The 144,179-nt window shown below is 40.6% G+C and overlaps 5 protein-coding genes and 2 long non-coding RNA genes across 9 annotated transcripts; 5 read left to right on the top strand and 2 right to left on the bottom strand.

The window, feature by feature from the left end:
* The first annotated feature begins 1,261 nt into the window (after positions 1–1,261).
* On the top strand, positions 1,262–4,035 carry LOC145443165 (kelch repeat and BTB domain-containing protein 12-like). The gene has a single exon (XM_080321157.1). The coding sequence runs from the start codon at positions 1,718–1,720 to the stop codon at positions 3,377–3,379; it is 1,662 nt and encodes a 553-aa protein (XP_080177283.1). The 5' UTR covers positions 1,262–1,717; the 3' UTR covers positions 3,380–4,035.
* Positions 4,036–13,018: 8,983 nt separating this feature from the next.
* LOC145443148 (uncharacterized) lies at positions 13,019–18,084 on the top strand. Of its 2 annotated transcripts, XM_080321144.1 has the most exons (7): positions 13,019–13,930; positions 13,989–14,085; positions 15,812–15,895; positions 16,131–16,283; positions 16,394–16,695; positions 16,755–16,917; positions 16,980–18,084. In XM_080321144.1, exons 2-7 carry the CDS (start codon positions 14,064–14,066, stop codon positions 17,219–17,221), a joined length of 966 nt encoding a protein of 321 aa, XP_080177270.1. In that variant the 5' UTR covers positions 13,019–13,930; positions 13,989–14,063; the 3' UTR covers positions 17,222–18,084. The 2 variants fall into 2 exon arrangements, with proteins under 2 accessions (XP_080177270.1, XP_080177276.1); XM_080321150.1 differs by lacking the exon at positions 15,812–15,895.
* A 25,099-nt stretch (positions 18,085–43,183) lies between these two features.
* Positions 43,184–54,592, top strand: LOC145433723 (uncharacterized). The gene is made up of 15 exons (XM_080310921.1): positions 43,184–43,829; positions 44,880–44,911; positions 44,985–45,090; positions 45,789–45,872; positions 46,725–46,834; positions 47,747–47,890; positions 48,745–49,135; positions 50,153–50,184; positions 50,257–50,365; positions 51,050–51,133; positions 51,543–51,655; positions 51,925–52,068; positions 53,072–53,204; positions 54,323–54,354; positions 54,427–54,592. The coding sequence occupies exons 1-15, from the start codon at positions 43,816–43,818 to the stop codon at positions 54,534–54,536; spliced, it is 1,638 nt and encodes a 545-aa protein (XP_080167047.1). The 5' UTR covers positions 43,184–43,815; the 3' UTR covers positions 54,537–54,592.
* A 2,617-nt stretch (positions 54,593–57,209) lies between these two features.
* On the top strand, positions 57,210–65,629 carry LOC145443139 (uncharacterized). The gene is made up of 8 exons (XM_080321135.1): positions 57,210–57,333; positions 58,631–58,774; positions 59,153–59,270; positions 61,108–61,238; positions 63,384–63,527; positions 63,991–64,108; positions 64,786–64,895; positions 65,338–65,629. Exons 2-8 carry the CDS (start codon positions 58,741–58,743, stop codon positions 65,559–65,561), a joined length of 879 nt encoding a protein of 292 aa, XP_080177261.1. The 5' UTR covers positions 57,210–57,333; positions 58,631–58,740; the 3' UTR covers positions 65,562–65,629.
* A 1,552-nt stretch (positions 65,630–67,181) lies between these two features.
* On the top strand, positions 67,182–92,655 carry LOC145439021 (uncharacterized). The gene is made up of 29 exons (XM_080316446.1): positions 67,182–67,216; positions 68,206–68,237; positions 68,310–68,418; positions 69,897–70,009; positions 70,420–70,596; positions 72,346–72,424; positions 75,534–75,565; positions 75,637–75,745; positions 76,814–76,923; positions 77,046–77,189; positions 78,061–78,223; positions 79,542–79,573; positions 79,647–79,755; positions 80,455–80,547; positions 81,081–81,199; positions 81,487–81,630; positions 83,093–83,327; positions 83,999–84,048; positions 84,874–84,970; positions 85,493–85,554; positions 85,610–85,687; positions 85,749–85,826; positions 86,499–86,642; positions 88,307–88,415; positions 89,070–89,119; positions 89,943–90,039; positions 90,680–90,741; positions 90,797–90,871; positions 92,235–92,655. The coding sequence occupies exons 1-28, from the start codon at positions 67,182–67,184 to the stop codon at positions 90,826–90,828; spliced, it is 2,694 nt and encodes an 897-aa protein (XP_080172572.1). The 3' UTR covers positions 90,829–90,871; positions 92,235–92,655.
* Positions 92,656–93,531: 876 nt separating this feature from the next.
* Positions 93,532–95,145, bottom strand: LOC145433836 (uncharacterized). 2 transcript variants are annotated; one of them, XR_013913209.1, is made up of 3 exons: positions 95,040–95,145; positions 94,732–94,822; positions 93,532–93,671 (listed from the first exon to the last, which is right to left on the bottom strand). It is a non-coding gene; the product is annotated as an uncharacterized LOC145433836 (long non-coding RNA). The 2 variants fall into 2 exon arrangements; XR_013913207.1 differs by lacking the exon at positions 95,040–95,145 and having other exon boundaries at positions 94,732–94,843.
* Positions 95,146–95,149: 4 nt separating this feature from the next.
* On the bottom strand, positions 95,150–108,000 carry LOC145433917 (uncharacterized). Its single transcript, XR_013913228.1, has 3 exons — positions 102,524–108,000; positions 98,519–98,632; positions 95,150–97,961 (listed from the first exon to the last, which is right to left on the bottom strand). It is a non-coding gene; the product is annotated as an uncharacterized LOC145433917 (long non-coding RNA).
* Positions 108,001–144,179: the final 36,179 nt, after the last annotated feature.

Here is a 144,179-nt window from a genome sequence, read left to right as displayed (position 1 = left end):
GTTCGCAGGCCGTATGTTGCCCGCCGCTGCACTGAAGTATCAGCAATTAGTATGATTTAGTTTGTCTTTTTTTCCGGACTCTAAATTTCAAACACTTCTTCCATATATTTTTCGGTTACCGAATTTCAAATGGCCACCCGGAGCCGGATGGATTCTGCTCTCCGGTAGCTGGACCGTTATTTACTGCTGTATCAGCTAAGCCTCTTTACCATATTTGCTATAATATTTTATTCCTCTGTATTGCTGTAATCATAGGTATGCTAGAATCATTGATTTGCTCACTGGATGACTAATAAATTCTCTCTCTCTCTTTCTCTCTCTCTCTCGCTCAAAAATAAACAATAATATTGAGTAGGAGAACACGCTGAGCTGACTGCTGATGGTATCCAGTTGCTCAAATGTTTATATTGTTGACGGCCAATCGTTGTTTATGGTGGCGTGTAGTAGTTTGTTCTTGAACATCTAATGGCCTTGCAGTACATGGAGCGATAAGCGTACGGGTCGCATATCACAGGTATAATCGAATCGTAGCGTGAGACCCTGAGACGGCGACGGGTCCGACAATTAACTCGCGTGACGACGTGGGTGTGAAACAGTAACAAGCGAAAAATTGTGCTGGAACAGACCAGGAAGCGCATAAACACCTTCCCAGGTTCTAGGCAGTATTAGCGAGCTGGGAACAGGAACATCTGCATACGAGAATGAAGCATGTATAAATTCAACCTGTTAAGGTTGGACTCTGTGAATTTAGAACCTTCTCTAATGTGATATAGAGCTCACGTTCTACTTTTGATTTATCCTATTTCAGAATGTTTTATGTGTTCTATACTAAACTGTTTGGAAGTTAGCCTGCAACTCATTTAGGACCAGTACTATATGAGAAAGCTACGGTACACAACTATTTAAACAAACTTTGAAAAAATTTATCGCTGTCCGCAATATTTGGAAGTATAGTAGATTCTAGCAAAGTCAAATTTATTTCAAAACAAATCCAATTGTCCAAATCAGTCGTAATTGCATTCTTGGTCTACTTTGTTGAACCACTGGTATATATTGTTCGAAATTAGACTACTGTTATTTTTACTTAGCATTACATTGAAACAGTGCTAAACCACTTGATTTTATTTAAATGCTGTTGAATCAATCCGATTTGGTGTAGGCTGACATGTGAAAATTATTATTCATGTTCATTGTTATATCATTTAGCCATCTACTCTATTAATCAGGGTTGTAATGACTGGAATCATGACTTGAGACTCGGTCGGCCAATAATCACATTTCCGCATCATTGCTATTTCGTCTATTAGTACGGGTGATAGAAACTGCGACCAGAAACTGTTAAAAATGTTGAAAATTGGTATATTCTCAATGAGAAGCATTTGATAGCACCAAGCAGAGTTTAACAAGACTTTAATTCGAAACTGAACAGTGAACATAATGACTTGGACCCGGACTCGATGGTGAATTGAAAATGACTCGACTTGAATCTAATCAAAACTATAAAAGTGAATTGGTTACAACCCTGCCATTAATATAGTAATACCATCGTTGATGAGCACCCCCTGCAGTTTTCCAATGCAGGTTAATCTATCAATGTTATTCATTTTGACAATCAACACTCCCTAATTCTATACCTGTTTATATATAATCATGTGGCCTATACTTTCAAAACAGGACTAGTCTCTATTATTGTATCCTTGACGGGTGATTAGTTATCATGGTGCGAGTTGTACGTCCTGATGTGGAAAAGCACGCAGTTTGTATGATGGCTGAATTGCACCGAATGAAGCAAGATAGCGACCATTGTGATTTCATAATTCAAGCTGGAGATGATGTCTATTGTACACACAAAAATGTATTGTCGGCTGGCTCCGCTTATTTTAGAGCTATGCTGAGGCATGACACAAAAGAGAGTCGTGAAGGAAGGGTTGTTTTCAAAGACGTTGATTCAGAGTGCGTAAAAAATTGCATCGACTTCATATATTCTGGTGAATTTGAGATTCCTGATGGAAGTATCGTTGATCTTCTTCACGTCGCAATTATGATGCAGTTGGAAGATGTAAAGCAAGCTGTGTCCAATATTTTGGCAGATTCACTTACTATTGAAAATTATTTTTCTACCAGAAATGTGGGTGATATTTATGGACTGGTTGATGTTTCTTCGAGATGTAGAATATTTTTACTGGAAAATATCTTGGAAATCTCAAACCAACCTGGGTTTGAAAGCATTGAAAAAGATGATCTTCTCACTCTTTTGAAATTGAGAGAATCCAAATTATGCGAAGAAGAAAAACTTGCGGTATCGCTCAAGTGGATCGACAAATTTCAAAGTAAAAGCGAATATTTGCACGAATTTCTTGAAGTAATCAAGATTCATCAAATCTCCTCGGTGTATTTGCAACATATTTTAGAAACTCATCCCCGTATAAGCAACGACTTGGAGTTGTACAAGTTATTCACTGGACATATTCTGAAAGCTTCAGTCAATGTCAAAGAGGGTAATGACGCTGATAACTTGTTAATTCTTTTCGACTATCGTGCTCATTGCCTCCGATCCTTTAATACGAGAACACAGGAAATGAAAAAATTTCATAATGCGAAGTGTGATTTCGATGAATCTTTCACAGCGATTCTCCATGACTCATATATATATGTACTTTGTGAAGCTAAATCAGTTCATCGGCTCAATTTTGTTGACAAAAATTCAAGATGGGAAAATATGGACGATATGATTTGTGACCATGGTTGGTATCCGCGCACAGTTTGTTCAACTGGATCAATATTCGTTATTGGAGGAAGCCCATTCACAGCAACAGCTGATGTGGAAAAATTTGACTCGTCTGAAAATAGATGGTTTCAGCTGGAAAGCAAACCATCAGCAATTGCGCATGCAAGTCTTGTATCATTGGATGGTTCTATTTATTGTATCGGGGGCTTGCGAGATGGTGTCGTTGTTTCTTCGTTCTGCAGATTCTCTCCATCCTCATCAGAGTGGGTTGACCTCGATCCAGTGCGATATCCTGTGTCTGGTAGTGGAGCTGTTGCAGTTTATCAGAGGATATTTGTGATCGGTGGGTGGAGTGGAGAAGATGACATCGATAACGTAGAATGTTACAATGTTACTTCAGCTCAATGGACTTCATCGCCATCTATGAATTCCTGTCGTGGTGACAATGCTGCTTATTGCATCGGCAGTTGGATTTTTGTAGTGAATGAGTTTGGCGACACTGATGCCATTGAGAAGTACGATCACTTGAACAAAAAATGGTGCAAGACGAAGGTAACATATAAATTTCTCGGAGTTTTTGGATCTGTAATGGTGAAGGAAATGGATGATAGAGGACATGAGATGTCACAATGTGCGCTAAAAACCCTGTGAATAATGTTTGAACGTGCGTCTATGACCTTGGAATGAGTTTCAGTTGTGCTGATGCTTCAGAGGGATTAAGATACAATTCGAAATGCCATTGTGGTTCATTCGATCAGGATTCTATCTATTTAGTGACACCTCATTTGAGTAATAAATTGTGATTTCTTGATTGGACATTGCGGCAGATGTGCCAGGCGCATCTGATGATTTATCGAATAAAATAGTCCAAAAATGTCATGGAATGATGCCCGTGCCCGTATTATAAGGACAGTAGTTTAGACCAGTGGTTCTCAACCGCCGGTGCCGGTCCGCGACGACTTTTCTGCCGGTCCGCGAGGAAGAGTAAGATTTGATACCTTAATTTCGAAATGCAAGATGTTGAAGGCTTGTCCATCGGTATAATAAATAAAACATCAAATTTTAAACTGAAGCAGAACTTCGTGAGGTAAGATTAGGCCTGGAAACATGGTCAATTTCACTGAAAGTTCAAGTTGTTTCTGGTGACGACATGCGAGCGACTCGGTAAGTATACGAGCTGACTCGCTAAACCGCGCAATTCGCACGATCATTCGTTCTCGATTCATTAACTTTGTGGATGGCCAGGCATCGTTCTTGCCAGGTTTTTCGTGCGGAGCGTTGTACTCGTAGGCTACGCCTTGTAGTAGTGGGAAATGAGCGAGATAGCTCGACAAGGTGCTTGGTCCTACTTCAAAACGCTTCGTCTCTGGATATTGTCCAAAGATATCTATCTAGTTCTAAACATGCCTGATATTGTCAAATAGATGAATATTATTCCAGTTTGCGCGGTCGGTTTATCCACAGTCTTCGTGGCCACTTTGGCTGATAAAGAATAAATATTTGGTAGTAATATGTAAAATTAAGAGTATTATTGACGAAATTGATTCCTGAATTTAAATTTTTTTCGCGATTTGCGCGACCATAAACGGTCCCAGTCATTATTCATAACATGACCACTATATGTAGCGATTTCGATACGTGTAGTAAGACGATATGAAAAGGTAGATTAGTCCGGGCTTCACCAGAAATGGACAGTTTAACACGGGTATTTGGTGTCCAGTTAGTTCATTGCGACTATGTCCTGGAATGCGGCCGTAGACCATATAAGTCAAGAGTGGCCAACCTGCAGCCGAAGGAAATTTGTGCAGCCGTTGACACGTAATTCAATTAGTATGTGTTAGCATTGCAGCCGTCGATATGCAATTTGAATTTACGAATTGACTCCCGATTTCTTGATAGATTTCAATAGGTGACTTCATTTTCCGATTTTATTGTAGTAGGGCCCTTTGCAATTAGAGCCTCACTTTACAGATTCGAACTGCAGAGGAATATGATGCGCCCCATATAGAAATATCAACTCGTCGGAATCGTGTACACCTCACTATACCGATAATCCTGATGGGAGGTCAAAAATAACAGCATGCAACAAAGTTAAATAACCATTGGCCCACCCGAAGATGCATCATCATTTATAACTTGCCCTAAATTTTCGAAAACACCTCCTCCATCCACTGGCGTAGCAGCGTGTGCTGCCGCCCCTGGCTCTCGCTCGAAATGCCGCCCCCCCCCCCCTCTAAGTAGACCGCAGCAAATTTTGACATATATCGATGTTCAAGCAGTCTTGTCAATAAAAAGAATTAAAAATAATATGCTACGTCTCAGCCTCACCGTCTCGACTTTAATAAGGCCAGAAATAATAAAGACAAGAAATATAGCGAACGAATGTATTGTGCAAATAGAAAATCGCAATCGCCGCCTCAAGACTTAACTTTTCGGGCTTTCGCAGAAGCAAAATCAGCGATAATATCCTCAAATTCAAGTTTTTGAACGTAGTCTCTTTCAATAGACAGAAAGGATAGAGCTGATAGCCGATTCATGGTAGAACGTAAATAAGACTTTAATGAGTTTTGAGCTTTGAGATATGGTGTCGAGTAGGGATGGTGTGAACCTCTAAAAGGTTCTGGTTCGTGTGAACGCGAACCTTTTTGGAAGGTTCTGTGTGAACACGAACGTGAACCTCATGACGTCACGGGACGTCATATTGCTAATTCCAACCTATCCTTCAATGAAATGATAGCCTATATTAATGTACACCAGTGGTTCTTAACCTTGCCCCCAGCGCCCCCCAGGGGGCGCTGGCGATTTTGAAGGGGGCGGAAACGCTCAGGGGGAGATATGGGGGGCGCTGGGCTCAGGGGGGCGGTATGGGGGGCGCTGGAGAAAAATGGCGCTGCAGTAGATGATGTGGTGATAGGACATATCCTTAATGAGTATTCAGAGCAAATTAACACCGAAAACTTCGTTACATATAGCCTTCAAAATACATTTAGGTTTAATTTTCCATGGGCGCCCAAATGACTGACACCGAATGTTCCTGTCACTGTCACTGAAAGTTCAAGTTGTTTCTGGTGACGACATGCGAGCGACTCGGTAAGTATACGAGCTGACTCGCTAAACCGCGCAATTCGCACGATCATTCGTTCTCGATTCATTAACTTTGTGGATGGCCAGGTATCGTTCTTGCCAGGTTTTTCGTGCGGAGCGTTGTACTCGTAGGCTACGCCTTGTAGTAGTGGGAAATGAGCGAGATAGCTCGACAAGGTGCTTGGTCCTACTTCAAAACGCTTCATCTCTGGATATTGTCCAAAGATATCTATCTAGTTCTAAACATGCCTGATATTGTCAAATAGATGAATATTATTCCAGTTTGCGCGGTCGGTTTATCCACAGTCTTCGTGGCCACTTTGGCTGATAAAGAATAAATATTTGGTAGTAATATGTAAAATTAAGAGTATTATTGACGAAATTGATTCCTGAATTTAAATTTTTTTCGCGATTTGCGCGACCATAAACGGTCCCAGTCATTATTCATAACATGACCACTATATGTAGCGATTTCGATACGTGTAGTAAAGACGATATGAAAAGGTAGATTAGTCCGGGCTTCACCAGAAATGGACAGTTTAACACGGGTATTTGGTGTCCAGTTAGTTCATTGCGACTATGTCCTGGAATGCGGCCGTAGACCATATAAGTCAAGAGTGGCCAACCTGCAGCCGAAGGAAATTTGTGCAGCCGTTGACACGTAATTCAATTAGTATGTGTTGGCATTGCAGCCGTCGATATGCAATTTGAATTTACGAATTGACTCCCGATTTCTTGATAGATTTCAATAGGTGACTTCATTTTCCGATTTTATTGTAGTAGGGCCCTTTGCAATTAGAGCCTCACTTTACAGATTCGAACTGCAGAGGAATATGATGCGCCCCATATAGAAATATCAACTCGTCGGAATCGTGTACACCTCACTATACCGATAATCCTGATGGGAGGTCAAAAATAACAGCATGCAACAAAGTTAAATAACCATTGGCCCACCCGAAGATGCATCATCATTTATAACTTGCCCTACATTTTCGAAAACACCTCCTCCATCCACTGGCGTAGCAGCGTGTGCTGCCGCCCCTGGCTCTCGCTCGAAATGCCGCCCCCCCCCCCCCCCCTCTAAGTAGACCGCAGCAAATTTTGACATATATCGATGTTCAAGCAGTCTTGTCAATAAAAAGAATTAAAAATAATATGCCACGTCTCAGCCTCACCGTCTCGACTTTAATAAGGCCAGAAATAATAAAGACAAGAAATATAGCGAACGAATGTATTGTGCAAATAGAAAATCGCAATCGCCGCCTCAAGACTTAACTTTTCGGGCTTTCGCAGAAGCAAAATCAGCGATAATATCCTCAAATTCAAGTTTTTGAACGTAGTTTCTTTCAATAGACAGAAAGGATAGAGCTGATAGCCGATTCATGGTAGAACGTAAATAAGACTTTAATGAGTTTTGAGCTTTGAGATATGGTGTCGAGTAGGGATGGTGTGAACCTCTAAAAGGTTCTGGTTCGTGTGAACGCGAACCTTTTTGGAAGGTTCTGTGTGAACACGAACGTGAACCTCATGACGTCACGGGACGTCATATTGCTAATTCCAACCTATCCTTCAATGAAATGATAGCCTATATTAATGTACACCAGTGGTTCTTAACCTTGCCCCCAGGGGGCGCTGGCGATTTTGAAGGGGGCGGAAACGCTCAGGGGGAGATATGGAGGGCGCTGGGCTCAGGGGGGCGGTATGGGGGGCGCTGGAGAAAAATGGCGCTGCAGTAGATGATGTGGTGATAGGACATATCCTTAATGAGTATTCAGAGCAAATTAACACCGAAAACTTCGTTACATATAGCCTTCAAAATACATTTAGGTTTAATTTTCCATGGGCGCCCAAATGACTGACACCGAATGTTCCTGTCTTGGCAATCTGAACCCCAGAAGACGAATTCCATCTGGCAGGAAAAGTTATATGTCAGTGAAGAAATACCAATCTGAAATCGTGTGCGTCTTTCAGTTTAGTACGACTGGGCGACAGGGATATTCCTGTTGGGCGATATCCCCGCTGAGCGATTCTATATTTTTTGATATTGCAGACAGGGGTTCACGAAATAACATCATGCAACGAAGTCATACCAACGGGATCGCCCGCCCGAATATATTTAATTATTAGTAACGGGCCCTACAGTTTCCAAGAAACCTCACAATGTTCGCTTTAAGTTTTGATGAGTCTGCGCACACTCAACAACTCACTGCGCTGACCCTTGGACAACAGTGCGTAACGACTAAAAAAAGGTAATAACTCCGGATTTGTTGTGCGCAACGTAGATTTTCTGTGCGCAGAGACCGTGTCAGCACTGCGCACGTGCGCAGCTTAGAGGGAACATTGCACCTCACTCAGCTCTACCGGTAAATGTGTTTACGTGAGCAGAGAAAGGATAACAATTGATCTCAATTTACATGCAATTCCCGATGATATTGACCATTTCAATCATTAATTAGTGAAATTTTTTGCACTTCGCGCGACTAGGCGAGAATAGCTGCCTCAGGTAATGGACACCCAATGTAGATACCTAATAGGCTATCAGCAAATAGCGGAGTGAAGTCCCCCGGTAGTTTGGTTTATCACCCGATGGGGGCCCAGGACCAACGTTTTTTGTTTGGGGGGAGGGCTGCCGAAGTTCTGTTACGGCCCTGGTAACGAATAATTGTACCTGCGGGCACGCCCAAATATGTTTAATTATTAATTACGTGCCCTTTATTTTCCTATACAACAGCTCACTCAGTGCTACTGGTAAATCTGATTACGTGGGCTGAGAGGATAAAAAGTTTATAGCGACTTATATATGTAATTACCACCTATTCATTTATGTATTATAGAAAATTTTGGTACCTAGGGCGACCAGGCCACACAAACTTTGCCGACCATCAAAATCACGATATGGGGTTCGTGGGGGCGAAGCCCTCAGAAGTTCGGTTTATCACGCTATGGGTGTGCAAGGCAATCGTTTTTAGGGGGGTTGACGAAGGGCTGTTACGGCCCTCCCTCTTACTCATTGTCTTTATTACATTCCTTAAAATATGAAGTTGGGGGGGGGCGCTGGGGCATAATAATTTTTGAAAGGGGACGCTGGACGAAAAAAGGTTAAGAACCACTGATGTACACGATACCTAGCGACGATTCGGGCAGCATTACGTCACAAAGCTGAAATACATATTGACGTTTTAAACGCCGCCAAATGTATCAACTGGGGCAATCAAATGATATAATAATCTCATAAAATCAATATCTTCCGTCGCTTTGCCAACAATTTTGACGAGGACTTATATACCAGGGAATATAAGGGAAGGAAGGGACGTAGTTCATTTTTGTCTTTGATGTTCTTGCGGCATATACATCGACTCATGATATACATACACACGATCTGCGTATATGCATACCATACCATGAGTATATAGGCTACATGATGTGCATATGCCGTCAGGCAAGGAAGATGCAGATTATAGCCTTGTAGCAGGGTTGGGATGAGTCGAGTCATGACTTAACTCAAGTCAGACTCGAGTCACCTTTTTCGTATGACAGTTCGGAAAATATATTCGGCGTCTGAGTATTGCTACATTGATATTGAGCAGAGTGTGAAACGGGTTTCTATACTTGCTCTCGATATTACCCCGTTAACAAGTTATACAGCCGTAGCCAACGCCTCAATCGCACCGATTTGGTTTTAATGATCCAGTAAACATATGAAGTAAAGATTGACCCCATACGCCTGCTAGACTGATTAGTGGAATAAGCATCATTCGCTGACTAGGCCTACGTATAGCTTATGCCGATCGTGATGTTTTGTGATTGTGGGTCAAGCTCGCAGCAGAGAGTCAATAAATATTTACAAACGGAAAGTTGGATATTTCGAGCAAACTTGTGCAACAAAGCAAGTAAAACTTTTGAGATTGTCAAGGTACATTCTCGTTTAGTGATGATTTTTTTATGCCTATAGCGCCATGCATATAGAGTGGCCTGCAGTTGAAATGCAATAAATTTGAACCAACGATGTTGTAATGAAGTGAAAATTGTAGTATATGAAAAAGGTTCACAGTGCAGAACCTACCAAGGTTCTGTTGTGAACGCGAACCTCTGAATTTCCGAGGTTCACACACAGAACGCGAACGTGAACCTCACGTTCACACCATCCCTAGTGTCGAGTCAAGTAGCTTTGCATTAACTGGGCCCGGCCACTGTGAAACATCAAACGCTGTTGCACTACGATCAAACTTGATTTCACTGCTCCGCACCACGCAGCCTCCTAAATCTGTCAATTTCCGCAGCTAACTTCAAAAAGTCCACCTCGTCGTGATAAGTGCTTTTAAAAGCGCTGGTGGAAAAATTGCGACTTTCGCTTCGCAGCAGCGCGTGGGTATTCAAAAATCCAAACATATCATTTAAGTGGTGTATGCCGGTAAACCTAGTTTCAGCTTCAGGTTTAAATCTGTCCAAAGCTTGAAACATGCATCGTGCGTTCTGAATCGCTTCCAGAATAGTGTTAGAGTCACCTCGTGTAGTAAGATTTTCGTTGGGATTACCTAGTTCCTCAAGAGCATCCAAAGCTTCATCAAAACTTGCACGAAGGGCCTTTACAGCGGCGTGATGTGCGCTCCATCGCGTATCTATCACTCGCTTCAGCATTTGACGTTATCATGATCAATTGGTCATTGCATTGCAGCGCTCCGATTGTTAGGAACAATCGGCCTTGACGGCTTTCCCGGAGTGGTTCCATTGCCATGTTAACATATTAATTCGTGTTTTCGGATTCAGCGCGACACTAGATTTCGATTGAGATCAGTTTGATTAAATTTTAGGTCATGGAACGCCAGCTACATGACTACCAATTACGCTGCTTTTAGCCGGCTGTGTGCACTGTGCAGACTCATTTTGCCGCCCCCTTGGAGCCTGCCGCCCCTGGCGCAGAGCCAGAACCGCCAAGTGGCTGCTACGCCAGTGCCTCCATCAACTATACCGGTGAATCTAATCACATAAATGGGCTGAGAAAGGATAAATGTTTGATAGTAATATGGAAAACTACTAATATATTAATCACAAATTCATTAGTAAATCCGTAAAAATTTTCGCGCGACATTGTCCAGACCCAGAACGTGACCAGTGACCACTCGCGATTTCGGTGCGTATAGCAAACCTACATGACTAGATATATTAGTCCGGAGTTCACCAGAAATGAACATAGACCCTATAATATGGGCATTTGGCGTCCAGTTAGAATGCGGCCGTATAGGCTATACATGAGTAGCCGAAGTGCGGCCGCGTGAATGGAAAAAAGGTTGGCCACACCTGATATATTACCGGTCCGCGAGGAGAAAATAGATTGAGAACAGCACCGTAACTACCGCACCCCAAGCACTAAACAAACTCCCAACGCATATCATAAACAGTGGTAAACAGGGTATCACCGGAGGGGGGTCTGGGGGCCAAGCCCCCCAGAAGTTCGGTCTATAACCCTATGGGGGGGCCCACGACCAAAGTTTCGGGGGGGCTGACGAAGTGCTGTTACGGCCCTGGTTGAGAACCACTGGTCTAGACGAAGAGCAATCAGGAGAGCTTTTGTCAGATACGGTGTAAATACTTTGCTCGATTAGTATACGCTAATAACAAATATGTTTACTGTAATGAAGCATGCCATATCATTGGCGACAATGTGGTGTGAAAACTGTGAACGGAACCAGGCATAACCCGCTACCTAAAATATATTCACATATACTTTTGTAAAAAGATATTAGCCACACCATGCAGTGTGCCGTACTGAATTTTTGTGAAATTCTTCAGTCTCTCTCTCTAGTCTCTAATATAATACTTCTACTTGACAAATTGAAAATCAGGGCTGTAATCACTCGACTCGAGTCACGATTTTCTGATGACTCGACTCATTATCTCATAATTCGGAAATGCGCATGACTCAAGACTCAGACAGCAAGACCGACATTTCATTGTAAATTCGACGCACTCTTGTGATTTGGTCTATTGGTACTGTTACTTGAAAATGCGACCAGAAACATCTAAACGTAAGGATAATTAGTATATTATAAATGGTATACATTCGATACCACCATTGAACAGAGAGCTTAGCACAGGGTTCCACCCAGGTAACACGCACACTTGGTGCCCACGTGGTATTTAGGTGGTTTGATGGGGTGATAAAATTAAATGGTTTCATAACATGGTACCCACATCGAGCCCAAGAGGAATTTAGAGTCAATGATAGGCCCGGAAATACCACACTAAGCCCACATAGATCCCGTCACTAAATGAACTCGTTTATATCTACTAATTTTAACTCATGAAGTCTTTTACGCAATAAATATATGTGAATAAATAATTTATGCCTGTGATTTTCGTCAATGAAGATGTGTCGATATCTCACACCGTTCCCACATTGGACCCACAAGTTTTCCGTCGATAGCTATATTTTTCCCACAGCAGGATTTTTTCGTCCGTTGTAAGGCACACTTGGATTTATTATTTCGCAATGATAGTCGGTGGAACATTGCGACTTGGACTCCGTCACAAAGACACCTTCCTATCTTTTCACTGTATCGCAGTTTTGTGGTGATTTGAAATGATGAGATTTTTTAATAATAAACTCCAGGAGACCATTATCCTTTCTCTATATGAATTGAATAGTAGATAAATTTACCGTATGCGACACATAAGTGAACTAAAACGCACGCCGGGAGCGACTCGAATTGTTCACACAATTGCGATGTTTTACAGTTGCGAGTATGTTTGTGAATAAGTCCCAGACTCCCAATGAAAGAAAACTTCTTCTAGTCGCTCCAGGGATCACTCAGTCGTGACAAGTAAGCCAATCATATGCAAGCTCGCGAGTTCTCATGTGAGAGACACCGCCGCGATTCTTGGCGAGTCGAGTGGCGTGTGTTGAAATCAATAATGGCGGCTTCACGAGTGTGGACTGTCTGCGTAAGACAACTATTGCAGTGCGGCGAGATATGTCAGCTCAGATGATGCGTATGGATAATTATATCAATCGTTCGTTTGGATGATGAAGATTGAGTTTGTCAAAGGGATATTAAGTGGCAATTAGTGTAGTCATCAGGAACGTACGGATATTAGGCACCCCTCGTCTCTGGCCTCAAAAACAGATTTGTGTGTAGATTTATCTGTAGTAGGTAATACTGTAGCGCGCCATTGCGGCTGTTGAACAGCCCTACCCGCAATAGAAGCGGGTTGCTCTACACGTAATATTACAATTTGCAAAGTAGGCCTAGTCCGATCACCGATCGGATCTTTGCGTCACGCCCAACTAGATAATTTCGGATTCACGATGCACAATTAGGGTGTATTATCTATTTTTTAAATGTCATAGTTGAATTAATACGCTAGGCGCGTCCATCTAAAATGCGCAAGCGCCACAGTTTTGTTTTGCTTTTCAGCAGCAATGCGTTTTGCCGCTTATTTTTTGTACATTGCACAGCATTCGTTGTATGCCACCGATGGCGGTGGGCGAATTGTCTCGCTGTTATCATTGTAACTTCCACGAGCTCGTGAGTAATGAAATAAGTAGAGATCGGCTGATCAATTATTTGGATTATTGCATAGCAATGTAAGCACTCAAATACCACAATGACACCAGTGTGAAACCGCGCAGACATTTACATCTGATCACGCCAATTATTAAAATATGATTTGTTTTGAAAGCTTTGAACTTGATGACTTTATCATCTTATAACTTGCATGTGCAAAAAAATGCGCAACCCACATCCACAGTGACAGTGTGAGGTGCAGATTTTAAAAACGATTATTTTGATATCATGTTTTTGCAAGCTTGGTGTCAAGATTCTCCTCCGTTTTGTGTGGGACAATATGTAGGCCGATATTGTATTGATCCTGACTTCATACTTCGTGTTATCATTAACAGGTCCATAATCATAATGACACAACGACTATATTTTGTTGTTGAATTTATTAATTACGATAACTCAGCAGCTTTCGTACCAGAGACATGGGTTGTGGGAAAAAAGAGGTGCTTCTGGCCGCCCGCAAAATTGTCAAGCAGAGTTAACAACCTGCTGAAAAATTTTACGGATCCTAAAGAGACCTGGCCATCATACGCGATCAAAATTATAGCCGAAGCTAGTATGTTGTTTTCAAGTTTCGAGTAGGCTAATCTTTACGTTTTTTGTATATTTTCTAGCTTCGTTTGAAGAAGCGGAAAAGAAAAGGGATCGGTCGCTGCACCAGACAGATCCAGAGATTTCAGAATCGTGTGATGGACTGCCTGCTGAACGGATGTAAGTAAATCTTTTGTTAATTGAATCGGAAGGCAATGCTTGCAACCATCGGCGCCGACTTACGAGGTGGCGCAGCCACCTCGTGACCATATTTACGAGGTGGCGGCCACCTCGTACAAAATGCTCAAACGCCCAAGTGATTTGTGACCAGTAATTAGTAATAAGGCGAATCGATGCGTCCTCGTTAGAGACGTCTTCGATTTCGATACGCGCGTGTGCCAGGCACGGGGGTTTCGGGGGTCGTACTTTCCTATTTGAAAAGCGAAACCACGTCATGTTGAAATGATCTTTCTAACTCTATAATTCAGTTGCAATTCAATAAAAGTGTGATCAGTGTTCCGCGCGCCGGATTTGCGAGAAACGTGTTGTCAATTAGCGAGAAGAATCTGTGATGATCTTCCGCTGAGATGGTCGCGAAATGGGGTCATTCATTCTCGTGCGCGTGGCAATCGTCGCTAGCCTGATTTATCGCGTCTCGATCAAGCCTGGTTCAGCAGGCTTCAACAATCGCATCTGCCATAGGCCCAGTTTACGCTATATTATCGCTTAACTGCGCAATCGTATCTGAATAGTGCATTAGCGGCTTCGGCCTGGTGTGCACGATATCATCGCTGGCCTAGACAATAGCATCTGCAATAGACCTGGAGTGAAAGATATCATTGCTGGCCTATGGCCTAACTATCGGGCCTAGCATGATTTGGCCCCTATCTCTCGCTGGTTTCGATAAATCGTCCCCTATAAAGTTGGGCAATTAGTACATTCTGACGTAACAAGCAAATGACGCATCATTAGTAAAGAAAGTTGTTATCTCATTAGGCCTCTTCATCGCAATGCTTATATTATGTTCCAATATATCATCCAAGGTTCGTTCTAAGAAGCAAAATAAAAAGCAAAATAAATGTAATCGTGAGTAATCGTGATTACTTTTCCAATGTAATCGTGATCGACTACTTCCTGATTTTGCTGGTATCGTAATCGTAATCGCGACATTCAGAAGTAATCGTAATCGCAATCAATTACATTCATGAAGTAATCACCCCATGTCTGGTGCTGAGAAGCACCATCCTAGATCTCCTCTGCCGACCAGGCGCCCAAATATACGTTCTGCTTTTCTGAAATCTAAATTATATGCACCCATATTCGTTTTAAAAAAACCATTCATGAGCTAGCTAGCTTCATGATAGGTAATCGGAGCGCGAAATTGGAGGGTGTGTTGGTGTACGCCTGTAAATTGGAATTCATTTCTGCGCTGATTCGTTTCTCTAACAAGGCTTTGCCAGTGACATTAATCCGAAAATGCAGCAATACAGCTTAAACACCGACATAATGAGAAAACAATTGTCGCGACGAAAGCTACTCAATATGGTGTCACACTCAAAACCGATTCGTGGTGATACTGATTAATTAGATTACATGCTTTCTCATTTGCCATCATCCATATTTCTTGTTATCTACTTGATACATTCGTACTACAAAATTGTCGCACAAAGTCATTTTTCGCTCATCTATTTTGTGAATGTCGCCGGTGCCGACAACTATTTTACTTGAAGGATATTATAGTTATTGCTAGACAGTATTTTCAAAATTTGATTCGTAAATTAGTATGAAGTAAAGTATTTTAGGACAGATATATTGGCACCATGGGAAAAATATGAATTTGGAATCGGTCGAAATTGGTGACGATCTAATTATAGTTCATTTTTTCTACAGTCTTGCTGTATTTTAGGTTTCTCAGTCAAAAAGCCTACCAGCATAGACGGACAAAGCAATCAATCGCTCCACTCTCTCGACGACGATGAAATAGAAGCTGGTGAGGGCGGTCATCTATTTTGTGAATGTCGCCGGTGCCGACAACTATTTTACTTGAAGGATATTATAGTTATTGCTAGACAGTATTTTCAAAATTAGATTCGTAAATTAGTATGAAGTTAAGTATTTTAGGACAGATATATTGGCACCATGGGAAAAATATGAATTTGGAATCGGTCGAAATTGGTGACGATCTAATTATAGTTCATTTTTTCTACAGTCTTGCTGTATTTTAGGTTTCTCAGTCAAAAAGCCTACCAGCATAGACGGACAAAGCAATCGATCGCTCCACTCTCTCGACGACGATGAAATAGACGCTGGGGAGGACGTGCCCGACTGCTTGGATGGCGAACCAGATAAATCTCTCGATGACAGTGAAATTGACATTGGTGAGGATATAGCAACCTCCGTCTAATCCACTCCAAATCACAGTCGCGGTGTGTATGATTTTTATTTCCGCAGTATATAAAAAATAAAAATTATCATTTTTATCTTACAGGCATATCAGCTCAATTGCAAGCCAGCATGGATGTTGCATTGCGAGCCATGGATGCTAGATTGCAAGCTACATTGAAAGCTACATTGAAAACCATGGGCCATAAAGTCCTTAACGTTCAACAAGACATCAAGCAAATGTCAAAGAGTGTTTACAAAACAGAAAGAAACATGGACTTGATTCTGCCACACTTCAAAGTGTCTCTGCCTACAGAACTCCCTGCTGCGTTTCCAATTAAAGATGGCGAGGAACTCAAACAGATGGATCAGCTTGTAAAAAGTGATTCTGGAGTATTTGAACAAATTGTAAAAAATACCCCTGCCAATTAAGGTGCAGGCGCGTACTAATCTGCACTTTCTTATAGGTGAAGGCTCTTATCGGTGTTGGTGGAAATACTACTGACGAATTCATAAGGCGGACAATGCCAAGACTAATGAAAAATGAATTTGCAAATTGCTGCAGTGTCTTCGGAAGAAAGGATGACAAAATCTGTCTGAAAGATACAGTAATTTTTAATAGTGTTTTTGGTATGTTGCTCGATAGAATTTGAAGTATTTTATTCAGTTATGGACTGATTTATCTTGAACAGCTGCAGTCAAGATGAACTTGGCCACAAAAGAATGCACCGAAAAGGACGTTGAAAGCTCCATTCGAAAATGGCTTCAGAACTCCAGAGATCGTGCCGGCGGTTCAAGGTACGGACAAAAGAGGAGTCAAGAGTGCCACAATCTGAAGCATTGGGGTTACCTTCAACCAGAAAAGCGCGGCGTATTCATAATATCAATCGTTTCATTTAACTGTGAGCACGCAAATAGTGTTCCGATTGTATGATAATCCAAGCTACCTCGGCTGTGTGGCTATTGCACTCTGGACGTTTCTGTGCCAGGATATACCAAGACATTGAAATATTGCCGGAGGTGCTCAAGTGGGAGTTATGCATTACCAAATTTGAAGTGGAAGGAGCAATTTCCAAGACATGTAAAAACTATTTCAGGTGGAAGTACAAAATGAATTGAGTAGTATCAGAGAGTAGACTTTTTTCAATGGATTCCATAATCTAGCAGTTAATCGGGGAGGCTAATTTCGAAATATGTATCTCTGTAGGCTAATTCAAAATGACTAATTTATGCGTCCACTATAGATAAAGAGGCTTTTTCGTGCTGTTGTTTAAACAAACTTATCCTGAAACTACTAGCCACCTTTCAAAATCCTAATTGTAAAGAATAAGTTGTCAGTTTTTCGTAAACTGTTCACAGTGTTCAAGTAGAAGTTGGGAGTAGTCTACACATAGTTGCTTGAGTAAGTGGTGCAAGTAGGCAAAACCTATTGAAGAATTCTGAAAGAGTAGGTGAGTGCAGTCGTGTAATTTCCTTGCCGAGTCATATCTTGATGGAAACCTCCCAAATGTACGATGTACGAATGTTACATTGAATATATTGGATGGTTTTCTGTAGCCGATGTTGATGCTTATTTATTTGCACAGAGAAATTCTGCGTATCTGTTGTGAAACTAATAACATACGTCTATCGTTATGTTGAATCGGGGAATTTGAAGTTGGCTCGTCTTGTTAGTTTTAATATCTGCCTTGCATAGAACGACATTATCCTTCCATTAGAATGGTCCACGTGTTAAGTTGAAAAATTTGGGAATGTGTGTGTTGCATTCAAAATTATTCGCACCCAGAAATTCCCTAGGCCTAGAACACAAATTGATAATGAACATCTTTGCACTGTTGAGGGTAAAGAGGAATTGCCCAATACCCATTGCAAACTCTTCACATTCCAAAACTGATCTCGTACCTGCTGCCTCTTCCGATTTTAATTAATGTCATGATTTGACGAATCAAGTTTGACCTGCATATTGAGTGACTACGGTAACCGATTTCAATTGATCACTGCTTCATATAATAATGATTTCTGTTCATATCCTTGCCATGTTTTTTATTATTCTATTCCTTGCTGTATGTGATGCCTTTTGCACATGGTTTTCCAATTTCTTTATCATGCATTACCTTGCTTCATGTGACACTGCCTTTGTACATATTCTTGCCATGTCTTTTAGTATTCTTTTGCTAGATTGCGGTAATTGCTTCTTTTTCAAGTCTTGCCAATTTTGATAATTTTTTCATCGCTGCCTCAAATTACTACCTCGAATTACTTGTGTGGATCACTCAAATTTTTCAACCAAACGTGCAACACCACAAAGACAAGGGTTTAATGTTCTGCCGTGACACAATCATCTTTGTGTATGTGTATTTGTTACTACTCACTATCGCCAACTGTACAGTTTCTCTGCATGTATAAATTTTGCAATATACTGATTTGCCCGATGACTGTGTGAATAGATGTTGTTGTATTAGGTTTCGGGGTATGATATTGGTGGATGAGATAGTACAGAAGTGGGAGACAGGGCTAGTGGTGGATTGCGGCGGCGGGCTGTGGCACCTATCCGGCGTCGTGGGGCACCCACGTGGTACCCCACCTAATACCGACTGATATAGCCGCCACAATTTTGTGGTTACCAGGTGGTTTCCCTCGCGGTCACCTGCTATCGACCCACGTTGGTCCCTTGTTGTGCCCAAGTGGCCGTGTTACCTGGGCAATGACTCGAGTCACGATTTTCTGATGACTCGACTTGACTCAAGTCATTTCCTCAACTCGACTCATTGACCAGGACTCGAACCAAGTCAAATGACACTAGACTCAGAAGGCCAATACCAACATCTCATTGGAATTTCGGAGAATAGTAAAGTAACCACACTGTTGGGATTACGTCTATTGGTACTCTGTTACTTGAAAATGCGACCAGGAACTGCTAAAGGTGAGAAAAATTAGTATATTATAAAGGCGAACCATTCGATATCACCAAACAGTTATAAAAAGTCGGTTTGACAAGACTTTATAACCGGAAACTGAGCAGTCAACACAATGACTTGGACTCGGACTTGCTTCGGTGGTGAATTGAAAACGACTCGACTTAACTCGAGTCAAAACTATTAAAATTGATTGACTTGGACTCGGAACCTTGTGACTCCTAACAACCCCGGGAATTCGGCATTTCGTCCGCAGCGACGGCAAGGGTCACCAACATTTTATTAAAATTTTTATCGAATTAATACACCACAAGATTGTCGTATAATGAAAAGATAGAATGGTGCCTAAACGGGTTGGAGTAGGCTACTATTTTAATCAGATACCACCTCGGCCTACAGCATGTAAAAGTAAATAAGAGGCATGCACACTGGATAAAAGGAAGGATAACATAGAAGCGACAAAATGAGTGATGAATGTTTCTGTAAACGAGATCGCTATGTCAGGTAGTGGTCCGGTAATCTTGAGGGGTGACTATTCAGTAAAATTTGCTTCTATGAAATATGAATGCGGGTAGGCTCGACGATTGTCGGATAACCGGCGAGATGCTGTTCCTCACTGCAGGTCCGGCATAGTTTATAGAATATTGTGTTTTCCTGATCATATGGTTGTTGTCAGTGATGTGAGGTCAGGGAGGCTTTTGATTACGAGGTGAAGTAGTCGTCTAAATTTATGGGAGCGTTGCCACAATGGAAATAAGGTTGACTGAAAAAACGAAAAATACATGTGATCCAAGGCAAGAATGTCATTGCATATTTTCGGGCCATAATATTTTAAGATTTAAAGCAGTGGTTCTCAGCCTTTTTCGCCTCGCGGACTGGTAAAATTTCAAAAAATGTCTGGCGGACCAGTGAATTTTCAAAATTGAAATGAGGCCAAAATGTAAAGTATACAACCGTTTTTTGCAATTATATGGTGCTAGAGAGTGACATTTAGAGGGTTTTAATCGTTGGTAATTATATTCATGATGGCATCCATGTGATTTTATGGTAATGAGCAATGTTCCCTCTAAGCTGCGCAAGTGCGCAAATGCGCAGTGCTGGCACGGTCTCTGCGCACATAAAATGTAAGTTGCGCACAAAAAATCCGATATGATGACCTTTTTTTAGTCGTTACGCACTGTTGTCCAAGGGTCTGCGCAGTGAGTTGGTGAGTATGCGCGCAGACCCGTCAAAAATTAGAGGGAACATTGGTAATGAGTCTGCCGAGTCGAGGTTAAATTGCCTTGCCAGATAAACGTGCTACCGCCGAGAGTCGTTTACAGTCTCTCGCGCCGAAGGCCGTGGGATTAAGTGACCACGCCAACTCCAATAATATTTTTCTCTTTGATAATATCGAGAGTAGAAGCATTTCGGAGTCGAACCAAGCATCTTGTCGTGCTACCTTGCTCATGCCCACTGCCACCAGACGAAGGCTACTCTGCCAACTACGAATAAAATGCGTGCCGCAAGAAAACACATTACAGCAGCTATACCGGCCATCCAAAAATCCGGAACGAAAAAGCACTTCTTCAGCCCACCCACAAAAACGTTGGTCTTGGGACCCCCACAGGGCGATAAGCCAAACTTCCGGGGGATTCGTCCCCAGACCCTACAGTTGGGTGGATATTTCACCTGTACTTGTGATCACAACTATTCTACTCAGCGTAAGCAGAGAGTTTACGAAAATGATCGCGCCAATGGCGCAAATTTTCGATCATTCACAACCGAAGCGGTTTTCTCGCGGCCGAATTTGTGTTCCACCTTTCGGAGTCCCATGTTAACCAAAACTTCATTATGTGTTGGTGCGTCGTGGACTCGTGGCGCGCGGTATTGGCTGACGCCGAAATCCCTATAAATCATGCGTATTTATCGGAGAAGGGCACCTAATAAGCAAGACATTTAGCCACACTAATTCGTGCAAAGCGCGAAAAGAAATTGAAAAATGCTGGAAAAAAAGTTTTAAATAAATAGGCTGATTTGTGTTCATTGGCGAAATGATTTTGGGCCCCTTTCAAGCTCGGCCCCTCTCCAATTAAGCGGTTTGGGGTGTCCCAGTTACGGTCCTGCACAAAATGAATGAATCGAAAACCAATGATCAAATTGCGCTATTTGGCGATGAGGGAGCTCGTATCTGTTCTGTATTTGTCGCTTGCATGTCGTAAAATGAAACGTCTTTAACTTTAAGTCAAATCGAACATGTTTCAAGCCCTAATGTTACCTCACAAAGTTATGAATCAGTTTAGAATTTGATGTTTTATTTATTTCATCAATGGACCAGCCTTCAACATTGCATCTTGAAATCAAAGTATAAAATTGTAATTTACCTGGCGGACCGGCATTGGTCCGCGGACCGGCGGTTGAGAACCACTGATTTAAAGCCATCCGCTAACCTTGAAATCACCAAGTTTTCTGAATTAGTCGCTAGTTGGCGGGAGAAATTTACTGAACAAACTTGGGAGTTCCCCTCGATCATGCTTGTTCTTGTATAGATATTTAGATAACTAAGGTACTGTTGTTATTGTTGTTTGCTTATATTAGATTGGTTGCCAGTAAACTCGCCCCAAAGTAAATTCGGCCCAGGCAAATTCGGCCATTACATCAGTAAATTCGGCCCACCGAGAATATTGTATTAAAATGTATTACCAACCGTTAACATGAATTAATTACATAATTATACTATTATCAAGTGATTTGGATGTCAGGGTATGCGTAGATCGCGTAATCACGGGAGATAGCGCGGATATTCACGGGGACCGAATTTACCGACGGCCGAATTCACCGGTCAATTCACTAGTTACTCGGTCAATTCTGCCCCCGGAGAATTTTTTATAAAAATGTATTACCAACTATTAATGTGAATTAATTTCATAATTATATTATTATCAAGTGATTTGGAGAACAGGGTATGCGTATAAATATATATATGTATATATATATGCCGATGTTTACGGGGCCGAATTTACCGACAGCCGAATTCAATCGGTATATTCGGCCCTCGGAGAACATTGTGTGAAATTGTATTACGAACTAATAATGTGTATTATATTACATAATTATAATATTATCTAACCTGAACCGTAACACTAATCCTAACCCTAATTCTAACCTAACCCTAATCCTAACCTAACCTAACCCTAACCCTAATTCTAACCTAACCCTAACCTAACCCTAATCCTGACCCCAACGCTATTCCTAACCCTAAACCTACTAATAACTAATAACTAATAATGTGTATTTTATTACATAATTATAATATTATGAAGTGATTTGGAGGTTAGGGGTTAGGTTTAGGGTTAGGATCAGCGTTAGGTTAGGATTAGGGTTAGGGTTAGGTTAGGTTAGGATTAGGGTTAGGGTTCAGGTTAGATAATGGTATTGCAACTGTTGTTGTTACTCTGGCCCTGGCCGAATTTACCGAGGGCCGAATTTACCGACGGCCGAATTCACCGACGGCCGAAGTGACCGAGGGCCGAATTCGACGGGCCGAATTTACTTTGGGGCGAGTTTACTGGCAACCATTAGATTAGGATCCTTCTGCCAGACCAGGGTAACGTTTAAGGTTCGCGCGGTGAGCAGTGGTGCCACTCCTAGTGTTTTAACACTAGATCTAGTGTTTTTTCGGTCATCCTAGTGTTCTAGTGTTTTTTTCCGCAAAATATTGCTAATCTAGTGTTTTTCTGCAATTGTGCGAACAATGAATATTCTAACGTTAGACTACTAAATTATACGCTAAATTTATTGCTGATAAGGCGATTTAGTGTCTCTGACTGTGTTTGTTTTCGATAATTCCATGTAGTGGTGTAGTAACAATAGAATAGGCTTACCATACGTCCTCTTTTAAGAGGATTTGTCCTCTTTTTTGACTTTTTTGAAAGTGTCCTCGGAGGACGCCCTTTTGTCCTCTTTTTTGAGATTTTGTCCTCTTTTTTGAAAATTTAGGTCTGATATGCCGCAAATTAGCACAGAAGTGACGGTCCGTTGGATATTTCGGAGTGAAAAACGGTGAATTTAGCTCTGAGCGAAAAGATGACCTTTTTTTTTTTTTTAGTCATCCATCTGGCAATGTAGAGTAAAAAACGGTATTTTGAGATCTGACCTTTTTTTTTTTAGTCAACCGTCCGCAAAGTGGGAAAAATTCACCGGTTTTTGAGAATTCCACTCCGGTTTTGTATCTTGCAAATTTCTGAAAAAGTGTCCTCTTTTTGCATTTTCAAAATATGGTAAGCCTAAGTAACAAGCAATTGCTTAACAGGGCACGCTGTGAATCCATACTTATGAGCGAGAGTCTCTGATAAAATGAAGATCGATTTCGCTCTGACACTCGCGGTTTCTTGTTGAACTCAGTCTGCAGATTCGGGCATGATTTTCATTTGCCGTGGACAGCATACTTAAGTGTCTTGAATCCGTTAACAGCCTTATCAATACAAAGAATAGTAAAATCAATCATTCCTCTAGCTGTGCAATTTCCCTCTGTGATATTATTTGATGAAGTTTATGATTCGTCGGAAGAATGGGCTGCTTTGGCAAGATCGCAAAATAAGCTGCGGGTTATCAGTCAATGCCCTCCAACAGAATTTTTGCAAAAATTGAAATCTGTGCACAATGGATTCGGTGAATCAAAATTTCCTTTACTGGGGAAGCTCATGACGAATCTCTTGGCATTGCCACATTCCACTGCATTGGTGGAAATGAAGTATACTGTACCCGGTTGTTCAAAAATCACTTTTTTCCTGAATCTTGCTGGCTACGTCATTTAATCGTTAGGTTGCCTTAAAAAAACGACGCATACCAAATTCGGATTCTTTTCAACAGATGATCGCTGATTTCGTTTAGTTTGAAAATTTTGAATTTGCTCAAAAATACCAAAAAAATTTTATTTAAAATTTTTCTGCCAGTCCCATGAAATTGTCACACTTTCACAAAAACGATACAAAACAAATTTGACTTAATTCCAAGCCGTAGAAGCGGAGTTATTTGAGTTTTTTGATGATAATTCTTAATCCCATATTCATCAAAGAAAAACTCAAATAACTTGGTTTCTACTAGTTGAAATTGACTCAAATTTGTTTTGCATCGTCATTGAAGACAGCTCATCAATTTCATGGGGTTGACAAAAAAATTGAATTTTTTTTTCAGTTTCTCCTAATAAATTAAAATTCTTAATTAGATCTTCGGAGTCTTATACTTGTTGGAATTGAACTAAATTTGGTGTGCAGCGTTTCTTAGGGTAACCTGACAATTTAATCAGTGAATGGCTGGAATCCGGGAAAAAAAGTTATTTTTGAACACCCCTAATGTACAGTAGTGATCAAGATGCCACAGAAAGGATACTAATGTTTAATGGATGGTGTAAAATCGAAAGAGAATTTTTGTGATGCCGTACAATTCGAAAGCGACAATATTTGATTTTTTTGTGCTTTTGAATTCTGTCATTAATTTTCGTTGAATAATCATGCAGTATATCATGCATATGTATCAAATTCATGTGTGGAACACCTCTTATCTATCGATTTGTACCTTGGTCATAATGATTACTTGGCAACGGAACATTTTTCCAGCAATTTACGAATCTAGTGTTTTTTTCGCCAATCTAGTGTTTTTTCACGACATAATCTTGTGTTTTTCCGGGAACCTAGAGTGGCAACACTGGCGGTGAGGGATGCCTGTTGAAACAATGTGTCACCTGTCATCAAGATATGTAGAGTTAAATTCTAGAAACGTTCAATGAATATTGCTATTTTGTTATAGACCTTATAGTGATACTCATTTCAAACATCCTCACACTGCACTGACTCGAAATATTCTGCAATTTGCAAGTTTATACTTAAATGATAACGCGCGAAAGGACAGCTGAGGCACAGACGAGACAAGCTTCACCTGTTAAAGCGCAATACATCATGAGCAGGTCAGAACGTTGGTAGCCTAATAATCATATGATGTTTTCGTGCACTGATTCCAAATACCAAAATAATTGCTAATAATGTCAGGGCACCCTATATGGAATCTCTGTCCATTTTTTGAAATAAATCCTGCGTGATGAGAGCTTTTCTATATAGAATAATTAAGGAATTGAACAGAAAATCCTGCGTGACGTTGCCACCAATTCCACTCCGGCAGGGCACCAGAACCCACTCCCCTCCCTCAGAAATGCCAGATTCTTCTTCTATACAATCTCTGTGAGGAAACTATATGTATTTTGGCGCTCGGAATATCAATCTCAGATTAGTGCAGATGAGAAAGGTGCAGATTTCAAAATTTTATTTGCTTCAAAAATGTGGTCTACTGCTCGTCAAGGTCCTGCATCATGCAGAATTAGGTATTCTTCATACTGAAGTACACTATGCCAAACTGAGGTCATGCAAGGGGCCTATTTTGGGTACTGGAATTTGGATAATTATAAATTTTAACTCTCTTCTAATAAAGCATGTTTAGCTAATGCATTAGTCGAGATTCTATCTGTAATTGCTACCATTATTCCATGCGGTCATGTGAAAGACTACAAGTATCTTCTTTTAGATGACCGCGTTATCAAGCTGGGGCCGTTTATTAATTTTGGGTACTGAAATTTCTTGAAGCATCATTAGATGCGGGAAGATGAGTACGAAACCTATAATTTTTTTTGAAAGGTGTTTGGCTAATATGTGAGCATACTTTGATACCAGCTGACTCTAAATGGTGGAATTTGTAATACTGCACGTCGGACCAAGACATATGACTCATATCTAAACGCCGGAACGAGTAGACTGTGGAACAGGTGAAACTCGCAGTAATAAATTGAATGCTATCTTGGTCCCCCTGGCCCGCAGTTCCACTCGGTTCACCATATTGTATTACAAGCTCCATGGACCTTGTTCCTCCGTTTAGTTTTGAGTCATTTTGTCTTGGTCTGCTGTTTCGCTCCGTCCGCTGTTCAGTATGGCAGGTTTTGCGGTTTAAAGCTGGCGCGATACCTGCGCTGTAGCTGATTGCATAGCTTCCATTTCCATTTGTGATTATTACTGCTCCACTTACCCCACTTTGCGCTCCTCAGGTGTTCCTAAGTGGTTCAGTCTTTATTAAGGGATATATCGACCTTGGAAGTGTCTGTTCTCTATATATACAGGCTAATTCCATTATAACTTAACAGGGGCTGTAATGCATACCCTCAGAATTGTCCAATATTTACAAATGTTGTTCTTTTTTGAATTCTGGGTACATTAAAAAAAATTAGATTGAAAAATTTCCATCTGTTCAAAAGATACTGAGATTCAAAATTCTCATGTCACTAGGTGGCGCTGCATGCAAAAATCCTTAAAATCCATATTTTTTGCTGTAATGATGGTGGAGAATCAATTAAAATGTCTAATTATACAATTTTGAGGCCAAGGAATTGAAAAAAATCAACATTTTCGATCTAAACTCGAAGAAAAAGAAGTTACGGACGAAAAAAAATTGGGGGGGGGGCGGACTTGAAAATCCATGTAGGATTCCGCAGATGGCAGTTCTTGGTGCACTCTAATGAAAAACCTAAAATCTACAAATACTGTATTAATGGCATGCATTGAAAAGGTTTAGAACTACTGATGTGCTTTGCTCAAACTGAACACTGTTATTATTACTTGGTGTTACATTGTAGTAGTTGTATTTTATTGCGGTTGAATCAGTCGAATATTGCACTTGAACAATGTTCCCTCTAAGCTGCGCACGTGCGCAAATGCGCACTGCTGAAACGGTCTCTGCGCACAGAAAATCTAAGCTGCGCACAAAAATCTGAAGTGATGATTTTTTTTTACTCGAAGCGCACTGTTCTACAAAGGACCGGGCAAGCGCACAGACTCGTGAAAAATTAGAGGGAACATTGCCAGGAACAAATAGTGTTATCGCTGAAGTCTGAAACCGAAGTACAAGTGCGGCCCGTGAAGGTAAATATTGCGCTCTGCGAAGAAATGATAATTCGCAATGACGGGCGCCTCAAGAAAGAGATTTTTCTTTTAGTATATGGTCGTGAGCGATATTGATATCATTTCAATAGCGCAATCTTTTCCGAGAATGGCGAAATAACATGGTTTGTCAAAGTTATAAATAGCAATGGGTTAGCTCGAAGTTAGTCTGCGAGAAACTTACGAATAATATTCTCCTCGTGGCATGAACATTGCATAAGATTTACTGTACAATTAAATGCCGTGAATTTTCAAAGTCATCACTTACATCATGCAAATCTGATCAAGTATGGCGAGACAGGATAATATGCAGAATATGCCAGTACAAGCACCAATATTGTTGAAAAAATCCATCCCCTTGCGAACGTTGATCGGGAAATGCTGCAACTGCGCACTGTAGGGCGTTGAATTACACCAGCTTCTCAGCAGCACAACTTTTGATTTTATTCGATTCGTTTGAACGGGAATCTTCTGTCGATAAGGTCATACGATAATATTGTTCTTGCTTCAGTCAGACTTGAATATTCGTATCATTTTGTCCTGATAGTAATGAGTGCATTGCCGGTATTAAGACGTCACATCAGTGTTTTAACGCGGTAGGCCTACATCGATCGCATGTATTCATTTGAAGGGCCCTAACCCGCTTCCAACCCTTATATCTCTAACCTGCAATCATATAATCTCCCCACCTGTAACCCTTTGTGTATTCATTTGAATACATTTAATTTCCTGTCTTGTAGTCTATTCGTTATTAGTCGTTGCCAGTCCCTCAAACTTTTGGTCGCTTGAAAAATTTTCTGTGTTAGTGTTTTTCAGTAGCTACTCATGATTAGGAATAGTTCGAAAACGTTCGAGTTTTTCTGTTAATTAAAGGTTATTCTACGTATCATGAATGAAATATGAATAGCCTGTGATTGTTGCTAATTACGTTGCTACGGTTGTCGAAGAGCGCCTCTCTGCTGAAGTTGAATTTGTGATTAATCAATTTCATGTATAACAGTAGCCTAATTGTTATTGTTATTTGATATTATTAGCATGCAGAGACAGTAGGGGTCTTCAAAAATGATTTTTTTTTCACAAATCGTACTGGCTACTTGATAAAATTGTTAGGTTGCCTAGTCTAAGCCTACGCACCAAATTGGGTTCAATTCCAACCAGTAGACGCATTGCTACAGGAGACGAAAGTTTCTATTTATTGTATAAAAATAAATAACAAAAAATTTGAAAATTTTCTGTTCACCCCATGAAAGTGTTTGGTTGTCTATAGAAACGATGTTCACCATGTTGGGAAGAATCAAGTCACTTTTTCAGAGGACTTGACTCGAGTCACTTAGCAAAAATGACTTGAATGGAGTTGACTCGGCGTTTTAAACATATGGATTGACTTTTGACTGAATGCAAATTTTTTATTCAATTTCAAGTCAAGTAATCGGTGTCGATTGAGTCGCTCTACATGCAAGAGTGTTCAGTGCTCACCTTAAAGAATCTCTTGTGTGATTTAAATTTGACTTGTATAGTTGATACACTTATATTACTCAACGATAATTGGGCGTATGGGTGGAATGTGTATACTGTATAGCATCATATAAATTTGTGTCAATTTTTATGAGGTTTCATATTCCATCTATATGGCTGACAGTTATCGACGTAGTTTATCAGTTTTAAGTACCTATATGTGAGCCATACAAGTTCCCGTTAAAGGTCTAATTAACTCCATATTTCGTTTCTCTATTCGGAATTAATGGTGGCTCAATTTGTACATGCAAAATGTAACGACATGAATAATGCCTAGTACTCCGGAAATTAGTCAAGACTTTGTGGCTTGTATCGAATCACATCCAAAAATCGAGTGATTGACTCAAGTCACATTTAAAAATCGTGTGACTTGACTCGAGTCAAAATGTGCAATGACTTGTGACTCAGATGTAGTGGCTTGATCCCAGCACTGAGCGCAAAGGTTTTTGTGTGTATTGCCTTCTTTTGATCTGACACCGGAAGTTTTTTTTGTGTATGTATGTGGCTGTGTATTCTTTCTCGATGCAACTGGCTTGAATTATGTGTACGGCCTGATTAGCACGTTATACCACTGCGACCTATCTTTAGGCATAGGCACAATTGCACACTGATCGTTGTTGTTTACTTTCCACACAATTAAATAGTATATTCATATTGAAATGAACCCGAATATTTTCGGCTGACACTCGTCAGGGGTAATCGTCAGCAACTAGTAGAGAATTGGAAAGAACATTGTATATCAACAATCGTATCACAAAATATGACGTCACCAGCATGAAATTTCGAATGAGAGAGCGTTCAATGTACTATTTTTAGGTGATACACGAACTCCTTTTGTTGACAGAGTTTTGGTTGGTGTATTTTGATAAAAGTTGATTCCAAGGCACACAAATGGAATTGTGAACGGCCTCGGCCTACGATTCGGAATCGGTCGTCTCGATAATTATTCGCACAAATCGGATTATCCAACAGATGTTTGCCGATGGCAGAATTAATGGCTTAATGGCTTCCACACAATGTATAGTATTTAGTGAACCAATTGCAAATTCAAAAGTCTTTCAACAGGGCATTGTTATTTTTATTGACTGGAAAAACATTTCACATATGCTTCTTGTCCTTCTCATTATTACGTCACAATACGCCATTTGGTTTTGAATCCAACTCTGTTCTATATCCTTTCTTGTGCCAGTTGTTATTGATAAGAGGCACGTGAAAAGTTCTTTAATTCACTAAAATATGAATGTAGGCCTACTGTTTAAATGCCGTGTCCAAGTTCTGTACCATTAATCAGTTGCAGGTATTCAAATTAAAATGTGTTCATGTTCACCACTTAAAGAACGCATATATATTCCACTCAAATTGAGTACATTGCACATGCACATATTTGTCATAGCGTAAGTTTTGTAACGGGTATTCATTGTGAATATGAAATTTTAAAACCGTTTTATTGTTTACGAATTATTATTTCTATTTAACTTCACAATCGTATGCTTCACTGTGTAAAACGTTCCGATTATATTGCGATGGATTTATTAGTGAATTTCGTTGATTGATTCGGTATTTCCAACGAAGCCTGCCGTTCCGATTCAGAATTGTCTCCTAATTGTGAAGTGCCAGTATCTGAGTTGTTGTAGTTTTGTCTGTCTGAAATAGTAGACTCAAATTATGCTATTTTTCAGCTTTTTCATTTTTAATTTCTTTTGGTTGTTTTGGATCAGACTCTCAATTTTGATTTCGAATTACTAATGTTCATTCATGAATTCCTCATGACAACTAGAGTTGTTCAAAGTACATGCTGTAGGCCAAGGTGTGCCTGATTAAAAGACTACCCCAAGTCGTTTCGGCACCCTCCTATCTTTTCATCATATCGCAATCTTGTGGTGTATTGTTTCGGATTAAAAATTTAATAAAATGATTATGATAAAGTAGTCAATGATGGTAGTAACTACGGTAGTAGAAGCAACTATGTAAATATCTATCAATTAAAAGTAGAAAATGAAGATCTGTACCGCAGCGAGCAGTTCAAAAATTAGAATTGGTTATAGCAGCTTGCACCAGGGGTGACTAGGCTACTTTGAAAAATTGCAGGATCCATCTTCGCGACTAACGTAACATGACTAATGGCAATATAAATAAGAAATATGTTCAATTTTGGAATATATATGCAGCTACCGTGTCACAGTGGCTATTTCTTCCTGGTGTTATGACAATTTCACATATAAATTTGATGCAAACATTTCCCTACTCTTTGCAAAATCCAAAGTGTATGTAGGCCTATATAGTAAGTTTGTTTGTGGCATTCATGGTGTTTGTCGACTACTATGGTCTTTTAATCTACACTAATTTGCATTTTATTCCGTAACTGACTACTTGTAGCACGGTCCACTGCTAGGCTTTTTTATAAGACACCGCTTACACTGATGAGGTGTCGAGGAGCCTAGATAAACCTCCGACGCTTAGGCAGGAATTCTGGAGTAAGTAGTTTTGTTCATAATTCAAATCAGTTAATTGCTAAAAATTTCATCATTTCAATACATCACAAGACTGCAATACTATGAAAGATAGGAAGGGCTGACTAGTATTGATCAAGTAAAAAGTTGAACTCATCTAAAGATAACCATTGTGAGTAGATAGCTTAGGTGCGCAAAACCTACCTTAGTATGCTGAAAATTTAGAAGTACTTCGTTACTAACCACATATTGTAACTGGGTTTGATGGACACCGTATCATAGTATTGTAAGTTAGTTTCGGATTTCCATAGGTTTGTTACAATAATAGATATTGTGTATTGGATGCAAATTTCAATTTCGACTGTCACATAAAAGTCCCTGACAACTCTTTCCAATCTACTTCTCAAAATCAACCCTTTCTGTCACTACTTTGTAAATTATATTGCAGTTATTTTGACACCTCTTTAATTTTTGACCAGTGACCGCCTATGATCGAAAGTCTTTTTTGTTTACAGTTTAAAATGGTATCGATAGAATTCTAATTGTTGCTTGATTACATAATAGTGACACTGAACTTTGTTTCATCACAATTTTTCAGCATATGTAACATAACTAATTTTGTAAAACGTATTCCATCTGAGAAATGCCCATGAAGGAATGTTCCTTGCGTGCACGATTCCATGAAGGCATCGGAAGACGAAGAGCAGTTCTGTGTCATCACAGTCCTGGCTTATTGAGATGAAATCGAATAGCATATTCATATTAAAATGAACCCGAATATTTTCGGCTGACACTCGTCAGGGGTAATCGTCAGCAACTAGTAGAGAATTCGAAAGAACAGCGTATATCAACAATCGTAACACAAAATATGACGTCACCAGCACGAAATGTCGAATACGAGAGCGTTCAATGTACTATTTTTAGATGATACACGAACTCTTTTTGTTGACACAGCCTTGGCTGGTGTATTTTGATAAAAGTCGACTCCAAGGCGCACAAATGATGAAAGATGAAATCAAGTATCATAATTTTGTACTCATAGCCGCATCTGCCTATATCCGAGCCATGTCTTCGGGTGATGCAAAGGAGTCGAAGACTGGGATTGTCTCATTTCCAGACACTCATAGGAAAGATAAAGTAGTGGTGAGCGTCGACGCCATCTGCACAAGCGGCCCGGGTTCAAGTCCAGTCGTCGGAGGTTATTCTGGGCTTCTTGTCCCTCGAGTTCCAGTTCTTGACAGCGACAAAAAAGCCCAGTGAAAAGGATGGAGAAAGAAAGAAATAGCGACAAAGAAAGATTAACATCGAAGAATATTGTGACATCGGGCTCTAGGCTTAGGTGGTTACCAGATTAGGAGATCGCAACTGGTCGTTTCGGCATCCTATCCAGGACCGAAACAGCACTTGATAAGCCCCCCCTCTCTCCATACGGTGATGAACCGAACGCCAGACACCCTGTTTCTGCCATATTCGTTCTAATGTTAAGTTCGGGTCAGCTTATTTCACCTCATCGCAACTCGTGATTGAATCGGTGAATATGATCGGGAATGCATACATGGCCTATAACTTTATATGTCTTACTACATCCGTGGTGCGGTGATGGCCGATGCCGAAGTGCCCATGTGCCCATTTCTCTAATTATGCGTATTTTTTCTTGGGGGAAGGGTACCAAATAATGAAGACAATCATGCCCAGCGCGAACAAATTTGGAAAAATTGCATAAATTTTCAAAAAACACCCCCCCCCCCAATTGGGGGTTTGGTGTGCGGCAGTTACGGTCCTGCTTCTATTTGTTCATTACATCGCATTGTGTGTATTGTATATCGCATTGTTCATGGTGTGTGTGTGTCTTGGGCAGATGAAAATATAATTATTGTTATTATTGTGAAGCAACTCGAATCATGAACTATATCTAATCTGGGATAGTCGATTTTTCTTTGGGCTGCATCACTGATTTTATGATAGTTCTATGCTTTTCAACGTGCAAATCGCTTTGAATTTCCTATCGATCGACTATGTTCTCTTCCACATTTTGAACAATAAAATAATATTGAAAAGTAGTGACTCGATTTGAGACAATTTGTGTATTGACTCTACTTGTACTCGAGTCATTGCGCACTCGAAAAATTTGGATTTGAATAAAAAAGTATTTTTGGTGAGCACAACTATAATAAATAAACAAAGAATCGGTCACCGTAAATACTATATTATTCAAATCCAAATTTTTCGGCGGCAATAACTCCGCTTCCACTGGTTGGAATTGAACCAAATTTGGTGAGAATCGTTTATATAGACATCCCAACACTTTCATTGGGTGAACAGAATATTTTCTAATATTTCATCATTTATTTTTATATAATACATTGAAACTTTCTTCTCCTGTAGCAAAGCGGTTACTGGCTGGAATTGAACCACATTTTGTGTATAGGCTTAAATTAGGTAACCTAACAATTTTATCAAGCAGCTAGTACGATTTGAGAAAAAAGTAATTTTTGAAAAGCTCTTTGCTCAGTAACGAAGTACTTCCAATTTTTCGAAGTACTCGAGTAATTTTTCTCTACTTCCTGTACTGCCACGGGTAGGAACAATTTTTCGCTTCTGGTACTCCGAGCGAGATAGTGCGATGGTTATGCGTCCGGCTTCTCGATTGGAAGGTCGTGGGTTCGATCCCCGGCCGGGTCATACCAAAGACTCGAAAATTGGTATACGCAGCAATCACGCATAGTATGGAGGAGAATAAAACGGGGGCGCAGACTAGATGACCTCACGGCCATATCGCAACTCCGTCGTCAAAGCATCTCGATGGTGCAGGCGAAAAAGAATATCATATCTCTCTCCCACTACATCGAGTCAAGTAGAAGTAATACTTCCAATGAGAAAGAGACAGTTTTATTTAGTAAAAGTCCATTCAAAAATAAAATACGAGCTGCAGCGTTACGGTCCTTGGAGACTCCCGCGGATCATCCCGCCAGCTGCATTGATGTAATACAAAAGTCTTTCTAGTCGTGTCTCGGGTCACAAATAAATTGAAAACAGGTCGAGCAATAGTAGGTTGGGAGATCGGGAAATTCAGGGTCTGTTTTCGAGGAGAGCCTCTCTTTTACCAAGGTGCTGTTGTTCAACGTGCATAATGGGCTGGGCATTCGCGAAGGTGTGAAACCGCGAGCTGGCTAAAATATATTGGTTAAATGGGCCGGTGATAGTGTAGCAAGACGAGGACACAACATTGTATGGCGTCAAAGCTAATGGCATTCTTCTGTTCTGTACCAGATTAAAATGAATTGTTCACACCCAACGACAAAATGTAAGGGACCGTGCTGATTGCTCAAAGTCAGGGGCAATGTTCCCTCTAAGCTGCGCAGGTGAGCAAATGCGCAGTGCTGACACTATAGAATGTAAACGTTTACATTCTATACTGACACGGTCTCGGCGCACAACATCGAAGTTGCGCACAAATAATCCGAAATGATGACTCTTTTTTAGTCGTTACGCACTTTTGTCCAAGGGTCTGCGCAGTGAGTTGGTGAGTGTGCGCCCTGCGCGAGCTCGTCAAAAATTAGAAGGGAAAATTGATCATGGGATGAGGATCCAGTCATGGGCGAGTTCTTAAAGTTACCATTGAAGGTCGACACACAAAAAGTCGATCAATATTGGGTGGTAGAATCACGGAAATGACCGAACCCTGAGATTCACATTTCCACTTCTGTATGACTGTTCCTACAGATTATCATAGTAGAATTGGTGTGGCAAGGTAGTATCTGATGTTCTGGTATCGAGCTTCTGGCTGTTGCAAGATTCATCTGCAGTACACCAATGGTTATAGGTAGGGCTGGGCACAATGATTCGAGTACTCGAATCTGAATCGAGTACTAATTTTGATGATTCGAGTCGAGTAATAAAAGACAATTTTTTCGAGTACTGAAATTATACGTATCTTGTCACTGACAGTTAATTTATCAACGAGGATTATAGTTTTCATAATATTTTCCACTGTAGAAGCCTTGAAACCTTGATTAGTCGTGTCCCAACATGCGAAACATATAGTACAAAGCTAGGAATGTTGTTGGAAATAACACATTTCCGAAGTACTGATCATCCCACAACATTTGTCACAAAGTTCAATGAAAACGGTATGGTCGAAAAATTACCAAAGTATCTTTAAAGTGATGGATAACAGACATTATATTCTTGTTGTGTCATAAAAGGTACATATAATTTAAACGTCGACATAGTATATTATGTTATGACGTCATACTGAGTGATACTCGAATACTCGACTCGACTCGAAGCAAAATACGTGATTCAGAATCGAATCACTTGGGTACTCGATTTTGCCCAGCCCTAGTTAAAGGCCTATTAGGGTTACCCTTTGGAAATCTGAAAAGAGCAAACTTTTTCAAAATATTCAGTCCTATGATACTGGAGTAAAATCCGGAAAAACTGATAAATAGCCTACCCGACTCCAAAAATGTTGGCCTACATTTTGTGTTACTTTACTTTTTTTTAAAAAGGGCAATTTTCCGGCCCACCTTACACAGTATACACAGCTGACTTACGTTGTTTAGCAATTCTATGAATGCGTGAGCTATACAACGCATTCTTGCATGTCCATTTAATTCTATATTCTATCCTGTATGGCGAATGCAATGACTTAATCATACCTCGTATTTCGAAAAGACAATTTGAATTGAATTGTAACTTGACTTGACTTGACTCGACTTAACTCGAGTCATTTCCAAAAATCGAGTGACTCAACTTGACTCGAGTCAAAATGTGCAATAATTCGAGATGACTTAATTGTGACCTGAAGGTAGTGATCGACTTTATCCCAACACTGAATCGATTACTTCGCGATACGGATGGTCTCATCTGTACCTTTAGGTACCAATTTATCGCCTTACTGTTACTACCGTGAGCATCGAATTCTGCGAGTTGATGATATATCGCTTCGAAGTATCAAAAGTTGTTCACAAATATTTTTCCAATGGTCTGCCTCCTGTGTTTGATGACTTTTTCATACCTGCTAAAAATGTCCATTCCCATTACACGAGATCCTCGTCAAAGGGAAATATCTACTTACCCCCACCCAATAGCAACCTAAATAAGAGATCTATCGACTACTCGGGACCTATCATCTAGAATGCATCACCACCACATATCCGTGAATTGCCATATAATAGATTCAAAAAAGACCTACTTGATCACCGCCTGTCGTTATACTACTAACATTGTTGCCCTACCTCGCCCAGACATTGCTTCATTGATCATTTGCTACCATCGTTTAATTTTTCTTCTATTTTCCTTTTTAACTAAACATTTTTTACAGCCAGACTGTTCAGAGTCAAGGTGCGCCTGTTTGATGCTGGTGTGATCAGACTGTAGATGACCTTCACGGTCTTATCGATCATTCCTATCTACCGAATACTGTGTATGCATATTTTCTGTACCACCATCACTGCCGTTTGTTATGTATTTTGGTTGGATGAAAATAAAGACTCTCTCTCTCTCTCTCTCTCTCCAAAAGAAAGATGACTTTTTCTCTTTTGTGGAATGACATAAACTGAACATTCGTGAACAAAGAAATAGTGCGATATCATATCGGGTTATTGATAGCAGAATCGTCGAAATTTCAAATTCCACTACTTATTATCACGCAGTGGATAGTAGCGGCGTGTGTTGTAGCCTAGTATAGCTAACTAACCTACGTAGGTAAGTTAACTATAGTTGTATAGTATGATTGAAGGACCATCGCCAAGCCATATGTCAGGTTATCACGAGTCAGCTCCCCGCCGGTGGATGATAATAATCAACTCATTGCCTACTTTCAAATAAGCGTAATTATTGATATCTTTTTATGTTTATAGTTAAATGGGGTTTGAACTTTACTGCTAGGCGAGATGTATGTACAATGTAGAGGAGATGTGGTACCGATGGATCAAAAATTGCAAAATGATTTCGGGCCCTCAAATCTTCAGCCGAGAATAGCGGATCTTTTGGTGTCTCAACACTTCGATACAAGCTTTGATCGCGGACATTTATATGAATATCCGCCTTTTCAAAAAATATTTATAAACGTTTAAAAATTGTTGCTCGAACGTGTCATCGGTCCCCACCCGGTGGGTCCAAAGGCCCGTGACCATGGGACCTATGAGAAATACGCTCAAAAACTCAATTTTGTTAACCTGTTTTGTTATGTACTATAAGCTAAGCTACAGAAAGCCAATGAAGAATGTTTCGTCGCGACCTTCAAGAATAAAATAAATTATATCAACTCAAATGTTGGCATAAAACCATGTTTTGATATACACCTAAACTTACAAAATTATTGCCACATACATATTACCCGCAAATCGACATTTTGACTGTCAAATACCTCGTAATAGCGATAACACACCACAGGAAACTATGATTTACAGCCTATTAGGGATGGTGTGAACCTCTGAAATGCTCAGGTTCGTGTGAACGCGAGCCTTTTTGAAAGGTTCTGGTTGAACGTGAACGTGAACCTCATGACGTCTGGTGACGTAATATTGCTAATTCCAGCCCTATCTTTTAATGAAGTGATAGCCTATATTAATCTACACGATACCTAGCGATGACTCGGGCCAGCCTATATATATGTAGGCGAGTTTCTGTTGTTAAGTGATTAGTTGGTCCATCTATTTTGCTTGATTTGGCTATGGTACCATGCATAGGTCCCCCACCCCATAAATATTGTAATTGACTTGAAAATAGTCCACTTGAGGATGGTATTGATTCAAAAAATATGTGCCATTATATACCCTGATACAAGCCCTATACTTCACATCAAAAATTATGGCGGATTTGTTAGTCTGAAAGGTGATATAGAAAAATGCAAATGTCGATCCAAATTTACTTTAGGCTACACCCACTAAAACGTAAATCATTCATCACAGACCCCATAACTCACGCAGGTCGATTTTCTTTTTGCATGTGACGAAAGATTCTGTCAGCATGTAATTGTAGACAAATTCAGGGAGTGTAATCATGGAATTTCATGGATAATTTTTCAAGTATTTTCGGTCCCAGAGATCTATCGGCACCACATCTCCCCTACATCTGATAAAGATTTGAAATTTTGTACACGTCAAATTAAAAATGACGATTTCCATATCGATGCTTCAAGCATCAACCAATGCTAGCTGATATGAATCAGAACTGAGCTGTCCTTTGCCTTTACTCGTAACGGCAGCTCCCAATATCTGGGTTAGTGGATTGTATGCAATAGGCAGAGATGGGCACAGTCCGGTTCAGGAGCCGGAGCCGGAGCAGGATTTCATTGATTTTTACCTGGCCGGACACGATCCGGATTTTGAAATGCGGTGACTGTCGGATTTTAACCGGATTTTTTGCTGCATTACGGTTAATTAGCATTGTTCTGGCAGGATTTTTTCAGATTCCGAACTGGACCTTCACCAGCCGGACTCCGAATCTCACATTGCCAGCCAGATCCGGATAGATTCGGATCCCAAAATTTGGGAATCCGCTCATGTCTTCAACCCAAAACTCGAGGCCCATTAGCGGATCTTTATTTCGCAAGTCTCTATTCGACATTTGAACGTGCCGCCATAGATAGTGGCTATTATAGCGACCCGCTTATACACCGTGTATTAGCCCGGAGCATGGACCGGAACCAGATTGGATATCTGGTCGGATTTTTTCAATTTTGGCCGGACCGGAACGGAGCCGGATTGCAACTTTTTCTGATACGGCCGGAGCTGTGTCGAAGCCGGATCAGTAATGTAAAACCCGGGGCGCGAAGATTTTACGTCAATATGGTATAGGCTACATCTCCTGCGTAGTAAGAGTGGAAATGAAAGCACAAGAACTGAGGCCTACGACACCTTACGTTATACCTAAGTTATCGAAGGCCCCAAGAGAAACAAATAACTTTATGAATGAAAGTAGAAAGGTCTGCTAGACGATATAACTTCAGCGCACGTGATACGAACCCCATGCGAAACAGTTTCCAACGTTTTTATAATTAAAATACAATCGTAACCAACTAAAACCAACAACTGGATGCTGTATTATCTATTGGATTGCGAGAATAAATAGCGAGAAGCAATTCGCGTGACACCAGAGCCCATCCTTGATTGTGAATGAGTGCGATGTTTCCAGTAATCCATCGAATATGACACCAGAGCAAGTCACTCTCACGGCGCCTTGATTAACAAAGTCAGTAGCAGTCACATTCCTAACATCCTAGACTCTAGCAATTACCTAAACATCGATTTTATAGCTAACATAGCTGTGCCAAAATGAGTTTAATACTATTGCAACATATAAAAACTCGAGGCGCGAGGCTATTATCTCCATTTGATATGAGTCCAGTGCGTAGTAAGGGGGAAAGTGTAAAGTATGAAGTTATCCTACGAATTCGGTACGATCGCAATTATGGGACAAAGTATCCGGTATTTTTTTTTCGAATATTCGTAACCCGAAAACTATAACTATGTAATTGTGTTATTTAATTGTTTGAGTGTAGAATTAATAATTATTTTCCCGGTTCCGTCCATAATGACAGATGAACAAAAATGTATTTATATGTCAAATTAAAGATAGTTCGAAATTTCATGCTGGTGACGTCATACTTTGTGATACGATTGTTGATATACAATGTTCTTTCCAATTCTCTACTAGTTGCTGACGATTACCCCTGACGAGTGTCAGCCGAAAATATTCGGGTTCATTTCAATATGAATATACTATTTAAAGATAGTTACGAAGATCACTTTCAAAAGCAAGTCCCGTGTTGACTGAGCACGGCCTAACCTGCGTAATCGTCGAGGTATTGAAGTAAGGGCGCATGATCTCACGATCTGATTTAAAAACGTGTCTGTGTTACGACCTTTCCCATGTTGATCTCCATATGGGTATAGTTTTTAAAACGCAGTCTTAATTCGTTCGCATGGACTGTCAAAAGATGCGAATTGAGCTACGCTGCAGGTTCAGAGAGCTTGATTCGTATTGATGCATACCTGGAGGTATCAATTTTCGAAAGAATAAGCGTTGTTTTGCATCATTGGATGCAAATTATAGTATTGATATGAAAATGCGATACTAACCCTTTGTTTACTAGAAGATCCCGTTTTTAGAGAATATCATGACATGTAACCCTACCCCATATTATAAGGCCTCAAGTTTAGGCCAAGAACAATTCGTAGAAGTTGTATTGGATATGGTGTCATCACTTTGCGCGATTAGTAAACGTTAATAACAAATATTGTGGATCGTAAAAGTTATATTTAGTGGAGCTTTATTTTGGGAAAATAGAGGCTTTAGTCCACTTGCTTTTATGCTTCAACATGTATGTTCTGCAGACAAAAGAATTGAAAGTAATTAGAACTCAAGGTATAATGCTCGCAATTGAAACTGAAATACAAATACCACTTCTAAAGAGCGAAAAATATATTTCATGTCTTTTGTCCATAAAGCTTTAAAGGTGATTTAGTAAAACAGGTGTAACGTTCAAAAAAGCTGGATTTTCCAGATTAGCAAGACACGCATAGATTACGATATGACCGGTAACTGTAGGCTTACCATATTTCGGAAATGAAAAAAGAGGACACTTTTTCAGAAATTTGAGACAAGCAAAACTGGAGAAGAATTCTCAAAAACAGGTAAATTTCACCCGCTTCATGATCGGTTGAATAAAAAAAAAAAAAAAAAGGTCTTCTTTTCGCTCAGAGCTCAAAAACACGTTTTTCACTCCACATTGCTAGGTGGATGACTAAAAAAAAAAAGGTCTTCTTTTCGCTCAGAGTTGAAATCACCACTTTTCCCTCCAAAATACCCGCCGGAGCTTCACTTATGCGCTAAATGCGCTAATTTGCGGCATATCACTCGCAATTTCCTCTAAATCTGACCTAAATTTGCAAAAAAGAGGATAAAATCTCAAAAAAGAGGACAAAAGGGCGTCCTCCGAGGACACTTTCAAAAAAGTCAAAAAAGAGGACAAATCCTCTTAAAAGAGGACGTATGGTAAGCCTAGGTAACTGCTAGATTGCGAATCGGTAGTTTCAAACGTTATGGTGGGCCATGTTTATTGTGACGAAATATTTGATATGGGCGACAATGCGTTGTGAGAGGAACCAAGAAATCCGGTGCCCAAATTATATTCACTGATATTTTCATGAAAACCTACTTGTCACTCCATTACTAGGCCGAAGCGCAACAAAGTGTCTGGGCTTTACTTGACCTATGAATATTAAATGTTGGTATTCCGTGAAAACAACCCCTAAATTCCCCAGGCTATCTTTCGTATTGGGGGATTAAACTACTTCTACTTGACAAACTGAAAATAGCGAAAAGTAAGTAAGTAGATCACAAAATATCACGAAGTAGAAGTAGAAGTAGAAAAATCAGATCTACTTGAGTAAGTGTCAGAAGTAGAGGAAAACTACTTGAGTACTTCGAAAAAGTAGAAGTATTTCGTTACTGACCACCTCTGTATATGGGTTTAATTTTAGCAAGTCGTGAATAATGGAATTGGCAAAAATACGATGGTTTCCGATTGAATACGGCAAAGAGCCGATCAAACGTTGGCGCTAACGACGATAAAACTTGACACTTGCTTTAGTCGTAATCTGGCGTTATCCCTGTGTATGCGCTGTGAGTGATCTAATGAGATGTTCAATTGTAAACCTGGACGTTGGAATTTAGTTTATTATCAATAAATTACGAGTAGAGTTTCTTTCAAGTCCGGGGACCTGTTGGGTCAGAAGTGACACAGCAGTGCGACCATAGATATTTCAATGATTTATTTGCGTAACCGGGGCCTACGATACGAAACGATACCGAATATCGTAGGCCCCGGTGTAACTAAGATATTTTCTAGGGATGGTATGAACGTAATTTCGGACCTCCATTCAAGCCCCCTCCCCCTATTGGGGGTTTTGAGTGCGACTCTGTTGGTCCTGCATATATACCTTATCAATATAAGATTTACTGGTGGAGCTGATAAAGGCGGTGTCTTCAAACATTTAGAAGGCACGCAATGATTCCTATTGAGCTATATGTTCATACCACACGATAAGACTATTCACGAGTGTCGGGAACGTGAGCGTATCGGCGGGCCACTTGTACTTATTTGGTTGAAGCATGCCGTTATTTAGTGACCTCCGGTCGGCTCCGGAGAAAGTTGTCGCCACTTAAAGGATCGCTCACACGTACCGCAACCTAGTAAAAGAGAAATGTCCATGGTGGGATTCGCACGATTCTAAATTTGCATTTATTCACGGGCGCAATATTTATTGCCTCAGCTCGTCGCATTGGTACGCTTGGGACTCAGGTTGCAAAGACTGGGCCGTATGCGCGATCTTCGACCAATAAGGTTCTATCGCCGGCGATCTTTCTGGGATCGCACTTCGTGTTAGCTAAACCTATCTGCATTAGGTGTCTTTTTGGCGCCGAAAATCTGGTGCCTAATAGTTCCGCAAACGCAGGCAGCACACAGTCACATTCAATTCTGTACATCAGGCGTATGTTTATTTAGGCCTATTATTTATTTTGATTTATCGAGAGACGAGTAGTAAACAATCAAATAACTATACAAATTATATATCGCGCAAAGCGCGTGGAAAAATTTCAAGTTGAATACATCTGCTAAAACATCTTTCGCGTTATATTAATTTACGAAAAAGTCCGAAAAATTGTGGAGAGCCCATGGCCCTTTTGGCCCCTCCTGGCTTCGGCAATGCCACCTATACAAGGAATAAATCGTAAATGAATTTATTAACGTTATGTAGCCTATACTTTGATAGTTGTTGAAGTCGATGAGACATCTGTGGTCGATCAAAGTTTTCAACTATAGTTCTTTGAGCTTTGCCTGCGTGTAGGACGTGGTAAATCCTGCACGTGAACATAAATTAGATTGTACCGCAGATTTATCTTGTTAATGTTCATGGCCGGAAATGTATGCTCGCAAATGTATGTAGAGTAGTAGACCCGCGTGCCACAGTATCATGTAAAACCGGAAATCGTCTGCGAGCCGCTCAAAATCCCGTTGCGGACCGATATCTGGCTGATTGAGCGATTCCGGGGACATGAGCGGAATATAATTTACACTTACGTAATCAGTACAGCACAATGCGTTTGAACTGCAGCCCTAGCTTTAAAGATTATCGAATCCACCATTATTAAACTGCAACACGGTAATATTTTATTCGTGTTGTGTGCTTATTCGGCTATTTCGTAGTCAAGTGTGTCTAACTCAACGTTATACCACATCCACAGGTAGAGCGGATGTAAGACATCCTGCATACCGGAAGTGTGAATTGTTATTGCCGCTCGAGAAACTGTGTCGGTCTTTGTTACGTCACAAGCGCAACACAATTCGGATATTTCGAAGTTGAATAGTTGATTACTAACGTTTGGTCCTGATGAAAGTCATTCGAAATGCATTGAGTGGAATAAAATAGGGTGTATGAATATGTTGTTTGCTGTGATATGAAAATTATGCACATTTTAAAGTGAATTTAAATCACAAAAATGCACCAAACTTCAACAAATTCCAGTAGGTGTCGCTCTAGGAGCCTTCGTATATAAATAGGCTTGAAAAAGCGCGGCGTCGCAGAAATTTTAACTCACGAACGCGAGTCACGTCTGCTTCTCGAATTCAGCGATTATAGCTCGAACTTCAGATTTCAAAAAGTGAATACTTTGGATATGGATTTTCAAAAGTGAGTAGCTCTATTTCTAGTTGCACATTTGAAAAAGAATTTGGGTTTTCGACCAACTAGAAAGCACTTGTCATTTGATATTTGCTGTGATGTTCTTGATAGCATCATGGCGGAGCGTCCGGCTTCTTGATCGCAGGTCGGCGGGCTCCATCCCCGCCCGGGTTAGACTAAAGGCTTGATTATTAACAGTTGTATCGATGACTGCCCCGCTTGTCGCTCAGCATTACCGGCATAGCTTGGAAGGGCGATGCGAGATTTAGAAAGCCTAATACAAAGCTAAATATCCATCTTCCTTGTCCAGCGGCACATGCACATCATGCACTGCTCCTGGAAGGAATATGAGTATAGGGAAATGTCACAAATTAGATTTGAAGTAGATAACCAGCATTATGTTCTACTTCATGTGATAGAATTATAAGCGGAAGTCTGTTTTCAGATCCAGCGAGTATAGCATCTAGAATTGGCACTTGTTCGCACAGCGATTTGTGATGCGTGACTTTTGTTTCAGTCTCTTTAATTGACTTTATGGTTGTATAAATAAAATAAAAATACATTAAAGATTACCGTACTTTGTGTCTTTTTTTCGTTAAACTTGTGAAAATTCGTTGGATCGATAACAACAGATATCTCATTTCTACCAAGTTTTGTATTTTTGTAATACAAGGCATCTACGGCAAAAATAGTATTGAAACTGTGATTCTCTTGAACATGCCTCTTCAATTGCACTTGATGAAAATACTGAGTCAGTCGAGACTTCAAAGATATCTCTGTTGTTAGTGAGTTTCATATGCTTCATTACGACCAATCTAGCTTGACAATGCTTGTGTACAAATAACTCATTCTGGCAATGAGCATATAGTTTGAGTACCGTACTTGAAATAATCATATCGTAATACTTGACTCGAATAATTAGAGTCATTACTCGATTCAGGTTGGATTGCTTGTATCATTGTAACCATCATCCAGCACTGTCCATTAGTAATTTTGAGTACCAGTGAGGCGTCTTTACATTTTCATTAGTTCGATTTTAACCGGCCTATTTACAAACAGGGTCCAGGAACCCAAGGAAAGCGAGGGGGAAGGTATGTATGACTTGACGTTGCTCTATCTTCTCTGATCTTGGGCGGATGGATAGAACATGCGCGTCTTTTTCAGGTGACGAGATTTCATCCACCTGCAGTGGGGTGTCAAGTGACCACTCGTATTCTATGGGTAACCGACTACCAGGAAGTGTGGTCCAACCAAAAAAGAAATTTCCCAGGTGAAAGAGTTTTTGAAAAATTTTTGCTTGAGTTCGTATTGGTTATATTTGACGCCTAAATAAAATCTACCCCAACAATGGCATATTCTACTTGTGCAAAGTTTGGAACAAACCGGGATGGAATTCTTGATCCTTGCATATTCACATTTCACACACATAGTTTGAATGTGATTTCCTATAGTAGCAATTCATGCCTGGCACGAGAAAAATCTCATTGAGGAGTATTAGAATACATGTGTTGTACATGGTAAAGAGTAAACATAATTTGTCTACATGATAAGATATAGACGCAAAGCAGAGAGACAAATGTATCATGTCATCATGAAACCTGTAGCTATCGTATACCAAGCCTCATATAAACATTTCTAGTCAGCATCATATGTTAACAATGTAATCCATAGCTTTCAATTTAGGAATAAAACTGCCATTTTGTAAAATATATTCAAACCCAGTGGTTACCAACCTTTTTTAACTCGTACACCCATTGACCGAGATTGGAGCCTAAATTTCCCCTCGTTGAAATCATCTCTCTCTACTCGGCTTCAATCTTTAGCATTATTTCTCGATTCTGATTCGATTACTCGAATGATTGTATTCATCATCCAGCGCCATCCAACGTTGCGTTTGAGTACTAGTGAGGAGTTTATTTTCCTTAACGTTTCTGGTTGGTTTGATTTTAATCTGTAATCAACAAACAGCAAAAAGAGAACACGCAGTCCCTTTGCCGTGGCGGTAAGAAAACAACAGGATTTGGCAGGACCGAGTACCAGAAGATCAGCAAGGTGGGCAGTTGTTATTCCAACAACCGAGCTAATTCGTGAATTTTATAAATACATAACTGATTGCACATAGAACATTTTAATTTGTGAAATCTGATATGATAATGACTCGAGATCATGTTCTTCTTTGAACGTAAAATGGCAAGATCTTTGTGTTGTAAATTGATCGCGCTGCTATGCTTTTGGTAATCAAGAACAAATTATACCTTGGTTTCTCTTTCTGCTGTTATCTTTGCTTATCAAAGTGGTGCTAGGCCTATATCATGGCTTTCAATACAACATCCATCATAAAAGAATATTCATTGAACTCGTAGAATTTTCGGGTGCCTCTTTTCAAGAGTTAGCTGCACACTTCTTACAATGGATGTTGTATTGATAGCTATATTCAAGTTCTGTACCACGAACCAGCTAATTAGGAATTGCCTATATCTTAACAATACAACTGGTTTCTTAGGGTGTGCTATGGCTATGGGCTGAAATATAAAAAGATTGAAACGTCGGGTATAACATATTCTGACGGGATGCATTACCATGTGTGAAACTGGTCCTGTTGTATGGTATCAAGTTGAGGTTGCTACTTATTTGAATGCGAAATCATAAGGTCTCCTGCTACGACATTGGCGGGGTTATGTATGGTGTTGTTATTATGTGCGAGATTGTGTGATTCTTGCAGTAGAGGCATTTGTACATATATTTAGCCTTACAAATCTGATATAATTTATAACATCCTGTTCGCGAAACGCCCCCTTTTATTTCTCTGTATGAAACATGCTTGCGAAATATGATTTGATATATATGTGTTACAGTAACTGAATTCATTTTCGAATATCGCTACAAGTCATTTTTTGTTAGTAGCAGGTGTGAGGAGACCGTGCGGTCTAAGGAAGAGAAAACGAAGTGTCTGCAGACCTTATTGGACTCTCATTCGTCGGCAGCAAAACCCACTGCTCAGCAGCTTTCAAAAAGTAAGTCCAACTGTAGGAGTATTAATTACCAACCTAAGGATAGATATGCAGCTCCTGTCGTCAAGCTAACATACACAATGAGGTCGACTGCTGGGCCGGGCAAAATTGGTGTTATTGGCAGTCCTATAGCGGGCAACCCGAGCGCTAAAATTCAATCAAACTTGACTTCATCGCAAGCTAGTGTCGTACTTTAAAAATATATAATAAAATCAGGCCAGTTTATTGGAACCAACCTCAAAATAGCCCTCAAAATCTGAACATCAGGATCGTTGCAAAGACTGGTGCCGGTAGTTTGTTCAAGTTTGGTGATAATGCTGTGGGTTAATCATGACTTCAGAGAGGTGTCGTTTCCGCTACTTGCATGGAGTTGTACGACGTTTATCGTAAGCTGTGTTATGACCGATCGAGGTTTCAAGGATATCACTCGATTAGGATAACTATAATTCTCGTTGATAAATTCACTCTTAAGCATCAGTCACGTACGTAAAATCGTATGGCGTATAGGGCGCGTAAAGCATTTCTTTAGTTTCTCTCCTTTCTCTTCTCTTCTCTCATTTGCTCGGCGTAAAGAGCCTCCTCTCTCTCGTTTTTTACGCGGACCTTACACAGACCTTACATGGAGAGAGCGATTCGTACGAGCGTATTGTGGACTTGCCGAGCTAAATTGTGAGAATTGATAGCTGCAATAAGGGGTCGCAAGAGGCTCGGCTGACGCTTGGCAGCGACAACATGCGTTACCTTTATTCTCACTTTTCGTTCAGCGATGACGTAATCTCTCGTTTTGGCCAATTTAGTGAGAGAGTGAGAATCGTACGAGGTACGATTTTACGAGAATGTGACCCAGTCTTTAGTGACAAGGATCATATAATTTCAGTACTCGACTCGAATCATCAGAACTAATACTCTATTCAGATTCCAGCAATCGCATTCCAGGATTGCCACCAAGGGGCTCTTCCAGGCAAGGTACTAGACACGGGAAAAGGCCCGTCTCGCCATCACCTGGTAGAAGTGGGCCTGCGCCAAAGCGTCCCTCGGCACCTGAATATGGATATGAAGGTCAGTATGAGATTACGCTGGTCTGCAGCCAAATTGCTTCTGAGATCAGAATTGGAAAACTAGAAAATCTTCAACTTAACGAAATGGATTAGAATTACAATTAGAATTAGAGATATGCGGTTTTGCCAAATTTCATTTAGAATTAAAAATACACATTTTTTCCAAATTAGATTAGTATTAGAATAAGAGCTACACAGTTTTACCAAATCAGATTAGAATTAGAATTGCACAATTTTTTACGAAGTAGATAAGAATTAGTTTATTCGCATATTTTGATTGAAATTCCGAATGAGAAAGACTTAGCAGCAAAATTCAAGTTCAGCCCATAGCAAATCAAGCATGAGAACGATCAACTTCTGTACACCAAGCTTGGCTGATTTAATGAAACTCTCTCTCTTTTTCCCACCATACAGTTCTCTCGCATCCTTGTCTGAAAACTCTTTCCGATGGAGGTGATGTTGCACGCGCACTTGCGAGTTCTTGAGCTGAGTTCCAGTAACTCAAAACATCACATTTTGTGTTCTCAAGCTCTGCTGAGAAATATCTTTCCACTTCATTCCCTAATATATTTTCTTTAGATAGATCTGAAGCAATCTTCCTCTTTTTTCTTGATGTAGTTGAGAGCATGTGTGAAAAGACCTGTGTTAACTAAGGCTTTTTCTTCAGTAGTGCCGTTCTGTTGGTGATTATAACTAGAAATTGTTCACAGGCTACAAGCTCCTATGCCTGCATGGGTATTTTATTCGTCTCAATAACTACTATGACTGTATGATGTATGACGTCCTGCAAAATGTCCCAGACATATAGCATTGGAAATATTTGACACCAAAATTCAGTTGCGAATTCAACAGCAGATCACAGATCACGGGAGCCAACTACAAGACCTGCTGGGAAGGCCAGGTCAAAGTCGACGCCCAAGGCCAAGTTGACGTCAAAGTCGACGTCCAAGGCCAAGTTGACGTCAAAGTCGACGTCCAAGGCCAAGTTGACGTCCAAGTCGACGTCCAAGGCCAAGTTGACGTCCAAGTCGATGCCGAAGACCAAGTTAACGTCAAAGTCGACACTAAAGACCAAGCTGACGTCGAAGTCGACACCCAAGGCCAGGTTGACGTCAAAGTCGATGCCGAAGACCAAGTTGACGTCACAGTCGACGCCAAAGTCGACACCAAAGACCAAGTTGACGTCAAAGTCGACGCCAAAGGCCATGTCGACGCCAAAGTCGACGCCAAAGACCAAGTCGTCCAGGTGAGCTTGTGCTCTGTAAATAAGTTTCGCCCTGGGTTCTAATGACTCTAGTTGCAATTTTTCTTTGACTTGACTTGAGTCAATTTGTGTATTAACCCGACCAAGTCATATGACATTCAATATGGCAGGAGTGGGCGATTATTATCCCCGCGGGCCAAATGATCGCAGAAAATACGTTGGTGGGCCTATATCCTGTTTCATTTGTATTTCTAAATGGAAAGCAGTGAGTTACATACATGGTGGCCTGTGGATCTGTTGGTATTTGACAACGAGGAAGTGTTGATTAATTATCGCAGTCATAATTCAAAACAATGGTCCACACCACATGATACATTTTGAACGCTTTTTCAACCCGCTGATACGATTTTTTATTAGGATAATGAAAAATGTATTGAAGATACTACAAAGCTTGTCTTGGTTGCTGCCTCTGGAGCAGTCTACAGCCTGGTGAAATAGACTTTATTGTTGATGGAAAGTAGCAGTGCTTCCGAAACGCGCCCTCCCTTAGCCGAGTGTCTGTCTTTGTCTTTTTGCCATAATACCGACTTAAATTATACTCCACGGCGACCTGCTCGCGACAAACTGATAAGACGGGTTCTCCTTCGACTCCAATAAACGAAGAATTAGTGCGCCTAATATTCTTGGAATTTCAGCCACCCGTCCGCTCATCGTTTCATCACCTGTTCAATTACACTTGGTGAAAATGCTGAGTCATTTACGACTTCCCAGATATCTCTGTTCCACCAACGTTAGTTTTGTATGCTTCAATACGACCAATCTAACTTGAGAAGGCCCGAGTCGAACTAACTCTTGCTGGGAATGAGCATATAGTTTAAGTACTTGCAATATTCATCAAGTCGTACTTGACTCGAATCATTAACATAATTTTTCGATTCAGACTCGAGTGTTCGTATCATTGGCATCATCATCCAACACTGTCCATTGGTAGTTTCGAGTACCAGTGAGGCGTCTTTACATTTTTATTAGTTCGATTTTAACCTGCCTATTTACAAACAGGGTCCAGGAACCCAAGGAAAACGAGAGGGAAGGTGCGTATGACTTGACGTTGCTCTCTCTTCTCTGATCTTGGGCCGATGGTTAGCACATGTTTTTTTTTTCAGGTGACGAGATTTCCTCCACCTGCAGTGATGTGTCGAGTCACGACTCGTATTCTATGGGTAAGCTACTACCAGGAGGCGCGCGTCAACTAAAAAAGAAATTTCCTCCCAGGTGAAAGAGTTTTTGAAAAATTTCTGCTTGAGTTCGTTCGTATCGGCAATATTCAACGCCTAAATAAAATCTACCCCAAGAAGGGCATATTCTACTTGTGCAAAGTTCGAAACAGAGCGGGATGATATTGTACGACCTTGCTTATTCACATTGCACACACATTGTGTAAATGTGATTTCGTATTGTAGCAATTCATGCCTGGCACCAGAAAAATCTCATTAAGAAATATTAGAATAAAATTGGTGTACTTGGTAAAGAGTAAGCATAATGTCTAAGTTATAAGATATAGACACAATGCAGAGAGACTAATATATCATGTCATCATGAAACCTGTAGCTATCGTACCAAGCCCCATATAAACATTTCCAGTTAGGAGCATGTGTTAACAATGTAATTCACTGCTTTCAATTTAGAAATAAAACTCCCATTTCGTAAAATATACTCTTACCCAGTGGTTACCAGCCTTTTTTTTATCTTGTGAACCCATTGGCCGAGAATGGAGCCTAAATTTCCCCTCTCTACTCGGCTTCAATCTTTAGAATTATTACTCGATTCTGATTCGAGTACCCGAATGATTGTATTCATTATCCAGCGTCATCCAATGGTGGTTTTGAGTACTAGTTAGGAGTATATTTTCCCTAACGTTTCTGGTTGGTTCGATTTTAACCTGCAATCAACAAACAGCAAAAAGAAAGCATGCAGTCCCTTTGCCGCGGCAGGAAGAGAACAGCAGGATTTGGCAGGACCGAGTACCAGAACACCCGCAAGGTGGGCAGTCGTTATTCCAACAACCAATCTAATTCGTCGTCAATTTTATAAATGCATAACAGAACATAGAACATTTTAATTTGCGAAATCTGATTTGATAATGACCCAAGATCAAGTTCTTATTTTAACGTAAAATTGTATAGGCGTATAGTGTTGTTATTATGTCGAGATTATCTGATTCTTCCAGTGGGGGCATTTGTACATATATTTTGCCCAATAAATCCAATATAATTTATAACATGTTTTCGTAACGGCCCTTTTTTTTCTCCGTTGGCTACGCGCGTTGTTGTGGTGTGTTTGCTTGCCTCACCTCAAAATATGAAACATGCTGGCGAAATATGCTGTGTTATATATGTGTTACAGTAACTGAATTTATTATTGAAGATCGCCACTAGTCATTTTTTGTTAGTAGCAGGTGTGAGGAGACCGTACGACCTGAGGGTGAGAAAACGAAACGTCTGCACCCCTTATTGGACTCTCTTCCCTCGGCAGCAGAACCCACGGCTCAACAGCTTTCAAAAAGTGAGTCCAACTATGGGACCATAGGTTACAAACCCGAGGATAGATATGCAGCTCCTGTCCTCATGCTCACGTGCTCAGGGATCAGTTTTCGGGCCCCTGCTGTTCATAACCCAAATCTTGCCTGTGCATTGAAACCAACCGCAAATTAGGTTTCAAGGATTTCACTGTACTATGAAAACTATGACCTCGTTGATAAATTCACTCTTAGTGACAAGTAGCGTATGATTTCAGTACTTGACTTGAATCATCATAATTAATGCCCTATTCAGATTCCAGCAGCCGCATTCCAGGATCGCCACCAAGGGGCTCTTCCAGTCAAGATATTGAAAGCGGGAAAAGGCCCGTCTCGCCATCATCTGGTGGGAGCGGGGCTGCGCCAAAGCCACCCTCGGCACCTGAAAATGGATATGAAGGTCAGTATTAGATTACGCCAGTCAACAGCCAAATTGCTTCTAAGACCAGACTTGCAAGCTATAAAATCTTTTGTTATACGGGATGGATTACGATTAATATTAGAATTAGAGATATACAGTTTTTTTTCGAATTAGAATTAGCGCTACACAGTATTTCCGAATTAGATTATACTTAAAAATACACAATTTCTTTTCAAATTAGATTAGTATTAGAAGAATAGCTACACAGGTTTACCAAATTACATTAGATTTAGAATGGCACAATTATTTCCAAATTAGATTTGTACTAGAATTAGAGCTACATATTTTTTTCCAAATTACTTCAGAATTAGAATTACAGCTACACAATTTTTCAAATTAGATTAGTATTAGAATTTGCAGAGCTACATGTTTTTTTTTCAAATCAGATTAGAATTAGTTAATGCGCAAATCTTAAATGAAATTCCGAATGAGAAAAAATTAACAGCAAAATTCAAGTTCAGCTCAACAAATCAAGCATTAGAATGATTAATGTCTGTACACCAAACTTGGCTCGTTTAATGAAACTCTCTCTCTCTCTCTCTTTCGCGCTATACAGTTCTCGTGCATCCTTTGCTGAAATCTCTTTTTGATGGAGACGGAGAGCAGTAGCGAAATTCCATGATCTCAAGCTCTGTTGTGAAATATCTTTTCACTTCATTCCCTACTATATTTTCTTTGGACATATTTGAAGCAATCTTCCTCTTTTTTCTTGATGTGGTGGAGAACATGTGTTAACTATGTCTTTTTCTATGGTGCTGTTCTGACTACAGGTTGTTCGCAGGCTACAAGGCACTATGCCAGCATGGCTATTTTATTCGTCACAATAACTACTATGACTGTACGGTATAAGTAACGCGATGGCGGTTTGGAATTGAATTTCTCAGAGCGAGAGGAATATTCTTGTTGACGCTCTTCAAAATTTCGCGGACATATAGTATTGGAAATATTTGACACTAAACTTCAGTTGCAAAATCAATGACAGATCACAGATCACAGGAGCCAACTACAAGACCTGCTGGGAAGGCCAAGTCCGAGTCGACTCCCAAGTCAAAGTTGATGCCTAAGTTGAAGTCGACGCTCAAGTCAAAGTCGACTCCCAAGATTATGTCGTCCAGGTAAGGTTGTGCCCGGTAAATAAGTTTGGCCCTGTGTTATAATGACTCGTGTTGCAATTTTTTTTACTCGACTCGAGTCATTTTGTTATACATGAAAAATCACGTAACTCGACTTGATTCACTTTGTGTATTTACCCGACCAAGTCATATGAGCCGAGACATTCAATATGTCAGGGGTGGGTAATTATTTTCCCCGCGGGCCAAATGAAAGCAGAAAATACGTTGGTGGAGCGAATCAAAATTTTTTAACTATATCCTACGTTGTTTTAATTGTATTTCTAAATTGGAAGGAGTGAATTACATTGTTAATACATGGTACTCAGTGGATGTATTGGTATTTGACGATGAGAAAGTGTCGGTTAATTATCAAAAATAATATTTATTGGCCGTCATAATTCAAAACAATGGCGAACATGATACATTTTAAAATCTTTGTTAACCCGCTGAGACTATTTTTTATTAGGATAGTAAAAATATGGTTAGGATACTACAAAGCCTGTCTTGGTCGCTGCCTCTCGAGCAGTGTACAGCCTGGTTAAATAGACTTTATCGTTGATGGAAACTAGCAGTGCCTCCGAAACGCACTCTTCCTCCGAAACGCGCCCTCCCTTAGCCGAGCGTCTGTCTTTGTGTTTTTGCCATAATACCGACTTAAGTTATACTTCACGGCGGCCTGCTTGCGACAAACTATTAGGACGGGTTCTCCCCCGACTCCAGTAAACGAAGATTTAGTGCTCCGAATATTCTTGGATTTTTGGTCGCCCGCTCATCGTTTCACCTGCTATTCAATTGCACTTGGTGAAAATGCTGAGTCATTCACGACTTCACAGATACCTCTGTTCCACCAACGTTAGTTTCGTATGCTTCAATACGACCAATCTAGCTTGAGAAGGCTCGTGACAAAATAACTCTTGCTGGGAATGAGCATATAGTTTAAGTACTTGAAATAAGCATCAAGTCATACTTGACTCGAATCGTTAGAATAATTTCTCGATTCATGTTCGATGACTCATATTGTTGGCATCATCATCCAGCACTGTCTATTGGTAGTATCCAGCACCCATGAGGTGTCATTACATTCTCATTAGTTTGTTTTCAACCTGCCTATTCACAAACAGGGTCCAGGAACTCAAGGAATGCGAGGGGGAAGGTGTGTATGACTTGACGTTGGTCTCCCTTTTCTAATCTTGGGCGGATGGATAGCACATGAGTGTTTTTTCAGGTGACTGGATTTCCTCAAGCGAGAGTGAGGTGTCGAACAACGACTCGTATTCTATGGCTAACCTACTACCAGGTTTTGTTGAACCAAGAGAGACATTTCTTCCCAGGTGAAGGAGTTTTGGAAAAATTTCTGCTTGAGTTCGTTCGTATCGGCAATATTCAACGCCTAAATAAGATCTACCCCAACTATGGCATGTATCTACTTGCGCAACGTTTGAAACAGAAATTGTCCATCCTTGCATATTCACATTGCACACAAATATTTCAAATGTGATTTCCTATTGTAGCAATGCATGCCCGGCACGAGAAAACTCTCATTAAGAAATATGGAATCAAATTGTTGTACTTGATAAAGGGTTGTAAAGACTCAAGTCATGTCATGACATGAGTCCCGTTTAAGTCACGATTTCTGATGACTCGACTTGACTCGAGTCATTTTCTCAAAATACGGAAATGATTCACCTCGAGTCAATTTGTGTATTGACTCAACTTGGACTCGAGTCATTGCGCATGACTCGTACAAAGTCATATGACTCGAGACTCTAACGGCCAAGACCGACGTTTCATTATAATTTCGAAGAAAAGTAAAGTAATCACTGGGGCGGTTTTTTTTTGACATGTCAAAATTTGTCAAAATTTTGTCAAAATTGTAGCGTTAGGTCAAAATTTGTCAAAATTGTTCATAAAGTCAAAATTTTTTTGACGTCTTTATTTCGTTTGTATCATAGATTTTGCAGTGTCTGTGAACGTATCATTTGATATTTTACAGCTTGTAGTCTACTTTATAGGCCTACTGTTGTACACGGCGCATTGTCTGCTCATACTGAATCATCAACGGTCAATGGTCAACGTACCGCAATATCCTAACTGGGGCATCATTCTTATATTGAGAAGCACATGATGAAAAATTGTAATAGACAACATTGTCAGAATGAAGCAACATATTGCGTCACCAGTAGTGTATGCACATTGCACAACTTGAGTGTTGTCAGCCAACTGCTGCTGTTGAACGTCCTTGGCAAGTAAGGACATGCACTTTTTACACAAGAATATAGGAAAGTATCTCTCGTTGTACTACAATTTTTCTAAATTATTTCCGCCATAATACGTATTGCAACCACTGGAATTCTTCATAGAGCCAGATTTCGGTAAAATATTGTTTTTTATATGTACAAAGTCGCCTGTTTCTAAGCCAAAAACGTTTTTTCAGGCCAAACTACTTCGTTGGGACAGCCAGTTACAACCGGAAATGTAGATAACTGGTACAATTTTGACATTATTTGGGAAAACACCTAATTTGCATACGTTAGGTCAAAATTTGGTCAAAATTCATTTTTTTTAGGTCAAAAAAAGTCCAAATTTTGATTTTTTAGGTCAAAATTTTCTTTTTTTTAGGTAAAAAAAAACCGCCCTAGTAATCACGCTAATTGGATTTCGGCTATTGGTACTTGTACTTGTAAATGCGACCAAAAACTGCTAAAAGTGAGGAAATTTAGTATATTATGAATGCAAACTATTCGATATCACCAAACAGAGTTATTAACAGTGTCTGTGGCAAGACTAACAGGAAACTGAGCAGTCAACACAATGTCTTGGACTCGGACTCACTTGGACTCGAATTCACTCGGTGGTGAATTGAAAATGACTCGACTTGACTCAAGTCAAAACTATAAAAGTGAGGTTTACTTGTGACTCAGAATCTTGTGACTTGGTAACAACCCTGGTAAAGAGTAAGCATAATTCATTAAATTTATAAGATATAGAAACCATGCAGAGAGTCAAATGTACCAAGCTCCATATAAACATTGCCAATCAGGAGCATATGCTGACAATGTAATCCACTGCTTTTAATTCAGAAATAAAACTCCTAATCGGCAGAATATACTCTAGCCCAGTGGTTCCCGACCTTTTTCATCTCGTGGTCGCCATTGACCTAAGTTTGAGCCCAAATTCCCCCTCATAGAAATAATCTCTCCCTACTCGACTTGAATCCTTAGAATTGATTGTCTTCATCATCCAACATTGTCCATCGGTATTTTCGAGTACTAGTGAGAAATTGATATTCCTTTACGCAGTCCCTTTGCCGCGGCGGTAAGAGAACAGGATTTGGCAGGCCCGAGTGCCAGAAGATCAGCAAGGTGGGCAGTCGTTATTACAACAACCAAGCTAATTCGTCGTAGATTTTATCCATACATAACAGATTCCGCATTGATCATTTTAACTTGTGAAATCTGATATGATACGGACTCGAGATCATGTTCTTGTTTGAATGTAAAATGGCAACATCTTTGTTTTGTAATTTGATCGCGCTGCTTCTCTTTTGGTAATCGAGGACAAATGATGTCTTTGTTTCTCTTTCTGCTTTTATTTTCGCTTACCATAATTGTGCTATATCTTAATGATACAACTGGGTTCCGTGGGTGTGCTACGGGCCGAAATAAAAAAGAATAAAACATCGGGTTCTGTTGTATGATATCAAGTTAAGGTCACTACTTATTTGAATGCGAAATCATAACGTCTCCTGCTACGACATTTGCGGAGTTGATATGTGCGAGATTATCTGATTCCTGCAGTAGAGGCGTTTGTGCATATATTTAGCCCGATAAATCCGATATAATGTAGAACATCCTGTTATCGAAACACCTCCTATTTTGTCCGTTTGCCACGCGCCTGGTGGTGGTATGTTGTTTGTATAACCTCAAAGTACGAAACATGCTTGTGAAATATGCTACGAAATATATGTGTTCAGTAACTAAATTTGTTTTGGAAAATTTCTAATAGTCATTTTCTGTTGGTAGCAGGTGTGAGGAGACCGTACCATCTGAGGAAGAGACAGCGAAATTCACGAAGAAGTTATTGGACTATCTTCTCCCAACAGCAAAACCCACGGCCCAACAGGTTTCGAAAAGTGAGTCTAACTGTAGGAGTATAGATTACCAACCTAACGATAGATAAGCGGCTCCTGTCGTCACGCTCACATGCACAATGCAGGTAACTGCTGAGCTAGGCAAAATCAGCATTATTAGTACAGAAATTTTCCATGTATTATGCACAAAATTTTACTGATCTTTTGTCCTAAAATCGGGGGTGCACGGGTGCACCGAGCATTAAAAAAACTTCCCTCGAAATAACACTCGAAATCACGCCTTTCCTCATGTTTGTTTTAATCGCGCATCACATTAAGCCATCTTGCCCAGTAATTTGTATTATCAGTGTTGCGCTCTGCCAATTAGTGAGAAGCGTCTGCACTGCGCAACAGCATGCGATCTCCTGTTAAGTTGGTTTGCCGTTTGTACGAGAGCGAAATTTGGTTATTGATTACTGCATACCTGCTCGACAATCCTTGCTACTTTATCGCATCACCGACAGGCCTGAACATTCGCATATACAGCATGCCAAGTGCGCAAGATGTCGTCGCTGGCCTGAACACTACAGACGCGTCTTCAACATTCCTTGTGCGCACGACATAACCTGTGGCCTGAGCAATCGCATCTGTAATAGACCTCTTGCGCAAGATGTCTTGTTGCTGGCCTGAACTATCGCAGGCCTCCCATGCTTTATCTGCTATCTACTATCGTTTAGAGACAATGCCGTGAATTGTATAATGATCAGAGATCGTTACGCCATGATTGTTCCACAGTGACACCAAACAGAATGATTTCGAATACCAAACACAACTATTCATGTACTGCGAAAGCAGTGTATGTACTATACATGGGTGCAGGCTTTTTTCCAGAATGTGCTTGTCATTTTAAGTATGCGTATTATACATGGTGGTGTACTATACTTGAAAAGTTACGGTAGTCCTATAGCTGGCAACGCGAGCACTAAAATTCAATCTAACTTAACTTAATCGAAAGCTAGTGTTGTGCTTATTTCAAAAATACATATTAAAAACTGGCCAATGCATTGAAACCAACCTTAAAATAGCCCTCAAAGTCTGAACATGAGGATCGTTCCAAAGAATTGTAGCGATAGTTTGTTCAAGTTTGGTGATAATTCAGTGGGTTGATCATGACTTCAGAGAGGTGTCGTTTCCACTACTTGCATGGAATTGTACGTCGTTTATCGTAGCTGTGTTACGAACTACCGGGGTTTCAAGGATTCCACTTTATTATGAAAACTATAATTCACGTTGATAAATTCACCCTTAGTGACATGGATCGTATAATTTCATTACTCGACTCGAATCATACTCCATTCAGATTCCAGTGACCGCATTCCAGGATTGCCGCAAAGTGGTTGTTCAAGGCCAGGTACTACATGCGGGAAAAGGCCCGTCTCTCCATCATTTGGTGGGAGCGGGGATGAGCCAATGCCTCCCTGGGTACTTGAATATGGATGTGACGGTCAGTATATGATTACGCTGGTCAGCAGCCAAATTGCTTCTGAGACCAGACTTGGAAAACTAGAAAATCCTCAGTTTCACTAAATGGATTTGAATTACAATTAGAAATAAAGATACACACTTTTTTGATCGAATCGGAATGGAATTAGAGCTACACATTTCTTCCAAATCAGATTAGGATTAGAATTACTGCTACACAATTTTTCCAAATTAGATTAGAATTAGTTAATTCGCAAATATGAATGAAATTGCGAATGAGAAAGAATTAGCAGCAAAAATCAAGTTCAGCCCATCGCAAATCAAACATGAAATTGATTAACGTCGTGACACCAAGCTTGGCTGGTTTAATGAAACTCTCTCTCTATTTCCCACTATACAGTTGTCTTGCTACCTTGGCTGAAAACTCTTTTCTATGGAGATGAGGAAAGCAGTCTCTTTGCCGCGGCGATGAGAGAACAGGAGGATTTGGCAGGTCCGAGTGCCAGAACATCAGCAAGGTAGGCAGTTGGTATTCCAACAAACGAACTAATTCATCTTAGATTTTATCAGTACATAACAGATTCCTCATTGAACATTTTATTTGTGAAATCTGATTTGATGCGGAATTGGAATCATGTTCTTGTTTGACCGAAAAATGGCAAGATCTTTGTGTTGTAACTTGATCGGGCTGCTTCTCTTTTGGTAATCAAGGACAAATTATGTCTTCGTTTCTGTTTTTGCTGTTATCTTCGCTTACCTAAGTTGTGCTTTATCTTAATGATACAACTGGGTTCCGTGGGTGTGCTACGGGCCGGAATAAAAAAGATTGAAAAATCGGGTTCTGTTGTATGAAATCAAGTCAAGGCCCCTTCTTATTTGAATGCGAAATCATAACGTCTCCGGCTACAACATTGGCGGAGTTGATATGTGCGAGATTATCTGGTTCCTGCAGTAGAGGCGTTTGTGCATATATTTAGCCCGATAAATCCGATATAATTTAAAAAATCCTGTATCAAAACACCCCCTATTTTTCTCCCTTTACTACGCGCCTGGTGGTGGTATGTTGTTCTGTATAACCTCAAAGTACAAAACATGCTTGTGAAATATGCTGCGAAATATGTGTTACAGCAGGGGTGGGTAAACTACGGCCCGCGGGCCGCATGCGGCCCTCCACACCGTTCTGTGCGGCCCGCGAGAGTCTAAAGAAACTTATTAAAAATATTGATCAAATGCGTATTAAAAATCGCATCATTGCAGGGACTTGATTTAACTTTTGCTTGGTATATTTCACCATGATAATTCTAAGGCAGTGGATCTCAAACTGGCGGCGGCGCACCTCCTTGGGGGCGTGAAAGCATCTGAAGGGAGGCGCATAGCTGAGATCAACTAAAAAATAAACATCTCATTCAGATTTATTGCTCTGTATTTAGTCTAAATTTCATATTCACAAATTTCTCATCCACAGTCGTAACCTTCCATGCCATCAAACTACCAGTTAGGAATTAGGATTGCTAGCATCCTGGTTTCATTTTGTGATATGACGCTATTAGGGGAGCGCGGAATCTTTTACCATCATAAGAGGAGGTCTTGAAAAGTTTGAGAACCACATGTTCCATTGTAAATGCTTCCTATATTATTTTTTATGTTTAATTTCTGGCGTTACAGCCCGATCTCAAGTCCCACGCAGTTTAAAAGGTTGCAGCTTCTACTCATCACAGAAGTCCTAATCGAGATTGACATAATTCGGATTCCGAGTGTGATTTCAGATTGACCACTCCAGTTTTAAATATTTCAGTGATGTGCTTATAAAAAAACGATTCGCGCATGTCTTTGGTAGATTCGTTCTCTGTATGCGTAAAATTATGGTATTCATGTTTTATCCACACATATGGTAGAAGCGTGTTTGAAGCTAACATGGTTACGAATGCTGTCAGCATTGTATTTCCTCGAACTGAACCAAAAGTGGAATTAGTCAATCTATGAACAGATCTCTCTTCACAGATATAAAATTCAATCCTGATCTAAGAATCAGGACAACCGTCTTCCATCTCTATAGTTTTAACAAATTGGTTATTGAGGTCGACCAGCCTATGAAATCTCGTCACTGTTTCTGACGCGTGTACGATATCATCAAAGCAATGTTTGGATTGTTTTAAATAAGTATACATGTCCTCACTATATAATCAAATACCAATACTGCGTTTTAGTTTATAATCCTAATTTTATATAGTGCGGCCCGCGAATGGATTCAAATGTTGAATGCGGCCCGCGAGCTCGAAAGTTTGCCCACCCCTGTGTTACAGTAACGAAATTTATTTTGGAAAATTGCTACAAGTCACTTTTTGTAAATGGCAGGTGTGAGGAAACTGTACCATCTATGGGAGGGATAACGAAACCTTTGCAGGCCTTATTGGACTCTCTTCTCTCTGCAGCACAAGAGCGGCACCAAAACAGTTTTCTCCCGCCAGCAGAACAGGTTTCGAGAAGTGAGTCTAACTGTAGGAGTATAGATTATCAACATAAAGATGGATAAGTGGCTCCTGTCGTCACGCTCACATGTACAATGCGGTTGACTGCTGAGCTGGGCAAAATCAGCATTATTAGTACCGAAATTTTCTCTGTATAATGCACAAAATTTTACAGATTTTTAGTCCTAAAATCGAGGGTGCACGGGTGCAACAAGCATTAAAAAAATCTCCCTCGAAATAACACTTGAAATCACGCCTTTCCTCATGTTCGTATTAATCGCGCATCACATTCAGCAATCGTGCCCAGTAATTCGTATTATCAGTGTTACGCGCTGCCAATTACTGAGAAGCGTCTGCACTGCACAACAGCGTGTGATCTCCTGTTAAGTTGGTTAGCCGTTTGTACGCGAGTGAAATTAGGTCATTGATTGCTCCTTACCTGCTCAGCAATCCTCGCTAATTTATCGCATCTCCAACATTCCTGGTGCGCACGAGATAAACGTAGGACTGAGCAATCGCATCTGTAATAGGCCTCGTGCGCAAGATGTCTTGTCGCTGGTCTGAACTATCGCAGGCTTTATCTGCTATCTACTATCATTTAGAGACCATGCCGCTAACTGTTGAATGATCAGCGATCGTTACGTCATGATTGTTGAACAGTGACACCACCAACACAATAACATCGTATACCAAAACACAACTATTCATGTACTGTGAATGCAGTGTGTGTACTATACATGGGTGCAGGCTTTTTTCCAGAATTTGCATGTCATTTTAAGTATGCGCATTATCCATGGGGGCGTACTATACTTGGAAAGTTACGGTAGTCCTATTGCTGGCAACGCGAGCGCTACAATTTAATCAAGGTTGACTTAATCGAAAGCTAGTATTGTATTTATTTCAAAAATACATATTAAAATCTGGCCAATGACAGTGTTGGGATGACTCGAGTCAGACTCGAGTCACCTTTTTTGTATGACTTGACTTGACTCGAGTCACTTTGCTAAAATGACTTGACTTGACTTGACTCGGCGTATCAGAAATGTGGATTGACTCGAGACTCGGAGCAAAATTCACGAGTCAATTTCGAGTCATCAAGCAATCGATGTTGATAATAATCATTGTATCTTGCATACGTTCGGATTATACGCGAAAAGATGGTGTAACCCATGAGAGCGACCAATCATTCAATGATCGTGCGTTTTACTGAGCCTCCATTGTTCCCTCACAAATAAATTGATCACAAACGAAGTGATCAAAGCTTACAGCTAACGTTGCCGTAAACTAGTATAGTAAAGTAATTAAATAGCAAATGTGTACTTCTGTTCTCTGTTCCTAACTTAACCAAGCCTCCTGTTTTATTGAAATTGAATTCCAATATAATTTACACATCCAGCAACCATCGACGCAGACTGGAATTGTATCATATCAATTTGTAAATGGGCAATGTATTGCATCTTATCAACTCGTCTCTCTATTCTCTATTTTGGCTGGTAACTATAATAATCAGAGGGTATGCAATTATACTTACGTAGTTAAGCATTTCTACGTATATGTGAGTAATAAAGCGCCTTCTTGCGTTTCTATTTCACTCTATATTTGTTCATAGATCCAGCATCAATAACCACTCAATCTGTATTTCAGACAGCTAGCAAAATGCATTGACGTAAGCATGCCTCATACTTCGAAAAGGCAACTTGACTTGAATTGTGACTTGACTCGTGGCTTGACTTGACTCGACTCGACTTGACTCGAGTCACCTCCAAAATTCAAGTGACTTGGCTCGAGTCAAAATGTGCAATGACTCGAAATGACTCGTGACTCGAAGGTAGTGACTTGATCCCAACACTGGCCAATGATTGAAACCAACCTTAAAAAGCTCTCAAAGTCTGAACATGAGGATCATTCCAAAGATTGGTACCGATAGTTTGTTCAAGTTTGGTGATAATTCTGCGGGTTGATCATGACTTCAGAGAAATGTCGTTTTCTCTACTTGCATGGATTTGTACGACGTGTATCATACGCTGTGTTACGAACTACCGAGGTTTCAAGGATTCCACTTTATTATGAAAACTATTATTCTCGTTGATAAATTCACTCTTAGTGAAGGATCGTATATTTTCATTACTCGGCTCGAATCATCAGAATAAACACTCCATTCAGATTCCAGTAACCGCATTCCACGATCGCCGCGAAGGGGTTGTTCCAGGCAAGGTATTAGACGCGGGAAAAGGCCCGTCTCGCCATCATCTGGAGGGAGCGAGGCTGCGCCAGAGCCTCATTCGACACTTGAACATGGACATGAAGGTCAGTATAAGATTACGCTGGTCAACAGCCAAATTGCTTTTGAGACCAGACTTGGAAAACTAGAAAATCTTCAGTTTCACGAAATGGATTTGAATTACAATTAGAATTAAAGATACACACTTTTTTGTTCGAATTGGAATAGAATTAGAGCCACACAGCTCTTCCAAATGAGATTAGAATTAGAATCACACAATTTTTTTCCAAATTAGATAAGTATTAGAAATTGGAGTTACACTGTTTTTCTAAATTAAATTAGAATTAGAGACATACATTTTTCTTCAAATTAGATTAGTATTAGAATTACAGCTACACAATTTTTCCAAATTACATTAGAATTAGTTAATACGTAAATATGAATGAAATACCGCAGCAACCATAGCAAATCAACATGAAATTGATTAACATCTTGCACACCAAGCTTGACTGGTTTAATGAAACTCTCTCTCTTTTTTCCACTATACAGCTCTCTTGCATCCTTTGCTGAAAACTCTTTCCGATGGAGATGATGGACGCAGCCCCTTTGCCGGGGCGGTGAGAGAACAGCAGGATTTGGCAGGCCCCAGTACCAGAACATCAGCAAGGTGGGCAGTTGTTATTCCAACAGCCGAGCTAATTCATGGTCAATTTTATAAATACATAACAGATTCCGCATTGAACATTTTAATTTGTGAAATCTGATTTGATACGGAAACGAAAATCATTTTCTTAATTGAACGTAAAATGGCAAGATCTTTGTGTTATAACTTTATCGCGCTGCTTCGCATTTGGTAATTAGGGTCAAATTATCTCTGTGTTTCTCTTTCTGCTGTTATCTACGATAACCACAGTGGTGCTATATCATGATAATTCAACTGGGTTCGGTGGGTGTGCTACGGGATACATTACCATTTGTGAAACTGCTTCTGTTGTATGGTATCAAGTTAAGGTTGCTACTTATTTGAATGCGAAATTATAAGGTCTCCCGCTACAACATTGACTGGGTTATGTATATGCCTGTAGTGTATTTATTGTGTGCGAGATTATCTGATTCCGCAGTAGAGGCGTTTGTGCTTATATTTAGCCCGATAAATCCGATATAATTTATAACATCCTGTTCTCGAAAGGCCCCTTTTTTCTCTGTTGGATACACGCCTGGTTGTGATATGTTTGTTTGCATCACCTCAAATTATGAAACATGCTTGCGAAATATGCTGTGATATATATGTGTTACGGTAACTGAATTTATCTCGAAAATCGCCACAAGTCATTCTGTTAGTAGCAGGTGTGAGGAGACCGAACGGCCCCAGGAAGAGAAAACGAAACGTGTGCACACCTTATTGGACTCTCTTACCTCGGCGGCAGAACCCACGGTTCAACAGCTTTCAAAAGGTAAGTCTAACTGTAGGAGTATAGATAACCAACCTAACGATAGATATGCAGCTCCTGTCATCATGCTCACATGCACAGTGTAGTTGACCGATGAGCATGGCAAATTCAGCGTTATTGGTAGTCCTATAGCTGGGAACATGAGCGATAAAATTCAATCAGACTTGACTCAATCAATAGCTAGTGTTGCACCTATTTCGAAAATACATATTAAAATCTCAAGAGCTTCATGGAGGTACAGAACTTCGAAATACAATCGAATGGTGTATTCATATTGAAATGAACCCGAATCTGGTCAGAGCATTGAAACCAACCTGAAAATAGGTATCAAGGATTTCACTATATTATGAAAAGTATGATTTTTGTTGCTAAATTCTGTCTCAGTGACAAGGATCGTATAATTCCAGTACTCGACTCGAATCATCAGAAGTAATGCCCTATTCAGATTCCAGCAACCGCATTCCAGGATCCCCACCAAGGGGCTCTTCCAGTCGAGATATTGAAAGCGGGAAAAGGCCCGTCTCGCCATCATCTGGTGGGAACGGGGCTGCGCCAAAGCCACCCTCGGCACCTGAATATGGATATGAAGGTCAGTATGAGATTTTGCTGGTCAACAGCCAAATTGCTTCTGAGACCAGACTTGGAAAACTAGAAAATCTTCCGTTTTAAATGATATATTAGGATTCGAATTAGGGATATACGGTTTTTCGAATGAGATTTGAATTAGAATTAGAGCTACACAGTTTTACCGAATTAGATTAGATTTATTATTGCACGATTTTTTCCAAATTAGATTGAATAGTATATTCATATTGAAATGAACCCGAATATTTTCAGCTGACACTCGTCAGGGGTAATCGTCAGCAACTAGTAGAGAATTGGAAAGAACGTTGTATATCAACAATCGTATCACAAAATATGACGTCACCAGCATGAAATTTCGAATGGGACAGCGTTCAATGTACTGTTTTTTGAGTGGTACACGAACCCCTTTTGTTGACAGAGTTTTGGTTGGTGTATTTTGATAAAAGTCGACTCCAAGGCACACAAATAAAAGTGTGAACATCCCCTTCCAACGATGCGAAATCTGTCGTCTCGATAATTATTCGCACAAATTGGATTATCCAGCAGATGTTTGCTGATGGCAGAATTAATGGCCTTCGATAGGTCAGCATAAAGTTTAGGCGGATGAGTTAAGGGTGAGCTTCTAACCTAGCGTGTTACATGTGATCTGATAAATCTGGGGACACGCTTGTTTATGCGTTCCTGCGGACGCTGTCACGATCCCGATGATCTGATTCTGCGATCAGCAAACATTTGTTGAATAATCCGATTTGTGCGAGTAATTATCGAGACGACAGATTTCACGTCGTTGGAAGGGGATGTTCACATTTCCATTTGTGTGCCTTGGAGTCGACTTTTATCAAAATGCACCAACCAAAACTCTGTCAACAAAAGGGGTTCATGTACCACCTAAAAATAGTACATTGAACGCTCTCTCATTCGAAATTTCATGCAGGTGACGTCATATTTTGTGATACGATTGTTGATATACAACGCTCTTTCCGATACTCAACTAGTTGCTGACGATTACCCCTGACGAGTGTCAGCCGAAAATATTCGGGTTCATTTCAACATGGATAGACTGTTCAAATGTATATTGAAGTTCTGTACCTCCAAGAAGCTCTACAAGTTAGATTAGAATTAGTTAATTCGCAAATATTGACTGAAATTCCGAATGAGAAAAAATTTAACGTCCGTACACCAAACTTGGCTTGTTTATTGAAACTATCTCTCTCTCTTTCGCGCTATACAGTTCTCTCTTTGATAGAGATAATGTTGCAGGTACACCTACGAGTTCTCAAGCATCAGCCTTGGGATGAGCAAAATTATTTCTCTTTTCCAGTAACTCAAAACATCAAATTCCACGCTCTCAAGGTCTGCTGCGAAATATCTTTCCACTTCATTCCCAAATATATTTTCTTTGGACAGATTTGAAACAATATTCCTCTTTTTTCTTGATGTAGCTGAGAGCCTGTGTTAACTATGATATTTTCTTCGGTGCTGTTCTGTTTGTGATCAAAACTAGAAGTTGTTTGCAGGCTACAAGCTACTATGCCAGCGTGGGTATTTTATTTGTCAATAACTATTATGACTGTACGGTTTATTGCGTCCTTCAAAATGTCGCGGACATATAGTATTGGAAATATTTGATACCAAAATTCAGTTGCAGAATCAACGACAGATCACAGTTCACGGGAGCCAACTGCAAAACCTGCTGGGAAGGCCATGTCCAAGTCGACACCCAAGGCCAAGTCAACAAGGTGAGGTTGTACTCAGTAAAAAAGTTTTGCCCTTGGTTGTAGTGACTCGAGTTGCAATTTTTCTCTGACTTGACTCGAGTCATTTTGTTATTCATGGATAATGACGTAACTCTTTGTGTATTAACCTGACCAAGTCATATGACCGGAGACATTCAATATGGCTGGGTTATGCAATTGTTTTCCCCTCGTGTCAAATGAAAGCAGAAAATTGCTTGGCGGGCCGAGTCATAAATTTAAGAGTATATCCCGCGGTTCATTAATTGTATTTCTGAATTGAAAGCAGTGAATTACATTGTTAATACATGGAGCTCAGTGGATGTATTGGTATTTGACGATGAGAAAGTGTCGGTTAATTATCAATAATAATAATAATTCGCCGTCATCATTCCAAACAATGGTGAATATGATACATTTTAAAATCTCTTTTTTACTCACGGACACAATTTTTATTAGGATCATAAAAATGTATTCAGGATACTGCAGAGCTTGTCTTGGTCGCTGCCTCCCGAGCTGTGTACAGCCTGGTGAAATAGACTTTATTGTTGATGGACGGCGACCTCCCCACGACGAACTAATAGGACTCCAATAAATGAAGATTTAGTGCTTCAAATATTCTTGGATTTCAGCCGCCCTCCCGCTCATTGTTTCAACGCCTATTCAATTGCCCTTGGTGAAAATGCCGAGTCATTTGGACTTCACAGATGTCTTTGTTCCGCCAACGTTAGTTTTGTATGCTTCAATACGACCAATCTTGCTTGAGAAGGCTCGAGACAAATTAACTCTTGCTGGCAATGAGCATATAGTTTCGGTCCTTGAAATATTCATCAAGTCATATTTGGCTTGAAACGTTGGAATCATTTCTCGATTCATGTTCGATGACTCATGTCATTGTCATTATTATCCAATGCTGTCTATTGGCAGTTTCGAGTACCAGTGAAGCGTCTTTACAGTTTTATTAGTTCGATTTTAACCTCCCTATTTACAAACAGGGTCCAGGAATCCAAGGAATGCGAGGGCGAAGGTGCGTATGACTTGACGTTGGTCTCCCTTCTATGATCTTGGGCGGATGGATAGAACATGCGTATTTTTTCAGGTGATGAGATTTCCTACACCGAAAGTGAGGTCTCGAACGACGACTCGTATTCTATGGGTAACCTACTACCAGGAGGCGTGCGTCAACTAAAAAAGAAATTTCTTCCCAGGTGAAAGAGTTTTTAAAAATTTTCTGCTGGAGTTTTTATCGGCGATATTTGACGCCCAACTAAAATCTATCCCAACAATGGCATATTCTACTTGCGGAAAGTTTGACACAGACCGGGATGAAATTGTCCTATGTCGCATTCCGTATTCACATTGCACACACATTGTATAAATGTGATTTCCTATCGTAGCAATTCCTGCCTGGCACGAGAAAAATCTCAGTAAGAAATATTAGAATAAAATTGTTGTACTTCGTAGAGAATGGGGATGGTGTGAACCTTTGAAAGGTTCAGATTCGTGTCGTGAACCTTTTTAAAAGGTTCTGTGTGAACGCGAACGTGAACCTCATGACGTCATATTGCTAGTTCCAACCCAACATTTCAGTGAAGTGATAGCGTATACAAATGTATAAGTTGTACACGATGCCTAGAGACGAGTCGGGCCACAAAATGCTACAATGCTGAAATACATATTGACGTTTTAAATATCGCCAAATGTATCAACTGGGGCAATCAAATAATATAATGATCCCATGAAATCAATATCTGTCGTCGCTTTGCCAACAAATTCGACGACGACTTGCAAGGAATATTAGCTTACACCGTAACGGTCTAGGTCAGTCCAGACAATGTATTCGGCGTGTGACATTCATTGATCAGAGTGCAAAGCGGGTTTCTATACTTGATGCTAATATTACCCCATTCACAAGTTACACAGTAGTAGCCAACACCCCAATTACACGGATTTGGTTTTTATAGTACAATATATATATGAAGTCAAGATTGACCATGTACGCCTGCTAGATTTTGTACATCAAACAACGATATCAATTTCGTTAATTGGTTGGATGAACATCATTGGCCGACTACCTATATGTAGTGTATTTTGCTTTTGACGTTGTGTGATGGCGGGTCAATCTCACAGCAGAAAATTTTGAGATTGTCAAGGTGCATGCTCGTTTGATGGTGATTTTTTTTACGCTGCCAGCGCCATGCATAGAGTGGACCGCAATTGAAATGCAATCAATTTCAACCAAAGATCTTATAATGAAGCTTAAATTGTAATATATGAAAAAGGTTCACAGTGCAGAACCTACCAATGTTGGGTATAACATATTCTGACGGGATACATTACCATTTGTCAAAAGGGTTCAGTTGTATGGTATCAAGTTGAGGTCGCTACTAATTTAAATGCGAAATGATGCGAAATCCCGCTTCGACATTGGCGGGGCTTTGTACATGAGTGTAGAGTTGTTGATATGTGCGAGATTATCTGATTCCTGCAGGAGAGGCATTTGTGAATAGATTTAGCCCGATAAATCCGATATAATTTAAAACATCCTGTTTTTGAAACACCCTATTTTTCCCCTTCGTTCCCATCACCTCAAAGTATGAAAATGCTTGCGAAATATGCTGTAAATTATATGTGTTTGTGAATTTTGATTCATTTTCGAAAATTGCTATATGTCAATTTTTGTTAGTAGCAGGTGTGAGGAGACCGAACGGTCCCAGGAAGAGAAAGCGAAACATGTGCAAACCTTATTGGACTCTCTTACCTCGGCAGCAGAACCCACGGTTCAACAGATTTCAAAAGGTAAGTCCAACCGTAGGAGTATAGATAACCAACCTAACGATAGATATGCAGCTCCTGTCATCATGCTCACATGCACATGCGCAGTGTAGTTGACCGATGAGCATGGCAAATTTAGCGTTGTGGGAAGTCCTATAGCCGGGAACACGAGCGATAAAATTCAATCAAACTTGACTCAATCAATAGCTAGTGTTGCACCTATTTCGAAAATACATATTAAAATCTCAAGAGCTTCATGGAGGTACAGAACTTCGAAATACAATCGAATGGTGTATTCATATTGAAATGAACCCGAATCTGGTCAGAGCATTGAAACCAACCTCAAAATAGGTATCAAGGATTTCACTATATTATGAAAAGTATGATTTTTGTTGCTAAATTCTGTCTCAGTGACAAGGATCGTATAATTCCAGTACTCGAATCATCAGAAGTAATGCCCTATTCAGATTCCAGCAACCGCATTCCAGGATCCCCACCAAGGGGCTCTTCCAGTCGAGATATTGAAAGCGGGAAAAGGCCCGTCTCGCCATCATCTGGTGGGAACGGGGCTGCGCCAAAGCCACCCTCGGCACCTGAATATGGATATGAAGGTCAGTATGAGATTTTGCTGGTCAACAGCCAAATTGCTTCTGAGACCAGACTTGGAAAACTAGAAAATCTTCCGTTTTAAATGATATATTAGGATTCGAATTAGGGATATACGGTTTTTCGAATGAGATTTGGATTAGAATTAGAGCTACACAGTTTTACCAAATTAGATTAGATTTATTATTGCACGATTTTTTCCAAATTAGATTGAATAGTATATTCATATTGAAATGAACCCGAATATTTTCAGCTGACACTCGTCAGGGGTAATCGTCAGCAACTAGTAGAGAATTGGAAAGAACGTTGTATATCAACAATCGTATCACAAAATATGACGTCACCAGCATGAAATTTCGAATGGGACAGCGTTCAATGTACTGTTTTTTGAGTGGTACACGAACCCCTTTTGTTGACAGAGTTTTGGTTGGTGTATTTTGATAAAAGTCGACTCCAAGGCACACAAATAAAAGTGTGAACATCCCCTTCCAACGATGCGAAATCTGTCGTCTCGATAATTATTCGCACAAATTGGATTATCCAGCAGATGTTTGCTGATGGCAGAATTAATGGCCTTCGATAGGTCAGCATAAAGTTTAGGCGGATGAGTTAAGGGTGAGCTTCTAACCTAGCGTGTTACATGTGATCTGATAAATCTGGGGACACGCTTGTTTATGCGTTCCTGCGGACGCTGTCACGATCCCGATGATCTGATTCTGCGATCAGCAAACATTTGTTGAATAATCCGATTTGTGCGAGTAATTATCGAGACGACAGATTTCACGTCGTTGGAAGGGGATGTTCACATCTCCATTTGCGTGCCTTGGAGTCGACTTTTATCAAAATACACCAACCAAAACTCTGTCAACAAAAGGGGTTCATGTACCACCTAAAAATAGTACATTGAACGCTCTCTCATTCGAAATTTCATGCAGGTGACGTCATATTTTGTGATACGATTGTTGATATACAACGCTCTTTCCGATACTCAACTAGTTGCTGACGATTACCCCTGACGAGCGTCAGCCGAAAATATTCGGGTTCATTTCAACATGGATAGACTGTTCAAATGTATATTGAAGTTCTGTACCTCCAAGAAGCTCTACAAGTTAGATTAGAATTAGTTAATTCGCAAATATTGAATGAAAATTCGGAATGAGAAAAAATTTAACGTCTGTAGACCAAACTTGGCTCGCTTATTGAAACTATCTCTCTCTCTTTCGCGCTAAACAGCTCTTGTGCATCCTTGGCTGAAAACTCATTTTGATCGAGAGGATGTTGCAGGCACACCTGCGAGTTGTCGAGCAGCAGCCTCGGGATAACCAAAACGCTTCATCTTTTCCAGTAACTTCCTGTCTGTTCATTGTATCGCATTTTTTGTGGTGTATTGAACTAATAAAATTGCTAATAAACCAATGACGATGATGATGAACATCACATTCCATGCTCTCAAGCTCTGCTGCGAAATATCTTTCCACTTCATTACCTAATATATTTTCTTTGAACAGATCTTAAACAATCTTCCTCTTTTATCTTGATGTAGTTGAGAGCCTGTGTTAACTATGTCTTTTTCTATGGTGCTGTTCTGTTTGTGATCAAAACTAGAAGTTGTTTGCAGGCTACAAGCTACTATGCCAACGTGGGTATTTTATTTGTCAATAACTATTATGACTGTACGGCGTCCTGCAAAATATCGCGGTCATGTAGTATTGGAAATATTTGACACCAAAATTCAGTTGCAAAATCAACGACAGATCACAGTTCCCGGGAGCCAACTGCAGAGCCTGCTGGGAAGGCCAAGTCCAAGCCGACACCCAAGGCCAAGTCAACAAGGTGAGGCTGTGCTCAGTAAAACAGTTTTTCCCTTGGTTGTAATGACTCGAGTTGCAATTTTTCTTTGACTTGAGACGAGTCATTTGTTATGCATGGAAAATGACCTAACTCTTTTTGTATTAACACGACCAAGTTACATGACCTGAGACATTCAATATGGCAAGGGTATGCAATCATTTTCCCCGCGTGTCAAATGAAAGCAGAAAATAGCTTGGCGGGCCGAGTTGAAAATCCAAAGTATATCCCGTGATTTATTCATTGTATTTCTGAATTGAAAGCAGTGAATTACATTGTTAATACATGGTGATAAGTCGATGTATAGGTATTTGATAATAAGAAAGTGTCGGTTGATTATCAAAAATAATAATTATTCGCCGTCATCATTTATTAGGATCATAAATATGTATTTAGGATACTGCGAAGCTTGTCTTGGTCGCTGCCTCCCGAGCAGTGTACAGTCTGGTGAAATAAACTTTATTGTTGATGGACGGCGACGGCGACCTCCCCACGACAAACTAGTAGGACTCTACTAAACGAAGACTTATTGCTTCAAATATTCTTGGAATTTCAGCTGCCCTCCCGCTCATTGTTTCACCGCCTATTTAATTGCACTTGGTGAAAATGCTGAGTCATTTGGACTTCACAGATATCTCTGTTCCGCCAACGTTAGTTTTGTATGTTTCAGTACAACCAATCTAGCTTGAGAAGGCTCATGACTAGGGTTGGATTATCCGGATAACGGTTAACCGGTTAACCGGTTAACCGCAGGTATTTTCACTATCTGATATCCGGATATTTTTCTGCCGGTTAACCGGATAAAAAAGAATCGTTGCTAATGCATTTTACACGTTTTAGTAAGCTTCAATAAGTTGTATTCAGTGTTGGTGCGGCCGATTAACGAGAAGCGTGTTGCCAATTAGCGAGATGCGTCTGTACTAGCGTTGGGACCCCGGGAAATCCCGATCCCGGGATCCCGGGATTTGAAGCAATCCCGATCCCGGGATTTCTCACGATGAAATCCCGGGATTTGTGAACAGCATCTACCAAGGATTATGTAGCGCCATATCTCTTATTTTGGTAATAAAGCAGTGTCACAAGCTCGGCTGATTGTCTAGAACAGTGGCCTCAAACACGCGGCCCGCCAGAACTGTTTTTGCGGCCCACGTCGGCGTTTTGACTTTTCAAGCATTCGACAATATTAAACTCGAAAATTTCAGATTTCGGATTTGAGATCTTGAAATTTCATTCTGAAACCACTCCAAAAACCTGAATCGCTATCACACATCAAACATCCAATAGCTGCTAAATTATAATGCGACAGCTTTTACGATGACACGATGCATTTGTCGTCTCGCATGGTTTCTAACTGTCTATATAACTCCTTATGTCGCCAAATTATGCCAAGCACAACAATATTTTTAAAAAATATTGAAAAATATGACTTTTCGTGGCAACCGTGAATATTACAATAGTGTATTACATTTTCACAATGTGTATGAAATGCCAATCTGCAAGGTCCGACAAAAAAGGCGTACTTGGAAATACATATTATACCCCTATTTGATGCTGCTGCCCGCCGCGTCATCAAAAACTACGAAATTGGCCCGCGAGCAAATTGGAGTTTGGGACCCCTGATCTAAACGAAGTTACTCTTGATGCTCATATGTTTTGCGTCAATTCAATATCAAAAGGACTAAATGTTATTTGTGTAATTTGTATGTGTATTTTACTACTTTTCTAATCCCGGGATTGAGGAGCGAAAATCCCGGGAAATCCCGATCCCGGGATTTCAAATTTGATCCCGAAGTCCCAACCCTAGTCTGTACACATTGCACAATGTAATGTGACGCGATCTCCTGCTGAGAAGATCGTTAAATTAGGTCATTGATTGCCGCGCGCTCGGCTATCGTCTCTGGCCTGATTTATCGCGTCTTCAACAAGCCGATAGTTCCACTGGATTGAAGAATCGCATCTGCAATAGGCCATGTGCAGTGTACACACTATTCCATCGCTGGCCTGCACAATCGCATCTTCATTGGCTTGGTGCTCACGATATTATCGTTGACCTACACAATCGCATCTGCAATAGGCCTACGAACGATATAATCGCTGGCCTAACCATCTCGGACCCAGCATGCATTGGCTCCTATCTCTCCATGGCTTGTTGACGATATGCCGTTAAGTGTATTCTAATTAGTGATTCTGAGAGTGACACCGCGAAACTGAATGACATCGAATGTTCGCAAAAATGTGCGTGCGTGCAAGCGTAGTTGATTTCCACTGATGATTAATTCGAAAAAAAAGATCGAAACCCCCTGATTTTATTTCAATCCCCCTACATTTTCGGCTGGCTGCGTGACTGATCACGTGAATTAGAGCGAGGTATCATGTCGGCATCAATTCCAGTATCAGCTAGTCGTCTTTCTAGTACTCCAAACCTAAACATAAGGATGGTCAAAAGGATGTAAAGCCGTTGAAGTTTCCGGCGTACGACCTGCCAACCTTTTGACTCTCTATGAAGCGCTGCTTTCTATTCAGCCCACTTCTGTGGAAGCTGAAAAAGCATTCAATGAACGTGGACTCTTTGTTACAAAATTCCGGTCCCGGCTACAGGATCCCACAATTGATGCATCTGTGCTTTATAGAGCGGGCATTGCAGAAGCAGTGAACATGAAATTTGCGTGGTTTTTCTCGTATTCGCTCATACTGCAATACTACAATAACACTGTGTAATGATTTTGCGATCCGTTTTACATGCAGACCTAATGAAATCGATTGTCTCACTTAGCAGTTATTATCCGGTTAACCGGTTAGATAAATTCCAAAATATCCGGATATATCCGTTATCCGGATAGTGAAAATTATTGATATCCGAACTAACCCTACTCATGACAAAATAACTCTTGCTGGGAATGAGCGTATAGTTTAAGTACTTGAAATAATCATCAAGTCATACTTGACTCGAATCGTTAGAATAATTTCTCGATTCACATTTGATGACTCATATCATTGTCATCATCATCCAGCACTGTCTATTGGCAGTTTCGAGTGCCAGTGAGCCGTCTTTACATGTTATTAGTTCGATTTTAACCTCCCTATTTACAAACAGGGTCCAGGAAACCAAGGAAAGCGAGGGGGAAGGTGTGTATGACTTGACGTTGGTCTCCCTTCTTGATATTAGGCCGATGGATAAAACATGCGTATTTTTTCAGGTGACGAGATTTCCTCCAGCGAATGTGAGGTGGCTTCCGACGACTCGTATTCTATGGGTAACAAACTACCAGGAAATGTGATCCAACTAAAAAAGCAATTTCTTCCCAGGTGAAAAAGTTTTTAAAAAAGTTTCCGCTGGAGTTTGTATTGGCGATATTTGACGCCCCAACTAAAATCTATCCTAACAATGTCATAATCTACTCGTGCAAAGTTTGAAACAGACCGGGGTGAAATTGTCCGATCTTGCATACCGCATTTACATTGCACACACATCGTGTGAGTGTGATTTCCTATCGTAGCAATTCATGACGGCAGGAGAAAAATCTCATTAAGAAATATCAGAATATAATTGTTGCACTTGGTAGGGACTAGGGATGGTGTGAACCTCTGAAATGTTCGGGTTCGTGTGAGCGTGAACCTTTTTAAAAGGTTCTGTGTGAACGCGAACATGAACCTCATGACGTCATATAGCTAGTTCCAACCCAACATTTCAGTGAAGTGATAGCGTATACAAATGTATAAGTTGTACACGATGCCTAGAGACGAGTCGGGCCACAAAATGCTACAATGCTGAAATACATATTGACGTTATAAATAACGCCAAATGTATCAAGTGGTGCAATCAAATAATATAATGATCCCATGAAATCAATATATGCCATCGCTTTGCCAATAAATTCGACGACGACTTGCAAGGAATATTAGCTTACACCGTAACGGTCTAGGTCAGTCCAGACAATGTATTCGGCGTCTGACATTGATCAGAGTGCAAAGCGGGTTTTTATACTTGATGCTAATGCTATACTTGATGACGGGATACATTACCATTTGTCAAAAGGGTTCTGTTGAATGTTATCAAGTTGAGGTAGCTATTAATTTAAATGCGAAATCATGTGAAATCCCGCTTCGACATTGGCGGGGCTTTATATATGAGTGTGGAGTTGTTGATATGTGCGAGATTATCTGATTCCTGCAGTAGAGGCATTTGTGCATATATTTAGCCCAATAAATCTGATATAATTTAAAACATCCTGTTTTGATACACCACCTATTTTTTCCACTGCGGTCACATCACCTCAAAGTATGTAAATGCTTGTGAAATATGCTGCAAATGATATGTGTTACATAATCTTGATTCATTGTCGAAAATTGCTATATGTCATTTTTTGTTAGTAGCAGGTGTGAGGAGACCGAACTGTCCCAGGAAGAGAAAACGAAACGTCTGCTGACCTTGTTGGACTTTCTTCACTCGGCAGCAAAACCCTTGGCTCAACAGCTGTCGAAAAGTGAGTCTGACTCTTGAAATATAGATTACCAACCTAAGGATGGATATGCGACTGCTGTGCTAACGCTCACATGCATAGTGTGCACAGTGCACTCGAATCATCAGCAATAATACTCTGTTCAGGTTCCAGTAACCGCATTCCAGGATTTCAACCAAGGGGCTCTGCCAGGCAAGGGACTAGACGCCGGAAAAGGCCCGTCTCGCCATCCTCTGATGGAAGCGGACCTCCGCCAAAGCGTACCTCGGCACCTGAATATGGATATGAAGGTCAGTATAAGATTTCGCTGGTCAACAGCCAAATGGCTTCTGAGACCAGACTTGGAAAACTAGAAACTCCAGTTTTACCAAATTGGATCAGAATTAGAATTGCATGAATTTTATTAGAATTAGAGCTACACAGTGTTTTTAAATTAGATTAGAATTAGAATTGCACAATATTTCACAGATTGGGTTAGAATTAGAATGGAGCTACACAGTTTTTCCATATTAGATTGGTATTAGAATTAGTGAATTCTCAAAAATTACGTGAAATTGTGAATGAGAAAGTATATGCAGCAAACTTCAAGTGTAGTTCGTTCATATCAAATCAAGCACAAGAATGATTAATGTCTGTAAACCAAGCTTGGCTCGTTCAACAAAACTATCTTTCTCTTTATCCCTATGCTGTTCTCTTGCATGGCTGAAAACACTTTCCAATGGACGTGATGTTGTAGTCATGCATACGAGTTTTCGAGGAGCGGCCCTGGGATGAGCAAAACGATTTCTCTTTTCCAGTAACTAAAAACATCACAGCCCATGCTCTCACTCTCTGCTGCGAAATATCATTCCACTTCATCCCCCAATATGTTTTCTTTCGGTAGGTCTGAACAAGCCTATGTTAACTAAGTATTTTCTTCGCTGCCGTCCTGTTTTGATGGAAAATAGAAGATGTTGGCAAGTTCAAAACTACTAGACCAGCATACGTATTTTATTTGTCACAATAACTACTATGACTGTACGTTGTAAGTAATGCGATTGCGGCTTGACTCTGAATTTCCTTGCACGAAAGGAATGTTCTTGTGAACATCCTGCTAAATGTTGCGCACATATAGTATTGAAAATATTGGACACCGAAATTCAGTTGCAAAATCAACGACAGATGACAGATCACGGGGGCCAACTACAAGATCTGCTGTGAAGGCCAAGTCAAAGTCGACGCCCAAGTCAAAGTTGACTGCGAAGTCCAAGTCGCCGACAAGGCTCAAGTCGCCACCAAAGTTCCAGTCAACGCCCAAGGACAAATCGACGCCCAAGTCGTTCAGGTGAGGTTACGCTTGGTAAATATGTTTTCCTCTTGGTTGTAATGACTCGAGTTGCAATTTTTGTTCGACTGGACTCTAATTTTGTTATACATGTAAAATCACGGAACTCGACGAGTCATTGTATTAAAATCGACCAAGTCATATGACCCGAGACATTCTATATGGCTTGACTTGAGTCTTGTGTGTTGATTTGAAACTGATTTGAACTCGATAATGAACTGCGAACACTATGGCTTGGATCCTTTGCCCCATGACTCGGACTCAGACTTGACACAGTGATGAATTGAAAATGACTCAACCTGACTCGAGTCATATTATATGAGTAAAATTGACTTTTTTCTCGGAACCTTGTGAGGAGGTTACAACTTTTACCGAGGCAGGTGAAATTTTACAAAATCTGTCCTGTCCGTCAATTTTGGTAAGAATTGAAACCGCTGATGTAGATTTGACATGCTGGATGGCGATCTTACATTCTGACAAGCTACCAACTTTTCAATATCCGCAACTGGAACTAGAATTAGAATTACTGTAATTTTCCATGGGATGTAAATTCTGGAAAAAGCCTGTACCCACGTATAGTACACTGCCTGCATTCGCAGTACGAGAATAATTAAGTTTTAGCATTCGTATATGTCATTCTGTTTGCGATGTCACTGTTGAACAATCATGACAAAACAATCGCTAATCATTATACACTTGACAGCATTGTCTCTGTGAAACAATAGTAGATAGCAGCCAAACCCTGCGAATTACTGGGCACGTTGGCTGAATGTGATGCGTGGTTAAAACAAACAGGTGTGATTTCAGGGGATATTTTTTTCAAGGCTTGTTGTACCCATGCATAACATGCACCCTTCCGATCTTACGACAAAACATTTGTAAAATTTTGCGCATTATACATGGAAAATTACGGTACTCTCTGTTCGATAATTGCTTCTCACACTTATAATTTAATAAGAGGAAAGCTGATTTGTAGTATGTTCATTTGCATCACCTCAAAGTATGAAATGTGCTTGCGAAGAATGCTGCGAAATATATGCGTGGTGCAGTAACTAAATCCGTTTTCGAAAAATGCTACAAGTCATTTTTGGTCGGTCGCAGGTGTAAGAACAGCCTGACATTTGGTCCTGATGAGAATCATGGGAAATGCATTGAGTGAAATAAAATTGGTTGTATGAATATATTTTTGTTGGGTCATTGAAATTATGCACTTCTAAAAGCATATTCAAATGACAAAAAATAATCAAACTTCAACAGTACCAGTGAGGCATCTTTACATGTTATTAGATCGATTTTAACCTGCCTACTGTACAAACAGGGTCCAGGAACACAAGGAGAGCGAGGGGGAAGGTATGTATGACTTGAAGTTGCTTTCCTTTCTCTGATATCGGACGGATGGATAGCACTTGTGTATTTTTTTCAGGTGACGAGATTTCCTCCACTTCGAGTGAGGCGTCGGTCGTCGATTCGCATACTATGGGTAACCTACCACCAGGAAATGTGGTCCAACTAAAAAAGCAATTTCTTCCCAGGTGAAAGAGTTTTAAAAAAAATTTCTGCCGGAGTTAGTATCGGCGATATTTGACGCCTGTATAAAATCTACCCCAACAATGGCATATTCTACTTGTGCAAAGTTTGAAGCAGACCGGGATGAATTTGTCCGGCCTTGCATAACCACATTGCTCACACATCATATACGTGTGATTTTCTTATGAAGCAAATCATGCCTGGCACGAGAAAAAAAACGATTCAGAAGTATTTTAATATAATTATACTTGGTAAAGAGTGAACATGATTTGTCTAAATTAGAAGATATAGACGTCATGCATGAGGAGTTGAAGACACATGAATCATGTCATCATAAAATATGTAGCTATCTTAGCAAGCCCCGAATAATAATTTCCAGTTAGCAGCATGTGTTAACAATGTGATTCACTGCTTTCAATTTAGAAATAAAACTTCCACTTTACAAAATATACTCTAACACAGTGGTTCCCAACCCATCGTGTGGACCCCATCGGCTGAAATTAGAGCTTAAATTTCCCCTCCGAGAATTCAACTCTTTCTACTCGGCTTCAAGCTTTAGAATTATTACTCGATTCTGAATCGATTACTCGGATGATTGTCGTAATCATCCAGCCCCGTTCATCGGTAGTTTCGAGTTCTAGTGAGGAAATTATTTTCCTTTACGTATCTTGTTGGTTCGATTTTAACCTGTAATCAATAAACAGCATAAAGAGAGCGCGCACTCCCGTTGCCGAGTCAACCACGGTGGCAACGGAACAGGAGGAAGTGGCAGGCCCGAGTGCCAGAAGATCAGAAAGGTGGGCAGTTGTGATTTCAACAACTGAGCTAATTCGTAACGGATTCCGCATTGAACATTTTTTTAGTGGTTATATATCTTCATAATACAACTGGGTTCTGTGAGTGTGTTACGGGCCGAAATAAAAATGATTGAAACGTCGGGTTTAACATATTCCGAAAGGATACATCAACATTCGTGAAACTGGCTCTGTCATATGATATCAAGTTGAGGTCGCTAATAATTTAAATGCGAAATCCCGCTTCACCATTTGCGGGGCGTTGTATATGAGTGTGGAGTTGTTATTATGTGCGATATTATCTCATTCCTGCAGTAGAGGCATTTGTGCATATATTTAGCCCGAAAAATCAGATAGAATGTAAAACGTCCAGTGTTCAAAACACGTCCTTTCTTCAAAACACCCGCTTTCTTCAAAACACCGCCCTTTTTCTCATCTGGCTATGTGCCTGTTTTGTGGTATGTTCGTCTCCAACACCTCAAAGTATGAAATATGCTGTGAAATATATGTGTTACAGTAACTGAATTTTTCGTTAGTCGCAGCGGGAATGCCATGTCCGCATCGCCGTCGAAGGCCGAGAAGACAAAACGAATCCGGTCCTGGTTGGACTCTCTTCCCTCGGCAAATACACACACTGCTCAACAGCTTTCAGAAAGTGAGTCCCACAGTTGGAGTATAGATTACCAACCTACGGATAGATATGCAGCTCCAGTCGTGCGGTTGACTGCTGAGCAGGGCAGAATCAGCGTTATATGTAGTCCTATAGCTGGCGACCCGTGCGCTAAAATTTATTAAAACTGGACTTAATCGAAAGCTAGTGTTGTCCTTATTTCGAAAATACATATTAAAATCTGGCCAATGCATGGAAACCAACCTCATAATAACAAGGATTGTGTAATTTCAGTACTCGAGTCAATTCATCGGAATTAATAACCTATTCAGATTCCAGTAACCGCAGTCCAGGATTGGCAACAAGTAGCTCTTCCGGGAAAGAGAGTAGACGCGGGAAAAGACCCGTCTCACCATCCTCTGGTAGGAAAGGGCCAGCGCCAAAGCTTCCTTCGTTATCTGAAATTGGATATGAAGGTCAGTATTAGATTACGCTGGTCAACAGCCAGATTGCTTCTGAGACCAGACTTGGAGAACTCTAGAAAACCTTCAGTTTTTCCAAATTGGATTAGAATTAGAGCTACACAGTTTTTAAAAATTAGATTAGAAATATAGATACACAATTTTTACAGATTGTATTAGAATCAGAATTAGTGAATTCCCAAAAATTGAATGAAAGTCCGAATGAGAAAGAATTAGCAGCAAAATTCAAGTTGAGCTCATATCAATTCAAGCATGAAAATGATCAATGTCTGTACACCAAGCTCGTTCACTAAAACTCCCTCTCTCTCTCTCTCTCTGTCTCACTTTACAGTTCTCTTAGACTAGGCTGAAAAGTCTTTCTGGCGGGATGATATTGCAGTCGCAGCAACGAGTTATCGAGCAGCAGCCTTACGATGAGCAAAACTATCTCTCTTTTCCTTTAACTCAAAACATCACAGCTCATGCTCTCAAGTTCTGCTGCAAAGTGTCTTTCCACTTCATCCCCTAGTATGTTTTCTCCGGCTAGACCTGAAGCAATCTTCCTCTTTTTCTTGAATAGGTGATGGCACGTGTTAACTGTCTCTTTTTCTTCGCTGCTGTTTTATTGGTGATCGAAACCAGTAGTTGCTTGCAGGCTACAAGGTATTAAGCCAGCATTGGTATTTCATCCGGCACAATAACTACTGCCTGTACGGGCTGTTCAAAAATAACTTTTTCTTCCCGATTCAAGCCGTTCACCTCTTAAATCGTCAGGTTGCAGTAGAAAACCTTGCTCACCAAATTTCACTCGATTCCAATCAGTAAAGGCATCCGCAGATCCAATTAAAATTTTTAATTTATTATGGAAAATTAAAAAAAAAATTCCAAATTTTTCTGCCAATCCCATGAAATTGTTGAGCCGTCTTCAAAGACGTTGCAAAACAAATTTGAGTCAATTCCGACCAGTAGAAGTGGAGTTATGTGAGTTTTTCGATAATAATCCTCGGATTATCCTTGATTTGTGGATAATCCGTGATTTATCAACGAAAAACTCACATAACTCCGCTTCTACTGGTCGGAATTGACTCAAATTTGTTTTGCAACGTCTTTGAAGACGGCTCAACAATTTCATGGGATTGGCAGAAAAATTTGGAAATTTTTTTTTTTTAATTTTCCATATTAAATTAAAAATTTTAATTGGATCTGCGGATGCCTTTACTGATTGGAATCGAGTGAAATTTGGTGAGCAAGGTTTTCTACTGCAACCTGACGATTTAAGAGGTGAACGGCTTGAATCGGGAATAAAAAGTTATTTTTGAACAGCCCTGTACAGTGTAAGTAATGCGATGGCGGCTTGGCACTGGATTTCTCCGCGTGAGACGAATATCCTTGATAACGCCCTGCAAAATGTCGCAGACATATAGTAATATTATTGGAAATATAGGACACCGAAATTCAGTTGCAAAATCTACGACAGATGACAGATCACGGGAGCAAAACACAACGCCCGCTGCGATGGCGAACTCCAATTCGAACCCAAAGTCCAAATCGAACCCGAAATCCAAATCGAAGCCAAAGTCCGGATCGAACCCGGAATCCAAATCGAACACAAAGTCCAAATCGAACCCGAAATCCAAATCGAAGCCAAAGTCCAAATCGAACCCGGAATCCAAATCAAAGCCGAAATCCAAGTCAAAGCCTAAGTCGTCCAGGTGAGGTTGTGCGCTCGGTAAATAAGTTTGGCCCTGGGTTGTAATGACTCTAGTTGCAATTTTTCTTTGACTTTACTCGAGTCATTTTGTTATACATGGATAATGACTTGACTCGATATGAGTTACTTTGTGTATTAACTTTCATCAAGTCGTATGACCCGAGACTTTCTATATGGCTTTATTCAAGCTTCATCTATCGACACATTCAATATCCACCAAGCTTCAATGGCTTCGAAAAACTGGGCTGAACCTGACTTGAACTCGATAAGGAACTGTGATCACTATGGCTCCGATCATTTGCTCCGTGACTAGGATTCAGACTTGACACAGCGATGAATTGAAAATGACTCGACTCAAAACTATACGAGTAGAATTGACTTGTTTCTCGGAACCTTGTGATGTGGTTACAACCATGTTTTTTGACGGAGTGGTATGTTACACCCGGACAAAATCTTTCCTAGTCGTGAATTTCGGTGAGAATTTGCATTACTAACTTGGATTCAACATACGGGATGGTGATCTCAGGCCAATTTGGCTGCATCATAATGGGCTTTGTTACGCAACACATTTACCCTATGTTAAGTCAGAGTCAGTGCCCCAGTAATATTTCTCCCCTATTACTTTTAATATCGCCAGTCTCATCCATTTTAACGACATCATATATTTTCCAGGAGTCTGTCAAAAGTTCAGAAGCCGAATCGTATTGTGGAAGAGCTCCCAGGTAAGCCATGAACTGATTGGTGGAAGACTAAAACCAATAAAATACGATTGAACCCTGCGTACCTCTCTACAAACGTTGCACTACCTCAACATTCACAATTCGCCTAATCGCCTGCAACCAATGAATGCCACGCAACATTAGCAAGGCTAATTGATATTCACAGAGTGATGCAATATTATGAAAGTGTCATCACTCTCTCTACGACACCTAATGATGCTAGGTTGATGTAAAACTCAACTGCTTGATCTGCTTAGCGATGTTTTGATGTTGGAACAACAACCAGTGGAGAATTCAGGGGTTTGCGGTATGAAACACACACTAGTATAGAAATTACATATAGTAGCTTATATAAAAATGTACAGAATGCCAAAATACACTCCCACCACTATTGAGGTATAGATGGAAAAAGCAAATGATAATTTCTGATAATGTAAGGACAAATACGTGTGTTGATGATTTTAACGATTTCGAAACGTTCCGTGCTTGGCTCATTACCATAAAAATAAATGAATAAATAGGACGACTTCAAGGATTATATGGTATAACGTCATTATGTAACTAATACACGATACAACGTATGTGGAACTGGTTACAGTAGACACATAAAAACCACTAGATATACACAAGGGAGCGAGTGCGACATCTAAGTCATACTCTTCGAACAAGTATTTTCGACCATGCTTTCAGAATAGATGTTCAGGTCAATTTATGTATTTGACTCGTAGAGTGCTCCTTGTCCCGGCACTGGTATAATCGAAACTGTGTGTCCATACGGGAATAATTAGGTCCATACCTCTAGTGAATTCATCTTCTTTTTGTTGTCAGTTCCGATCCTGCCCGTAGACACTGCAGCCGGACGTCGTCGTAGTCCGAGGATAAAGCTGCCAGTCGAACCAGGCGTTCAATACACCTTCCGATATTCGTAAGTGGATTTCTCACCGTAATGGTGGAGCGTCCGGCTTGTTGATCGGTAGGTCGTGGGTTCAATCCCTGGCCGGGTCAGACCAGAGACCTGATTAGTCACGCTCGTATTCATGACTTTTCCCTCTTGGCGCTCAGAATTACCGGGATAGCATGGATGGGGCTGTTTAAGACTTGAAAACCTATCCTATCTAACAATGTAAATCTTACCAATTTATTCCGGCAACAATCCTACACTAATATCATTGATATTAACTACTAAATATGCCAATTTAGATAAGAAAAACAGCAGACCAATAGCATGGCTTACATCTGGATTACACGCATGGCTTGGTATCTCTAAATAACGATGGCATGCTATCGTTACAATGACTTATGGTTGGAATTCAGCCCAAGTTGATGTGCAGCGTTTTTTGCAGCCAATCTAACAATGATATCCAGTAGCAAGTATAATTTAAAAAGATTTATTAGAAGTTATTATTTATTAGTAGTTCACCACTCCTATGTTTTTGTGTTGTTGCAGCTCTGACTTCGATGAGGCCGGCTTTAAGAAAGTGATCGGAATTACAAAGATCACGTATCGAGGTATGCCGACACGTTGCAGTTTGAAATGGTTGCATTTATGTATCTCTTTTCTTAGATGATCCCGCACGACTGGCTGGTACAGTTACAGCCAGGAGGACTTACAAGAGAAATGCTCGCAACGCTGGCCGTGAAGGTGCTGTCATTTTTCCCAGGGTTTTAAACATTCTGATCGTAAAATTATTTGTACTGAGCAGGCAATGCTGGACCCTTGTCTGACACAGTTCCAATGAAGACGACATACAAGAGAAAAGCAAGCGAAGCTGCCTGTGAAGGTGCTATCATTTTTCGGGTTTTAAACATCATGATCGAAAAATTATTTGTAGTATAATGGGATACAGCTTTATGATCTTTCTCCGGTGTGGCCTAATGCCATCCAAATCGAACATCAAGTGTTACCAACCTATTAAAATCAAAATCCCGCCAAGTTTAAGAAGCAGTATTGTAAATGAATCAAGTTTATATAAGATATATTCCGAAATCACTGCCTCCAATTCAAATTTCCTTACCGGTATGTTACTTGTCTTATTTTGATATGGTATATGGTATTATTGATAGTCCTATAGCTGGCGACTCGTGCGCTAAAATTTAATCAAACCGTACTGAAAAGCTTGAGTTGTACATATTTTGAAAAGACACAGTAAAATCGGGCTCATAATAACCATCAAAGTCCGAAAATTGGGATTGTTCCAAAGATTGGTACCGGTAATTTGTTCAAGCTTGGTGATAATGCTGTGGGTTGATCGTGACTTCAAAGAAGTGTCGTTTCCACTACTTGCGGGGATTTATATGACGTGTGTCGTACGTTGTGTTACGAACTACCGAGGTTTCAAGGATTTCACTCTACTATCAAACCTATAATTCTCGTTGTTAAATTCACTCTTAGTGACAAGGATCGTATAATTTCATTACTCGACTCGAATCATCAGAATTAATACCCTATTCAGATTCCAGTAACCGCAGTCCAGGATTGCCAACAAGTAGCTCTTCCGGGCAAGAGATTAGACGCGGGAAAAGACCCGTCTCGTCTTCATCGGATAGGAGCGGGCCGGCGCCAAAGCGCCGCTCGGCACTTGAATATGGATATGAAGGTAAGTATTAGAATGTTCTGGTAAACAGCCAAATTGCTTCTGGAACCAGACTTGGAAAACTAAATATCTTCAATGTTTTCAGGCTAACACGACTTCCCATAGTACTTGAATACTTCCTTGACTACCTCGACCACCAGCTCAAATTAAAACGCAACGTCCTGTGCAATCGCACAGAGGATAAAACTCATGTCACCTAAATAATAAAACCTGCAATTTCTATGCCCTATGCCCATCGTCACAATGCCAAAACTCGATCACAATGCAAATTACTAGGCTGATTTTAGGGGGTTCCAGGTCCATGAACAGAATAAAATTTATATATTCGTAATCAGTACAGCAGCAGCTTTCCATTAACACCCGTTTTATCGAAATTTGCGCTCGCCAATCCAGTCAAAAATGTCCGTAAAGTTGCCTTTGGTCAAATGGAAAGTATGACATAACCCAAATGCAGTGAGCCGTTCACTCGCGCTGTGTCCACACCAGGCATGGGGTAATCGCGATTAGTAATCGTAATCGATTACGACGATTACGGCATTTTGAAGTAATCGTAATCGCAATCGATTACATTCGCAAAAAATCCGAAGTAATCGTTATCGACTACTTCCCATATCTAATCGATTTTTTTTTGTGAAAGAACGATTACTTTTTGTTTGTTCAAGGACTATGACATAAACTGAATATTCGTGAACAAGAAGGAATTAATATACCACGTTAGCGATAGCACAAACGTCTGTTTTCAAACGCCACTGACTCATTATACGTCGGAAGTATTAGTTCCGCTCGTCATAAGAAGTATAGTTTTTCGAAGTTTGATTCGAATTTGAATAACGCAATTTTTTACAAATTAGATTAGTATTAGAATTCGAGCTACACAGTCTATAATTTGAATTGCACCATTTTTTAGAAATTATAGTAGTGTAAGCTACACAGATTTTGGTAATTAGATTAGAATTATAGATACACAATTTTTTTATCAAATCGGATTAGAATCAGAATCAGTGAATTCGCAAAAAATGAATGAAATTCTGAATGAAAAAGAATTAACAGCAAAATTCGAGTTCAGCTCATATCAAATCAGATGGGAATGATAAACGTCTGTACACCAAGTTTGGCTTGCTCTATAAAACTCTCTCTCTTTCTCTCTCTCTCACTATGAGGTTCTCTTGCATTCACCGCTGAAAACTCTTACCAATGGAGATGATATTCCAACCACACCCACGAGTTCTCGAGCAGCAGCCTTAGGATGATCAAAACGATTTCTCTTTACCTCTAACTCAAAACATCCCATCCCATGCTCTCACGCTGAGCTGAAAAATATTTCTCCAATTCATTCCCTTGTATATTTTCTCTGGCTTGATCTGAAGCAAACTTCCTCTTTTTCTTGAATAGGTGAGGGCATGTGTTAACAGTCTCTTTTCCTTCACTGCTGTTCTGTTTGTGATCAAAACCAGCAGTTGTTCGCAGGCTACAAGCTACTATGCCAGCATGGGTGCTTCATCCATCACAATAGCTACTATGATTGTACCGTGTAAGTAATGCGAAGGCGGTCTGGCACTGAATTTCTCCGTGCAAGAGGAATGTCCTTGATACCGTCCTGCAAAATGTCGCGACATATAGTATTGGAAATATTGGTCACCAAAATTCAGTTGCAAAATCTACGACAGATGACAGATCACGGGAGCAAGACACAACACCCGCTGGGATGGCGAACTCCAAATCGAAGCCAAAGTCCAAATCGAACCCGAAATCCAAATCGAAGCCCAAGTCGTCCAGGTGAGGTTGCGCGCTTGGTAAATAAGTTTGGCCCTGGGCTGTAATGACTGTAGTTGAAATTTTTCTTCGACTTTACTCAATTCATTTTCTATTACATGGATAATGACTTAACCCCACTTGAGTCACTTTGTGTATTAACTTTCATCAAGTCGTATGACCCGAGACTTTCTATATGGCTTTATTCAAGCTTCATCTATCGACACATTCAATATCCACCAAGCTTCAATGGCTTCGAAAAACTGGGCTGAACCTGACTTGAACTCGATAAGGAACTGTGATCACTATGGCTCCGATCATTTGCTCCGTGACTAGGACTCAGACTTGACACAGCGATGAATTGAAAATGACTCGAGTCAAAACTATACGAGTAGAGTTGACTTGTTTATCGGAACCTTGTGATGTGGTCACAATCATGATTTTTGAGGCGCGTGTTATGTTACACCCGGACAAAATCTTTCCTAGCCGTGAATTTCAGTAAGAATTGGCACCGCTAACTTAGATTCTACATACGGGATGGCGATCTCAGGCAAATTTCACTGCATCATAATGGGCTTTGTTACGCAACACATTTACCCTATGTTAAGTCAGAGTCATTTCTCTCCTATTACTTAATCGCTAGTCTCATCCATTTTAAAGACAGCATCTATTTTCCAGGACTCTGTCAAAAGTTCAGAAGCCGAGTCGTATTGTGGAAGAGCTCCCAGGTAAGTCATGAACTGATTGGTGGAAAACTAAAACCAATATAATATGATTAAACTCCCCTGCGTACCTCTCTACAAACGTTGCGCTACCTCAACATACACAATTCGCCTAATCGCCTGCAACCAATGAATGCCATGCAACATTAGCAAGGCTTATTGATATTCCCAGGGTGATGCAATATTATGAAAGTGTCATCACTCTCTCTACGTGACATAATGTAGCTAGGTTGATGTAAAACTCAACTGCTTGATCTGCCTAGCGATGTTTTGATGTTAGAACAACAACCAGTGAGGAATTCAGGGTTTGCGATATGAAACACACACTAGTATAGAAATAACATATAGTATACAAAAATGTACAGAACGGCAAAATACACTCCCATCGCTATAGAGGTATGGATGGAGAAAGCAAACGATAAATTTCTGATAATGTAAGGACAAATACGTGTGTCAATGATTTTAACGATTGCAAAACGTTCCGCGCTAGGCTCATTACCATAAAAATAAATGAATAAATAGGAAGACTTCAAGGATTATATGGTATAACGTCAATATGCAACTAATACATGATACAACGTATGTGGAACAGGTTACAGTAGACACATAAACACCACTAGATATACACAAGGGAGCGAGTGCGACATCTAAGTCATACTCTTCAAACAAGCATTTTCAATCATGCTTTTTGAATAGATGCTCAAGTCAACTTCTTGTTTTGACTCGTAGAGTGTTCCTTGTCATGGCAACGATACAATCGAAACTGTGTGTCCGTGCGGAAATAATTAGGTCCATACCTCTTGTGAATTCATCTTCTTTTTTTTGTCAGTTCCAAGCCTGCCCGTAGGCACTACAGCCGGACCTCGTCGTAGTCCGAGGATAAGAGTTCCAGTTGAACCAGGCGTTCAATACATCTTCCGATATTCGTAAGTGGATTTTCAATTCCAAAGTTTTCTAACTGCGGTAACTTTGCTAACGCGAGATGGGATTGAGTCAAATTTGTTTTGTTTCATTTCTAGACATAGATATTTACAACTGACAAGATATCGTAATGGTGCAGTTTATGGCTTCTCGATCGGTAGGTGGTTGGTTCAGTACCCAGCCTGGTCAGACCAAATACCTGATTGGTAACACTGGTATCCACGACTTTCCAATTTGGCGCTCACAATAACAGAGATATCATGGATGGGCGGTGTAATACTTGAAAACCTATCCTATCTAACAATACAAATCTTCCAAATTTATTCCGGCGACAATCCTACACCAACATTGATCATAATCACGAAATATGCCAGTAGAAAGGTAAACAATTGCTCAATATGACAATTAAATAAGAACAACAACATACCAATAGCACGGCTTACATCTGGATTGCACGCATGGCTTGGTACTTCTAAATAACGAAGGTATGCTGTCGTTACAATGACTTATGGTTGGAATTCAGTCCAATTTGATTGGCAACATTTTTTGCAGCCAATTTAATAACGATATCCAGTAGCCAGTATAAATAAAAAAGCTTTATTAACATTAGAAGTTCGACACGCCTATGTTTTTGTGTTGCTGCAGCTCTGACTTCGACGAAGCCGGCTTTAAGAAAGTCACCGGGATTATAAAGGTCACTCGTCCAGGTATGCCGGTTCGTTGCCTGTTGAAGTGGTTGCAATTATGGACCGCTTTTCTCAGATGATCCTGCCCGACTGGCGGCTACAGTTTAGACTGTGAAGTGACTGTACGTACAGTGTAGAGCGGAGCTTACGCGTAAGTTCGTCGAAGCTAGAAGACTTGCATTATCGGGATTTACGATGTACTCAACGCTAATGAATTGTTATCTCGGTCAATTTGGGGTACTGGGCTTATCGAAGGCCTTGAAATCTTAATTAAGTATTGAACCGTGTGTTAATTGATCAGAGAGAAGCAGACTCTGATACAATGCTGTGAGTTGATCTCAAGTTCACGGGTGTCGTTTCCACTAAGGTGTTTGGCTATGTACGACGTGTTTCGCATCCTGCAATACGAATAATCAAGGTTCACAGCCTTGCACCGTTGAAAATAGGACTAATTTATAATTCTCCCTGATAAGTTCACTCTCGGTGGCAGGGAGCTTGTAATTTCTGTACTTGAAATATCATCTCTCACTAGTCGACTTGAATCATTACAAAGCCGACCTGTGACGTACTCATGAATATATAGCCCTAACTGTGTGGAGATTTATAATGACGTGCTGTAACTTTTCGAAGACTCCATTTGCTCATACATGTACCAATATTATTGATCGAATTCAGACTAATTTCATCACATTAATATTAGTGATTTGGGTTCATTTGTTAATCAATCGTCTGATACCAGATTTAATTCACAACGGGAAGGATGTGTGTGTACGTCTGTATAAAGGATAGCGATGAAATTGTCCATTGATGGATGTGGGTCGTGGGGCTTTCCATGAGGGGATTTCCCTTGAAACTTGAAAAATTTGCCCCTAAATATTTTTCTGGCTGCACCCTTGTTCATTTTGTGTACAAGAGGAAACTGAAAGAGAAGTTACCTCTTTCGTGGGACACAGACAATTCCAAGTTTGCATTTCTTACGGGATGCAGCATTTTCCTCTGCGGATAGCATTGAAGGGCTGCTCGGATTGCCAAGACAGGACTATTCGGCACTTGTCATTTATGCGTCTCTATGAACAATGGACAATTCGACATATATAGCCTATATCGAAGGTATCAGCGAACATACGGCAGTCTTCCCGGTTAGCTGGAATTTGTTGTCCGCACTAAATCGTATTGTTAGCCGCACTTGTAACGCAAACCGGGAGAGGGCGAATATTTTTAATGGTATTAAAACGAACTTCAAGCTAGAAATAACGCAAAAGTAATACATATTTCGGACGTACTAGTTTCTGGCCAAGTAGTTGTGCCATAAATACATGTAAAGTTTGGCAAGTTCCGGTGTACCCCCCCCCCCTTTACTGCCCTAAAGTCAAATTCCCCCTCGTTGAGAATTCCACCCAGGTTGGGAATCACTGTCCTGACATGTGTTAATAGTGTTTGTTTACGGCTGTGTTCAAGTCGGGACGAGTCCGAAGTGATCTATCTTGTCTAAACAAATATAATCTTTTTTACAGTCCTTTTTCATTGTCAAATTGGAAACTGATCGAAATGCCAGAAAGAAATCACGTTCAGCTCTACAAAAGATATTTGCGTCCATTTTATGTAGCAAGAATGGAAACCGCTCTCGAAATTTCAACACGCTGAAGTACGGCGACATGACTCTTCGCGGCATCCACAGCGAACGCCAATTTCTGGGCTCATCCAATGGTACGTACACTTGTACATCTAAAGCTCTCCACTGGCCTACGAGCAGCTCAACACTGCGCTCAGCGATGCTTATCCGCAGTTATCTCATCAGACGGTGGGCAGTATCCCTTTGTGGAGAGTGCGAACGCACGGCATAACCACAAGTTGAGCAAGGTACCATCCGATTATCAGTATAGGATTGATGAATGTTGCGTGCGATACTGTGTGATTGTGTCTTTCGGGTATCTCTGAGATGTAGCAGGTATCACTAAGGTATCTGACCGAGCAAGATAGTGTAATGGTGATGCGTACGACTTGATCGATAGGTTGTGGGTTCGATCCCCGGCCAGGTCAGACGAAAAACTCAAAAACTGGCGGCTATCCTGTTTGGCACTTAGCATACAAGGAGAACATGGATGAGAAAAGATGGGGGTTCAGACTAGGTGGCTTTTCGGTCATATCGCATCTCGATGGTGCAGGCGAAAACGAATACCCCACTTCTACCTCTCTCTCTCGTCCCTTGACTGTGTTTACATATTTACATCATCGTCAAGCAATTGTTCAAAACAATGCCGATTTTTAATTTGTGTTGTCGATTAAGGCCAGGTTTATTAATTTTAAATGCTAGGGTCATCAGCTATACCACTACCAATGATGCTGTATTTAGATTGCTTAGCAATAAAGCTGCTTGCCCAAGCCTAACGGCGGGAGTTGCTTATCTATTCATAGGTTTGTATTCTGTACTATGGTCGACAACTCAGGTATCATGTCTGGAGTGTATCCAAGTCTGTCCAACGCTCATTTATCCCTCTGAAGTGTGTCTGTGTGTGTTCACGTATGTGTGTGTGTGTGTGTTAATTAGGGTTGGTCAAGCAACTGTTTTCAAAATTCACTCGGCTTGGTGAAAAAATTGTTAGGGAGCTTAGAAAATGCCTAAAACCAAAATTTGCTCATTTTGAAACAGTAGACACAAATCATTAATATTTTATATTTCAACAATTTTATGGAATAATGTTATCTACCGTGAAAAATTTCTTCGGTGATTTTATTTCAAACCATTGTGCCCACCGTAGTTAAAACACAATGCTGAATGCGACGTCAAAGACATTTGTCACAAATGTATACCCACCGATGGGCCACAGATCATCATTGTCGGAGGCAGTCCCGATGTTGCCAATCTTCCTCAGCTTCACGGGCAGCTTCGTTCGCTTTTCTTTTGCATGTCCTCCCAGTCGAAACTGTAGCAGCCTGTCGTGCAGGATCATCTGAGAAAATCGGTCCATAAATGGTGTGATTAAGACACACGAGACCATATGCATTATGTGAGAGATATTTCCAATCGGAGCATATCTTGGTGCTGTGCGGGTGTGATTTCAATATTGTGAACTACGAGAGTGGCCACATGTTATATTTCTGGTATTTACGTTGTAATCATGAAAGGACGAGTTCGGAATAGTTGGTCCTTTGCCGGTTACGTTCGCATATACAATTTATACATGCGCTCTGACGTAATAATATTACATTTACCATTCGTATCGCAATTGCGGTTTTGAATCGTCGTTATAGGTTTCAAACAATCGACAGATTATATTTTCATCTGTCCAAGACACACACAATATACAATGTGATATACAAGTCACACAACGCTTGCGTTCGCGATCAGTCCATCATCTCTTGTAGGCGTTTTGCTACATCTCTCCTTATTGGCTTTGTGAGATCCGTGATTTGCTCGCGAGCCACTTATCTATTTTTGATGTTGAGTTTTTTATTTATTAACAATATCCAGTTCTTGACTTAGGGTTGTTATTTTGTGCGGCCCGTCGTAGGCGTAGTACGTTTCTTCCATGATAGCATTGAAGTCCATTTTTACGAGGTCTTCGACATCGGCACTGACGATATAAATTTTTTTATGTAAGCAATGCATTTGATATATATATGCTTCATCGTATCATCGTCGGCGCTGCGGAGTTTGTATTTGTTTTTCTGCAGTATGTTTGCGGTATAAGTCCGGCTGGATTTTTCTTTTTTTGCACCCGCGCGAAATGGTTTATTAGTGATTCTGTATGCAAGCACTCTATCCATATTACTGAAGCATGATTTTACGTCTCGCTTTGTTAGCCGTAGTTCCTCCCAGATCGTAGTCTCGGTGTTTGGTTGGGTGGAATCGTTGACCAGAATTTCGTTATTCGTATACTTCCTTTTGCGTGATTTCCGTCGGGTCTTCGCATTTGACTTGTGTCGTGCAAAGGGTTTCGATCTCCTTATGGTAGTTTGTTATGAGGCGTACCTCTGAGGCATGCTGTTATGGTAGAGTTATTTGCTTACCTTTCGACCTCAATGCCCATTGCCCAAGTTGTAGATTGCTTCTTGATTCCGTTCTGCTTAGGTTTTGCATTCTTTCGATCCTGCTTATGATCTGAATATTAATGTCAACCATGTTAATGACGCTACGGTACGATACAATAGTGAGTGTGTAACTGTGCATTGTCGTCACATTTTGACATATCTGGATAACTAGAGACAATCAACAAATTCCGAGTTGATATTCATGAACAGCGACCCCAAATAATGAAGATTGCCCACAACCGTCTCAGAAGCAATTAGAATGTTAACTAGTGTAATCTAATACTGACCTTAGCCTTCATATTCAAGTGGCGAGCTCTGAGATGTAGGACATTTGAGCAAAGGGTCGCTTGCCTCAGACGATGATGATGAGATGGGTCTTTTTATGCACCCCATAGTATCGTTAAATGACGGTGTAAATCACTGGCGTTGATAACAAACGGGGTGGTATAGGCTTATAATACAGCTGCTGTATGCTAAAGCAGCACAATATGCAGTAAAAAAATCTATTCACTTAGGCATTGGTTATTCAATCAACTGCATACCGGAAAAGTGCATTGTTACTTCACAAAATTCATCCTTTCTATCATCAGATAGAATCACCACAGAGTGTGGATTATTTTATGCAGTGAAAATAACGGAGTATTTGAATCCTAATTGGTGCACACCGAGGTTCGATGTCTGATTGAAGAAAACGGCTTTTCCCGAATTTGACTCTGTCTCGCTCACATATCTGATGTTGACGTTGAAGCAGACAGCAACAACAGACTGGACAATAGTCGATCAATTCCATGGAATCCGTGAACATGGAATTATTGAGGACGAGGAACAATGTGGAACAATTTTGATCGCAAACCAAAGCTCATTATCTCGTAGCATTCGTTCAAGATACAGAAACGAATCAAAGTGAAATATCCTCCGTCTGGAGTTTGATTGAATTGTCCTTCACTGCCTGAGTGGGGGACGCTGATACTTAATTTATTGTCCATGGATAACAAATACTTTTTAGCTTATTTTAATGTTCAACTCAACAAGGCCGGAAAAACGGCCTTACTTTTGTCTAATCTCCCGAGATTAACTTGATTCATTTTAACATCAGATGGTTGAAATCTTATCTGGATAAACTAGAAACCCTTCTTTCTGCCCTGAACACTGAACACTGAACAGTATATCTGCTTTAGTGGTAGCTCGGAAATGTATTTTTCAAATAAGCCCTCGATGAATGTAAAGTTGTTGGTGTAGCATCCCTCCTGCGCCCCCTATTCGGGTCCGCTATCGGTCATACTCTGTCTATTCGGTGAAGAGCATGAGCTGGTTTTGCCTTTTGGGTTGTGTCGGCCGTGCGGTGCGGTTGACGGTATGACTGGTCAGTTAATTGGTTCTTGGATCTGTATCGTCTGTCGGGTTGTAGTATATTTTGTGAGCTGAATAAACCTCCATACCGGACAAAGGCCTCTACATTAGGCTATAACTTTGAAGATATCTATTCCCCCAATTTCTATGAGAGCATCAGTAAGAAATTTCCTACGAAAACTGTTCGGAATACAACTGCAATATTGAACACTGCAAACAATTATCTGGGAATTCATCATCCAAGAGGCAGCATGTTTAAATTCAGGGGAGATATTAATGCGGGTCTTCTCAAGAAGGGATCAGATCCCCACTCCATTGCCATCAAGTCTGTCGGTATCACTGAGCTGACGAGAAACACAAGTGAGGCAAGAATTCATGTTTTGGTCACATTGTTGTTATCACTGTTGATTGTTTTTGTATGTTGTTGCATTTGTTAATATATTATGTGTTGTAAATAAACACGTGTTGACAATTTGACGACGAAAATCTTTTGATACATATCAGAGCTACGATATTTTTGCAATTTCGAGAACAGGTTGCAGTGTGAAGATTGTTTGGACAAAGACTGTTGTCAAGCAACGATTGGAACAGCAGCGTGAAGAGTTGGAAGGCATGGATGTGTAAGACATCTTCCAACGTGGTCCACACTGCCCCGGTAACTGATCTAAGCCAATTGATTCATGAATGGATGATGATAAAATAGCCCATATATTCCTGACAAATCAATGTAGGGTGGTCTACAAAATATTGCAGAATATATATGCAGATCAGGCCGATACGGAAAAGATGAATATCATTTCCCTGGATGGAATTGACCTTTACATGACAGAGGACTATGATCCGAACCAATTTGTGATATGAATCTGGAACCAAGAGCAGCCATACCTGAATTAGATGCTTGTATCAGGCAAGACGTGATCAGCTGTGATTTTCGCCAATCAAAAATCTGTTGGATGAACCGATGTATATTTATGTGTTATTTTCGAAATGGAACTGTTCTGAAAGGAGTATATATACTGAAAAGCAAAAGAAACACCCGTTTCTAACTAACATAGTCAAGTCTTCTTATACTAAGAAACGCAAACAAGCTGTCCAGACTTTCGATGGTCAAGTTTTTAGATATGAATTAGATATGAAGCGTCAAATTTATGTATCAATTCCACTGCGGTCATTGCCCCGAACATTTCAATGACTTATTTACCCCGGAATGAAAAGCTCACAAGTACAACACACGCTCGTCCACATCGTCCAAATATCATATGATCGACCGGAAAGATCATCGCTCTATCAAATATGCCGGACCTGGCCCGGCCATCTGACAGTCGACGAGCATGTCCACATTCAAGTCGAAATACAAGCGATTTCTACTAAATGAATACGAGTCCGCACTCAAGATTACCGGACCGCGACCTGACCTATCGATTTTCCGTAACAAGCCACCCTATTTTTATTGCATTCTTTTCTATATTGTCTTCTTTTACTCTTCATTCAGTGTGTTTGTCTCCTCTTTACATCGCCTCGCTAGGCCAAGGTGAGTGTCTGATTCCAAAGACTACACCAAGTCGTTTCGACACGTTTCCTCTCTTTTCATTGTATCGCAATACAAGGGGTGTATTGAACTGATAAAGTATTCTAATAAACCGAACCGAACAAAGAAAGCATCGTGATAAGTGTTGACACTTACCTCATGGATGCTAATATATAGCGACGTGATGCCATTACTGCATACCGGAATTAGCTGCTCCTATCAGGCAAGATGTGCTCACCTGTGATTTTCGCCAATCAAAATTCTGTTTGATGAACCGATTTATATTTATGTGTTATTTTGGAAATCAAGCTTTCTGAACGGAGTGTGCATACTGAAAAGCAAAAGAAACACCCGTTTCAAACTAACATAGTCAAGTCTTCTTGTACGAAGAAACGTGGACTTTCAGGAGTTTTTGGATATGAAGTGGAACAAAAAAAGCTTCTTGATAAGTGCTGACGCTCACCTCATGGATGCAAATATATATGGGCTCTATGCCATTACTACAATAGTAGGGGTGATAGTCAACCACCATATCAAAAAAAGTATATGTTCACAGGAAAGTTTTTGGAAGGAGTGGTTGTATTGAAGGTGTAAAGCATACTCAAGCGTATCCAACATCAAAGTAATTGTGCAGTGAATGAATACTGGATACTGGCACATGTCTGAATACCTGCTGAGCTTGAATTTACATCATTGCATAAACTGAACACTTGAGGTGTATTCACACCTTTGGAATATTTTACTACCAGATGACTATAATCCATCTGAAATATCCAATTTTCAATTTATTCTTACTGATATACTCATTAAAATTTATAGGCCCTAGTGGAATATGGATACTGAATATTGTAATTGATACCCTCTACGGTAGCAGAGTTGTAAACTCACTTTCCAGTTTTCATTTTTCCGAATCGACCAACCGCTGTGAGGATTTCACCAGTACATTTTCGGTTTGGTTGTTTGAAGGATTGTCTGTGATTATTCTTCAGTACCGTTTGCTATCTGCAATAAGTTATCGCAAGATTATGACTTGGTAATTGGATGTGTGGCAACTGATCAATTTCAATGACTATGTTTACTAATTCGTAAACAAGTGTTTCCTGGTAATAAATCGGGAAAGATTTCTGTAAGCAGCGAATATTCTGTTGCGATGAATTCACTGTATGAAATGCATCGACACTCGACAGCCAATTCAAAGGGACGGTTGATATCGCTTTTCAAAGATTGATTAGTCTGCTGCATAAAACCTAGTTCAATTGACCGAAGAAGTCTAAAAAAAGTCTTGCTGCAAATAAAGATCCTGTTTGGAATCTCTTCAGCACCAGGTTATTTCACGAAACTCATGAATCAGCTGAGTGATGATTCAAGAGGCGTTGCAGTTTTCCCGGATGAGATTTTGGTCAGCGGATTCAATCCGATGGTCTCAATGCATTGTTGAAGACACATCATGGGAAAGGTCTCTAATGCCGAAAACCAAAGCTCATATTTTCACAACTGTCAGTTGAAACATAGGTCTAAAATAACGATTATAAAGTGCCGGTAGTTCCAGGGGTTCAAAATGGAGGCGGCGTTGAAACTAATTTTTATTCCAGACCTAAGAATTTGACTGACGGTTGTGCGAATATGTACTTTTTTATCTTGAACATCAGAGACTGTCCACTTGAAGCTAGTAATTCCAGAGGTTTCAAAATGGAGGCGATGTTGAAAATGCTGGCTCTTGCTTATGTTTCCAAATCATACGTGACCCGGTACAATTCTACAGTCAATTTCTACCCAATGTGTCAGCCTTTACTTCTTACAAGAAAAGGAATCCTGTGATTTTGGTGTTGAATATAGACAAGATTCATAGGCAGAATTGAAGAAAGTTTGACGAGGAGAATTACTCTAGGTTCATTTTGATCTGATAAAGAAGTTTGGATCATCATGTGACTCGTCTGACGTAGGAATTGTTTGCCTGTTTTTCACTGTTCTAATGATGATTGTAAGAAGCCAACTCGCGATATATTCAAAAGACACTTCATGAAAGTATGACCAGATTAACAAATACGTTTCGGTTATCAATGTTGCTCTTTAGAACCTCCATCAATATTGTATCAAGTACAGTTTTTATTGACGGTACTATATTTTTTGGACCACACAAATCATGCCTCGCTGGAAACCACCCAACCAGATGAGACTAGCAATCAATAAAAGACTTGCAATCAATAAAATTATGATATTGAATGTCGTAACACAAAGTAGCATGGTAGCGCCGATGAATTGAGCCGCCTATGGTTCCTGGTACATTGTCATAAGATTCCATTGGCGATCCTGTAATTCCTGCTGTGATTACATGCACCAGAATTGGCTTACCAGCGCCAGAAAAAGACCTGATGAAGGACGTGCACAAAGAATCAAAGGAAAAGAACAAGGAAGAGAGATTAAAGAAAATGTGGCCGGATAAAGATTGAGAACGAACATTGTTACACTGAGCGCTAACCCACGATAAAAATTGGATTAAGAGACCGTAGCTAGCCATGTCTTCATCCTTTCAACCGTTTATGACATCGCATTGCACATTGCGTGTCATGAGCAGTTGGAAATATATAATTATACGATTAAAGCAATGAGAGAAGTTGAAAGGCAAATTTACTGAAGTCAATCACTTCAAGGTTGGAACGCCCTGCTATGCTCTGTATTATGGATGGACAGACGAAAAATTCTAAGAGGGCACCAGCGACAGTTAACCCTTTCGCCGCGGGTGGATCCTATAGGATCCATGCACAGTTTTTCACAAACACGCTTCAATCAATTAACGACATCTTGCGTTGTAGGGGTCATAAATGGTTATAATGATCGTCTATAAATAGCGATTGTCCATACGCATACGACCAGCTATATATAACCCATTGCCTTATGATATAACCTGTTCAAATTGCAGATTGAATACAGAAAAACGTTTCCCGCAAAATGCAATGTGTAGCTCAGTTCGCCTGAATGAACGCTAATCTTATAATTCCTTATATCTTCCGTTCTACACGTCATAAGCAGACACAGTTGTCGTTTTAGAGTAGTTGTTGATCGCAAGAGTTCATTGCAACCATAATATCGGGAATTAGTTGGATAGAACACGCTTCAAATTGGTGTGAAATAAAGCAATATTCTGTTACGTGAAAAATGCGGCGCACATATGAGCATTGCCGCATAAGGCCATATACATTCACTTACGATTGTCTTATACAGTTGAATGTCACACACATAGTTAGATGCAGTCCATAACACTTCAACAAGATCAGTATCACGAAGGTTGGTCTTATATAAGTTACACGACGCCAGTGCTAAACACTGCAGACATGGGTGTGTAAGTTGGCGCGAGTGTACGGTACTCGCGCCTGTAATAACAACATCTTACAGACCGTTGAATCATCCGTTTTATATGTTACACGAAGTTACTGTAGACTTCAATGAATAGATGGTGATCATATGCCCATATACTGACGAACATGTATCGGACATTCGATGTGTAGAACACGTTTCAAATTGATATGAAATGAAGCAACAAGAGAAATCGCGCGCCTATGAGAAGTGTCAAACAAGGCAATATATATACTTCCGATGGCCTTGTGCAGTTGCAAATTGAACATTTTGTTAGTTATGTACGATCAATAGTATCTATAAGATCACTAACATGGATTTGGACTTATATAACTGGACCAGGCAAAGCCAAATAAACACGAATTACAACGCACGTTGCCTCCATCGCGATGACGTAATCAGCGGCGGCCGTGAGTAACGCTTATAACGAAAACTTCCCAGTCGCGGTGCGCACGGTTGCGGAAAGATTTCAAGCTCAGTAATGTCTTGTTTGAATGCCGAAATTGATATGTAAGACAACCACGTGGTCATTCACCATGGGAAGGATTATCTATCACGTCACGGGAAAACGAAAAACAAATTTCTCTTTCACTTTTGAGAAATCGCGTAGACTGGTTTCAATATCATCGTCGCCTCTCTCGCCCGAGCCTTCCGAGTAGCTCAGTTGGTTAGGCTGCTATTTCCTGATCACGGCGATATATTGGGCGTCGGTTCAAGTCCCGTTGTTCGCGTTTTATGAACTTTTTGGCTGATGCATTAAAATTTGGCCTGGAGGCCGACCGCGGGAGTAGGGTTAACAAGGTGATTGATTCTTGTACTGTCAAGGTGGAAGTTCATCAATTTGGCATGGACTGGAATTAAAGAAAACAGTGGAACTGGCATCACACCTGATGTATGTGAAATCTCTGTGCCATGCCTCTTCAGATGTCCATGCACTATCGGAAGATGAACCTAATAATATGAGACACTCACTCATAAAAAGACAGTTATACATGAATTAATGGAATACTTTGCATTTGATTCATTTGCTACTAATTACATGTGACAATTCATCGTTTTTGTATATTCTTGTCTTTGGTAATCTATTATGTGTCGTTTTGAATAAACGTGATCGCAATTTGTACTGCATTGATCGGTTTGTTGACCATCAAATCGATGCTGTGACACATCGAGATCGCAAGTGGAACCGATTCTTGTGGATGACTCAACGGCTATTGCATTATATCGAAACAACAAAATTCATGGCATAAAAGACTGAATACCGGGAACTTCCCACAGGATGGACGAGAAAGACTTTGACAATTCAGGAATCACATCACTCATCATATTTTCAAGGCTTAGAGGCAAAGATATATGAAGATTCTTCCTCAAAAATATAGAGGACACTCCAAAGACCTTGTCGAGATTGACTCTCTCTGGCACCAGTCAAAACGTACCAGTCCTTTTTTTGGAAATCGTGAACTTGAATACCGGTGAAAAACTGTCCCTCTCAAAACCAGGCTAGATGCTAGAACGATATTTCAGTCTAAAATGTTTTACCTTATAAATCACTCTGAAGTCAAAGTAGCGATCGATTATCTAAAAAGAGGCCATCGGTGAAGATCTAATTTCAGCCTGGTGTCAGAAAATTATCAGCTTGCATGTTGATCATTTTATTTCCCTTTCTCCAACATCATAATAGAAAATGGTGTTTCCCCAGTTTATCTGAAAACAGTCAGAGTGGTATCAGTATTCAGAGCTGGGCAATAGTGCATTCCTTACTGGGGTTCTGCCAGTGAGAATACAATTTATCACTGCAAAGACTTCATCATCAGCCCTCTGCATCATTTACAGAACCCAAAGCAGGACTTGGGCCCGTATTCACGAAACCCTACTCAGTGCTCAAACTCGTTTTGCGTCAACATTGCGTAAAATCGGTATTCAGAAAGCAAAGCAAGAGAACGAGTTTAAGTTCGACTGAAGTCGAACTCAGCGCTCTTTGGAGTTGTACTTTTGTGGTTATGGTATTCAATGACGATCTGAGGTCAGAGTCGATCTCAAAATGTATCGTTTGAGCAAGCGTTTACCGAGTCAAGCCGTCGGCAGACTCAACGCCATACTCATTCACTTTTTAACGTCTGGCCTTGAATGTGGAAATAGCGCTGTGAGCATGTTTGGCGCCTGAATTCACAATTTCAACTGTAATATATAGCATTGCTATAAGAAGGAAATCATGTTCTAGCGCTGTATGGCTTCATCGTTGGCTGGGTAGGCTATTCCCAAATTGGCGGACATTTTTTATCAGAAAGACTTCCAATAGATTCGCGAAAGCGGCTAATTCCTCACAACGCCCTGTTTTATCATTTAAATATAAAACGTAGCATCAGGATATGTAGAAACGAATGGGGGATGAGTATTACTGAAAAACCAAACAGAAGCTGTTGTCTACTCTAGGGATCTACCAATCCTAACAAGACCCGAATCCGTGGCGATGCGGGCGGACAATACGGCGCCTCAGCAGGCAAATACAATGGTAGATGGTACCACTACCCATCATCAGTAATCCAATAAATAACTTGTGCTTATGCCTGAAGACTTCGAGATTGAAGGCAATGCTAGGCAACTAACATGATATCTAAACCTGCGGATTCCCAGATCACGAACAATTAACAAAACCGCAGACGTCTGCAAGCAGTCATCAGCTGTCAAAGACTCAAAACTGAGCAACGCTTGAAATCCTAACCGAATACCAAACGTTCTCTCTAATTAAGTTGGACTCATCCTGTGCTCCGTTGAGCACGACTTGAGTTTGAGATAGAGACGTGTCTCCGAATACGGCCCTTGGTGTACGACCAGCAAATTGTTGCATAACTTTGCCTTTAGGCATGACAGGAACACATTGTTTGGTAATGGTGGAGTGACGATATTTCCACTGCGAATAATTTTCTTCTTCTAAATTATTGAAATTTCAAATTGGTATCACCATAAGTCTTCTGGTTGGAAATGAGCCAAACGTGATGTTAACCGTTTTTCCATGTAACTTGACAATTTCTTCATCATTCGATGAAGCCATTTGATCTGCTGCGTCGAGGTGATCTGGTGGTGTGTGCGATCTTCCATTCATCGCAGAACATGTCGTATTGGCTGAGGAAACAAGGTCCACCGTCATTGACTATTTCTTAAACGCTTCCAAATAAGCTCAGGATCTGTTTCAATTTTTAAATGACGGATTTCGATGTTATCAATCATAGTTCTTGCACGATGGGGTACATGGAAAAGTAGTATGAAATGATCAGAAACTTCCTACCTTTGATCTTGAAAATGTCAGCTCCCAGTTTTACCCAAGGTTTTGGTGAGCATTCCTACATCTTCATTGTTCGTTTTGTTTGTTCCGGTAGGAGTTCCTGGCGTGATTCGCACGACTAGCAGAGTGTTGCAATGTTATTCTTTAGTTCAGGCCAATATACGTATTCCCTGTCAAGTTTTATTGTCTTCTCAATGCCCAGTGACTCTCATGCAGTTTTTGTAGTATGTCTGGTTGCAGACATGTTAAAACAACTGTCTGATTTCCTTTGAACATTATGCCGTTTTCGCGGGCTACCTTACCGTCAGTCATGGTAAAGTAAACTTACACCCATTCGGTAATCTCGCGCTACGCGCAAGACTTTAATTTTACAGATACAACCGGTAGATCCAACTTACATGTTCTAGTTCTAGTTTCACCTGGCGTTGCACGCATATTATATATCATTTCAAATGCAGCCATAGCTCGGAATCGCGATAATGCGTGTTATAATTGTAGTTCATTTGCTTTAGCACGTTTCTCATATATTAGCCTATCGCGTGTTGCTTCGTAGTTTTCGCGCTCGTTCTGTTATATTCTCTAAGATTTCTTCCGTTTCTTCATCATCCTCATTTCGGTTTCTTCTTTCGAGTCTTCTTCTTACGGAGTCAGATGTTTTCCAGATTTTCTTATTTCTTGCCGTCATCACGGCTTTTTTAAACATAGATACTAGCTTTATCAGCGACTGGTTTAGCAGAGATTCATTACTGACTGTATCTAATGTATTGAAGCAAAAAGTTCCTCATTTGAGGGCATTGGCCCCAAACATATCTATGTAGCAGTGAATTAAATATATCTAAGCTATGGGGCGGCATTACAAAACGACTACCGCGCTGCGGCATCATCATTTACCGTCACAATTCGAGGGAAGCGGACAATCGCGATTACAAAACCCTCAATAACGATGTCTTCGTGAGCATTTTTACCGCTGACATTGACTTACCGCAAAACCTAGTAATCGAGAGAAAACGTGAACGATTTGCGTCACGAACGTCACTATCCGCAAAGTTCGGTATTACAAAACTGAAATTAGCGCAGATTTCTCGCGGTAACTTACCGCTTAGCTTTTAGCTGGCGGAGTTGAATCCGCGCTGGAAATAGTAGCTTTTTGCTGCAAAATCTTAATATTCTACTTCAATAAAGTAAAGAAGTGAGGCAGTAATCGATCTAAAAGGGCATTACCTGTAAGTTACCCAGTAGGGTTATATTTCGTAGGCCTAACTGTTGCCTGTTGGTAAAATCAAGCAAAATAAGGCAGTGGCGATGTATAACGCTTATGAATTGAATTCTCATATACGTACCAGTAAGTGCGGGGACTGAGTAGGCTACCTCGCCGTTTAAAGCCTGTATGAATATAACGGGGACTTGAGTTCTATGTCAGAAGCATGCTATTATAATCTTAAGTTATAGATTACTAACCTCGGTAGGTTAGTAATCTATTGCCAAATAGATTTATTTAATATCCACTTTTCAACTTTGGCTAGCATATCGTGTGGTCGCCTTGTCAATAAGTAACTCGATGCCGAACGGTAAAATTCAGTCCGATTCGGTAGGCCTATAAAGTGGTTGTGAATTACGATCAGCGCCATTTTCCAGAATGTCATACATGTATTGCTTCAACTGTATTATCCTCAAACGAAGATAAAATTCAATGCACGCTTGATACTTGACGCAGCGGCCTAAAGCAGACAAACTCTAATGTAGCGCACGCCTGCAATTTTGCTCTCTTCAGAGCAAATGCCACAAGCAATTAGGGTATTTCCATTTCCCTGTATGTGAAAGATTATCGCAGCTAAATTACAAATCGTTGCTGACCACGAGGCATTATAAACCCTCATTTGATGTCATCATTTACTGAGATTATCGACTTGGCGAAATCACAAATTAGCGCGTTGATTGCGAAACGTTGTGTTGCGTCTGGAATTACGAGAGTTTACATGAGTTCAAAGCGCTCTTGCGTGAGCTGGCCGCAAAATGTTTTGAAATACCAATTTTTACATTATGCGGTAATCGCATTCGAGAGAGCTTGTTACCGCTGGCGGAGATTCTGATTTACCGCATTGTTTGTAATGCCCCCCAAGGTCTGACAAATGACAGTTTTAACATCTCTGAGGAGTATGTGGTGTCACAGGTGACTTTATAAGTCTACTTATATCCCAGAATTAAACAGAAAATGCGGCGAAATATTTCAATCGTGAAAGCTGAGTTATCCGGGTGCTTTGCACAGTCGTGGATATTCACTGTAGCTAATGCTATGTAGTACTGTACCTTTTACGATGCGTATCTCATTCGAAAGACCAAATAGAATTATAAAAATACAAAATAATGGTGAAATACCAGTAGGAAATTATGTCCAGCTGTACAGAGAAATTGGCGTACACTCGGTGCGACAAGAAAACATATCACTTCAACAGGCCTAATGTAAGCGGAGATGACTTTTCGTTGCATCCACTGCAGCTGCTGTTTTCAAAGCTCTTCTGTTTCTGCGTTCTTTAGTATGTGCAGGGATTCTTCACCCTTGAAGTTGCTAATGACGTCGAAGCAGTATGAAAATGATTCTTTTTAGGTCCTCAATGGTATCCACCCTAGGCAGTGTCTGCTCTGTATGAGGAGCCTTGTCCATGATACTGCATGCGTGCAGGTTTAGTGTTACAAGATTGAGTGCCTCGCAGGTGGTCGGGCCCAGGATGCCAGGACTGTCAGTGTCAACCACATAGAATTCGTTCTAACGATACTTCAAGCCATGTGGTTATTGAGTGCAGAGAGTTATTGATTCAAAGCACTCAAGTAGTTCTTAAGTAAAACATTGGGTTCTGGATGTAAGGGTGTCGATTTGAATTTCCCGAATAATTCCTTATTCTTCCAGCAACCCGTAAGCTTCGGATTTATATGCCTAAAATTAATCGTATGCTTACTTTCCGGAGCTCTTGCGCTCGTTGACAGCTCCAATGGTGATCGATGAAATTGTGTTCGTTGAGCCATCATCACCATCAGGGATTTGACCATCGGTACTGCTGCTGTCTGTGTCATACACTTTTACTTCTGCTTGTCGAATCTTTTGATGTTTCTTCGACTTTCTCGGTGCTTTACGTTGGTGGCTATCTTGTTGCTTGCTTCTCGAATTGCCGTCACTATCACGCTTCTTTGTTGCGCAGAAATCCTCCCAGTGGCCATAGTTCTCGCAATAGTCACAGGGAGATCTAAATGCTGGGCATTTCCAACCGTGTGACAAGCCCGCTTTTGATACAGGTCTTGTGTCCATATTTCCTTTGCGATTATATCAATACTTGAAGTTCATCCTTAGGAAGCATCATGGGTATACTGTTGTATGTGTGTAGTGCTTCCAAATCTAACAGTGGGCTTCCTTAGTCGTGAATTTTTGTTTCAAAATCTTTGCTCTTAGTTACTCGATTTGGGTGGATGCCACGATTCTTTCCACTAATCTCTCTTCTACATCATCGTCTTCAAAGTCACATTTCTTAGCTTTTCGTGATTCTGTGGAGAAGGTCTGTCAGTGACTCATCCTTCAACGAACATGGCTTCGCAAATTATAATCTGTGAACCCTTTAGCTCACTTCGTCACTCGTATCGATCTCCAAGACATAACCATTTCAGATTTCAACAATATAATAACACATGCTTACGATAGCACGGCTACAGAGATGAAAATAAGCAAGGGGAATTCCCTATTACAAGCCGACCAACGCTGTCGCATTTAAATAGACATGTCGCACATTCAGCAACCTACACGAATTCAGAAAATATATAGCATTTTGCGATGGTCTATGCTACTGCAAAAATGAATGTATAAAAAGTGTCTAATAGATTGCGTTACTCCATGTGAATTAACTTACATTCGACCCGTAATTTTAGCAAAAGCTAAATCGCTTTCGGCAAATTTCAAACCTAAATTACGTCAATCTAAAAAGCGAACCCGGACCCGGGATATTCAAACGATCATTTCACAGTCAGTATAAAGTCGTTAACAACTTTTGCCGTCGCAGCCTCATTCGGCTTCGCAAGAACTACAACTTCGGTATGACGTACTCCTTGGGTAATTTCGAACTTAGTTTTGTTGGTTCCATGTAGAGTGCGTAGTTGCTTCTCACTTCTGAACGAAAATTTATATATGCATTATGAAATAGTCATTTCTGTTGCAATTAACAGTACTTGTACTATTACAGCATGAAATTTTACATATTTCAGCAAACTGATTTGACATTATATTAAGAAATACGATATCAGTCAGTTGATTCATATATCAATTAGATAGCACTGCCCCATCCCAATATCAGTGAGAAATATTTAGAATCCCAGATTTTGGCGGACAGTCGCGATAGTTGTACTATTCTGGTGAATTCCTCGCCAATCTGGAGAGGTGGTCATATCCTCAGTCCATCTTCGTAATCGGATTCGCCATTGTCTCTTACCGGTGCTCAATGCATTGTGAACCCCTGCCACCACGACATGTAATAGTTTATCACGTACGTTCACGTTCCACAATGGAAGGCTAATGTACGTGGCTAATACGCTCTAGCTTAATGCATGATCTTGCGAAAGCCTAATATTCTAAATTTCAAAAAAGGTTTTCGTCATTGCTTTCATCATCTCAGTTTTATCTGGTGCAGGTGCTCATCTGAGTCTTGTTCATCCGGAGTGCTTTTCCTGTTGGACAATCTGCGTATGATCGAATTCGCGACTCATTATGCGCCTAAGTTGTGGTTGTTCTGTTTTTTTTTTCGCATTTGGCTGCCCATGTTGCCTGCTTAAAGATGAATATTAAAAAGATCAACGCAATGAGATTGCTGTCCGACAGGGTTCCTCTTCTCTATGTTGATTGCCGTCTGCAAGTCGGGATATAGCTTCACTTGTCTGGTAGATTTACACCAGGTTTATAGATTTATCGATAATACCAGTTTTGATACCTTACATTTCAGGAGTAAGTGCTCGTGCGTTTCGATATGCTCGTCACATAGAGTACAATTGCTGTTTTGGCCCGCCAGTCTGGTGTGGAGCCGGTGGTTAGTTGGGAATATCCGATGTGCGATATTCCAATTCGTTCCTTTTGGTGTTGTGCTAGTGATGCATGGTTGATGTTGTGCCAGCATAAACCGCACCTTTTGGTGATATTTCTTCTGTGTTGTTTTTCTGTCGTTAAGTTGTATAGTCATTTCCTTGCTCTCTGTTTGATGTCATGTGCTCCGATCTCCATGGTTGTCATTTTCTGGTTTATTTCTTGGCGGTGCTTCAAGGGCTGTAAAGTATAAGGCATGTTATTTTTATTACGTGCTTCACATACATCCTCAAAGCGAGGGTCAATTTTTGTTCAAGCCTTCTGTCCCATTCGCTCTCCTGTTCTCTTCCTTTCGCAGGAATTGGATCACAGTTTTAATTCATAATGGATCCATCACACCTATTCCTCCGAGCTATTCTGATTTTATTATCTTAGCATAGTCTATACCTTTCTCTGGTCCGAATAGGAAGGCGGTGATGTCGTTTCTCAGTCGGGATCTGATGATGCTCGGCATTTTGGACGTCGTCACACTGTATCTAAATAGAAGAAGTACATTGCACTGAACTATTTTTTCCTTGTGTCTTTTGAGGTACATGTGTTTGAGGTCTCTTGAGAGTGTTATTAGTATGTGCGTAGCTGCTTATTATGGGTACTGGCTTTCTTTCTCTTCATTATGGTGTTGTCAAGGATGACGATCTCGTCGACCCACGTGATCGTCCTCGTTCCTTTTTTTTTGTGTATGTGTGGAGTACCCATAGCTCATCGCATTTGTCTTGTTGATTGTCAACAAGCTTGCTACCCCAAAGCCTGCAATGACTCGGATCCCTTCTTCACACTCCTCTTCTTTGTCCAAGGTTATTGTGATGTGGTCTGCGTAGCTTAGTTAGTTTTACTCTCTTCAAGTCCCCTCCTCTTCTGTACTTTCATAGATCGATTCAGTTTCTATAATAAGGATACGGTGGTGATTGTAAATAAAAACATGGAGATTTGCTATCCTTGTTCGATCCCAGCGTTGATTAGAATTGATTTCCCGACTCTACCCGCAATGGAGATCTTTGCTTCGTTTCTGTCGTATGAAGCGCTAGAAATTTCAAAAGGCGTAACAGAAACCTGTTACATCCAGTGCCTTTTAGCGAATCTCATGATCTATGGAGTCGTACACATTTTTGATATTCACTAAGAATATTGCTCCTATTTTCCTGGTCTTCATTTCCGTTGTTATTTCTCTCAGTATGAGGGTGAGTTGTCCGATCGACTTCTGCTGGTTCACATATTGGTGTCCGTGCGTGATGCTTCGAAGCATTGTCTTTAACCTGGTTGATAGAATTATGCTGAAGATTTTGTAATCTGCGTTAAACGTTATTGCGTCCTCTCCCGGGGTCTTGTTGTCTTTTTGTTGTGCAAATGCTATTCGGAGCTTTTCCTCCTGGATTGATTTTTCCATTTTGTCCTTTTGATGCTCTGTGAGAGTATTATTTTATAGCGAGTAGTCTCTCAGGATGGGTCATATCACAACAGTACACACCGTTGGCATATGAATTGAGTAAACAATCAACATAATACTAAAATAAAGAAGCATCTTCATAGTGGGGGCAGAGGGCCTGAGGTCTTTAGCGCTAGTTTCCCCTCGCACTGTTTAAAAGAGTGTTATTGGCTCTCCTGAACTAAGCCGCATGCTTTCTAGTGAATAATTGAAGAGGTTATCCTTATTTGAATGTAATCGTTACGTTGCGGAAGATGTAGTACTGTAATGTAGGAGGGTCAATGTACCCATAGCAGCATCATTTCATCTCAATGCATACTGGTACAATTTCCATTTACAGAGAGGAATTAAGGTAAAAAGATAGCATATTTTTCCCCCGAAATTCATCAAAGTAATCATAGACCCCTAATTACCTTCTCACGGATCCCAGGTTGGGAACCACCGATGTAGCCAGTGAAATTTGGAATAAAGTATCTTCGCATTTACCAAATCAGTTGCCGAACAACTGAAAACCATGTGTGTGTGTCTGTGTGATACCTTTGTGTGTTATGTTCTTGCAACCATTGCTAGCCTGACGTCAAATGTCGCTCCGATTAATTAATTAGTCGTTTCGGAATCGAATCTATTTACGGGTTTTTAAAGGTGACTAGTTCTAGTGCTTGGTTCGAAATTGGAAATGTAAGTAGTGCCAACTCTTGTTCAATTTTAAGAAGTGTTCAAGTTCTAGCTGCACATTTAAAAAAAACAAATTTATTACTGAGCAACTATAATGCACCTGTCATCGTTTGGCTTGAATCTTGGTATTGGTGTTCTGTTGTATGATATTTTTGCCGCTCCCGCTCCGATTTTAAACTCAAAACCCCGTCCTTTGGTATTTTTTAGCTCATTTACAATTGAATAATTCAGAATCCAGTTGTGTTTAAATTAGATAGTTGCGGATTTTTAGCGGTCGTCGGATCTTGGTATAGTATTTGGGAGTTTTGAAATTCCAGTTGTTTCTACGAGTCTGACGCTTCCGGGCTGGATTGTAATGGCTATTGTTGGAGACACTTCAACACAGTACAGAGCCGATATCTGATTCAATTTGATTGAACAGGCCTAATAAGAGTTCAGGATTGATGCATTTGTAACCAACAGATCCAAACACCGTCTACACGCGATATCTTAGTGATACCTGCTGCATCTGAGTGATCCCTGATTGCGTGATTGAAAAGTATAAGCATACCTTGCTTAACTCGCGGTTACGCCGCCATTCGTTCTCTCCACAGAAGGATACTGCTCACCTTCAGATGCACCAAATCAGGTGTGCGCTAGGCAGTCTCTGCGGAGTGCTGCATTGATTTGTATCGCGTTATGCTGTTTTGCAAGCAGTTCTGCGCAGTAAGTATCGCTGGCAGCTGGTCGTAGTCCAGTTGAGAGCTGGCTGTAGAAGTTTACGTGCCATCGGGTCGTGACGTGACCCTCGGAAGAGCTTTGAAATCAGCGGCCGCAGTGGGTGCGACGAAAAGTCATCTCAGAGTACATTAAGCCTGTTGAAGTTTCGTTGAGTGGTTTGTTTTCTTGCCGCATCGAGTGTACGCCAATTTCTCTGTACAGCTGGATGTAATTTCTTTCTGGCATTTCTCCAAATTTTTGCATATACTTTTATGTTATTACTTTTGTTATTGTTTCGTTGTTTCGTTGTTTGTTGAATATATATCTTTTCGTTCTAATTTTGTCTGCATCTCCAGTTCGACTTGTGAAGAAATATGAGAGGGTTAGAATAACAAGCAGGCGGAGAAATTTGGTCGTCGTCGTTCTTCCTTCCAGTTATTGCTTGAAAGATTAACCCTGGTATGTTGTGGTGAGCTGGGGGGTCAACCTCACTCGATTGCCGACATCAAATATGAGACACGGCTCTACACATTATTTCGAATTGTATGCGGGCAGGGGTGGTCAAAGTGGTCATTAATTAGGGTTACCCAATGTCATCCCAGGACGCCCAAATGTCCTCCGTTTTCACAATTCTCACTCTTAAATAGCTTTGAGAGTCTGGTGATCATATAGACAGTGTTGGGATCACTTGACTTGAGTCACCTTTTTCGTATGACTTGACTTGACTCAATTCACTTTACAAAATTGACTTGACTCGGCGTTTCAGAAATGTCGATTGGCTTGTGACTCTGAGCAAAATTCACGAGTCAATTTCAAGTCATCAAGTAATCTGTGTCGATAAATATTTTAATAAATCGACCACAAACGAAGTGATCGAAGCTTACAGCTTACGTTGTCGTAAACCAGTAGTAAAGTAATTTAATAGCAACATATCAATTTTTGTTCTCTGTTCTTACCTTAGCCAAACCTCTTGTTTTATTGAATTTGAATTCTAATATAGTTTATATACTCCCAACCATTGGCGCAGGCTCAATTTGTATCATATCAATATGTAAATGGGTCATGTATTGCATCTTATCAATTCGTTTCTCTATTTTGGCTGGTAACTGTAAACTGAGGCTAACGTAGTTTAACAGTTCTACGTATATGTGAGCGATACAGTGCCTTCTTGCGTGTATATTCAACTCGATATTTGTTCATCGATTCAGAATCAATGACCACTAAATATGCATTTCCAACAGCTATCAAAATGCAATGACGTAATCATGCCTCATACTTCGAAAATGCAACTTGACTCATAACTTAACTCGAGTCACCCCCGAAAATCAAGTGACTTGACTCAAGTAACCTTCGAAAATCGATTCACTCGAGTCAGAATGTGCAATGACTCGTGACTCGGAGGTAGAGACTTGATCCCAACACTGGTAGAGAAACAACTATGCCATAATAGCCTTGAAATCTCGGTTTGGACGGCAAGGTGGACTAAAACAAAGTTCAACTTCAACCAATTACAAGTGAGGACGGGTCTTGGGGAGTCAAATGACATTTTTTAAGCCTCTTCCGGATCTCAGAATATGATGCCCCCACATTGCTACTCCAGTAGAGGAAATGCAGTGAATTACTAAAAGCAGCTATTTCCAAGAAATGAAAAACTACTTTATGTAGAGCTAGAAAATGAAAGCAGTCTGGTAAGTAGAATTTTTCGAGATGTCGCTTACATTCAATAGTGCAGGGTTACTTTCAAAACTGAATCGCGGAAGGCGCAAAGAAAATTTTGAGGTTTAATAAATATCTCTAACATTTGGGAGCCAATTCAAATTTCGAGTTAACTGCTGCCAACAAAGGTAATTAAATTATCTGTAAACGGCCGCACAGTTTTTGTTTTAACGACCGCAACTCCATACCTTCCCCCTAACTCAAGGGCGCTGACATTCCGATGCTACAGGGTTGTAATGACTCGAGTCATTTTCTTGAAATGGGAAAATGACTCGACTCGACTCGAGTCAATATTTGGATTGACTCGACTTGTACTCGAGTCATTACGCATGACTCGACCCAAGTCATTGACTCGGCTTATTTTATATGACTTGAAGATGAAGAAATTTGCGAATCGTAATGGCTAGATCAACGCATCCGACGAATTCTGCCGACTCGCTATTTGTCACCACTGCTTTCGTTGCACTTGTCTGATATCAGATATGCCACCGTTTAAACAACAGAAAATGATACATAGTAGCAATAATGTATTGTACAAAATCGTCCAGTGATGAAGAGGTAATAGATCCTCCGCAATTAAAGTACTCAAGACTTTTCAATTATGCAAGCAAACAATTGAAGCAAAGTTCAATTAGAGCCAATGAAATGACTCAGATGGTCAAGAGACTGATAAGCTCATGTGTAGATTTGAAGGCGACGATTCTTTGCATTTTGGGCGACTAGAAAGAATGAGTATTCAATGCTCTTCAGTGTGGTTCAAAAATGCTTGTCAATTCCTGCATCTAGTGCACTAGTGGAACGTGTATTCAGTAGATGTGGATTCATTCTACGGCCATGCCGCTTTAACATATCTGAGGATCTCCTTTCTACATTAGTATTTTTGAGGTGTAACTCATTGATTTGATCTGCAGTCTGTGAAAACACACAATGCCCCTTGTCCATTTGATGTTTTGTTAGGTATGTGCATTGTGCACGTGAGTATAATATTGAATGGCTAATTTTGTGTGATGTTTGTACAATATGGCTGTTCTAAAATAACTTCTTTTTTATTTTACTGGGTGGTTACTTGATAAAATTGTTATGTTGCATAAAAGGAACACTGAATCTGGCTTAATTTGAAAAAAAGTGGAATCAATGATGTGAGAGGAGAATATTTTTGATTTGAATAAATGGAGTATTTTAGTGAGAAATTCTTTCATATAATATAATTATATAGTAGTAAGCCGACTATTTTTTCATATCCAAAACATTCTACTCTAATAACTTCACTTTTTCTAGTTGGAATTGAGTCAAATTTGCTATGAATCATATTTTTACACAATGTAACAATATCATGATATAGCCGGTAAAATTCTAAAATCTCTATTTGTAATTAGTCTAAAATTTTATTTCATAGCATTGCTTTCTACTGGTTGGAATCGAGCCAAATTTGTTATTTTAGGCAATCTAGCAATTTTAAGAAGTAGCCGGAAAATTTGGATAAATGTTTTTGAACAGCCCCATTGTACAATTATTTATCCAATGCTGTAAGTGCGATGTAGTCTGTAATGCAATTGGGAAAACCTTTAGTATAATCAAAAGGTATCTGTTCTGTTGTCACTGCACAATGCACATAGTTGCATGCACGCTTTTACAGCATGCTGGCCTGTTGTAAATACCTCTACATAAACATGCATCTATTGATTCTCTATCAACTAGTATCTCGACGTGAATTTGTTGGTTCTCTATCAGATAGTATGTAGGTGTGAATTCGTTGGTTCTCTATCAGCTATTCGTGAGCTATCGTCGATGTGCTCATAATAAAAACTGAATGCTTGTATTTGTGATGTATCAGACTGACAAGTGAGGTATTTGATTTCAAGTTCTAAGATTAGTAAAGTTATATTTAGCATCGGTAAATGAGGCCAGGACCTGTCCGTTATCTGCCTAAATAAACACGTGCCAAGACTCTGATAGGGACAAAATGAGCATGTTTCGCAAACAAGGAATTCGATATCACCCGAGCAGGGTTGAAAACATGAGTTGAACATGACATCCATACTGTGACTTTGGACTCGACTCGAGCCATAACACCATGACTCGGACTTGACCCTTTAAACGGTGACTTGGACTCGGACTCGAGTCTGTGATGAATTGAAAATGACTCGACTCGAGTCAAAACCACAAAAGTATGATTGACTCGCGACTCGGAGCCATGTGACTTGGTTACAATCCTGCGATGCTATGACAAACATGCTCCGCAGATCTGATGCACATGACATATCCTTGCTTCGATTTTTTAGTCACAACTGCCCAGACTCGGTGTAACCGAATTAGTTTTATCCTCTTTGTTTACTGACATTTTGTGACAAATAATGTACAATAATCAAGCTGCGGGGAATAGGCCTAGATCAGGGTTGTCAAACTCAACCTGCGTCGCGAGCCGGATTCGAACTTTCAAACAGCTCGCTGACCGGACCAGTCAACTGGTGCCAATATGTTACCTCAATATGCACGCCCTTGCTTTACGTTAGAATATCTAATTATTTTTAATCCTGTATACATAATATAGTATATTGCAATACATTACGTATCATAGGGTTATATTCTAACAACGCTTTTAATTCACAAACAACGGAATTTTGGCAAAAATTCGAAGATTGGTCGTTTGAATCCCGGCGATAAAACACTGACTCTGACCACGGAATGCGTTGGCAAATGTATATGCCCCATTTGTTTAAGTCGATTACTTGAAGACATGTCCTAATTCCGGTGACTGGTGCTTCACGCAAGCCGAATACTTCGCGAACACTTCGGAACGGTATTATACATATGGTTCGTCGTGTCAGTACGCGATTGGCGCAAATATTTTGAAGAGTAAAGTTATTCACCCGCGTTGTTTTTCATGACGAAGTGCGAAATGTTGCTCAAGTAGAAGTAGAAGTAACGCGACAAATTTCTACTCTACGACAAGTATATGCTTTGATAAAATTAGCAATATCGAAGCCACGCCAAACTATACTTCATGTAGTAGAAAATGGTGATCTGACCTACTCGAGCACGTATATATCTTAAAAGTAGATTTGGTAGTTGGTTGCATACTTTAACAGTCAATCGGAATTGCAAGATGTATCTTTCCCTCTACCGCCATTTCAATAACTTTTTTTTTATCAAATCAATACACCACAATATCGTAATATAAGGAGGAGATAAGGAAGTGGTGCTGTAACGACTTGGAGCAGTCTTTTATTCAGACACCCCGTGGTCTACACCGTGTATAAATAAGAGGCATGCACACTGTGTTTGAGAATGGATAACATGAAAGGAATCAAGATGATCAGACACGCTACGATATTACATTATGTTACCTAGACACGGTAGGGATGACGCCGAGTTGTCATGAAAATTCCGTTCGCAAAAGTGATGTAGGCTTATTCCAAAACTAATTTCTACTTTATAAAATCTAAAGTGTCGATAGTAAGTAGTTTTGCCAAAAGAAAAACTCTTCGAATCGAGGTGTTAGTAGTCTCAAAGCATAACCACTCGAGTATCGAATAAATTAGAAGTACTTCGTTACTGCGGCCAGTCGTCACCTCTAAGTGGGTTAACCATTCTCATCGGCCATGAAATTAAAACACGAAACACTAAAGACCTACTAGTTAAAACGTCAATACATTGATCACGAGAGTAACTCTTCTAGCTATTGTAGTAGCGTGACTGACGGTATGTCTAATATACGAGACGTGTGTCCTCGAGCAGCCATGTATTCAGTGACGACCAAGCACCGAAGCACCTGCGATGTCGTCACACCCTAGTGGCGCCATAGAGCTACCACTACATCTCCCTTCTCGGGACAAGCACAAATGCTTATAAGCAGCACAAACATATACAACGCAAGCACAGAATGAAGACAATAAACAATCCGAATTGAGGCAGTTAGCGGTACAAAGGTATGAAGCAATTGGCAGGCAAGAGGTGAATGAAGAACACAACATATTTACACACACTACTCCTATAACTACATCAGTACTCCTCGATGTATCTGCGAGGTGCGGTTCTGTTCCGATCCGACCGTCGGACTATCGCCGCCTCATGATGGTCATCACGATCGACACTAGTAGCGCTCGAACTGCTATCTCCTCCCTGATCGGGAAATTTGAAGAATTCAGCTGCCTCACTGGTGGTAATGTCGACGCCTTCTTGCGGGGCATTCTCCGTCTGGTATCTCCGCACCATTCGGCGATTTCTTCTGAAGGTGCCACGCCCAGTTCTGATAACCAAGGATCTGGGTTGAGTGTCAGTGTCAAGTTTTTCCACAACACCTTGCGATTTGCAGTCCGGAATCCAGATGCGATCTCCCACCTTGAACTCATCTCCAGGTACTACTCTGTGTCTTTTGTTGTAATCACGAGTAACTCTGCGTCGGTAATCTGCTTCAGCTTTCTTCACGGCGGTTCGGTCGACAGACTTGGGCAGAAGATCGTCTGGATGACACGGTACTCTTGTTCTTAGTTTGCGGCCCATGCTCAATTCTGCCGGCGAGTAGCCGATAGCCAATGGCGTGTTGCGGTATGTGAGTAGCGCCAGATATTCATCGTCACATTTTCGCAGAAGGTTTTTGATGGTCTGAACGGCACGCTCAGACTCCGAGTTCCCCTGTGGATATCTAGGTGAGGACATGATATGTTCAATTTTCCAGCTTTCGCAAAATGACGCAAAGTCGCGGGAAGAGAACATAGGTGCTCCATCGGTGACCAAAGTCTCGCAGATGCCATGCCTGCTGAAAATCTTCTTGAATTTCAGAATCGTCTCTGCTGCGTTCACTGTTTTGGAGACTATGCAAATCTCAATGTCCCTGGAGTAGTAGTCAACGGCTAGCAGGTACATGGAATTCTGGTATTGAAAGAAGTCGGCACCAACACGGGACCAGGGTCTCTCTGGGAAGGATGCTGACAGCATCGGTTCAACCTTTTCTCGCTGATGCTCCGTGCACTTTTCGCAATTTCTGACGGTTTCTTCAATGTCCTTAGAAATTCCAGGCCACCAGCATGACTGTGATGCATTGAGTCGGGATTTTGTCACCCCTTGGTGAGCATCATGAAGGTATCTCAAAACGTCTTGTCTCAGCGTACAGGGGATCACCAAGCGATTCCCTTTGACCAGGAGTCCTTCATAAGTAGATAAACAGGCTCTGTCATTCCAGTATGGCCTAAGTGGGCCATGCAGCGTCTCTTTGCATTTCAGCCACCCAGAGGATACATATTGCATCACTGTGCGCAATACGTCATCTTTCTGGAGCTCTGAGCGAATTTCATCCAACCGTTTACAAGACGCAGGAAGGCTGGATGTGACGGCATTGACGTAGGCTTCTGTCTCATTATGAAGGCCATCAACGTCCTCGAAAGTTGGCAACGGGGAACGAGACAATGCGTCAGCGGTATATAGCAGTTTCCCCGGAACATGAGATATGGTGAAGTTGAACTTCATCAGCCGCATTCGAAATCGTTGCACTCTGAGCGGAAGCTCATCAAGAGTCTTTGTTGACAAAAGTGGAACTAATGGTTGGTGATCAGTCTCCACGCGAAGTTGATGCAAGCCGATCAGGAGTTCCTTCCATCTCTCCATAGACCACGTTATAGCAAGGGCCTCCTTCTCGATTTGAGCGTATCGTCTCTCTGTCTCAGTCAGCGATCTGCTAGCATAAGCGACAGGGCGTAGAGAGTTGTCTACCTGACGTTGCATCAGCACAGCTCCAAGTCCATAACTGCTGGAGTCGGCAGAGATAACAGTTTCCTTATCCGGGCTGTACATAGCAAGAGTCACATCCGAGGACAGCTCTGCCTTAACCTGGTCGAAGGCCAGCTGTTGTTCAGCACCCCGCAGAGCCACGAAGTGTTTTTCTTCAGTATAACCCTCAGAGGCTTTGTAAGCTCAGCCAGGTTGGGTGAGAATTTCATGAGTTGATTGGTCATTCCCAGAAACCTTCTCAGTTCCGGGACGTCTGAGGGAGCGAAGAACTTGGCAATCGCCTCAACCTTTTTAGGATCCTTGCCGATGCCATCTTTACCAACAACATGTCCAAGGTATTCCAGTTTAGTCGCTGAAAAGACACATTTGTCTTTATTCAATGTAATTCCCTCATCTCGGAGTCTATCCAGTACAAGTCCGAGGGTGGTATTGTAATCCTGTGGTGAGCTAGCAATTATGATGTCATCCATGTGACATATCACATCGGGGATGCCAGCAAGCACCTGATTCATTTTCCGTTGGTAGACTTCGGGTGCGCTGGCGATACCGTATGGAAGCCTCTTGAATCTGAACCTCCCATCAGGGGTGATGAATGTAGTTAACTTACGACACTCAGGTTCAAGTTCTATTTGATAAAATCGACTATTTGCATCCAGTTTGGTGTAAACAGTTCCTTCGGCAATCTTCCCCAGGGTGCTCTCAACTGTCGGCATAGGGTAGAGTTCCCTATCAACAGAATCATTTAGTTTCGTTAGATCCACACACAGGCGTATTTCAGAGTTTTTCTTTGGTACGACAACGATCGGTGCTCACCAGTCTGTTGGCTCGTTGACAGGCTCAATTATGCCGCCTTTTGCAATTTATTTAGCTCAGCAGTCAAACTACCAAGCAAAGGAATGGGAACTCTGCGAGGTACTTTCAGGCTAAACGGTTTAGCATTCGCCTTCAGTTTGATAGAGTACTGTCCTTTCATTTTTCCCACTCCTTGAAAGAGTTCAGGGTAAGCTTTCATGACCTAAAATGTTACTGGCTAGCTCCTTCCTTTTATTTTCTTCCGTCACTGACATAGGATCAACGAGCCCCACCAGTTTGCCTTCTCGCAAGACAAGATTCTCTTTCACTGTTCATTGAATATTTGTCATATATTATTAATATATCTACAATTCTTAGCCTATTAATACTGTTAGTAAGCTTTACTTTTCATCTCATCCAAACATATAAAGCCGGTCATGTTTTCCCCCTCTTCTTTTCTGACTGCAATTTGCTCCAGTGCCAATTTATTTATGCCTGGACTAGGTGGGATACAGTTTCTGTGAACAATAGAAGTATGCAATTCTCTATATAATATGATGATCTGCTTTTTTATCTACCTGTAGGAGCGAATGGTGCGGTTGCTCGGCAATTGGAGAACATTGCTGCTTCTAATGTGTGCATAGGCTGCTGGGGATCTGGAGTACAACTCAATGCACCATCTCAGAATGTCAGGATGATAGCGGCGACCATTACCTGACCTCTGGGAATTGATCATGTCATCAAGAAATAATTGATGCAAGAACTCATTCATGTTGCCTTTTTCAGTATCAACCATGGCCTATAAATTAACCTTATTAGTTGCATGTTGCTGCCAGTAATGTGTGTGGTCTGCAATAAATACCTGAACCGTCAAATGTACCTGCTCATCCACCTCTACCGTTTCGTCCAAGCTAGTTTGGTTATTCGCCTTGATGTATGCTGAGCAACCATCACAAATCTCCAGCGAATCAACTAGAATGCGGGTAATCAAGGTCACAGAGCTCAGTTACACTGACCTGTCCAACGCAGATTTGTACCTAAAATACGGCATGTCGCGCAGCGATGAATCACAGACACTTTTAGTTCGTGACTACCCATTCTTCCGACTACAGGGTGAGATTTGGTGTCCTGAAATTCTGGTCCGACTCCAGAACATACATTTAGTTTCTCCAATTGCTCTAAATATGTCGTATTTCGACATCATTATCTCAGTTACTTCAGTGAATTTTCGCAACCTACTGATGACATCATGTAGTTCTATGTAACATATATCCATCTCAAAAAATTGTTTCAAATCCACTGCCCAGCCAAAGCAGTGAAGTTGGTTGTTTCCTGATTGCAGGTCAATGCTTATCCTGAACAAATAATACTTCATAATTGCAGTCATTTTTCAATCTATTTCAGGCTACTTACACGGACACTTATTAATTTTTTCGCTACCTGACACACTATTACACCAATGACTAACAAATTCACCTCAATCTTGGTGCCAGACCAGAGTCTTCATCATCTTCATACTGTCCAATCAACCTGCCCTTTTTTTCGTAAAACACCCAACATTCTAAATCAGTGGTTCCCAACCTTTTTCCACCCACGTACCACTTCGAGGTTTTATGCAGTGCTCGCGTACCACCTACATAAGTTACGAACGAAGTTGGCGGTCAAAATGTTTCCACCATTTATGACGTCATAATCACGTATTCGACCTAGGTGGGGTGTAATAACTATGGCGATTTTTTTGACCTTAAAAACGGAAGATTTTGACCTTAAAAATCAAATTTTTGACATTTTTTACCTTAAAAAAGCTTAATTTTGATCAAATTTTGACCTCAAATTAAGTGTTTTCGCACCTGATGATAAAATTGTAGAAATTATATTCATTTCTGGTTGGGTTTGTTTGTCCTTACAAAGTAGTTTGGCCTGAAAAAGCGTTTTTTACTTTATAACTGAAAATTTTTATATGATAAAACTACTATATCTGGCCGTATGAAGAATTCCAGTAGGTACACCACGTATTATGGTAGAGTTAATTAAAATTTGTTGTAGTACAACGAAAGATAATTTACTGCATTCCCGGGTAGAAAATGTCTGTCCTTACTAGTAGCTTGCCAAGAATGGAGAAAGAACGTTCAACAGCAGCATTTGTTGGCTGACAACACTGAAGTTGTGCGTACACTGCTGTAGAGTGTAGACACACCGTGCTGGGTCATTCTGACAATATTGTATACTTCAAAATTTTTCATCATGCGCTTCTTGATATAAGTACCATGCAATGCCCAAGCAGTCCTACTTCAGATAGCGGTTCGTTGACCACAACATCATGTCAATTGTCAACCTATTTGTTTCGTTTGACCGTTTATGATTCACGATGAGCAGACAATGGGCCCTTCACAACGGTAGGCCTATAAAGTAGGCTACAAGCTGTAAAATATCAAATAATAAGTTCACCGACAGTGCAAAATCTACGATACAAACGAAATAGAGGGTCAAATTGACAATTTCTTGACCTAACGCTTAAATTTTAACAAAATTTTGATATATTTTTGAAAAAATCGCCCTAGTAATAACAAATTATATTAAACTTGACATTATCATCTAGGGTTGATGGGATGCGTGGAACTGTTCTAGTCACTAGTCAAAAAGCTTCAAAAAATACAAAATTAACCCCACCTGAACTAATAACGCCCTTCGGCCGAATAAAACAACAGAATCTACTCGCGTACCACCTAGAAGACCTTCGCGTACCACTGGTGGTACGCGTACCTCAGGTTGGGAACCACTGTTCTAAATGATCAAATGTTAGCCATTCACTTGCACATTATATGTATATCCTAGGGACACCACCTGACTCTACTTGTATCTTCATTGCTGCCTTGTGAAGTTTTTCAAAGGTTCTGTAAACCTGTTTTGGAGGTAATTGTTTCCTCTTGCTAGGGGGGTTGCGATGTGGACTCCTGAACACACTAGTCAAATTTTTCGGAAGATTTTCAGTTGGCAGCGCTCCGATCCTAAGCATTTTCCTGGACTTTTTGATTATAATGTCACTTTGACTGAAATGTTGCTCGCAGATTGCCATCCTACATGAAGGAAAACAACTACTGAACAATAACCCCTTCTGGTAACCATTCTATCAGACTCACATTTCTCTACAAAGCTTGTCTGCAATGATTTTCTTTGTCTCACCCCTAACTGAGTACACAAACTTGTGCAGCATTTCTCTGTGGTGTTTTTCTTCCTCACTGGCTGCAAATTCAGGGCGAAGCACAGTAAAAAGACCAATTCGATTTTTAGATGGCTTTCGAAAGTTGCACTCAGGAACACAACAATTTGATGGAGCCATGTTTGCAAAACTTAATCTTTGAAATACAAAATGATAATAATGTTACTTAGAAGAGCAAAGTCAAGACGATGTGATTTGAAAATTGAATGATCAAATCAAGTAATATAACAGCATTAGCGTAAGGTGGGCGAATTTAAAGTCTGATATCACTAGTCAGCTGCCACTCTTCACAGGCCTGATTAGGATATTGGTTTTTCCTCTGCATTTAGGTGTGTGAGATCAGAGTTGCCGTCGTGATATAACATCAATCCCAGGTGAATATTGCTTGCGAATCGTTTAAACCAGTCATTTTGAACCTTCCAGAAGACCGAAATGTGGCATACATGGTGACCAACATTCTTTTCTTTGGGAGCGAGCGACGACGGGTCTTGTGATGGTGATATGGAGTACCGGTACAATACTTCGTACTGCAGTTCTTGCGGCCACACAGTGATTTCCATAACAAGTAAGACTTTACAGGCTAAACGAATGATACTATATATCGCTGTTCCTGCGAAAAAATCCAGTAAATGGTACATGTAAATTGCCAATTGCAAATAGATTGCACATTGCGGCCAGATTTTATCACACAATAACACAAACTGCCTCTCTTCATCGTTTAGAAACTCCAGATTTCCGATGAATACTGTCCTCTGTCCATAAGTATTGGTTGCAAAACCACTGACAAGGCATGAATAAACAACGACTCGATGTGTTGCAGTTGGCTTTCTGGGCCTAAATGCCGCGGCTACCGCTCTCATCTAACCGAAATTGTCTCGAAACTGGAGAACATCACATCTCCTACATTCGTTACGATTGTTCGGTTGTCCAAATCCGCTAGATTCAGTCAGGCGTGACCTAGCAATGGGAAAACGGGAGTTTCCGTTCCATAGTCACTTTTTATAGTGAGAAAGTAAAAAGCCAAAAATTGTGCTGGAACAGACGAGAAAGCGCTGAATCACCTTCCCAGGTTCTAGGCAGTATTAGCGAGCTAGGAACAGGAATATCTGCATGCGAGAATGAAGCATGTATTGTATATATTCAACCTGTTAAGGTTGGACTCTGTGAATTTAGAACCTTCTCTAATGTGATATGGAGCTCACGGTCTACTTTTGATTCATCCTATTTCAGAATGTTTTATGTGTTCTATACTGAACTGTTTGGAAGTTAGCCTGCAACTCATTTAGGACCCGTAATATATGAGAAAGCTACGGTACACAACTTTTTAAACAAACTTTGAAAAAATTTATCGCTGTCAGCAATATTTGGAAGTATAGTAGATTCTAGCAAAGTCAAATTTCTTTCAAAACAAATTCAATTGTCCAAATCAGTCGTAATTGCATTCTTGGTCGACTTTGTAGAACCACTAGTATATATTATTGTTCGAAATTAGACCACTGTTATTTTTACTTAGCATTACATTGAAACAGTGCTAAACCACTTGGCTTGAATATTTATTTAAATGCTGTTTAATCAGTCTATTATTAGATATGAACGCAGTCCGATTTGGTGTAGGCTGACATGTGAAAATTATTATTCATGTTCATTGTTAAATCATTTAGCCATCTACTCTATTAATCAGGGTTGTAATGACTGTCTTGTCATGACTTGACTCGAGTCATTTTGTCGAAATACTGAAAATGACTCGACTTGGCCAATCTGTGCATTGACAATACCTGTACTCGAGTCATTGCGCATGACTCGAATGAAGTCATATGACTTGAGACTCGGTCGGCCAATAATGACATTTCCGCATCATTGCTATTTCGTCTATTAGTACGGGTAATGGAAACTGCGACCAGAAACTGTTGAAAATGTTGAAAATCGGTATATTCTCAATGAGAAGCATTTGATAGCACCAAGCAGAGTTGTAAAAAGTGATTTAAACAAGACTTTAATTCGAAACTGAGCAGTGAACACAATGACTTGGGCCCGGACTCGATGGTGAATTGAAAATGACTCGACTTGAATCTAATAAAAACTATAAAAGTGAATTGGTTACAACCCTGCCATTAATATAGTAATACCATCGTTGATGAGCACCCCCTGCAGTTTTCCAATGCAGGTTAATCTATTAATGTTATTCATTTTGACAATCAACACTCCCTAATTCAATACCTGTTTATATATAATCATGTTTACTTTCAAAACAGGACTAGTCTCTATTATTGCATCCTTGACGGGTGATTAGTTATCATGGTACGAGTTGTATGTCCTGATGTGGAAAAGCACGCAGTTTGTATGATGTCTGAATTGCACCGAATGAAGCAAGATAGCGACCATTGTGATTTCATAATTCAAGCTGGAGATGATGTCTATTGTACACACAAAAATGTATTGTCAGCTGGCTCCGCTTATTTTAGAGCTATGCTGAAGAACGACACAAAAGAGAGTCGCGAAGGAAGGGTAGTTTTCAAAGACGTTGATTCAGAGTGTGTAAAAAATTGCATCGATTTCATATATTCCGGTGAATTTGAGATTCCTGATGGAAGTATCGTTGAACTTCTTCACGTCGCAATCATGATGCAGTTGGAAGATGTAAAGCAAGCCGTGTCCGATATTTTGGCGGATTCACTTACTATTGAAAATTATTTCTCTACCAGAAATGTGGGTGATATTTATGGACTGGTTGATGTTTCTTCGAGATGCAGAATATTTTTGCTCGACAATATCTTGGATATCTCAAACCAACCTGGGTTTGAAAGCATTGAGAAAGATGATCTTCTCAATCTTTTGAAATCGAGAGAACTGAAATTATGCGAAGAAGAAAAACTTGCGTTATCGCTCAAGTGGGTCGACAAATGTCAAAGTAAAAGCGGATTATTGCACGAATTTCTCGAAGTAATCAAGTTTCATCAAATCTCCCCTGTGTATTTGCAACATATTTTAGAAACTCATTCCCCGTATAAGCAACGACTTAGAGTTGTACAAGTTATTCACTGGACATATTCTGAAGGCTTCCGTCAATGTGAAAGAAGGTTATGATGCTGATAAATTGTTAATTCTTTTTGATGATCGTGCACAATGCCTCCCATCCTTTAATCCGAGAACAGAGAAAATAGAAAAGTTCCATGATGCGGTGTGTGATTTCCCGGAATTTTTCACAGCGATTTCCCATAAGTCATATATTTATGTCTTTTGTGAAGCTAAATCTGTTCATCGGCTCAATATTCGAGACAAAAATGCAAGATGGGAAAAGATGAATGATATGATTTGTGACCACGGTTCGTCTCCACGCACAGTTTGTTCAACAGGATCAATATTCGTTATTGGAGGAAGTGAATACACAGAAACCGCTGATGTGGAAACATTCGACTCGTCTGAAAATAAATGGTTTCAACTGGAAAGCAAACCATCAGTAATTGCACATACAAGTCTTGTGTCATTGGATGATTCTATCTATTGTATCGGTGGCTTGCGGGATGGTGTTGTTGTTTCTTCGTTCTGCAGATTCACTCCATCCGCATCAGAGTGGGTTGACCTCGAGCCAGTACGATATCCTGTGTCTGGTAGTGGAGCTGTTGCAGTTTATCACAGGATTTTTGTGATAGGTGGGTGGAGTGAAGACGATTCCATTGATAACGTAGAATGCTATAATGTTACTTCAGCTCAATGGACTTCATTGCCGTCTAAGAATTTCTGTTTTTGCGACAATATTGCTTATCGCATAGGCAATTGGATTTTTGTAGTGAATGAGCTTGGCGAGACTGGGGACATTGAGAAGTACGATTTATTGAACAAAAAATGGAGCGAGACGGATGTGACAGATGAATATTTCGGAATTTGTGGATCTGCAATGGTGAAGGAAAATGGATGAAGGAGGATATGAGATGTTACAGTATGCACCAAAAACCTCTGTGAATAATGTTTGAACTTGCCTCCATGTGCTTGGAATGAGTTTCAGTTTTGCTGAAGCTTCCTAAGTGATTTAAGATTTGATTCGAAATGCGATTGTGGGTCATTCGATCAGGATTATATCTATTTAGTGACAGCTCAGAATTTAAGTAAAAAATTTTTGATTTATTGATGAGACATTGCAGCAGATGTGCCCGACATGATTTATCGAATAAAATAGTCCAAAAATGTCATGATGCCCGTGCCCGACTGCCCGTATTATAAGAACAGTAGTTTAGACAGAGAATAATATGGAGAACTTTCGTCAGATACAGTGTAAACACTTTGCTCGATTAGTATACTGTAATATAAGATATGTTTATTGTGATGGAGCAAGTCATATATTGCCGACAATGTGGTGTGAACGGAACCAGGTAACCTGCTACCTAATTTATATTCATTGATACTTTTGTAAAAAGATATTAGCCACACCATGCAATAGTCCGTACTGAATTTTTGTGAAATTCCTCAGCCTCTCTCTCTAATGTAATACTTATACTTGACAAACTAAAAATCAGGGTTGTATTGTAATGACTCGACTCGAGTCACGATTTCCTAATGACTCGACTAATTTTCTCAAAATTAGGAAATGCGCATTACTCGAACCAATTCATATGACTCAATAAGACTCAGAAAGCAAGGCCGACATTTCATTGTAATGTGAAGAGTAGTAAAGTAACTACACTCTTGGGACTTGGTACTGGTATTTGAAAATGCGAACAGAAACAGCTGAATGTAAGGTAAATTAGTATATTATAAATGGGATCCATTCGATATCACCAGACAGAGGTATAAAAAGTGGACTCAACAAGACTTTAACTGGAAACTGAGCAATCCACACAATGGCTTGGACTCGGACGGAAATGACTCGACTCTGTGTATTGACTCGACTTGGTCTTGGACGCCCAAGAATAGTAAAGTAGCGACACTATCGGTATCTGAGGTCATGTATGTACCATGACTCGCACTCGACCGTCAACTCGCTGACTGACTTGGACTCGGAGTTGAATTGAAAATGACCTGACTCGACTCAAAACTATTAATATGAGACTGGTTTGTGACTCGGATCCTTGTGAGCTTAGTTCTAACCCTGGGAATTCGGCATTCCGACCGCATTACAAGGGTCATCATCATTTTATTAAAATTTTTAACAAATCAAGACACCACAAGAATGTCATATAATGAAAACATACAGGAGGGTGCCGAAACGACTTGGAGCCTAGTCTTGTAATCATACACCGCCTTGGCCAACAGCGTGAAAATAAGAGGTATTCACAAGGGCTCTTCAAAAATGACTTGTTCTCTCAAATCGTACTGGCTACTTAAAGGTCAACTGCATCTTATAGACAACTTCGCCTAATCATGTTCAGAATTTTTTTTCATACCGAAATTGCCGACTTTCCGTATTTCAAACTAATAGGAAATTGCCGCAATTTGGACTGAAAGTCCCAATATTGGTATGTTTACAGAAAAAGCGAAATGTTCATTGTGACGTCATGTAGTTGACATCTCTTCTGGCCGCTGCGGATGTATGCTATAGGGCTGGTGCTTTTGCAGTAGCAGGGCGATTACATTAGTTAGTTATCGCGGAGGTTTCGCTTGTAATGGATTCACCAAGTGAGTCCGAGTACTCAGATGACGAATGTAAGTATGCTTTTTACCCTTGCTTACGAAAGTAATGTTTAAACTGAACAGTGAACACGTATCAAGTGTTGATGAGCTCAATCCCGTATCAGTGGAACTCCTTGCTGCTCCGAAAACGAGGGGTTGTTTAAGTATGATTATTGATGAATAACCCAAGGAGGTTAGTAATATATAGTATGATCAGCCTAGCTTGTTCAGCTTAAGCCGCTTGTCCATACCAAATGAAATACACCGGTAAGTGTAATTTGGTGGAGTACCTCGTTTCAGTTATTAATCTTGGTATTATCAATTACAGGATAGAGGATATTGCCAACTTATGCAAACTATTAGCGGGAGAGCAACTAACGAATTATTAGTGCATCACAGCATTACCAGGATTTCAATCAGTATTGTAGATGTCTCACCATAGATATCAACAGGAATATTGTCATATAATTATACCATCTAGTTCGATGCATGAGCGAATGAGTCTCATTCACATGAAACGTTGAGTTGGGTGCCAAGTAATTACCTGTCAGTAACACAACAATTATGCTTTTCAGGAAGCTGGGAAAAACTGTGTACGGAAATTTTGTTTGCTGGCCATTGGGATTCTGCAACACAAACCAACGAGAAATCCTGTCTGTGCATCCGATCAAAATTCACATCTAGTATTTTCAAAGGATTTCAATTTTGCAATGCTTCGCGAAGGAATAATTGTATTGAAAATAATAAATGCATCATAACCAATCCATCAACAGTACTACTGTGTCAGGGAGAGAAATATAGAGTTTTGTGTCCAACAATAGCTTCATTTGTCTAGCAATGGCTTCAATTAATTTTCACGATGCCGCTAGTTGAATGAGGAAGCCATCGCAATAGACTTTGTCGACTCCGCCATATCTGGTCTTGCTTGAATGCATGCGTCAACTTCTTCATTGCAGGAATCTAGAGCAGGTGCAAAAACATTGCAGAGTTTTATACCAAAGTCGAATCATAGGCAGTATACCAAATCCTGTTCAGAAGTATCATAAAAATGAAGGATTGCATACTGCATCCTATCTAACTTTTAGACTGTTATGGTGATAGTGATACGTTTTCATCTTCTACTGAGCTGTCAATATCTTGAAAGGTTTAGTCACAGATATCTGACAGTCCTCATTCAGTGACTTAAGTAACTAATATGATTATATGACTACACATGTACACAAACAGAAGTTTATTTGCAAAAGTAATAGCAACTCTTCCATTAAAATGAGGTCTGCGACATAACCATTATAGATCATGAAGTCAGCAGGTTACAGACTCCTATTAACTAATGCCTTTATACATCTTTTTTCTTGATTGATTTTCAAGTGGCTTTATTTCAGACTACGTACACTTCTACTCAAAAGTTTTTCAAGGCATACTTATTTCAGGTATTTGCCTATATATTATATATACAGTCCATCCTCAAGATTACCGGACGACGACTGACCTATCGATCTCGCTTCCCATGACATGCCGCCCTAGTTCTTGTCGCTTTCTTTTTCTATACTATTTTCTTTACTTTCATTCAGTGTGCAACTGTGCATGCCTCCTCTTTACATCGCCTAGGCCAAGGTGGGTGTCAGATTCCATAGACTACTCCTTGTCGCTTCGACATCTTGCTGTCTTTTCATTGTATCGCATTTTTTGTGGTGAATTGAACTGATAAAATTGCTAATAAACCAATGATGATGATGATGATTGCACAATGCACATGCACATGAGTGTAAACAATAACTATACTTTGATGACTACCGTACCACAGTCAATACTACTATAAACGGTTAGTTACACTCTTACAATACTAGCTAACACAGTACATTTTCACATACCGATTTTGGACTCTTTGTATAGCTTTAGAAGTACGTTCCTTTGCCATTACCACAATTTCACTGGTGCGTGAAAAGAAAGTATGAACGGCACTACTGCAGTACGTCGGCACCAGAGATGAGCGGATTTGAAATTTCTATGTCCTAATCCAATCCAAATCCGAACCTTCAAATCCAAATCCTAATCCCTAACTTTTTCATATTCTAGTCCATGTCCAATCCTAATCCGATTCCAACTGGAAATTCAGAAAAAAAAACTATTTTATGCAATGGAGGAATTCGAAAATTTTCTTTCACAACCAACGATTCACTTGATTCAAAATAACCTAGTAACCATAAGTACATTATAACTGATCTGAATAAAGTTTGTCGCCATTCGCCACACGACATTTCAATCTCCCAGAAAAAAGATAAATCCAATCCAAATCCTAATCCGTTCTGAAAAAAATGTCCAATCCAAATCCAATCCAAATCCGACAAAATTTCACAAATCCTGTTTTTTCAAAACCTAATCCTAATCCATGCTCATCTCTGGTCGGCACTACGTGTGAGGGAGTTTCCGTGGTCAGCAGTCAACTTTATTACGCGTTGCGTATCTCGGATACGTCATTGAAAATGTCTCTGCCTTTGGTTGTCTATAAGTCCGCACTTTTGGTCTTAGCGGCGTCCGGTCGCCTGACGGTATACGGATGGATTTTGCAATTAAATAGTATATTCATATTGAAATGAACCCGAATATTTTCGGCTGACACTCGTCAGGGGTAATCGTCAGCAACTAGTAGAGAATTGGAAAGAACATTGTATATCAACAATCGTATCACAAAATATGACGTCACCAGCATGAAATTTCGAATGAGAGAGCGTTCAATGTACTATTTTTAGGTGATACACGAACTCCTTTTGTTGACAGAGTTTTGGTTGGTGTATTTTGATAAAAGTTGATTCCAAGGCACACAAATGGAATTGTGAACGGCCTCGGCCTACGATTCGGAATCGGTCGTCTCGATAATTATTCGCACAAATCGGATTATCCAACAGATGTTTGCCGATGGCAGAATTAATGGCTTTTGATCGATCAGCATCAATCTTGAGTGGATGAGTTAAGGGTGAGCTTTTCACATCGCGTGACGCACGTGTTCTGATAAATCTGGGGACATGTTGGTTTATGCGGTCCTGCAGACGTCTTGACGTTCTTCCAACTCTGTCAACAAAAGGAGTTCGTGTATCACCTAAAAATAGTACATTGAACGCTCTCTCATTCGAAATTTCATGCTGGTGACGTCATATTTTGTGATACGATTGTTGATATACAATGTTCTTTCCAATTCTCTACTAGTTGCTGACGATTACCCCTGACGAGTGTCAGCCGAAAATATTCGGGTTCATTTCAATATGAATATACTATTTAATTGTATATTGAAGTTCTGTACCTCCAAGAAGCTCTTCGGATGGATTTTGGCAGCGATGTAAAGACATTGTAAACGGTTCAGTGCCTGATCATATTTTTATTTACATTTTTGGAATCAGTGCGACAGTAGCTTTCGATGAAGACCAGATTCAGTAAATTCTGAGCTCTGGAAGACAACTTTTGGATTGCCAGAAATCCTACAGTAGCTGCCGTAAAATAAGTCTGAGTAAAGCTTCAGCGAAGCGGAACGAAGCTGCAAAATCGGTCGCTGCCATTCCATGTTTACATTCTATAATTCCAGCCAGTAACCGCTTTGCTACAGGAGAAGAAAGATTCTATTTATTATGTAAAAATAAATAACAAAAAATTTGAAAATTTTCTGTTAACCCCATGCAAGTGTTAGGCTGTCTATAGAAACGATGCTCACCAAATTTGGTTCAATTCCAACCAGTGGAATTGGGTGGAATTGAAAAGATAGGAAGGTGTCGAAATAACTTGGATCAGACACCCAATGGAAATAAGGTTTACTAAAATAACGAAAAAGACATGTGCTCCAAGGCTGAAAGAATGTCATTGCATGTTTTTGGGCCATAATATTTATAGCTATCCGCCAACCTTGAATTCAGTTGAATTAGTCGCTAGATGGCCAGAGAAATTCACTGAACAAACTGGGGAGTTCCCCTCGATCATGCTTGTTTTTGTTCTTGTTGCTTGCTTGCCTACTCACATTAAATTGGGTTCATTCTGCCAGGGCAGGGCAGCGTCTCAGGTTCGCGCGGTGAGGGATGCCTGATGAAACAGTTTCTCACCTGTCATCAGGATAAGTAGAATTCTAGAAACGTTCAATGCATATTGCTATTTTGTTTCTATAGTGATACTCATTTTAAATATCCTCACTCTGACACTACATACGATATTCTGCAATTTGCATGTTTATTGTTAAATTATGGAAGTGCGAAAGGACAGGTGAGGCACACACGAGACAAGTTTCACCTGTTATAGCGCAATACATCATGAGCAGCTCAGAAAGTTCAATAGCTGGTAATAATCGTATAATGTTTTCGTGCCGAAGTAGTACACTAATTCCAAATACCAAAATAATCGATAATGTTGGGGCACCAGAACCGATACTATGAACTGCCAGATTTTTCTATACAACCTCTGTGTTGAAACTATGGTCATGTATTTTGGCGCTCGGAATACAATCTCAGGTTAGTGCAGATGAGAAAGGTGTAAATTCCGAAATTTAATTGCTTCAAACATGTGGTCTACTGCTCGTCAAGGTCCTGTATCATGCAGAATTTTTCTTCATACTGAGGTATGTTGTGTCAAACTGAGGTCATGCAAGTTGCCTATTTTGGGTACTGGAACTTGGATTCTAATGAAGCATGCTTAGAGCTAATGTATTCGTCGACATTCTATATGAAATTGCTACCATTAATCCATGCGGTCAGGTTAAAGACTAAAACTATCTTCTTTCAGATGACTGCGTTATCATGCTGGGGCCGTTCATTAATTTTGAGTATTGAAATTTCTTAAATCATCGTTAGATGCGTGAAGATGAGTACAAAACCGATTATTATTTTTTAATATGTTCGGCTAATATGTAAGCATATTTCGATTGCCGCCGACTCTAAATGGCGGAATTTATAATACTGCATGTTGGACCAAGACATATGACTCGTATCTAAACGTCGGAACGAGCAGACTGTGGAACTGGTGAAAATCGCAGTAATAAATGTAATGTAATCTTGGTCCCCCTGGCCAGCAGTTTCACTCGGTCCACCATATTGTATTACAAGCTCCTTTGACCTTGTTCTTCCGTTTAGATGCGTGGAATTTTGTTTTGGTCTGCTGTTTAGCTTCGTCAGGTGTTCAGTATAGTAGGTTCTACGGTTTAGAGTTGGCGCGATACCTGCGCTGTGTCTGATTGCAGAGCTCCCATTTCCATTTATGAGTATTACTGCACCACTAACCCCACTTTGCGCTCTTCAGGTGCTCCTGAGTGGCTCAGTCGTTATTAAGTGATATATCTAATTAATCCCACGCAATACACAGTATGAGTGTGATTACAGTTTTATTGTACCGGTATGCTAATAGGCAATAACCCCAATCACACTATGATTTAGAAAGATTAACAAATACAAGCAAACAACTTTAGCTCCCGCTCGCAGCGTGCAGCCAGGCGAGTACGTGCGAAGCGCGATGTCTGTCACGGTCGATTAGTGTCCAATTACAATGAACCATTATTGAGAAACTAAACAATCACCAAATAACAAAATTGAGATACATCAATATCGACCCTGGAAGCGACTGTTATCTAAACAGTGTTTTTTTTATATCAGTAGCCTCATCGGCATTTCTGTAATCATTGAATTCACAATCACACTGAAATATAATCAAAATCTGGTACGGGCACTGGAACCACTCCGTACTCCGTAGGCCCTACCGTAATTACCCTCATAATATGAAATTGGCATTGTTGCAAATGAAACGCTTTCACAAATTTTCAAGAGTTAATCGCTTCTGATACGAAAACAGTAGATTCCTATCACATTTTAGATAACCATGCTATCTCTCTCTACGGATCCTAGTCATCCTTTGATATGCTTAGTAAATATAGGTAGACATACATGTTTGTTTATGGCTAGCGCTCTAATACAGCTGTATCAACAAAATGCCTCAACTGGACTGCCCCATTGAGGACTGCCCATGGAAGTCACAGGATTTGGCTGAGGCGTTAGTTCCTGCCCTCATCAAAGCCCTCGAAATCCACGACAGGACTGTTCATGGCACTGCTACAACTGAGCCTGGGCCCCCGCTCAAATTGGAAAAGCCGACTATCGCATCGGAATGCGATCCCGAGAGATGGTCAGCCTTCACGAGAGAGTGGTGTATGTACAAAACTGGCTGTCGCATCCCCGACAACGTGGCCTCTACTGCTCTCTTCCACTGTTGTGACTCCGAGCTACGTGCCGATATACTAAGGGATATCCGACGCGACATTGATGCCATGACAGTTGAAGATCTGCTCGCTGCGGTCTAGCGCTTGGCTGTGAAACACGAAAGTATACTAGTGCATCGCCTCAGGCTCAGCAAGATGGTTAAAACCCCCGGCTCTAGCATCCGCACCTTTCTTGCTAGCCTGTGTGGTCAAGCTGCCATGTGTCAGTACACATCGACCTGTCGGGAGGAAGGTTGCAACCACGTCTTCTATTACAGTTCTGAGATCATAAAGGACAACCTTATTCGGGGCATCGCCGATCCCGATATCCTCTCTGATATCCTTGGTGATGCTGCCACAGACCGCTCCCTGGAAGACACTGTCTCCGACTCACTCCGAGGTCGGTAATTTCCCTGCGACATCACAGTCTACAGCTGCCGTTCAACCTTCCAGGACGTGCTGGGCCTGCGGCGGACGGGCCCATGCCTCCCGCAACGACTGTGACGCACGGAAAAGCAAGTGTGAAGCCTGGCATTCACTGTACACGAAATGCTCATCCAAAAGCCATTTCACAAATTGCTGCAGGCAATGCCTAGCCTGTGGGAAATGGGGCCACAAGGATAAATCGTACCGGCTTTGCGCGAAGCATAAGTCCAAGCAGTCGGAGGCCCAGAGTGAATCCTCATCCAGCCCTGCCGAAAGAACTGCTAGCTGCATCGACTCTCAGCTCTCGAATGACGCCCTGTGCTGCCCCTTGGATTCTCTCAAGGCAAAACAGATTGCATCACTTTCAGCTATGGTGAATAGACTCGATCATCACGTGTTCGATGATGGCTGGAAAGTACGGCCATCCAAACCTCACCCTGTCATACTGGTCTCGATAAGCCTGCCTCCCGATGTACATTCTCTGCTGGGTCACCCCATTCGCACCTCCGCTCGGCTTTCTTCCATCCGGACTTACATGGTAGCTGACACGGGTTGCCAGAGCTCTATCATTCCCTTGTTCATCGCTATGCGACTGGGCATCAACCGCCGTGATCTGCTCCCTTTTAAGCTAATCATGGAGGGCCCATCTCATGCAGACCTGGGCATAGTTGGTGGAATCGCTGTGGATATCAGTTTCGCGGCACCCGGTGGGAATGCGAGGACAGCCCGCATCATGTGCTATGTGTCCTACCTCTGCAGGGAAGCCATAGTCACGCTCGGCATCATACCGGAGGACTTCCCGTACAATCGTGGCTCGCAGGATGTTCATACGACGGCAGCGATCGAAGAAAATGATCCTGCCTGCTCCTGCCCTTGCCGTGAACCTCAGCCACCGCCCCTTCCCGACACCCTACCTCCTGGATTAAAGCCAACTAGGGAGCATGTCGACCCGATTGTAGGGCTGGCTACTGGATTGCTACGGCTCGACTATGTTCAATGTATGCGAACACCAACCTCTGCCACTGATGACAGGAAAAGAGCTGCATCTGCATGTTGACCCGGATGCCACGCCCGTCGCGACGCACAAACCCGCTCTGGTCCCCATTCACTGGCAAGAACAGGTGCACTCTGACCAAGAGTGGGATGTATGCTTAGGAGTGCTCGAAAGGGTCGGTACAAATACCCCCAGCACATGGTGCTCACGGATGGTTGTCACCGGCAAGGCAGATGGTTCTCCGACGCGCACGGTCGACCTGTAACCTCAGAACAAGCACTCTGTACGACAAACATACCATGTCCGGGCGCCGTTCCACTTAGCGGATCGAGTACCCCAGGGCATGCTGAAAACCGTAACCGATGCCTGGAACGGCTACCACTCCGTGCCAATCAGGAAGGAGGACCGACACATCACGACCTTCATCACACCATGGCGACGCTATCGATACAAGGTTGCACCGCGAGGCTTCCTGGCGAGTGGTGACGCATATAATCAACGTTTCGACGCAATCATCTCCGACTTCCCAGACGAAGTGAAGTGTGTCGATGACACTTGCATGTGGGCGGAGGACATTGAAACTGCTTTTCTTCAGACGTGCCGATGGCTTGATTTATGTGCCCGCAATGGCATCACTCTGAATCCAAAGAAATTTGAATTCGCACAAGAAGACGTGGACTTTGCTGGATTGACGATCTCTATGACCAACATCCGCCCATGCACCAAGTTCCTCAACGCAATAAGGGACTTCCCTACACCTGCTGACATTACCGGGGTGCGAGCATGGTTCGGACTGGTGAATCAAGCAGCGTACACCTTTGCCATGGCACAGCAGATGACGCTATTCAGAGACCTGCTGAAACCGGCCCGGAAATTTGCTTGGTCTGAAGAATTGGAACGCGCCTTCCAGCATTCAAAAGAAGCGATTATTTCTGAAATAGAGAATGGTGTGAGACTCTTTGACCCTAGCCGACCAACGTGCCTCGCGACTGATGTGGTCTGTCACCGGGATTGGCTTTTTCATGACACAGAAGTACTGCAAGTGTGCTACTGTGACGCCGACCTGTTGTCCGGATGGATGGAAACTGTGCCTGGTCGGAACTCACCCAGCGGAGAGCAGATACGCCCGCATTGAGGGCGAAGAACTGGCTGTCGCATATGCCCTCCACCAAACGAGGTATTACGTCCTTGGGTGCACCCAGCTGATCGTCGCCACCGATCATAAGCCTCTTGTGCGGGTCTTCAACGACAGGTCTCTGTCGGACATCACCAACAGACGGCTCCTCAACCCTTGGATACCGCTTTCATATCGTCCACGTGCCCGGCAAGAGCAATCACGTTGCAGACGCTGCATTCAGGAACCCGCATGGCCCTCCCGTCAGACTTGAGCTGCCCGGAGAGGCACCCGAAACTGATGTCACACCGCGCCGCTCTACCGCCGTGTCCAAGATTCCGAGACTGATCGACGATGAGCCAGACTTTGCTGACGATGCTTCAACCGTTGCTGCCGTTACTGCCAGTCTTCGGGCCTCGACGACAGTTGTCACATGGGACATGGTACGTGAAGCTACCTCTTCTGATAGCGACCTTCAGCAACTGAACCTGTTCATCAGTGAAGGATTCCCGACCGATCTCCGCACCATGCCGGCTAGCTTGCGTCCTTACCACAGGTTCTCGTCGATGCTGATAGGGACACCGATTGTATTCGATCCTTTAATCCAATTTCTGAGAAAATAACCAAGTTTCACGATGCAAAGTTTCGGCATTTCAGTCAATTTGCAATAATTGTTCTCGACCTCTACATTTACATTTTATGTCAGGATAGATCCGTTCACCGACTCAATTTTAAGAGAAAAAAATCAAATTGGCAAAAGATGAAAGACATGATTTTTGACCATGGGTCACTCCCTTGCTCAGTGTCATTGTCAGGATCCATATTTGTCATCGGCAGTGGAAGTTTTGACAAAGCATCAAACGATGTGGAAAGATTTGACACATCTTCAAATCAATGGATTCAACTTCAAAAAAGGCCTACAGCAATTTGTGATGCAAGCCTTGTATCACTGGATGATTCCATTTATTGTATAGGAGGCTGGCGAGATCGTGTCGAACTTTCTTCATTCTGCAGATTCACTCCATCTTCGTCACAATGAGTTGACCTTGAACCATTGGGATATACTGTGTCTAACTCTGGTGCTGTTGCAATTGATCAAAAGATATTTGTGATAGGTGGGATGAGGTACTTTTCTATGGTTGATATTGTACAATGCTACGATGTCACCTCGGCTCAATGGACTTCATTGCCATCTTTGCATTGTGGAATTTGCAGCGCAGCTTATCACATCGGCAACTGGATTTATATAATTGATGGGTACATCAAATCTTATTACATTGGGAAGTACGATTTGATAAATTGGAAATGGTATACAGTGGATGACGGTACAGACCCAACTTTCCGACTTCACGGATCTGCGATGGTGAAAGTATAGATCACTGATTCTTCAACTGAATGCCGTGCCTCTCCAAGGAGGACGTTGCATATTCGAACATAACTGAATGCTTTGTGTAAATAATATTCATTGAGCATGGTATAACTTTAGTTGTGCTAAAACTTCAAACTGATTTCTCTGTGGATTTGAAATCACATTGTGTTTCGTTCAATCTGATTGCATCTCATTTGTATGACAAAATTGGTGTTTTTCAGGTCATACATGTAAAAGTACAGTTTAAATCGTTAGAATAACAGAAATGAAGCAGTTTCGAGTAACACTTGGCTATGTTATATTGTTGGCCTAATAAATCGAGTCCTACACCTAACCCTTATCCAACCTCTATAAACGTAACCTCATCAAAACGGCGAATCCGAATTGACAATCCTGACCATATTCGTCATTGACTCTTAATCGTTTCAAGTGTTTACCGTTTATTCCATGTGTTGTATACCCACGTTCCGTTTTGACCAACTTCAGAGCTTGGAGCCACAATAAAAAATTCTGAAGCAAACTCAGCGTTCTGCATGTATGTCTATCCAACAGATTACCTATTTGTTAGACACAGACTTCAACAAATAGATAATTCTAGTTGTCTAATGTCAGTAGTCTAATTTGGAAAAGCTGAAAATTTTCTAGTTGTCCAAGTCTAGGGTTCAACAGAGTTTAACAAAGTTAGGTATGAATTATATTTGAAATGGCTAAACTGTTGCGATGCTGTTCAGTCGAATGTGGCGAAGTTCAGAGATCACTCCGTTTTCACGGCGGTCTATTAGTGTGGAATTTGATGTACGAGATATTTCGTGCACTTGCGTCGGATTGGAGCCGCTAAAGCAGAGATTTTCAGTAACACCTTATTTCTAATTTTTGGGAGAACTCAATTAGGTTCTGCACAATTGCACCACTTACCGTACTCAAGTTCGTGTGATGTTAGACTCCTCGCCGACTAAATTTCTAGACAAAACTATTGTATGAATTTTAGATTTTGTGATGTAGATTGTAAATTTGCAGTATGTTCCCATCGCCTGTATGAGTAAAATACCAACTGGGCTATGGCGACTGCATCACGGAATATAGTGATTTTTGAAAATTGCAGCGATTTGTAGTTATTTTGCAGTAATCGTGAAGATATTCCCTGTAATTTTGAAAGAACCCTCCTCCTCGTTGAGATAATTCCAGCACTCAATCAAATATATTTTATTCAGTACTCAAGGCCCTAATTGGTTATTTCTCTAACAACCATTTTTTACTTCCACTTGCAGCTGTTTGACAACCTTTGAATTAAACGTCGTTACTTCTATTTTTATTATGCGGGAAAACTCCAGACGTCCCTTCTACTTGAGTACCAGGGATGAGTAATGCACGGCAGCATAAACGAAGTGTGCTGCCAGATACATCGACAGCGATGTAACCTTGGTCCATAATGAGTAATGACCAAGGCTTGTTGACAACCTGCACTGTTGATATGAGCAGGTGCAGGAATAACGCCCCCAGCAGACTTGTACAAACTACCACTTCGTTGACGGTCACCTAACTACTTTATTTTTGGGCATGGCAGTCCTCAACTAGTTCTTCTCTACTTCTTGCACTACCGAGTAAATCAATTTTTTCGATACATCTACTGGTTCTAATGTGTTGTGACTTACACTCTTTTCGCTATTTAAAGTTTGTAAAGTAGAAGTATTATATTCTTCCATTGCGAATGCAAAGTTAGAGAGAGAGAGGCAGGGAGACAGCGAGACAATGGAATTTAGAGACTGATATTGTGGGGTACCAACCAGGGCTGTGGAGTCGGAGTCGGAGTCGGGGTAATTTTCGCTTGATGGAGTCGGAGTCGGAGTCGTGAAAACTATAATAGCTGGAGTCGGAGTCGGTGGGAAAATACTGACTGGAGTCGGAGTCGGAGTTTGTGAGAATGACTATGACTTCGACTCCGACTCCGACTCCAACATTTGCTTTCAAAGAATTTTCAATAGAATTTTTATGTACCACCAATCACTATCATTATTAACCATACAGATCAGGTGCGGCCAGCCCGTGGTACGCACGTCAAATTTGGCACACGAGAAGGTTAGGTGTGGCCTGCGACGTATTTCTCGAAATTATTTATGACATCAGGTACAATTGCAAGGCCAACCAAAATTTGATTAGCATGACCGCGAAATTTGATGATGACTAAAACAACAGTTCTGACGCGTTGACGTATCCAGGGGTCAGCCACATTTATCCCAGATCTTTCTATATGCCCATAAAGTAGAATATTTCATAGCAGATTTATTTGACTTGAAATTTTTCTCGGTACTTCGCATGATTCATTGTCATTAGATTTCTTGCATTCAGTATTTGAGCCCCCTTCTGAAAATTATAAATACATATTATTCACAGAATTGAGTCTAACTATATTCGCAATTAGGAGATACGGCTTCGCTTGTGCACTCGCAGCGAGATCGTCGACAAAACATTTGCACAAAATGATAGAGGCATGTTCACTGATACCGTCGATTTTGCTATGTCTAAACGTCGAATAATCCTGTCCTAGCCAAATAAGCCCAAGTGGTATACAGTACAGATGCGACCCCCAATGTATGTTACCGACATATTTATTGATATAGCTATAGCCTAATTTAGTCGTTATCTTGCAAAAAAAATTCGCGCTTCGCGCAACCAGGGCCTGATTGCGCACTGCACGGTTGCATGACATATTGTTATCAATTTTAGAGCGTATTAATATAAGTCTTGTTTGCAATGTTACCTAATTCAGTTCGCTCCTATCGACGACTAAAAAAAGGTAATCAACATTCCAGTTGCCCGCGCAATGGTTCGTAAATCTCAGGTGTCCCTTTCGCCGAAAAAGTTGCCCACCCCTGATATAGATAAAATTAGACATTACTTGCAAATTACAACTCAGTTGCAGTGGGGAAGAAAATCGCAAGATGCTTTTTCGCGATGCATTCAAAATTGATGCAATTTTTGGAATTATATCATGATACTGTGACAGAGAAAATGCATCGGCTGGTTTTGTAAAATTGTGAAAATGGTGTAAATATGACCAAACGATGCTTCCCACTTGACAAAATTAAAAATATTTGTACTGTAGCTTAGCTGTTTGGGTCGAACAAATGATTAAGAAAGACTGCTAGTCCCAATCCTTGAATACTTGATTAAGTACATGTAGACTAGACATAGGCTATGGTCTTTGACTACTTAACTAAATTCCATTTATGACCAATGTCTATTATTAGCAGTAAGAGTGTTTGTGCTTGTAATCAGGATAGTGTGCAATGAGTAAGTTCAATTTCTTTATTAGTTGCCGAGTCATACACAAGAGCTACACTTGGATTTTTTGTCTACATTTTTATTATACAGGATTGGATATCTGCCATATTTGAATGATTCATACATTTCAGGATATTGGAGAGTCCATGTTATAAAAACTTGAATAAGGAAGGATATTTAGCAAATCTTTATTTCATGTTAATTGCATAGTGGATAATTCGAGCTGTGCCACAATGAAACAATTTAGCACGCCACAGTTAATCATATGTTTGCATATGTTTAATGGTTGTATGATAGTCTTTCAACCGACAATGTGGCATATAATTTTCGAAGTAAATTGGTAATAATGCTGGAGTCGGAGTCGGGAGTCGGAGTCGGTACGTTTAAAGACCCAGGAGTCGGAGTCGGAGTCGGTACATTTAAAGACTCAGGAGTCGGAGTCGGAGTCGGAGTCGGTATATTGAAAATGTGTGGAGTCGGAGTCGGAGCCGGAGTTGGTGGTAAAATTTACCGACTCCACAGCCCTGGTACCAACACTTATTTACTTCTCCCAAAAGTTAAGTAAAGTCCCAAAATTTCGTCGTGTTCCGCGTGAAATAGATATGGATTATGGAATGACAAATACGTTTTCACTGTTACGTGGTTCTTTTCATACTGTACCGTTCTTTCAACCTTATCGCGCGTTGTATCGCAGTCAATACGACCCAGTAAAGAGGTCGTAAGTTCGTAACTATTGTATCTAGGAAATAAGTAAATTTTCTGCAGCAAGACGCTGGTACGATAAATTCACGCCATCAGTTGGCGGGAGTAAGCCACAGACAAACACGGGAGTTCCCCTACCCGGTCGACCGTCTTTCTTGCTTCAATGTCAGATTAGCGTTAGCATCCATCTGCAGAGGATGCTGGAGGTGCTATTCAACATCCGAGCGTATTATTGTCAATTTTCTGTTGAGTTATTTGTTATGTACCAGCTTACAGCCGGGTTGTAACCAAGTCAGAAGACTCCGAGTCACAAGTCAATCTCACTTTTATAGTTTTGTATCGAGTCAAGTCGAGTCATTTTCAATTCACCACCGAGTCAAGTCCTTGTGTTGACTGCTCAGCTCCCAGTTAACGTCTTGTTACACCCACTTTTTATAATTCTGTTTAGCGATATCGAAGGGTTCCCATTTATACTAATTTTGCTCACTTTTAGCAGTTTTGGTCGAATTTTGAAGTACACTATCAAACCAATAGACGGAATATCAATAGTGCAGTTACTTTATACTATTCTCAGACATTATAATGAAATGTCGGTCTTAGCCGTCTGATTCTCGAGTCATATGACTTGGTTCGAGTCATGCGCAATGACTTGAGTCCAAGTCAAGTCAATACGTATTGCGTATTTTGTGAAACTGACTAGAGTCAAGTTAAACCATCAGAAAATCGTGACTCGTCATGACTCGAGTCATTACAACCCTGGCTTACAGCACTGACTGATACAACATCATAAGTATATTTAATTTCGAAGCAGTACTTATCTCTATTGTATAGTTTGC

Source organism: Botryllus schlosseri, chromosome 1 (assembly GCF_051294905.1).
Source record: "Botryllus schlosseri isolate E-star chromosome 1, Bs_hap1, whole genome shotgun sequence".
Taxonomy (NCBI): domain Eukaryota; kingdom Metazoa; phylum Chordata; class Ascidiacea; order Stolidobranchia; family Styelidae; genus Botryllus; species Botryllus schlosseri.
The sequence above is the reverse complement of the archived record's forward strand: the minus strand, read 5'-3'. Positions and strand labels throughout refer to the sequence as shown.

What these genes read in the sequence shown, in the direction of transcription:
- LOC145443165 (XM_080321157.1), top strand. Translation starts at nt 1,718, where the DNA reads ATGGTGCGAGTTGTACGTCCTGATGTGGAAAAGCACGCAGTTTGTATG.
- LOC145443148 (XM_080321144.1), top strand. Translation starts at nt 14,064, where the DNA reads ATGGACTGCCTGCTGAACGGAT. An exon ending in GGACTGCCTGCTGAACGGAT is followed by an intron (nt 14,086 to 15,811) that starts GTAAGTAAATCT and finishes GCTGTATTTTAG; the next exon opens with GTTTCTCAGTCAAAAAGCCT. An exon ending in AATTTTTAATAGTGTTTTTG is followed by an intron (nt 16,918 to 16,979) that starts GTATGTTGCTCG and finishes TATCTTGAACAG; the next exon opens with CTGCAGTCAAGATGAACTTG.
- LOC145433723 (XM_080310921.1), top strand. An exon ending in TGCTCAGCAGCTTTCAAAAA is followed by an intron (nt 46,835 to 47,746) that starts GTAAGTCCAACT and finishes TACTCTATTCAG; the next exon opens with ATTCCAGCAATCGCATTCCA. An exon ending in AGTACCAGAACACCCGCAAG is followed by an intron (nt 51,134 to 51,542) that starts GTGGGCAGTCGT and finishes ATTTTTTGTTAG; the next exon opens with TAGCAGGTGTGAGGAGACCG.
- LOC145443139 (XM_080321135.1), top strand. Translation starts at nt 58,741, where the DNA reads ATGCCTCCCTGGGTACTTGAATATGGATGTGACG. An exon ending in AGTGCCAGAACATCAGCAAG is followed by an intron (nt 59,271 to 61,107) that starts GTAGGCAGTTGG and finishes TGTAAATGGCAG; the next exon opens with GTGTGAGGAAACTGTACCAT. An exon ending in ACTTGAACATGGACATGAAG is followed by an intron (nt 63,528 to 63,990) that starts GTCAGTATAAGA and finishes TCCACTATACAG; the next exon opens with CTCTCTTGCATCCTTTGCTG.
- LOC145439021 (XM_080316446.1), top strand. Translation starts at nt 67,182, where the DNA reads ATGTCCAAGTCGACACCCAAGGCCAAGTCAACAAG. An exon ending in GGTTCAACAGATTTCAAAAG is followed by an intron (nt 70,010 to 70,419) that starts GTAAGTCCAACC and finishes GTATAATTCCAG; the next exon opens with TACTCGAATCATCAGAAGTA. An exon ending in AGTGCCAGAAGATCAGAAAG is followed by an intron (nt 80,548 to 81,080) that starts GTGGGCAGTTGT and finishes ATTTTTCGTTAG; the next exon opens with TCGCAGCGGGAATGCCATGT.